Source organism: Passer domesticus, chromosome 12 (assembly GCF_036417665.1).
Source record: "Passer domesticus isolate bPasDom1 chromosome 12, bPasDom1.hap1, whole genome shotgun sequence".
NCBI classification, from domain to species: Eukaryota; Metazoa; Chordata; class Aves; order Passeriformes; family Passeridae; genus Passer; species Passer domesticus.
The window spans coordinates 6,247,923-6,351,252 of NC_087485.1; the positions used below are offsets into that span (position 1 = coordinate 6,247,923).

Genomic DNA, 103,330 nt, shown 5'->3' on the forward strand with positions numbered 1-103,330 from the left:
AGCTGTGCGGCTCCGGCGGGCCAGGGGAGAGGGAAGGCGAAGCAAGGGATCGCTACGAGCGGTGCTGGTGCCGGGGGTGCTGCGGTGGAGGGAGGGAAGGAGGGACAGACGGACGCAGGACAGCGGCACCGGCCCGGCCATGGCCGCCGCCCCTCACGGCCCGGGCGGGGCGGGGCACGGTCGCCGTGGTGACCGCATAGCCCCGCCCCTCACCCGGCACCACCCAATCAGCTCCCCCGCTTCCTCACGGCCCTGCACGCGAGGCTCCGTCCCATTGGCCCACGTGGCAGCCCCCGCCCCCGCCCTCATCGCGGCCAATGAGCCGCAGCCACCGCGGCCCTGCGGCGGGGCGGGCCGCTATAAAGCTCTGTCCGGGCAGGTTTTGCAATCACCGCCCGCCTGGCGCCCAGCATGGAGGAGCCGCTGCCGCTGCTGGTGCGGAGCCCCGCGCAGCGGCACCGCGACCTCCGCCTCAGCGCCCAGCCCGCCTGGACCGTGCGCCGCCTCAAGACCGAGCTGCGCCGGCTGCTGCCCGACGCGCCGGTGAGTGCGTACAGCGCGCTGTTCCCGCAGCCGCGCCGGGCGGGTGGGTGATGAGGGCTGGGTGGGTGATCGGGGCTGGCCGGGTGATGAGGGCTGGCTGGGTGATCGGGGCTGGCCGGGTCCCCGCGGGGCTCTCGCGGCGCTCCGGGGCCGGTAGCTGCCCCCCGGGCTGCCCTGCTCCCGGTTGCGTCAGCCGCGCTCGGGCTGCTGTGGGGCTGGTTTGGTAATCATTAACCGCCCGGCCGGCACGGCGTGGCCCGCGGCTGTGCGGGCAAGGCCGCGCCCGCTGGCACCGCGCCCGGCCGGGCCGGGCCGCCCCGGGGCTGCGGGCCGCGCTCCCGGCGAGCGGCACCCCGCGCGGTGCGGCCGGAACGCCGCGCTGTGCCTGCCCCGGGGCTGCGAGCAGCTGGGCACGGACCTGCGAGCTCAGCCTTCGACACTGCCTGCCAAGCCACACCGTGCCGTGTCTGCACTCATTTTTTCCAGGGATAGCGACTCCATTTCCCCGGGTAGCCCATTTCAATCTTTAACCATTCCTTCAGTGAAGAAGTTTTCTGTAATATCCAGCTGCAAACTTGAAGCTGTTTCCCCTTGTGCTGTCACTGGTTGCTCGGGAGAAGGCCTGGTTCCCGTGCCTTTGCCGTGCTTTTCCCTGGTGATCAGCCAGAAACAGGCTCCGTGTGCTCCACCAGCTGCTCTGGGACAGCTCCCGGTGGGGAGCAGCTGGCTCCCCTTGCACGGGGTGTAACAGCTTTACTCGACACCACCCCTGTGCTGATCAGATTAGATAGAACTCCAAATTTCTGTTTTTAAGAAATACAAATGTTTTTGTTGTGACTGTAAAAGATATAGCACGTAACCAAATTCTTTGCCCAAGGGACTTTGGATTCTTATGCAGGCTTGCACCTTGGTAATATCCCGCTTGGGCATTCAGTTGTTCTCATAACTTCAGCTGAATTTAGATGTGCACCTTAGTATGTGAGGTCCTCCAAGCTCTGTGCCTTCCCCTCCAGCTGTGAGCTGTGTTGGTTAATGCTTGGCAGAGCAAGTAATCCTATTCCTTGTTTTCTTTCTTCAAAGCCTGAAGAGGACCAAAAGCTGATTTATTCTGGGAAGCTGCTGCTTGATCACCACTGTCTGGGAGAATTATTGCCAAAGGTATAAAAAAGTATCTTTTATAACATCTTGAAATAAATCCAGAGGAAGGATTTTTTTTTTTTAACAGATCTTCCCTTATATTTCAGCATGGGGAGCTGCATGCTCTTCATTTGGTATACAACTTCAAGACTCCTCCAAGTATGCAAGGAACCAAATCAGAGGTAATGAAACTTAGGTTAACTCTGAGTCTTGGGCTTGTAACTGAAAACAAGAAGTGTTGGATGACCATTTTAAAGTTCCCTTTTACTGCAGGTTTCCCTATTAGTGCAACAGCACCATTTGTGATAATTTGTTTGGGAGTGTAAGAATGTATTTGGATTAAGCTGAGTAAAAAAATTGCCTCCAGAGTTCATCAGTAAAGATTCTCATGGTATTTGATAAGAAAGATCTAGTTGTGATGTGCTGCTCAGGGGAGAAATGCCTTCTAGATTCAGTTTTATTAAATAGATGATGATTTGCTGTGTCCCAGGCATGCTTGGACAAACTGAGCTTGTGGTCAGAAGAGAAGTGGAGGGAAGTGGTTCTGATCTCTGTGGGGAGGGCAGAAGGCTGAGAACTGCAGAAACTTCAGCTGCTCCCATTAGTGACTCATCTTTGGCTTCCTCTCTGCAGGCTCAGCCTTAGTGCTTGAGCTCAGGGCTGGTCTCAAGTACAAATGGCCAAAACTCACTCTTTCTTTAAAGTGGCTGGGCAAAGGTTTCTAGAGGTGTGTTCCTGTTGCCCATTAAAGAACTGTGAGCTAACCCTACCATGCCTGCTGGTTGCTAGATGTCAGCCAGCTTTGGCTGGGTGTCAGATATTTCACCACAGGACAGCCCTTGAGCTGTGTACAGCAGTTTGTGCAAGTACAAATTTACCAAAGTGTCTTTTGTATTTTGTATTTTTGTAGCCAGATGGACACTGAATGTGTGCCTAAGAAGTAAAAATACAGTATAGATCTTTTGAAAGGGAGGAGTAGCATCATATCAGTTTTGCATCCCAGTCATTTTGTTCCAGGAGGTTTAAAATACTGACAGAGGTGCTTGTGGTGTGGTGCCCAAGGGCAGGGGCAGCACTGAGAGGTGCTGTGCAGTTAAAACCAGGGCATACTTTGTGGTTGCAGACTTTGTGCATGAAGTGTTTGTGGTATCCTGAGTAAACCTCACTGGCTGCCCTGCTGTCTGTAGGTTAAAGCTGATCAGCCCAAGTTACCATCAGAAGCCAGGCAGGAATCAAATGTGTCTTCCTCAGATGGTGGAAGGTTGAGGAGCTCTTCAGGTGTCCACTCTTCAGCAGAAGCCAGTAATGGGTAAATATAATTTTATGTACATTTTTAAGGTGGTTTGTTTGTGTTGATGCCAGCTCCTTATGCCATATATACTGCCATAAGTCCATAGAACATGGGCCATGTATGATGAGGCTTTGTATAAAAGCTGTAGTGGGCATGCAATAATTTGGATTGGAAGAGACCTTTAAAGGCCATCTAGTCCAACCCTCTGCCATGAGGGACACCTTCCACTGGATCAGGTTGCTGTGTCCAACCTGGCCTTGAACACTTCCAAGGATGTGATATCTAAAAGAAAATGCACTGCTTGGCTAATTAGGAAGAAGAGTCTTTCCTTTGTTCATGTGGATAAAAAGGTGTCTAGAAGGAAGAATTAATTTTGTGTTTGGATGCACAAAATGGCAGAAGCTATTTACATTGTTCTGTAATAAATTGCTCTTGTCCAATGTTTGCTAATGAATGTGTTCAAATTTTGACCAAGGCTGGAAACAACTCAGCATCCCTTCCAGAGTGTGGCTCCTGGCTTCTCTGCTTACACAACCTACAGCATGCTTCAGATGTCCTGGTTCCAGCAGATTTATGCAAGACAGTATTACATGCAATAGTAAGTGTTCTATTCCAAGCTGCCAGTAGGAAGTAGAAACTGCAGTGCAAGAAATTGGAGAGCTCCAGGCAATTCTTCCTCTTTTGATGCTGCTTGGACACTTTTTCACCACTTGTGCTGAATGTTTTGGGGCTGTACCTCTGACTGTGCTGCTCTGCTGCTGCTCAGGGCAGTGGTTCTGAATCTTGCCCATTGCCTGTCTGTCCCTTCATTGGGAGGGCAAGTGTCTGGAGTAAATCTGACCCTGCTGATGAGCCTTTGTTCTTTTTTTTTTTTTTTTTTTTACTGCTCAAAGTGCATACAGCATTGACTGGATATCAGTGATAGGTCAAGCTGAGACTTGCAGAAGGCTTTTAGACTACCTGCAGATTGCTCTGAATTGTTTTTGTGAAGTATTGACATTACTGTTGATAAAGGGGAGGGTGCCTGGTTTGATTTGTTGGAGTCACTGTACAGTTGTTATGGGTAGAACTAAAACTTACCTTAATGCTTTCTTCTGGCATGTGATCTGACTCTACTGCTAAAGATGGAGAGGCTTTCACACACAGGGCCTGTGTGGAGTCAGAGGATTTGACTAAGCCTCATCCTGTGCTTTGTTCTCTGGTTCCAGCTTGGCTTCTACTGCTGCATCTGCTGACCCATCCCGTGCACGGCATTCTCAGGAGATACCAGTGACACCTCCAGCTCCTCTCCCAGACCCATTTCCTGCCCAAAACCAGCCTGGAAACCAGAATGTTGCTGCTCAGGTTAATGCAGTGGCTGACCAGAACTTGAGGATGAATGCCCAAGGGGGGCCCCTCATGGAGGAAGATGAGGAGGGTGGCAATCGAGACTGGTTGGACTGGCTCTACTCAGCAACACTGTTATATGTTTTTGTCAACATGGTCTATTTCTACTCCAGTATCAGCAGACTCCTCCTCGTCATGGGTGGCACTGTTCTGATGTATCTGTAAGTGTATGGTGTTAATATTTGCTGTTCAGAAGGGTTTCACTGAACTACTGAGTGGAGTGTCCTGAGCTGCCTTTGAACCTCTCTGTGTGAGGGAATATAAATAGCATAAAAACACAGATAATGGACCCTCATAGCATCTGCTATGCTTGGGATGTCTTATCTGAGAAAAATATTCTGACTTCTTAAATTCTTTGATCACCTGTGGAACAAGTGATGTAGGTGTCTGAATTGTAGGTCTAGCAGTTAAAAGTGGAACAGCTTTTCCAATGTCTATGTACACTTGGAGAGTTGAAGGTTCACTGTTCCACTGGAAGTCCTTGAATTTTACTGTTGGTGGTTGCCAGCAGCTCTGAGCAGTCAGATGTGCAGCTGTTGTGTAACAGGATGAGTAATGTTGAAACAGCATTAATTAACTGATGAATTTGTTGCCTTCCCCAGGCACCATGCTGGACGGTTCCCATTTAGACGAAGGCCAGTTCAGCCCTTCCCAGGCAATGTTCCTCCTCAAGCTGCTCCAAACCAGGACCAGAACAATAATTTTCAGGTATTGTCTTGCTCTATTTTTAAACCATGAAACCCTGAGTAGTTTTGTTTTTGGTTTAATAATTGTGTAGTAGAAAAAAATTTTTTCTTGAAACTTCTGTAAGACATTATGGGAGAATAATTGCCACCTGAGTCCTCCTTTGGTGTCGTAAATTCCTTAGTTCACCAAAATATTTCAGGGTGAAGGTTATCTTTTAGCTGTTTCTGTCCTTTAGGAAGTTGTAGAGGGAAGTGGTCTGTTACAGGCTGTAACTGAGGCAGAGTTCAGGCTGCACCTCTGTAGGATTTGTGTCTATAAGCAGTTTGAGTCTTTCATTTCAAGCTGACAGTTCTGATGTCAGTGAAAGTTAATTAGCTGTAAATACATAATTCACCTGATCTGGTGCTTGATGGCTGTCGTGTCCAGAAACACTGTGCAGCAGTGTGAGTTAACCACTGATGTTCATGTGCAGCTTAGGCTTTTGACTTTGTATCTGGGGCTACTTGAAAAATTCTATATTCAAACAGTGACGTTTTGGTAACAAAACCAGTTTGATGCCAGATTTTTCTAATGTGTTTCTGAAATTCTTCTTTACCAAATATCCTTTATTTTGACAGGGGGAAAATGGAGGCAGAGCAAATGAGTCTGAGGCACCTCCTGATGAGGGACAGGCTTTCCAAGAGCTGCAGCAGGCCAGCCCTTCACTCGTGAGCACGGTGTGGGTTTTTTTCAAGACTTTCTTTGCCTCCCTCCTTCCAGAAGGGCCTGGACTGACCCGTAACTGATCTGTCACCAATGTGCTTGTCTGAAACTGCAGTGGACACCTGAGAGAACCAGACACCAACTCCAGAGCAGGCGTGGAAAGGGATGGCACTTCCTCTGGCTTTCACTGACCCAGCAAATAAAGCTGCAGGAAGCCTTACATCATTACAGCCCAGGGACTGAGATGCTTGTCCTCATTCCAAAGAACTTTGTTCCATAGCATTTATTAGGTACCAATGTAGAGGCTTGGCATTGTGGACTTGTGCACTAAAGGCACAGGCTCTGAGCGGGTGTGCAAAAATGTTAGGGAAGCAAATTGCTTCTTCTGTGCAATGTGATTCCTGTTGGAATGTTTCAAATGCTATTTTAATTACACTGAGTGTAGGATCTCAAACAAAAATTGCTAGATATGCATTAGCAGATTTTTAGGAAAGATCTATTGTTAAATTGCTTCAATATTTTAAATTTTCTTTGTAAATATTTCCCTATGAAGAATGTATTGTGCAATCTCCTTGTTGAGTAAAGTGGAGGACTGTAAGATGGTGATGTGGACAAGCAATTACCTCAGTGGAGTTGCAGACTAAATTTTATGTTGCCAAATTCAGTTTAAATTCAAGATTTAATTCTCCCCCTCTGCCCTGCTGCCAGATCATGGGGGAAGAGCTTGTTCAAGTATAAATATATTTAGCAAAAACTTATACAAAATGTAAACTTCTTCACAGCTTTTGGATGCAAAGTTAAAGCAGTCTAATTCCTGTATTTAACTTTGCATTCTCACTCCAGTGCAACTCCTCTTGTATTATTTCATTGTGTTCCCTTTAATTTCTGATATGGTTAAGGGCTGTTATTGCAATAAAATTTGCAGGCATTTATATGCATATTTGTATATATTCTCTAAAGCACAGGGTGTGTTCTTGCCTATTTTTTATTGAAAAGTCCTGATGAGGGAGTTGGGATATGAGGAGAAAATGTGCTTAACTCAGTTCCTTGCCCAGCTGTGTTCTTCAGCAGCTAAAGTGCCTTGAATAGTTTGGAGTTTGTTTGCTTATGGAAAGCTGGACATCTTGAAATGGGCAATTCTGTAGGTATTTGGGGAGTTGGGCTCCTTGAACCCTACCTGAGACTCAGGGTGGAGCTGCTACACAGTCTTGGCTCAGGGCTTAACTTGGCTTGAAATGTGCTGTCTAGGAATAGCTGCCACTCCTGGAATTGTCACTCTTGTCCTCTGCTGCCTGCACTTGGCAGGACAGTTTGAGGAGCCAATTTTGGTGCCAATCAGTTGGGACCAGCAGTTGTAGCAGGTAATGCTTGATCTTGCCATGTCAGATCAGACTAATGTTGGACATGGTTTGTTGGTGTTACCTGTGGTAGCCCCTTAATCCTGTTACTGGTTTTGATTTGTACAAATTCTTTTCCAGGCTTGTTTTTCTGCTGTATCTTCAGTTTGCTGGAGAGTTGGAGAATGGGTAGGACAGTGGTAAAATCAAGTATTTAAAATGAGATCATTTGAGAGGAGGTCAGTTTTGTTGCCCCCAGATATATCATGTATAAGCCTTTGAGGATGTTCCTGGAGGAGATGCCCACTCTTTCTTGCCTTGATAATGGGCTGGTGCTGCTCTGGGTACTGCACTCCCCCAAAAAGAGGCATCCCCAGGCTTTTCCAGCATCACAGTCTGTGTCCCTGTCCCTGTGGTAGGCACAGGGTGGGTGGCAGCCATTCCCCCACCCCAGACACAACTGCAGCTCACGCCTCAGCTGCTGCACTGGGTGTGCTCCACATCAAGGCTGCTTTGTGGATCGTGGGTTTTTCTCCCTCAGGGTGTAGCAAACCATCACTCAGGTGTCTCGGCAAAGTTCCTAAATCAGCTGAGCTGTGCCTGTGCTCAGATTGAGCAGGAGAGAGCAGTTCCTGGCAGCCAGAAATAAACTGGTTTGGTAGGGTTAAGACAATGAGCACATAATGCTGGATTACTTGTGAAATCTCTAAAATTTGAGACAGCAAAACATCTGTTGTCTTGCAGCTTTTGCTGTTCCCAGGAGCAGGCCAGATGGATTTAGACCTAGTTGAAAAACTAATGAAATGTAGCTAATGCCCCTGCAGAGAGGCAGTGAGTCCTGGACCTCAGAGGAGATTTCCTTAATGGTTCTGTGAAATGCATAACCTCTGCTCTTGGGGTGGAGGGGAGCTGTGACTGCAGCAGAGGACACAAAATGTGGGAGTAAATCCTGTGTAATCCTGCAGAGACAGCTGCCAGTGCTGTGCAGCCAGGCAGGAGTGCTGGGATGTGAGGGAACAGTGCCTGGCTGAGGGTTCCAAGCACTTCTGACTGAGCCAGCCTGGTGTTTTGGGGAGTTGGGAGTTTGGGGTGGCCCTGACCCTGTCACAGCCCTGACCAGTGGGTGCCTCTGGTTTCCTGAGACCCGGGGAGCAAACAGAGACAGCTGAGGCATGAAAGGCACTGAGGCAGCTCAGCTTGGAGAGATGTCAGTGTAACAGTGAGGAGGGATGGGAAGGAAGGGGACAGAGCCTGGGGGCCAGTGGGCATGGCCCTGAAAATGAGGGAATCCAGGTTAGACAGAAGGCAAACACAAGCCTTGAGCCTCCCAGGGCCAGGCTGTCCCCTCTGCTGGGACAGAAGCTCAGAGAGCAGAAGGGGCCTTGAGGCTTGTGGGTTTGGGAGGCTGGGTCTGCCTTGGCTCACACTTCAGGCTCTGACTGCTGCTGGTTTAGCTCCTCTGCATGAGCTGCAGCACCTGGCATGTTCAGCAGTGTGTAGGGCTCCCAAGAGCAGGCAGGCTGTGGCAAAGTCCTCTAAGGCCCACGGGGTGGCAAAGTGAGAGCAGGATAAAGGCAGTTCCTCTGCTGCTCTGTCCCCTGATACACTCTGGCAGCTCTAGCTGAGAGCACTTCTCTGTCCCCACTGAGAAACAAGTTGGAGGAAAATGTACAACTGTTTTTTTCCTCAGCCACCTTTTTTCTTGTTGTGCAAACTCCTAACAGGCTGCTTGCTTGGGGAGCCACTCAAGTCCTGTTTGTCACTACAGATATGGTCCTGTCTCAGCTCTGGGAACATAAAGCTCATGAGAATGAGGTTGCTGCTGAGCAGATAAGCTGGTGCTGTGTTTGTGTGTGGTTTCCTCTTTTCTCTCTTTGTTTCATTTATGCACTGACTTGCCTGCTGTCCCTGTTCTCAGCAGCCAGGGCCATGCCAACAGCTGTGCAAGTGCCCAGCTGAGTGTCACAGCCTCCCTCTGCTCGCTGTCCCGTGATCCATTTCTAGCTGTGGCTCTGGTGGCATTTGCAAAGCAGTGCCCACAAACTGAGACTCCTCAGAGGCCACCCCAGCACTCCCCCACTGTCACCAAACGTGCCAACTGCATCTTCATCACCTCCCTCCAGCCCTTCTGCTGCACAGGAATAGCTCTTGAAATGCCTGCTGGTGCTCAGTGTGGTGTGAGTTTTGAGTGGAGTGATATCAGGGGGGTGAACCAGCTCTGGTGTGACAGCCCCTCTCAAACCTGCACTGAGTTCACATTCAGCTGCCTGCTGGGAGGGTTGGACAAATCCTGGGACATGTTGCTGCTGGGCCCATGTCTTGTGTCTGCTCAGTGGCCTGTGCTGCAAAAGAACCTCCCCAGTTTCTTAGAGTAGCACTGAAAGTTGTATTTGCTGCTCTTTCAGCCTGGATTTGCCAGTGCCACAGAAATGCAGCTGGCTGCACTTCCAGCTGCCCTGGGCACCCTCAGCTCTGAAAAGCCTGGGCTGATCTAGGGCCACCTGTGTGTGCCAGCTTGTTTTCTTTTTAGAGGTTGTTATGGGTGATACTGGTACAGAAGAGAAGGAATTGAGTTGGCATCAGGAGAATTTGGATTTTCAGTGGGGGAACCCTCTCAGGGGGTCAGGACATCACCCATGGACACTCCTTGAGATTGAGAGCCCTCACTTTATCATGGGATGGTGGATTCCAGGTTACTCCTGCTTTCTAAAATTTTGAGAGTAACTTGGGTAATACCAATTCTATTTGGCATCACAAATCTGTATTCAAACATTGCATGGCTTTAATTGATTTAACTAGTTTATATAATAAAAATAAATAAATAGAGATAAATCTAATAAATAAAAATGAATCTTGTTTGAATGTTATTTGTCTCAATTTTATAAACATCAGGCAGATGGGAGCAGGGGTCTCTGGGCTGGCCCCACTGCCATCCCAAGGCTGAGCTGCTCTGAGTCCTGGCAGTGCTGCTGGGCCCATCCTGCTGACGGGTGCAGCCAGCATACCTGGAAGGCTCTCAGGAAGCATCTGCAGGGTAGCTCCAAATGTTTTGGTCAATGCAGCACAAAGATTAATGGCACTGTGATGTACCTCTGCCCTGGACAACGTGGGGAAAAACAACCCCAGTTGCAGGACAGTACACAGCAAGGTGGTGAGTACATGTGTGCGTGCACGGCCTTCAGATAAAGCCTTACACAGCAAGAATTTATCAAAACATCTTCCAGCATCCCCTCTCCGGCTTGGATGTTTAACTTTTCTTTGGCGTTTAAAGCCTGCCCTGCCTCCTGCTAGCCAAAATTAACCTTTCCTTAGGCTTTTAAATGTGACCTGTCTTGTCCTAGCCTGACCTTGCACTGGGAGGAGGGTGGGCTGTGGTGTCCCTGCTGCCCTGGCCTCTGCCTGGTTACTCCAGGACAAGGATGCTCACAGCATCTCTGTGTTCCACATGCTTTTGCTATTGTAGGCAGAAAGTCTCCAGCCTTCCTGTTCCCGCTGGAGGTCAATGCCCAGCAGTTCCCTGTTCACCTTTTCTCTGGGCTCTGCTTGCCTGCTGACAGCAGACTCTGCAGCCGTGCTGGGGCAGGGGAGCTGCCCCCTGAGGGGGCTGGGAATGCACTGGATCTACCAGGACCAGCACAGCGGGGCTGGGGTCTTGGACTTTGTGCCTTTATCTACCCTGGTGACAAATACCCCCGTGTCAACGTGCCAGCTTTCCCTTTCCTCCATGCTGATGTGAATTGCTGCCCTGGGCAAAGGAACGGCTGTGTTCTCCTGGGGCTGCAGGATTCCCTTTGTGCCAGGCACTGGCCACTGTGCCCACACCCCTTCAACTGAGAGGACAGAAAATAAAACTGTTAGATGGTTAAATCCTTTTGAATCCCAATCCTTTTGTACCATGCCCGGGCTCTGTGCAGCTGCCCTGGGAAGAGCTCTCCCGGCCGGGGCAGCGGGGATGCTGTGGCAGCTGAGGTGATGCCATGTGGGAGCTCTGCTGCTCGAGCACCCGCTGCCTTGGTACGCCGTGTTTCCAACCATTAGCTGCTCATTTATAAAGCACTTTGGGCTGGCAGCAGGCAGCCTGTCCATGGCCACCACGCTGCTCTCCTGGAGAAGCCTGGAGGAAGCTGCAGATGCTCGGCTTCCCTCGGGGTCAGTGACCGTGAGTGCCTCCGTGGGGTACCCGAGGCCGTTCACTTTCTCAACTCAGGAAGAAAACAGCACGGCAGGGTGGGGGCTGCTGGACAGCAGGGACCCCGCAGGAAATGTGCTCACCCTGCTCAGGGAGGATGAGGCATCTGCCAGGGGCAGGAGGGAGGCTGGCACCTCGCCTGGCTCAGGGCACTGAGGCTGCTCCTGCAGCACTGCCAGGTTCTCACCTGTCCTCCTCCCTCTGCCTTTTCTGGCAGAAAGGTTCAGGGGAGCTGTTGTGAGCCTCCTGTCTGATATAACCCCACTGTGTTTTGTGCTGGGGGGTGCTTTGGGGTTGCGAGGGGCCCCAGCAGCATTGCAGGGGTGCAGGAGGGCAGTGGCACACAGGGCAGGCGTGCACAGGAGTGGGTGTGGACCTGGCTCTCTGATGTTCCCCAAACAGCAGCTGAGAGTCTGGGTGCATGGAAAGCTCTGCCTTGGTGGGATGGTGGCAAATCAGACTGTTCACAAACCCAGACAAGAGGCAAAAAACATCCCAGTCCTGTGGTCACTGAGCTTTTTGGGGTGTGGGTTCACCCAGTGGGAGCAGGAAACACCCCCACCCCAGGAGTGTGCCTCAGTTTCCCCCCAGTGTGTATAAAATCAGTGGAAGCAGGAGCAGTGAATGATGGAGGCACCTTTCAAACAGGGCTTTGCTGGGGAATTACTGCAGGAACACAAAATAAGGAATATTTCTGCATGAAGAAAAAATTATGAAGTGGCTTGAGGCAGCATGTGAGGCTGCTCCCTTGACTTTATCCTGCCCCACTCTCCATCCCCCTCCAGCTTTTTCCACCCACCCTGGCGTGTCTGTGTCCTGAATTAAAGCAGTCTTGGCAGGAGCACCAAGCCCTGCAGCCCAAACTCCTGCTGAGGGAGGAAGGCAGCGTGCAACATGACTGGTGTTAAGGAAACTATAGGAAGATTAGGAAATGTGTGATGAGTTTTGATAAGTGGAGGAAGCAGGTCATGTCCTGCTGGGGGTATGAAAGCAGCCTCTGCCTCCGTCAAGAATCACTTGGTCTCACCAGCTCTCTCTGCTCTGGCTGAGGATGTGCTGGGCTGGCAGGATGATGCTGGGCACCTTCAGCCTCTTGCTGGGGCTTGTCCACGCAGCAGCAGCCTGCGAGTTTGGGCCCTTTCCCTACAGAGGCACGGGGATCGTCTGCAGGATGACCAAGCCCGCGGCATTGTTGTGTAAGTGCTGCTCCTGGGGCTGGCTTTGCCCCAGCTCTGCCACAAATCAGCGACAGATCAGCCAAGGGAGGGGGTTTCTTGCTTCTCTGTCTCTTGTGTAAGCACCTGCCTGGAGCACAGGCTAAAGCAGGAGCAGGCAAAGGAGCTTGAACATTGTTCTCAGCCCAAGGATTTAGCGCTGTTCCTGCTGGGGCTTGGCATGATGAAAGAGCTTGAACAAATGTGTGCTTGATTGCTCTCCTCATTGCAATCTCATCTCTTGGGGTTGGTGTGCAGAAGGGGGAAACAGGTTCTTGCTTGCTGTGGGCTTATTTCCAAGGATTTGGGAGCTTTGCAGGTGGGGGAAGAACTTAATTCTTCTGTGGAGGGTGGGAACAGCTCTGTCCTGTCTCATCTGACAGTGGTACATGTAAAGAAAGATGTATTCACGCTGGGCTGAGCTAAAAGAGGGCATTTCTGGAAGGAAAAAGTCCTGTAAAGGCATCTGCCCGAGGCTGAGGCTGGAATGGGCTGCGTAAAATCAGGAAAATTGACTCAGAACCTTTTTCAGAATTTTTTCTTTGTAGACCCTGGAGCTGACTGCAATACAAGTAAGCAGAAACAAAGCAAAGCACTGGGGTAAAGTCAACAGCTTGTGTGGTGTAAGGATGAGCACAGCCTTGCCCTTTCCAAAATCTGCTCCTGAGGTGTGTGAAAGCTGGCCACAACTCCCTGGGACAGCTCCCACTGGTGGCTGTCCAGCCTCACTCGCTGTTGTCCCTTGCTGCCATCAGCTGTCACAGTTAGGGATTTTAAAATTTTTTTAATTTACTCTGAAACTACTTCTAGCGCTTCATGGATCCAGCACACAAGCCTCAGATAAAAGCCTTCTGTAGTGCTTTAATCCAGAGTGCAAGGTGGCTTTGCAGCCAGGACAAATTGCAGTTTGACATCTCTGCCCTTTTCTCCCACCGACAGTGAACCGGGAAACGGCCCAGGTCATCCAAGCAGCCTTCAGGAACGCCAAATTCCCAAACATCACCGGGGAAAGGTCCATGCGGCTGCTCGGCCGGGTGGCTTACGGGCTGAGCGAGTGAGTGCCTGCGGCTGACAGAGGGGACCAGAAACTGGCCTTGGAGGCAGCTCCGAGCCAGCAGTGCCTGTGAAAGCAAAGGTCTGGGCTGGGGCAGACACGGTTCGGGGTCTAAGCCTCGCAGACAATTTGCAGGTTAAGGTTTAGGCTGCTAATGTGTTATTTGGGATTATTGATTTTCCCAGCTGAGTGGGAAGGCAGCATGTAGAGCTCATGTCTGACAGTGGGGATGGGGAGTAGTGGCCCTGTGGGCTGGGGCACCTGTGGCCACCGAGGACAGATGGTGCCCAAGGCACACTGAGAGGCAGAGGGGACCCCTCCGGGGCTGCCCCTGTCAGCAGGATGTCACTGGGCTGTGCTTTGTGACAAACCAGGCTGGCCATCGCTGTGTCACTCGCTTTTATTTGGGGACCACAAATCCAGTGGGGTACTCACAGAGCAGGAGAGCAGACTTCCTGCCCTGACCACAGCTGCACACTGCAACAAAGCAGGGTTGCATTGTGTTGTGACTGCTTTGTGGGGAGAGTGGAGAGATGAGAATCTGAACTCCGTGTTTTCAGAAGGCTGGTTTATTAGATTACGATATATATATATATAATATTAAAATACTACCTTAAAATGATACAAAAATAATAGAAAAGGATTCATCAGAAGGCTAGAAAGAACAAGAATAGAATGCATAACAAAGACTTGTGACTCTCAGAGTCTGATGTAGCTGCATCTGTGATTGGCCGTTAATTAGAAACAACCAACATGAAATTATTAATTAGAAACAACAATCACAGCTGCACCTGTTGCATTCCACAGCAGCAGATAGTTATTGTTTACATTTCTTTCCTGAGGCCCTCAGCTCCTCAGGAGGGAAAAATCCTAGCAAAGGATTTTTCGTAAAATATCCTGGTGACAGCATTGTTCCATGTTTCCTGTTTAAATCATTCCAAAACCTTGTATCCAAACATTGCACAGTGCACCAAGGCTGAGGCACGAGCATCGCTGTCGCTGTCCTTGTGCCTGGCCCTGGGATTTGCAAATCTGATTTTGCTAAAGTGGGATTTGCACTGGCACGGGTCCCTCAGAAACCCCATCCCCAGGAATAAACCCGTCCTGCCCAATGTCAGCAAACAGCTCTGGGCTGGGGACAAACTCTGTTTCTGCTGTTCCCAGCATCCAGGTCAATGACCTGTCCATCGAGAGGAGCGAGGTGGAGCTCAAGGAGGACAGTGCCATCCACATCTCCATCAGAAACGTGACAGCCCTGTTCAGAGGGACCCTGAGCTACGGCTACGCCGGGGCCTGGTTGTGAGTAGGGGCTGCAGCTGTGAGCATCCCTGCAGCCCTGCTGAGCACCACTATTGCAGCTCAGCTGAGCACCCCTGCCAGCCATACTGAGTACACTTGTAGCTGCTGAGCACCACTGCAGCTCTGCTGAGCACTCCTGCAGCTCTGCTCAGCACCACTCCCATCTCTGCTCTGCACCATTCCCTGGGGCTGCTCTCCTCATCTCTCTGGCTGCATTGGTGGCTGCCTGAGACAGGATTTTCTACCCCAGCAGTGTTTCTAAGCCCACCTTGCTTTCTGCCTTTCTGTCCCCACCTTGCATGACAGGACCAGATGGCCAAAGCACAGCAGTTGACTCAGCCTCTCCACTTTGTTGCTCTGGAAATTCTGAGTGGATAAAAAGGGGGGGTTAATGCTCCAAAGTGTCACAAAGGCAGCAGTTTGCAATGGTTTAAAGCCCAATATCTGCAATGGGCTGGGGTGAGCTGGGGGTTGGCCCATGGCAATGCAAGGCCAGGTGTGAGAGGTGTTATAAAACCTGTCAGGGAGAAGCTGCTCCTGGCTCAGGCTCCTGAATGTCCCCCTTCTGCCATTACAGCTTGCAGCTTTTTCATTCAGTTGATTTTGAAATTGAGTCTTCCATTGATCTCCAGCTAAACATCAATCTGAGTAAGTATGCTGCAATACCCAAACACTTTGTAATGTGACTAAATTCCCTCCCCACTCTGGTTTGTGGGTTGCACGTACCCTCCAGGTTCTGCTGGGTCATGTTAGGGGACAGCTGAGTCTCTGCTGGCAGGAGCTAGGGCAGCTGGCAGGTATCCACACAAAGAAGGGTGCCTGGTAGACCAGCAAAGTAGCCCCACCTGCCCCAGCTTGGCAGGGTCTGGAATCTTTTGGAAGCATCCCCTGGGAGATGTGGGGAGCCCTGGCTGGCCCTCTGCAGTGATGTCCTGCTCCAGGCCTGCAGTGTCTGCAAAGTGCCCTCTTCCTTCTCCTCTCAGTAACAAATCAGTTTTTTGGGGTTTTTTTTTCTTTTTCCTTCCATCCTATGCAGTGTGCCAAAAGGACCAAGTGGCTCCTGATGCTTCAGACTGCTACCTGACTTTCCACAAACTCACACTTCACCTCCAAGGAGACAAGCAGTGAGTCTGACCCCTTGAAACACTGAGATTTATTGTCCCCCTGCTGGCCCCCAGATGCCACCCACCCAAAAGTGCAGAGCTCAGTGTGCTCCCTGTCTCACACAGACCTGGCTGGCTGAAGCAGCTCTTCACAGATTTCATCTCCTTCACTCTGAAGCTTGTCCTCAAGAGGGAGGTAAGATCAGCCTGGGGACTGAGGAAAGCTCTGTGTATGCCAAACTCTTTTCCTGCCCACAAGACAGCAGCAGTGACATGTTAGGGCTCATGAAAAATAAGACAAATAAGTTGAATCCGCAATGAAAAAGCAGCTTGGGCAAAGTGAGAGCTGTTGCTGACCCTGAGGCTGCTAGGGACTCTGACCAACAGCCCCTAGACCTCAATGAGGCTCAGCTCTGCTCTACAGTGCAAAATCCTGCCCCTAATTTTCCCCCCCTCTTTCCTCCTCCTGTAGGTATGCAAGGAAATAAATGCTGTTGCTCAGACGCTGACAAATTTTATAATTGATTTAGCAGGTAAATATTCTTGGGTTTTCTTCCTTCTTTTTTTTTATGTACAGATTTTAATGTTTGAGTGGTAGCCACATCCATCAAAAATGTATGGGATCCCAAGCCCTCAGACAGCAGCAAAATAAACCTTACTAATGTTATGCTTGGATTTTTCTGCATCAGGTTGATCTTTTAGGATGATTACACAGATTCAAAGACATTTCAATTAATAAGGAATTTCTGTTCAGTGTGTACTGATCCGCTGTGCAGGATGCTGCAGGACCAATGTTAACTAGAACAGGAGCATGTACTGCAGTATTACGTATGAGGCTGTACACCATCTGGAGATTTCCCCACTCCCAAATACCAGGGAAAAGGAGTGGAATGAAAAACTGAGCATAATTATCCCAATTTCCCAGGGGAGAAAAAGAGTCAGGGGGCTGCAGCAGAATCAGTGCATCCAAAGGAGTGGGAACCCTTGTGCCATCCCTGTGCTCTTTCATAATATCCCTGTCACCACCTGCACCCTAAAAGTGCCTGTCACAAGCTGTGCTCAGGGCCCTGTTTCTGGTGGGAGCTTTTTGTGTTTTCCCCCTGCAGCCAGTTTTGTCCGGGACAAGGACATCGCTGTTGACATCTCCCTCGCGTCAGATCCTGTCATAAAAGCAACATACATCGAGTCCCACCACAAGGTAGAGTAGGCCAGGCTGCTCAGACACCTGAGCAGGTTTTCTGGCTGGGGTGTGCTCTGGGGTGCTTGGAGGGGCAGCTTCTGTGGGGCTGTGGCACTGCAGCGGGGCTGATGCCAACCTGCTGCCGGCCGTGCCCATGGAAATGCAGCCGTTGGCTTTTTCTCCTGCCTCCCTGCTGCTTGCCATGGCCAGCACGCTTGTTTTCCTTTCCAGGGCGTTGTCCTGTACAAGAACAGCTCCAGCATGCTCAGTGACTCGGTTTTCTCGCCCTCGCTGCTGACCGAGTCCCGAATGCTCTACTTCTGGCTGTCCGAGCACAGCCTGGGCTCCCTGGCTGCTGCAGCCTTCCTGGATGGGCAGCTGCTGCTCACCCTCGGAGGGGAGAAACTGCAGGTCAGTCCCGGAGGGGGCCCTCCTTACCCCGTACATCATATTTTGGGGAGAAAGTGAGAAATTCACCAAGTACCATGTTTTGGTGAGAGCTGGTTTCTGGAGAAGATGGAAATCTGCAGTCAGTCACTTGTGTGCTCCTGGAGTTGGTGTCTTCTTATCAAGAGGGCAGTTATTCCTTGGAGGGGTAACAGCAGCTGATAGGAAACTTGTCTGCTCAGTTGTAGAGGGATGTGATTTTCTGGGGTTTGGAAAAAAGGGTGGGAGCTGGGGGAGCTCACCATGGGCACAGGCCCCACCTCAGTGCTCTGGCCTGTCCAGCCTGCACCATAACTTTTGTTTTTTCACAATCTGTTTCTGGTTTGTTTCTGAAGGAGCTGTTTGAGATGGAGGACACAGAAGCGCAGAGGAAGGCAGTGCAGAGGGTAACTTTTTGTCCTATTCAGAGCATTGCATGTCAAATGAGGAAATTTCAAATGGATTCTGTTCCATTGTAACAGCTTGAGTCCTTCCCTTGGCAATGTGAGTCTTGGGTGGGCCAGAGGGAGGAAAAGAGGGGCTGATGGAGAAGCAGTTGTGCTTTGCAAGGAGGATTTCTCCATCTTCCATGCTGGCACAGTTATTTGTTATTAGTTAACACAGTTATTAGCTAACACCTGGCTGAGTTATTTGGCTTGGGTGAGCAGGAGGAGGAACTGGGGACTGCAAAAGGAATGCAGCTTTCCATACCAATGAGATTCGTATGGAAAAAGCCTGACTCATCTTGTGCTCCTTACTGGACCAGATTTTTCAAGGCACCTCCTACAATGACTCTGTGGCCAAGGTGTGGAGTCTCACCCAGCCCCAGATCTCCTTCCAGCCTGAAGGGACAGTCGTGAGGTCCCTGGTAGCAGTGGAGGTCAGCATCCTCCTGGCAGGAGAAGAACCCCTGGTGGCCCTGTACATGGAGAAGGTCAGTTCTGGCACCTCCTGACTGTGAACACCTTGGGACAGGCTCTGTCCCAAGCCAGGAGCATCCCTGGTGTGCAGGGACAGCAGTGGCAGGGAGCCCTTTGGGAAGGGTAGGTGGCTAACCCACGGGAGGTGGAGAAGGCAAATCAGTTTATTTTAACACTCCCATGTGTTCCTTAGACCTCTGAGGCTGGAAATTACCATGTTGGCTCAATGGCCCCTCAGCTAGGCCAGCCCATTCTCAGTGTGCAAGGTGGTCAAAGCAGCAGAAAGCTCTGAGGAGCCCCCATGAACATTCATCTGACACAGGGTAGTGTCGTTGAGATGTTTTAGGAGACAGTGAAGGCACCATGGAAATGTATTTATTTTGAACTCTCCTTGTATCCAAATTCTAGCCCAGGTCCCCACTAGGAGTATAGCTGGGTCAGAAATGGACATGAAGCTCTGAAGACTGTGAAGCTCAAAATATAACCTTTTTCCTATGTGGGCCTGTAAGAAGGGTCCTGATTACACTGTAATCCCCAAACTGCTTTATAGTGAATCTAAGGAAGCAGAAAAAAGAAATGCCAGCAGCTCCTTTGTCATGGTCAACATCACAGGAAAGCAGTGTGTTTGTCATGCCTTGTAGCTGTGGGCTGAGACACACAAAACCAACCCAAATCCTTGCCTGAGGGTTGGGCACCCTCAATTTTAAAGGTTAAATCACAGCTGAGAATAATTCCTTCAGCAAGTATCCCATGTGAGCAGGGTGTTAGAGGAAATATGCATGGCTGTTTCTCATGCCCCAAATGGTATCTTGAAATACATTTCAAGGATTGCAGAAGCACTGGACTAGTGGTGATCCCTAAAATTATGGCTCCTGGGATGAGCTCTGCTCCTAGACTGCTCCTGGAAAAACCTGGTTGTGATCTGCAACTGCACCACAAAATGTTCCTCTCAAATGAATGTTTGCATGCAGACAACAGCAGGACAATGAGCCTAAATGGCCAGAATTCGGAGATTGCTTTCTTTTTAAAATTTAGTTTACATTGGATTGGCTGCCTGTGGCAGCCCTGGCTGCCCTGAGGCTGTTCTCTCTACATGCAGGCAGATGTTGAGATGGATGGCATTGGGAAAGAACACCCTACAAAGCCATTTCCCTCCTTGTGCAGGATTTACAAAATAGCAAAAGTCCAGAGGCTGAGGCTGTGGGCATGATGGGGGAGCTTATTGCATGCAAGGGGAGAAGGAAAGTGCTGGCATTCTCTAGCAATACCTGGAGGTAAAGCCAAAAGGATGTTGAACTCTGGCTCATAGAAAACAACCCAAAATATCCAAGTGCAGCTCCTTGCAATAAGGCTCTGAACCCTGCTGTTCTTCTCTCTGCAGGAAATCACAACCACCATCCAAGCTACCTATGCAGACAAGAAACTCCTTCTGCAGCCTGTGGACTCCAGGTTGGTACTGTGCTCTCCTGAGAGTTGCCTCTTTTGGCCCATGTTTAAAAGCAGCAAAAAAAGAGGATCTCTGCAGCTCTTAGTGACTTTTCTTCCCCCTTTTTCCCCTTCCCTTCAGTGTAGAGATTAAAGTGTTTAAATGCACAGCTGATCCAAGTGAGGTAAGTCCTAAAAAAGGATTTCTCTAAGCCATTTGAGGCTAAACAATGTCTTTTAAAGCATTTTGTATGAATTTTCTGGTTTTCAGGAGGACCCATCCATACAAAGCTTCCTGCAGAATATGATCTTGGTTGCTGGCATTCCAGAAGTAACTTCAAGTGAGTTTTCATTTGGGGAAGTGCCAACCTGCTCCATAAATTGTCTAACACCAGATCTCCTGAACCTGAACACTGAAAAAAATACATCAATAACACTGATAACTGAGAAGTGGGGGGAACCATATTTGTGGTTGAAATTCTGTTGAAATCTGTATTTGAAATTTTTCTGGATACACTTGGGGAATGAGGAACCCTCTGCAAATGGCTGGGAGAAAGGAAAAGTGAGTTTTCTGTCAGGCTTGAGGCACAATTAGCTTTTGGCAACAGGCAGCAAGGCAGGATGGACATCCCTGTAACTGGATGGGTTTGCTGATTCCACAGGTATTGGATCAGCTCTGACCTCACTGATGAACAGCAAAAGGCTTGATCTCTTTGATATCATAAATCCTGAGATCATTACCAGAAAGGTAAGCAGAGCTCAGAACCACCCAGCTCTCGAAGCCCTTTTGGGACTGTGGCAAGAACTAAAATAATATTTTCTGTTCTCTCCCCACTTTTTAGGGATATGTAATTGTACAGCTTGACTTTGGCTTCCCGAGTCATTTGCTCCTTAATTTTCTTGAGAAAAGTTTGTAGAGCTCATCCCTTCACAGAGGAGCACAGGAACTTGTGCACAACCAGAAAAATTGTGTCTGGACCAAATAAAAGATGAGTTGCTTTAAATCAGTTTTGGTTGAATTTTATTTCCTTTTCCTGAGAAAGACTCTGGGCTCTGTGCAACTGTGCTTCCATGGAGCCTTTCTTCTGCAAAGGTGTTGAAGTCTGCACCTCAATCCACATTATTTTTGCAGGATCTTTAAAGGGCTTGTGCTCTTAGGAGTCAGGGCTGGGTTCTTGAAGTGCACAGGCTTTGGGTTAACACTCTCAGGAAGCAGCAGAAATGGGTTTTGCCACCTTTTGGCATCTCTGTTGTTTTACATTTTGGAAATACAGCACCTTTCATTCTCCTCCTGGGTTTTACTTCCACCAAGAGCCTACTGATTTTGACTGAATCCAGCAAGTCAAATGATATTACCAAACTCCAAGTAAGCTTAGAACCAGTAATGCTAAAAGACCTGGATGTGACTGAAAAAAGTGAATGGGATGAGAATTTGCAGTGCAGTACAACAGCAGAGATCTTGTGCCCAGGGTAATTTCTTTACAGACCCTGATGGTTCAGTGGAGAGCTCCAAACTGATAATGGCCATGTTGTTGAGACAGTGACAGCAAAGAAGAAAAAAACCATTCAAAATTATAAGGAAATGAGAGAGATTATAAGAGAAAGTTTAAGTGTCTAGTTGAGCATTAAGTTCCTTTTCCTTCCTATTACTGTGCAATAATTTATCTCAAGTGGCTCAGTTATTTTCCTGTACCAGTTCATGCTTTTTTTTTTTTAAATCTTCTCACTTGGAGGAGATCTTGGGTGATAAATCCAACACCTGTAAAGGTGATCACATTAACAAAGGTAGAGATTATGGTTTTTTCCCCCCACAGAGCAGTATAAAAGCATTAAACTTTGTCCAGAAAGAGGCTGGTAGCAGGAGGGGCTCCATGTCCTGAGCTCCTTGGGCATGGTGGTTGCTCCCTCTGCATTACCATGGAAAAAGCCAGGTCCCTCTGACCTGCTTCTCTCTCACCCTCACCACCAGAGGCCCTTCCTTGTTCTGGGTGCCTGCTGGGCTCTCATCCCTTCGGTGGTGCCCAGGTGGTGGGGAGGAGGCTGTGGGCCTCAGTGGCAGCCAGGGAAGTGTGACCCAGCTGTGTCCCTGAGCCAGCAGGAGCCGAGGGGCACCAAGGGTGTCATGCTGTGACTGGCTGTGCCCTGGAGGAAGCCCTGGGGTGCTGGGCAGTTTTCTACCTCCCTTCTCACCCTTCATCACTGCCCCTGCCAGCTATTTCAGTACCAAGGTACTGGACTGTCCATTTTCCTTCCTGCTCTAAAGCCACCAGTGCTCAGGGGACATTTTCACTCCCTGCATGGCAATGTCTGTGGAGGACCGTGGGGACCTGGCTTCCATCAAGCCACAGCCCTTAAATGACATCCCACAGCAGTGGTGAGCATTAATAAAAAGGAAATGGCAGGAGAAAAGCACCTTTTTCTGCCGTGGGGGTGCCTGCCCCACAGGGGGCTGCTCAGTGGGACTGCACCAGGCTGCCCTTCCATGGGAACAAAGGAGGGCAGGGGAGCTGGGGGAGGACCTGGAGCAGAAGTTTGATGAGGAGCAGCTGATGGAACTGGGAGGATTCAGCCTGGAGAAAAAGAGGCACAGGAAGGATCTTAGGACTCTACAATCCCTGAAAGGAGAGTGGAGCCAGCTGGGGGCTGTGTCTGTCTTTTATCCCACGCGGCAAGTGACAGAACAAGAGCAAAGTTACAATAGGAGAGATTAAGGTTGGATATTAGGGGAAATGCCTTCACCAGAAGGAGGGTAGAGGTGAAATCCCCATCCCTGGCGCTGCTCAAAAGGCGAGCGGCACCTGGGTACCCGGGTTAGTGATGAGCACAGCAGCGCTCAGTTACTGAACCCGCTGATGTCAGAGGTCTTCTCCAAACCAAAGACTCCAGGCGGGAGCGGTGAATCCTCGCTGCCTCCCTGGGGATGCCGAGCTGCCTCTCCGCCATCCGGGGGCCGCCGTGCCCCCCCATCCCGGCTCCGCAGCCCCACGTGCTTTCCCGGCAGAGCCGCTCCGCCAGCGCCGCTTTCGCTTTCGGCAGAGCCGCTGTCCCGGGAGCGGAGCCGCTGTCCCGGGAGCGGAGCCGCTGTCCCGGGAGAGGAGCCGCTGTCCCGGGAGAGCCGCTGTCCCGGGAGCGGAGCCGCTGTCCCGGGAGAGGAGCCGCTGTCCCGGGAGCGGAGCCGCTGTCCCGGGAGCGGAGCCGCTGTCCCGGGAGCGGAGCCGCTGTCCCGGGAGAGGAGCCGCTGTCCCGGGCTGGCCGCAGGGACGCACCGGGGCCAGGTGAGCGCTCCGGGGAGCGGGGACATCGCGCCGGGCATCCCGGGGAGGGACGGGCGAGGCGTCGCGCTGGGAGCCCCAGGAGGGTTTGGGGCTGGAGGTCTGGGGCTCTTTGCTCCCCAGCACTGAGCTGTGCATGTCTTATGCGAAAAGCCGGGATGGAGAATGGGATCGTGCAGGCTGGAAAACACCTCCCAGGTCTTCGAGTCCGAACTTTAGCTGAACTGGTGGCTTGTGCTCCCAGGCACAAGGTGGGCAGAGGCGGTGGCAGAGCATGGCTGGTGTCACCGTCACCACCTCCATCCAGCCCTGGTTCTCCAGAGCTGCCCCCATCGCTGCACCATGCTCAGGACAGCCAGAGTCCGTGTTTCTGTCTGGAGACACGGGGCTGCTGGATCTGGGAATTTATTTTCTCTGATAAGTGAATTATGGCACAGCACAGTGTGCCATCTTGCCTTCCCTGGGACTCGGCCACATGCTCCGTCTGGTTTTCCGATGCAGCTTCCCCGGCCTTCAGAGAAATATTAATATCATTTGATTGTTTGTTGCAGCCCATCCGATTACATCTGGAGATCTCTGCACACACAGCTCTATCTAGACTTGGGATCTTTTATCTAATCATTCACATCTGCTACATTATCACTTAAACCTTGTCCTTACTCCAAAGGAAAAGCAACTTGTTTTTTCCTCTTACATATAATGGAAGAGGTAATTAAATATTCCCCCGTGTACCGGAATAGTTGGATTTATGCATATGAAGAGAAATATTCCTATTGCAAGTGCCTTAACCAAAACCAAGTCAGATTTTAGTCCACTAACTGCTAACTCCAGCGACTATTGTTGCTTGCCCCGGGTACTATTTCTTTGGACTCCTCCTCAAATGCTTTACCTAAATTATCACCTAGCTATAGATTTTAGGCTTGGATGTTACCCTTCCTCTGCTCCGACTGGATATTTTTGCTCATTTCTCTGGTTTTACTGCAGATACATTTCAGTTGGGAAATTCCCAGGTGGTTTTACTTTCATTTTGCTCAGCCTTTTGTTCGTTAGGTCCAGTGGTGAGTTAGCACGTGGGGACATCAAGGCGGTGGATATTGTCCTCCAGCTCTGTTGTTTGGTGACCCCCACACTGGTTGTGGTGCTGGTGCTCTGTTTCTGGGCTTCTGGTAAGTGCTTTGTGCCCTCAGAGCAGACAAGAAGTTGGTAGATTTGCAACAGGGAGTTTCACATTTCAGTTTAATTTTTTGTGGCTGGGAGCAGTGCAAATGCCAAGGAGGTTAAGTTCTGCAAAGCGTGTTAAAGATGGTTTTGCATTTGAAGGGTAAGGATCGAGGCTCAAAAGTTTCCTGGCTTTTCTCGGGAGGATTTTGTGCTTCCTTTTGGGATCAGAGGTACTTTACTGATGGTAACTGCCGATGATTCTTGAGCAGAGCAGTAGAACAGGAGCTGTGCAGTGTGGCTGAGCTTTCATCCAACTTTTCAGTGTTGTTTTCATCTTGAATATGAGCCTTTCATTGACGTGTATGAGCCTACTCTTTGCCTGAATGGCTTTCAGTCTTCATTGGCATTAAGGGCTGATTTTATTCGTTTATGTATGCATTTAGAATGGCTTTATTAAGTGTGTTGTCTGTTGATTGGATGGTGATTGCTTTCCTCTTCCCTTTTCCTGTGGGAGGGGTGGCTGGACACCAACTACTGCCAGCTGCAGAGCAGGCTGAAATTTCCCTTCTCCCTTTCTGCTGAGAGGTGGGGAGCTGGCACTGGGGGCTTTTTCAGCCCCCTACACTTGAAACTCTTCTGTGAGAGCTGTGCAGTCTCAGAGGATCAGCTTTTCAGTTTTCCTGGTGTGACTGACTCATGACTTGAGCAAGATGCTTTCTTCTGCATCAGCTTCCACAGAGGGGCCGACAGCAGCAGAGTGGCATAGACCAGTCAAATCAGGCAGGGACACAAGGAAAGCTGTGATTCCCACAAAGTGTTCCTCTAAAGCTGTCTTCACTTGCATCCTAGGGCACAAGGCTCATCCTGCATTTTCAGGAGGCCAGGAATGAATCCTCCAATGTCAAAACTTTGTGGTCGCTGCTGGTTTGAGTGAGAAGAGACAAAAAGCATCACAGCTGACCCTTGGATCAAAGGCAGAGCTCCTAGATTTGTGACCCATGTGATTGCCATGGCCTGGCATGTCCACATCAAGCTCTGTTGGTGCTATCCTCAGTCATCTGCACCAAGTGAGGCATGTCCCACCTGCTGGGGTGTGTCTGTGTTCTGAGACTGCCTCTAGCAGATCAATTCTCTGTCAGAATATGGAGCAGAAGCCACCTTTGCACTTGACCACTGGAAGGAGACTGATTACGCAACAATGCAGGTAGGAGATCTTGTGTGTGGCTTTGTGGGAAGGAAGAGGGAATGGAGGTGGCGTTGCTACCAAAGCAGAAATGGGTTGTGGGTTGTTCATCCCCACAAAATGAGCAGCAACAGTTGCCTGAGCCCTTTGTGCAGGGGGGTCCTGCATGAACTTGTGAACTGAGACACAGCTGAACAAGTAAAGCAAAAGCTGCACACACCAGGAAAGCAAAACAAGGAATTCATTCACAGCTTCTTGTGGGCAAGCAGGTGTTCTGCCATGTCCAGGAAAACAGGGCTCTATCACCTGTAATGGTGGTCTGGGAGACAAACATCATCACTCTAACTCCCTGCCTTCCTCCTTCTTACCCCAGTTTTATGTTCTGAGCATGATGCCACATGGCCAGGTGAACTCATCTGCCCTGGCTGTGTTCCCTCCCAGCTCCTTGTGCATCCCCAACCTATTTGTTGGTAGGGTGTTATGAGAAGCAGAAAACCTTGCCTCTGTGTAAGCACTCTTGAGCAATAACAAAAACATCCCTGACCTCCCCAGAGGTCCTGGTACTTGTGAAAATGCCTGGGATGTTATATTGGGCAGATGGCCACTGCAGCAATATAGAATTCAACAGCTTCTCCCTGGCTGGTGCCAGAGAGGTTGTCCCTGTCCTTCACAGTCCTGCTGTCAGGCCCTGTGATGGCAGACAAGGACTGCCATCCTTGCACCCTCATGACTGGGCTCAGATCTCTACTCTAAACTCAGGGGTAAGGCTAAGAAATTCTGGGTTAGGCCAAGGGGTAGAAAAGCAGATCAAGCCATGCAGGGCTGAGTGGATGAACACCTCTTGCTCCTGTGCTCACTGCTGCCCTTTTCTGCATCCCTCCAGCCCCCATTTCAGCACGATGACCTAGACCTGCCAGCAGCTGTAGCAAGAGCCCGTCCCCAGCTCGTGGAGTTCCTCTCCCACTGCCCTGAGTGGCTGCTCTGCACTGCCCAGCGCCTCGTCCCCGAGGCTGCCCTCAGCCGCCTGGGGGGCATCGCCCACCCCAGGGAAAAAATCTCAGTGCTCCTCGACCTGCTGGAGGAGGCTGGTCCTGCTGCCTGGAAGCACTTTGCACAGTCTGTCTGCATGGAGTATGACCTGCCCCTGGATCTGGAGGTCCTGCTCATGAGCTCTGCTGGAGAAGGTAAGAGAGGTCAGGCCAGTTTCCCCTGACCAAACACAGCCACCACCTTGGCCAGCCATTGCCATCACCCAGTCTAGGCAGTGGGACCTCCAGTGATCTCACTTGTTTTTCTTGGAAGCACAACTTCTGGCTTAGAAATGTCATTTGAGGTAAAAGCCCCCTGACATTAACAGATTAAAACAACAAAAATTGTACACCCCCACCTCCAATAGAGCTGAGGTGCAATTTTTGGATGGATTTATTTGAAGGAAGAAATACTCCAGTCTCTGTTCTGTGGACTTTTGTTATTTAAAAAAAAATAAATTCTGATCCAGAAAGGCAAGGAGCACAGAAGTCTCAGAATTACCACACAAAACCACTTCTCCATATTTCTCATTAGCAGAGGCAGTGGCTTTAGAGAAAATGAGCACAATCCGTTAGTGTGTGTTATCTTGCAAACTACACAGAGTGTGCACACCCTCTGCCTTGGGAGGGCCTGGGGAACCAGATAAGCTGTGCCTCTCCTTTAGTGGGTTGCTTTACCTGGTGATTAATTCTTCTCTTCTGCAGGAAGTCTTGCAGGATGAGTCCTTCTCAACGGTACTTTCACATTCTGCTTGTGGTAACTCTTATTAGTTGCATCAGTTGGGTGCATGCAACCTTTGTGACCAAGTGCAGCAGCAGCAGCAGCTATTTTGGCTGAGATGAAACGGGGCAAAGACCAGACAACCATCAGGCAATGTGGATTGGTGGGGGATTTCCCTCAGAACTGAAGCTGAAACAGTTTTCAGCCTTTTGATACTGTGACATATCACAAAAGAAGATGTCTCTTAAGATTTTGGAGGTGGCTTGCAGTGGCTTAGCTTTTGTAGTAACAGCTGAGCATCACTAATCCTTCTGAGGGTGAACTGCTGCTGGTTATGCTGAGGGGGTTTTGTGGCAGCTTTGAGCTATGCAGTGAGTCAGAAAAGGCCCTTGAGTGGGCTGCTGACCCAGCCAGTGGTTTATGCACAGAAAACCCTTCTTTGCAGGGAAAGGAGGGCTTCCCTTTTGGGCCACAGTGTGGTTTTAGATCAGCCAGGGCTGCCCATACTCTGAGGGTAAAGTTGTTTTTCTCCTGCCTTGAAAGTGAAGCTAACTGTTGAGTAATCTGGAAGGAAAAGACCAGATGGAGACTCTTCAACCCGGATGTTTGCATCCTCTATATTGAGCCTTGTTTGGTGCCACTGTCTGTGTTGCAAGATACTTGTCCTTTGTCTCTGGCCAGCTGCACTCCAAATTCCAAGAGCAGAATGCTCACATTAACCATAATTAATTTCCCATTCAACTCCTCTAGGTAACTTCAGCCAGACAGAAGAATCAGGCACAGACACGAGAGCCCAGTCATCAGTGCCAAAAGGTAAGGCTGGCCCAGACCCCAGGCACTCTGCTCTTGGAGTTTTTCTTCCCTGCTCATGGCCTGGGCAGGGCTCCAAATGCCCAAATGTCCCTGGTATTTGACCCTCAGCCCTGGCAAGGTGTGGAGAGGCCACTGCACTTGACATTTCATTGTTCTGTTCTTGGTGCTTTGCATGTGAACTTCCCCTGTTTTTGTTTTCTCTCCCTGAATTTCAGAAAAGCCTTGCTGGCCCCTGCTAAGGAACTCACTCATTTTAGTTTCTCTGCAGGGATCTCCCACCCTCTCTACAAAACCCATGATTTTTGCACTGATACTGTGGTCAGCTCTTTGGGAGGTGGAAGAAGCTGGTTTGGCTTTTAAAGGAAGAGCAGAAAAACTATTCAGGTGTTGATGAAGCAGAAACCACTCCAGAGCTGTCAGAATAGGAGCTTAAGAGAACAGATAGTAGGGTTTTCTTCAGGGGTGCATTTGGAACTGAGACTTTCCCAGCTGGTGCAGGTTATGAAGAGACTTTTCCTCTGCTTTATGCTCAGAGACTTCTGAGTCACAGCACTACAGATGTCACATGGCTGTCTTGTGTGCCATGTGCAGGTTTAAGATGTTGAAAATAATAAGAAAAAAGTGACCTTTGTTCTGCATTCAGGCTGCTGCCAGCTGCTGTGTCTCCTAGTGAGTCCATCTCACCTGTTGCTGGTGGAATGGAAATTTGAAAAGAGTGCTGAAAGATGCTAAGACCAGTTAAGAAAGACATGTGCCTCTCTCAGCTCTGTCCATCCTTTCCATCTGACAGTCCACCATAAAAAAACCAGGAAATTAATCATCATAAAGAGCCCTAGGAATCTGTGGGCCCTGCATCCCCCAGAAACAGATATCCCTGCCACGTTCCCCAGGATATCAAAGCAGTTCCTCTGTTCAAAGCGGGGCAGGTGCATCATCCAGCCTGCAAAAAATTCACCAGTGAGGCGCTTGTGGCCCATCTCACAAGAAGCAATTCTGAGTTTACAAATAGTTTTATTTTTACTCTTCAGCTCCCCAAATGCTTTGCTGGAGAGTCTTGCCCAGCTTCAACATGCTGCCATTTAAAATATTCTTGTGACGTGGTTCTGACCTTCCAATTTTCAGGCTCTGCTCGCTCTCGCCGTTCCAGCAGCTCTGGGAGTGACAAAGATGCCAAACAGCGACGACTGGGTATGTGGATGTTCCAGAAGCTGTGCTGGGCTTCCCTCTGGGGAAAGGACCTATTTAACACCTCTGCAGAAACACCCAGAAAATCATCTTCCAGATTTAAGAGGCCAGCATGGGTGAAGAGGGAGCTAGTGAACAGGGGAAAATATGCATAATACACAGATACCTAATTCTCATCTTAGAGATAGTAAGATTTAGTTTTCATGTAAAGCTGTCTCATCTTTTTCCTGAGTGTTGTTCTTCTTTGGCCCCTGTGAAAAATTAGGGAGAGTTATTGGTTATTTTCAGGAGTTCAAAATTTGTCATTTCTACACAGCAATCTCTGATCGGGGCCGTTGTTTCTCTGCCTATAAGGGGTAGTATTTTGGATCTGTCGTGACTGAGAACTAACTTTTTGACCCTCATACCCCCTCTGGTGTCTTCTCTGTCAGATGCATGTGTGAGGTACCGGCATCTCCTGGTCAGCTCCATCCGCCAGAGATACGGAAGCAGGAGAGCAGCGGAAGCACAGGAGCAAACACGGCCACTGCCTTTCAACCAAACCTTTGTCAACGTTGTCATTCATCAGAGCAAAGCCCCTCGCTTCAAAGAGAGAGCAGAGAAACCCCGAGAGGAGGTGGCAGGTGCTCCTGAGGCAGAAGAATGTGCAGACACAGCCGTGAAAGTGTCAGATCTGCTCTGCAGCGAGGCCCCGTCGCACACGACGAAGGTGATCTTTCTGTTTGGTAAACCAGGTACAGGCAAGACCAGGCTAATGCACAGGATTTGTCAGAAATGGGCAGAAGGTGTCCTGCCTCAGTTTCTCTACATTTTCTTGTTTGAGTTTCGGCAGCTGAATTTGTTGAAAAGGAAATTGACCCTGAAGGAGCTTTTGTTTGACATGTTCCTTCAGCCAGAGGACAGCCCTGATGCGGTGTTCCAGGGCCTCCTGGAGAATGCCCAGCAGACACTGATCATCTTTGATGGCCTGGATGAGTTTGCAGCTAACATGGACGTGTCATCCTCCTCCAAGAGAAGCCCAGCTCTTACCTCCCCTCTGTCCATTTCCCAGCTCTTTGCAGAGCTCTGTCATGGGAACCTCCTGCCTGGTTGCACAGTGTTGGTCACCAGCCGACCCAAGAGGCTGCCTGACTTCTTACTGTGTACAGTAGGTGTGTTGGCAGAAATTTGGGGATTTGACCACGAGAGGGTTGAGGAATATGTTAGCCACTATTTTTGTCAGCATTCATTCAGAGAACGGGCTATTGCTCACGTGAAGAACAACACCAAACTCCTCAGCATGTGCCTCATCCCTGCTCTGTGTAACATTGTGTGCATCTGCTTGGAGTATTTGCTCCTCAAACACCAGATGAGTGTGGAGCTTCCTCAGACTATGACACAGTTCTATATCAAAATGTTTCTCATCTTCCTGAACAAGCAGCAAGGAGACTGTGCAGGCGATGAGGAGACTCAGGTGAACTGTAACAAAAAGGCCATTTTGGGTCTGTTTGATCTTGCACTGAAAAGCCTGGAAGAGAAGAAACTTGTATTTTATGTCCATGACATTCCCGAGGACGTGAAGGAATTTGCTTCCTTGCATGGATTGCTGACTGTCTTTGAGGTGAAGACGAGTGGCACTTGCCCAGAGGCTGGCTATGCCTTTGTGCACTTGAGCTTGCAGGAGTTTTTTGCAGCACTGTGTCTCATGGTGAGTAGGAGGGTGGACAAGAACTACCTGAAGAAGAAGTTCTTCTTGAAGTCAAAGTGGACTTTAAAGAATGAGACAAAGACTGAGTTTATGGAGAGTTTTCACATATTTCTCTCAGGCTTGTCATCGAGAGAGTGTAGGACATTCCTCATGCTGCTGGCAGAGCAAGATGAAGCTTGGGTGCAGGAAAAGCAGGATGTGATCCTGCAGTCTCTCAAGAAACTGGCAGCCACTCATCTGTCAGGGCCTAAGGTCCTCGAGCTCTGCCACTGCACCTTTGAAACCCAAAACCTTGAAGTAGCCCAGCACATTGGGAGCCTGCTGAATTTCAAGTATGAGTTTAAAAACTTCAGACTGACAACGCTGGACATGTCGGCTTTGGTTTTTGTCATAAACTCGAGCCAGGATTTGATTTGTTTGGACTTTGCAGGATGTCTTGTGGACACTGACTGTTTGGAGGTTCTGGCTGGCTGTAAAAACGTGGAACACTTGAGGTAAACACAGTGAGTGCTGTGAGCTGCTGGGTGGGGAGAAGGGATTGGAAGGTCAAACCTCAAGTTTGTTCTAGAACAGAGAAAGAGATGATGTGAGAAAATTTGGTCTGAACAGCATAACTTCAGTACTGCAGAAATGTATGAAATAATGAGTTTATGAGTGATTGAGGGATAATAAGGTGATAAATCCATTCTGCCTATATTTTTGTTTGTTTTTCCATTTTGATTAGGGTGAACAACAGGGTAGTTAATGCACTAGATAAGAGGGAAGATGATAGGCATTTCTTTTCAATATGAAGGAAGGGTGAAATCCTGCAAGCAAATGAGAATTATCAGCTTTTGGTGTGTTTGTCTTATCCCACTTTGCTTCACATTTTAGCTTTCGTAGCAGGAGATGTGGTGATGACTTTGCTGCTGCTCTTTCAAAGGGATTACAAGGAATGGGGAGCCTGAAGAAACTAGAGTAAGTCTTTGCTTGTAGCACCAGTGCCTTCTCCCTTCCTGTCTGTTCTCTACTCAGTGACTTTGGCTCAGCCAGGCTGCTCTGAGCTGTGCAGGGTTTGGGGTAACAGTGCTACACAGAGCAGCACAGGCTCGTGTGGCTCTTGTTTTCTGCTGGCATCGAGAGCAGGGCTGTGCTGCCCTGCTGGAAAAAGTGAAGCTGGTTGCAGGTGGCAGAGCCAGGCTGCTGCCCCTGTGGTTGTGTGCTGGGCACATGGTGCAGGCAAGGCTCTGAGACAGTGCTGTAGGGGATTCTAGTCCTCCCTTTGCTTGGTTTGAGTGATCCTTTCTCTTTCCAGGCTGACAGGCGGGAGCATCACGGCTGAGGGGATGACTGGCTTGGTCCAGGCTGCAGCACACTGTCTTGAGCTTGAGGAAATAAAGTGAGTGTGCTGTGGCAATGGCCATCAAATCAAGCATTCTTTCCTTGGGTTACTAATGAGGGTGAATCCTGTGCAGCTTGCAGGGCAATCGGATCCGGGATCCAGACGGGAAGAGGGTGATGGATCTGTTTTCCAAAATGGAAAAGCTGAAGAAAGTAGAGTGAGTAAAAATGGCTTAAACCTTGGCTATTGTGAAGCCAAGCATAGCACAGAGATGTGGGGCACCAAGCTGAGGCACAGACATTTAACTGAGCTGGGCTCAGTTTGAGGTAGGCTCAGCCTCACAGTTCTTGTCTAGTTCTTCTAAAATCATCCCAAGGGAGTCCTGGCACCTCTGACACCTCTCCAGGAATTACAGTGCATGTGCTCAGCTCAGTGCCTAGCTCGACTTTTCCTCTTCTCTTCCCCTTGGTGAGGTTCAGGCTGAGGTATCTCACCTCTGATTTAGGGAGGATGGCTCCATCAGAGCATTCCCAGTTTTCCACAGCCCTCTTCTCCTGTGCTGCTCCTTCCAATGCTCCTGTGGCCATCAGAGCTGGCTGGGAGGGACAGACTGCTAGCAAAACTCCCAGCATGGATCTGCAGCTTTCTAGGAGGAGAGCACCAGCCTCTGGTGAAGGGATTTAAAGCCTTTGAAGAGCTGTCAGGGGCAGCTGAAGCAGCAGCAGAGCTGCTGTGAGTGCTGGAGGCTGAGTTTAGTTTGTGTGATGGGACAGGGATAGCTACAAAGCCATGGAGACAGGGCACTGCCTGCCCACCCCAGCTGAAAAGGAGAGACTCTGCCTTTAAAGGTTTCCACAGCCTCAGGTGCAAGGAGGTGAACCCAAAATACCTGCAGCCATTGCTGGATCCCATCCAGGAATTAACCACTGGCTTTGCAGTATGGCCAGAAGTGTTTAAAAGCACAGCAGAAGGAGGGAGGAAAGGAGGAATGTACCTGCTGCTCTTGCTTTCCTGGGCACACTGGAAAAAATCTTGTGGGGCACACTGGGTACCCTGAAAAAAATCTTTCAGCCTGCCCCCAGGGAACAGAAAAGGCAGGAAAACAGTGTCATTTGTAACCCTCACCCATCTCTGTTACACACACAGTGCTGCTCTCAGGGGTGGCTCTCAGGAGGTGCCCCGTGGCCCTGAGAACAAGCAGAGGATTTGTAGAAGCAAGATCTTGTGTTTGATATCTAATGAGGCCCAACAAGTAATGAAACAGAACGAATGTGCAATTAAAGAATAAATCCTCAGAGGCTGGAGGATTGTGTTCAGGCCTCCCTGCTTCAATAAGCCATAATTAAATTGGATTTGTTGTAGTGAGAGTTGAACTGCACTGTGGATCAGTGGTGTAACCATGAACTACATCCACTAACTAACCCAAAACTGGTTAATGATCATTCTGCTGCACACGGAAGAGAGATCTCTGATTCTAAATTCATGGGAGCTACAGCTTGCAGAGAAAGAACAGTGATCTGGTGATGCTTTTATTGAGTTCTAGATGGAAATTTCAGAAGTTTTTGAGAAATACCCTTATTAAAACATTGTGTGCTTCAGGGTGTTTGGGGAACAGAGCAGAGGACATTTGTGTAACGAAAGAACATGCTGTGGGGTCCAGCAGCTGAGATTCTCTTGTTCCTCATCTTCACAGCCTGAGCAACAACCATCTTTCCTTGAATGCTGTTCTCAGTTTGGCAAAGGAAGGCATCGTGTGTCAAAATGTTACTGAGCTGTGTGCCAGGTATCAATACGTGGGAGCTCTTACAAAAGCAAGCAGGTTGTCTCTTTAGATGCTGAATTTAAATGGACACTGTTTTCCAGCTTAATTTATGGCTAATTAAAGTGAACAAAAATCAGTTTGACTCCTTTTTTGTTTTCTATTGGAAACAAAATGTGAATTCATCATACCATGTACTTCCTCTTTGTATTTTTAATAGGTCTTTTTATCCATGGTCTATAAAACCATTTGCAGCATGTGAAACTCTTGTTGTATAACAGAATTTAAACTTGATTCTAAGCTCTGCAATATATCAGAAAGGAAATTCTTTACTGACTAGCATAAATTTGCTACCAGTCAGCTGACTTTAGTGAAAATGTGTGAATTTAGCTCTAGCTCTGCATTCCTGTAAATTACAGGCTTTGGGGTTTTCATGTGTCCGGGATGACAAAGGGTAGATCTTTTAAATCATCCTGGCTCTTGTGGTTGTCATATGTTCTAAGTTTAACAGGCCAAAGTAATCCCTGGTGTAACCCAAATTTCATATGCCTTTTTCTTATTTTTCTTGCTGGAAGGGAGTTTCTACTGAATCTCTTTCAACAAACTTCTGGTCTTGCAAAAAAAAAAAAAAAATCCTGGGCCAATCTTTTTCAGTGTGTGACTGTCTCATGTGTCCTGTGCCCTCTGAGCACGTGGCTGCTGCCTGGCTGTGCCAGTGAGCTGCTGGGGCAGATGTCAAAGCCCTCTTCAGCATCCAGGCAACAGCTTGGGTCCTTACCAAACTCTGTTAAACAAATGGCATCCTTCCAGCTCTTCCCTAAAACTGACCTGGATCTCTTTTTCAGGGGGGACACCATGATTATTTATTTTTCTGGCACGTCTGGGACAGTTCACAGGTGAGACACTGCTCTTGTGGTTACGCCGTGTTCAGTTGCACTGATTGAAGCTGTTGTGGTCACCATAAACCACAGTGAGAGCACAGCTGGTGCCCTCTGCCCTTGCATCTGCCTGAGCAGTGGGAAATGTAACCAAAAATAGCTGGGTTTGGACTCACAGCTCCACAAAAGCAGCTCCTTAGAGGCTGGGCAAGCTTGAGGTGCCTTGGTGCTATTGCAAACCTGCTGAAAGACACAGAACACAGAGCTGGTGGTTTCTGCTGGAAAACATAACTGGCACCCACGTTGTCAGGTATTTCATGAAAGCATATTAAGAGCCAAATATTTTGCTTGTTTGCAGATCTCCGGATTTGAAGTTGGAGGAGAAAAAAGAAGAGAATAAAGAACACATAATTCCAACTAGACATGTGAATTTATGGTAAGAGTGGACATATGGAGTCCTGCTGGTGCATGTGATTTGCAGATGACAGGCACCATAGAAGAGCCAGAGAAGCAGATGTGTTTGTCCTTAAGGACAGAGGATATTTCCACATGTGGGAAGTTTAAAATAAACCTGAATCAGTAAACAAAAATGACAATAGAAATCCTATCCTGCCCAGCCAGGACACCCTCATCCCCTCACTGCTCACCAAGCCTTCCTGTTCCCAGCTTGCAGGATCACAGGCTGTTTTCCCAACATGCCAAGATGATTGTGGCCATTCTCCAGAGCTGTCCCTGTCTCTCTGAAGTGGAGTGAGTGCCTCCTTTCCTTCCTGTTGGGTGGCTGTGGGCAGGTGGTGTGGGAGCAGGGCATCCTAGGATCACAGACTGGTTTGGGTTGGAAAGGGCCTTAAAGATCATAGATTTTCTAAAGCAAGATGGTTTGGGGCTAAAGCATGAATCATGTTGCCCAAGGGCTAAAACTTTTTATCTGAAGTTGATTCATGCAGAAATAAGCAGGGAAGATTGGTCTGAGACAGAAGGACAGTCCAGACAAAAAAAACAATTGTAGAAAAGGGAAAGCAAGCAGGTTTTGAGGGCTTTGTTTTTACTGTTCCAATCAGTCCCCACTAACTGGAAAATGCTTCAGTTTATCAGGCAACAAGCTTGGAGATGAAGGCTGCAGTTGTCTGCTGGAAAGCCTCCCCTGTCTATCGATTTCAAAGCAGCTGAAGTAAGTGTAGCCTTGTACAAAACCTGCCCTCTTCTGAAGGGAAATCGTTTAAAGCACTGGTAGCTGCTTCAAGGACAGTCCTGTGGGATCCAGGGACCAGCTAATTGCCTTTTTCTTTCCTAGTCTCAGTCAAAACCTCCTGTCTGTCAGTGGCATTTGCAGCCTGTTGAAGTCAGTAAACACCTGCCAGAAGGTGATGGAGGTGCAGGTCAGGTATGTAGGTCTTGAGCCATGCCTGGGGCTAATCCCAGTGTGCAGGTCTGGGGTTTATATTCTGGGGTTTTTGTGGAGTCACCTCAGGCGTGTGGTGGGTGGAGAGCATGTCCCAAGGTGGTCACTGGCACTGGCCCCTGGTGGCACCCTGCTGGAAGCTGATTGTACCAGGGCCACCACACAATGTGAGTGCTTGCAAAACTGGCTGCCCTTTCCTGCATGGGGAGTTTTAAAATGCTTCCCTGCTCTCTTTCCCTGCCTTGGGAAGCTTTGGTGACAGGATCTCTGCAGAGTGTGAGAGCTGGTGACACCTCCTGGAGCAGAACTGGAAGTTCTTTCTCCTCTGTTTCACTTGAAAACACACTCAAGTACAGCAAATTTGTCTGTGCTTTGTCTAGTGATTCAGAGAAACTGGATCATCAGATACTGCATAATTTGATCCAACCAGTGTTTAAAACTGATGGAGATTATTTTTTCTTGCTTTGGGAGTGCTTTAAGCACAAATGATTGGCGTCACCAGAGTTTTGCAGAACAAAACCAAACAAGAAATCCTGTAAATAACCAAATGATTACATTGATTGATTACTTCTCTTCTTCACAGCCTTTGCCATGGTACTGCAGTCCTGAGGTTTAGAGAAGACAGGGAGTTTGCTTCCCTTCCTCCTAGGTAGGCTGTGTGTGCACAAATGGTGTTATCTCAGCATCCTGTTTAGTTCTTGCATCCTGTGTAGGTACCAAGGGTGACACTCTGCTTCACAGCAGTTCCTGCCTCCCACCCCAACCCCCAAATCTAAATGTAGAACTGTCTCCTGGCTTTCTCAGCTGCTTGAAAAGTTGTCACTGCCTTCTGTAGTGTTTTATGTCTCTAGAGCACGTTTCATCCCACAGCATCCTCAGCAGAGCAGGCTGTTTAATGACACCCGTGCTATCTGACAATAGTGAGGGCAAAAAAACCAAGTGAATGCCACACCAAATTCTGAAAAGATTCACAGATCACTGCAGTTCAGGACACTGTACATTCCTGATCATGGTACTCCTAAATCATGAGATGTTTGGAGTTTAATTTAAAAATTAAAACTATGGTTAAAACAGCTCAACCCGAAGGTTTTGACCAAGAAATGGTTTCCTGTTGCTCCTGGAATTTCAGGTTCATTATTTATACCCTTGCTCTCTGTGGACTCGGCTCACTGTAGAATAGCATTTCCCATGGAATACCTGCATTCCAGCTCTTAGCCAGAGAGAAACAGCAGCACTCTTACAGGCACAGCCCAGTGGTTGTGCTTGAAAGAGGGACAGCCCGAGACAGGAAATCTGTGGACTCCTTTGAGGCACCAGGTGGCATTTCAAACTCTGATATTTTAGGTTTTGCATGTTCCATTTAGTTATGAATAGTCAGATTTGGTTATGCTTTCACTGTTTATAGTTGTAGCTTTTAGTTACAGCGTTAGTTTAGTTAGTCATAGACAGTTCCATTTGATTATGAATAGTCAGATTTTTGCACAGGCTCATCACAAAACTTATTTAGGCAAAAGCTAAATTCGGCTAAATTCAACTAAATTCAGCAAAAGCTGAATTTTTCACAAACTTAGATAGAAATATGTCTTTCCCCTTCTCTTCAGTTTCCTGCATGCTCAAATATTTGGGTAGGAAAGGAGAGCTTGCAATTGGCAGGATGCAGGCGTGGGCTGGAGCCAGGGTAGCCCCAGGGGTCTGCCAAACTGCTAAAGCAAGAGTTTCACCTTTGTCTGGTTTTGTGCTCACTTAGGGAAGAGCCTGTGTTCTCTACTGATGCCCAACCACATGGGGAGGAAAGCCAGACACCAACCACCTCCCAAAAAATCAGGTACCCTGGCCAGTTTCCATTGTACCCCATGCCTGTCCTACCTCTGGGCCCTATTTCCAGGGTAACCTGCATCTCTGAGAGGAGAATCACTGGAGAACTGGGCATCTCCCAGCTGCCAGGGGAGCTGCAGGTCCTGCCCTGGCTGGGGGAATGCTGGAGCCCCTGGCAAGGGGCTGGACCTGGTGCCCACCCTGTGCCTTGCAAGGGACACAGGGACCTGCAGTGCCAGGCAGGGGTGGCCCATCCCCTGCAGACCCTGAGCAGCAAGGTGTTTCAAGGGATTGTTTAATTTCATTATTATCTCTTCACTCATTCTCTGGTTTTCAGAGGAGTGAAGTTCACAGCCTTGTTTGAAATCCTGCAGACCTGGATGATTGATTTCTTTTTCCCCCACAGATTGACAGACTGTAATTTTCAAGCCAGTGACCTGAAGAATGTGTGTGCAGTCCTGAAGGAGTGTGGCCACATCTCTGAGCTGGAGTGAGTCCTCCTTAGCTGCCCTGGGTTTACCTGCAGTTATTTGGGATGCTGAGAAAATTCCCCTTGTTTGCTCTGTAGTGTTGTACAGACAGTGGGGCAGAGGCACAGCCTGGTGGGAGCTGTGGCTGTACATACAGATAACAGAGCTGGGTGTTTTTACTGTGAAAATTAAATGCCTTTCTTTAAATCCTAGCCTGTCACAGAATTTTCTGGGAGATGAGGGACTTTTGCAGCTGTTTCAGTGCCTCCCAAAACTGGAGATGTTACGTTCTCTCAAGTGAGTAGCTCCTGTTTTTTCCTTGTGATGGACTGGGTTTTGTGAAGTGTTGTTTGTGGAAGCACAGAGCACATTTGGGAAGGGCAGAATATTCTGTGCTGGGCAGATGCACTGTGCTCTCTGGTCTGTTCCCACCTCCAGCCCAGAGCAGATTGACTCCACTGGAAGCTGGGCTGAGCTCAGTGCCCAGAGCCCCTGTGCTCGCTCCTCCATGAAGGGGACAGGTGGCTTCATGTCAGGTGTGGCTTCTGAAACAGCCCGAGGTCTTCAGCAACTCACTGAATGTTCCTCACTGTGGGGGGAGCAGTCCTTCCCCTCCTGAGGGGAACAGCTGGGAAGGAAGGGAAGTGCTGGGCAGACCCAGCTCCACTGGTGGAGTCTGAATTCATCTGCAGAGGTGGCTTGTGTTTATCTGGGCACTTCACCTGCACTGCCATTGCGAGTGCTCTGTACAGGACTGTGCCTGAAGGAGCATGGCACCATCCTGCACTGTGGAAAGAAGTGTTTATTGCTCCTGTTTGATTGACTGAACTTCTCTCAAGCCAAGACTGCTCCAGTTACAGACAGTCTCACTAGAACAAGTTGCCCTGAGAGTCTGTGAATTCCCTGTCTCTGGAGGTGATAAAAACCCAGCTGTACAATGTCCTGAGCTGTCTCCTCCATGCTGACCCTCCTCTAGATCAGCTCTAGAGACCCATTCCAGCCTTGGTTATTCTGTCATTCTCTGAACAGTAAAAGTGAGGGATGAATTTAAAATATATGGGAGTGAGTTGTGTCTGCAGAACTGCAGTAAAAATCCCAGGCAGAATTAGCAAAGCAGCAGCCTGGGAGTGCTGCACAAGGATCACTGTTCTATGGTGTGGTGTTCATTTTTATCAGTTTTGCTTGCAGCAGCTGATTTCATCTTTTCTTCCTGCAGGTTTAACAACAACCAGATCTCCCTTAACTCTGTGTTTTTCTTAGCTGAGTCATTAACTACACTGAAACACCTTAAAACAATGAGCTTCAGGTATGGCCAGGGGTACTTTTTATACTCTTTTGCTATTTAAAACCTCAAGCTGTGGCTTTTGAGGAGTGATACAGCAGCTTGTGTTGTCAAATTCCATGCTGATGATGTTCTTCTCTGGTTACAGCTTAGGGTGCCCACAGGTGGTTCATCTGACCTTCTGGGAAAGAGTCAGGTAAAATCCTACCCACTCATACAAGTCTTTTAAACTTCTTGTGAAGTTCTGAACAGAAGGTGTGGGTCCCTGAGGTGTGTCAATAAAGAGCCAAACTCCAGCCAGAGTGGGGGAAGCCCAGGGTGCTGTTTCATGGCTGAAGGACTGGCAGCAGCTGGAGGAGCAGCCAGCAGGGGACAGGTGGTTTTATGTCAGGTGTGGCTTCTGAAACAGCCTGAGGTCTTTAGCAGCTCACTGAAGGAGCTGCCAAAGCTCAGCACCCAGTACTGAGACAGGCTGCAGCCAGCTCCCTGCTGATGCCCAAGTGCTGAGTGGCTGCAGAGCTCTCTGGAGGCTGGAAAAGGATAATAAGGCTCCTTTTCCCCTGGGGATGGGGTGAGGGAAGGCAGATTGGAACAGGAGGCCACTGGCACCACCGCACCCCCCTCAAGGAGAGCTGGCTACACGGGGGCAGGAGCACCAGCACAGCTCATGGGCTGAACTGCTCTTTCCCCAGCAGCACCAGCAGATGGAGAAGTGGCTCCCTGGCACGCCCCAAGCAGGAAGGAAGAGGACAAAGCTTTAGGTATGGCAGCCTGGCTTCCCTTCCCACCAGGACTGGAGGAGAGGTGATTGTGGGGGTCTGTGTCTTTAGGGCAGTGTGGTGTGTGGGACAGACCTGTCACTGTTGAACCAGAAATGAAAGAAATTCACTTGAATTCTGGTTTGCAGGAGAAGACTTTAATATGAAAGTCCTCTCTTTTATAGACAGATTCAACACATTGTACTTGATTGGCTAATTAACAAAAAAACATCTTTCTCACAAACGGTTTTTGAGAAGAACAGAAAAACAGAGTAGGAAAACACCACCTGCAGGTTGTTTATACTAATGAATAATGATAATTTTTCTACAACTTCCTAAAAAGTCTCACAAATCCACTGTGAGGAAAAAAAAAGCCCATTTTCTCACTTTCTGACCAGGCTGTCACATCCACACAGACCCGTCCCTCCAGCTGTGTCTCCTCAGAAAGGAAAATAAATAGCGCATCTTTTGCTTGGTTTGAGGAGATTGTCTTGCTTTCCAGCAGAGGAAGCTTCTATCCATAAATAAGGAGAGACAGATCTGTGTGACTGCTGCATTCATCCCTTGGAGAACTGCCAGTTTGTCACCCAAAAAGGCTTCTAGGCTTTCCTTCCTGGAGAAGGACAGAGGAGACACCAGTTCCAGCCTTCCTCTGGGAGAGCCCAGACAGTGCTGGGGAGGGAAAGATGCTGTCCAGTCTCCTGAGACAACAGAATCACCAAAGATGTGGCTTAGGGAGGCAACACTCAAAGTATTGGTATTTTGGTGGACTGGCTCTCTCCGATCAGCTCAGGGATGGTGAAGTCATCTGCTTGTCCCAGGTTTTGATTTCTTAGTCCCAGACCAAAGGTAGCAAAATAAATGCAGTGGAAGTGAGAGGGTCCCCATGGCCTCGTGCTGGGATGTGAGGCTCTGGGACATGCAGGGACTGGTGGCATCCTGGGCACGTTCAGCTCCTGAGTGCTTTGTCTGCTCCAGTCTCAGGGACTGCAGAATGGCTCTGGAGGATGTGACCAAGCTGTGCCAGATACTGGCTCAGTGCCCCCAGCTGACAGAAATCGAGTAAGTCAGTCTGCCTGTCTGTCTGTCTCCCCAGCCCCAGATTTGATGTTCAAACCCCAGATTTGATGTTCAGGGTGCAGATGGTGTACACCAGCTCTCCTCTCACCACATCTCCACCCAGACACTTAGCTAAGCCCAGACTTTCCACTATCCTCTTTCAAAGAGACATTGACCTCTCCTAAGTCTGCCACATCAGTGTGCAAAGGCCCCAGAACATGTGTGTGTTCTCATGATCTTCCTCAGTCCTGTGTCTAGAAACAATTGTCATCTATTCCTGGAGACCTCAGCTTGTAGTACAGCCAGAGCAGAGCTCCTGGCCACCAAGCCATGAGCTCTGCTCCTGAAGGACTGGTCACTCCAGGCAGGAGCTTGGCACTGAGAAAATTACAGTGCTGATCAGAACGAAAACTGAGCAATAACAAATAAAAATAACCTAATTCCCCTATTGCCTGCATGAAAGACATCAGTAGCATCATTTTGTAAATGCACAGTAATGGAAAAGTAAGACTCTGGAAACTGGGATGTTGATTGGCTGTAGGATGTAAAGAAACAGATCAGGCTGTAAGGACTAAATCTTGCCCAATTCTCATGGCATTTCTGGACATGTCCTTTCACAGAATTTGCCCATTTGTCCATGTAAATGTTACAGAAGTAATTAGGGATTGACACAATTTCTCCTGGGTTTTGTTTCCTTCCATGTTTTACAGTCTGTCTGGAAATTCATTGAGTGACCAGAGCATAGAGAGATTACTGAGCTTTCTGCCATCCCTCTGTCATCTGACACTCCTGAGGTAATGTTGGGGGTCCCTGCTTTGAAACATTGGTTTGGAAAGTCACAGCAGATCTGAGGAGCATTAATCAGTAATTGTAAATTAACAAGCAAGGCAAAGAAAATGCAGAAATGTTTTCACACCCGTTCCTTTCTTGTTTCCAGAAGAAAAACAGCACTTTAATGATATTTAGCAGAGGGCAGTTCAGGCTGGAATTCAGGCCAGGGAAGCCCTCTCAGGGGATAGGGCACTCCAGTGTGTGGACTAAAAGCCCAGGAGGAGCTTGGCCATCTTTCACAAGGTGCTGTAGCATGGAAGAACTGCAGGATCTCATGGGACTGAGTTTGCCCAGTCAGGAGCAAACTGAGTTTGCTTCCACTTTGGGGTGTCTCTAGTCCAGCAGCCCCAAAGGAGGAGTGGTTCAGTGTAAGCCCTTGGTCTGCACTCCCTTTTTAGTCAAAGGGGACTAAAGGAGACTGTCTTTTAGGTAAAGGAGCACTGAGTGCCAATGCTTTAGGTCCTTGCTCCCTCATCCTGAGTTAAATGGGATGTCTCCAATCTTTTGAGTCTCAGAGTGAGCAATGGGAAAATTGGGCTGTGTGTATGGGAGCCTCTCTTCTCAGGAGCTGACTTCAGTGTTTCTTCTTTCCCTTCCCTTACAGCATTAGGAAGAACTCCTTGTCCCCACGTTGTGCTGTTTTACTCCTCAACTCCATCAACCTCTGTGAGCGGGTCAGAGTGGTGGAAGTGCGGTGAGGCACTCGGACCCTTTGGAGCAGCTCAGCCCTACAGGGCCTACAAAGCCTGTCATCTTTGGAGATCAGTGCTGAAGGACTGTCTTTTGTGTCTGCTTCAGGTCCAGGGAAAATGCCTTCTTGCATTTAGGAGCAAGCATGCAAAGCCAGAAGACATCCTGCAGGTAGTGGCGTGGAGCACTTGCTGGAACTCACTGTGGCTGGGTTTGAAGTGCAGGGAGCCAGATTTCCCCTTGTATTGAGAATTCATGGGCTGGTGGCCAAGGAGCTCGGGGTAGTAGCTTAAGCTTTAGAGCTCAATTCATCTGCTTAAGTGCAATTCAGAACCATTTGGGTGCACTGGAATGGCAGAGCCCAGTGCTTTTCTTTCCCTCTTTTTTTCTGGGCTGCTTATGATCATCTTGAGTTGCACCAAATTCTGCTGCATGAGCACCTGAACTGAGCCCTCATCAGTGCATCTTCCAAAGGTGTGCCTCAAATTCTGGGGATAACCTCCACATGAACATCTGTGAGATGTGTTTGCAGCCCTCTGGGAGCCATGGCTCCTGAGTGTCCCTGGACAGGAGCCTGCAACCTGTCTCTGTCCCAGCACCAAGGAGTGGCAAAAAATGTGAATGCTGCACAGAGAGTGCTGTAAAGGTGCAGCTGCTGCTGGCAGCTCTCAGTGCTCAGGCTGGGCTGGCTGCTGGCCCTGCTTTAGCCCTCTTGCTGTCTCACACAGGCTGACAGGCTGTGCCATTGGAGAGGGGCAGGTGGAGGAGCTCTGCAGCGTCCTGGAGCAGCACGGCTGGATGGCAGAAGTAGAGTAAGTGGGGCTTGGGGTGCTCCCATGATCTTGGGCAGAGTCACTGGGGGAGAGCTGTGCTTGTGGGGTTCAGCACTGCCTGCAGTTTCCCAGCCTGTCTGCAAGGGTATATGTGCTCATTCAGGCTGCTGAGAGCACAATCAGCTGGAAATTATCCAGGTCCTTTTGAGCTGATGGACAGCTCCTTTGGGATTTTCACTCCTTTATGTTTGGAGGCATTTGTTGCTTCACCTGAGCTCTTCATTTGAGCTTGCTCTGCATGAGGTAATTTCATGACACAGTGATTTGTTTTAAACAGACCTTTACTGGCAAAGCTAGGATTTAAGGACAGGAAATTTGAGTTTTCCTTCAAAGCTTCTCAGAGGAGCATTGCTGTTTAAAAGAAATATAGAATTATAGAACACTTTTTTTTTGGAAAGGCTCTTTAAAGGCCATCTAGTCTAACTCCCTGTCATGAGCAGGGACATCTTCAACTAGACCAGGTTTCTCAGAACCCTGTCCAACCAGGGAATATTTCCAGGCACGGGGAAACCCCCACCTCTTTGGGCAGCCTGTTTCAAAGGCTGGGTTTTGGCTGGCCACATGTTCTTCTGCCTTTCAGTCTCTCCAGGAATCAGCTGGGAGATGAAGGCCTGAGGTGCCTCCTGGACCACTTGCATCGAGTGCCTGGTACCTGCTCCCTCAAGTAAGAGAACACATGGTGAATCCAGGGAGAGAAGGGTGTTGGTGTGATCCCCCAGGAATGCTGCTGCTTGTGCTTCTTGCCCTCTCCTGCCTTAGGAGCAAAGCTCTGACTGAACTATGAGCACAGCTCAAGGCCACCAGGCTGTGGTGACTCAGGGTCTGGTGCAAAACCACTGAAAATAAGCAAAAGTATTTTTATTCGTGTGAGGAGGAAAAACAGCAATGCCCAGAGTGGGGTGGTGTGAAAGAAGCTGACCCAGAGCTTTCAGTTCATCACCCTTCTGGGTGTGGTGTCCTCTCTGAGTAGCTCAAGACCCAAGGTGCTGTGAGCTGAGCTGTGTGAGCTGAGCTGTGTGAGCTGAGCTGAGCCTACACCAGCCTCTCCCCTTCCCTTTCTGCTGGGGCAGGAAATGCTCCAGCTGCTGCTGCCTCTGCAGTGCAAGAGGAAAATTGCATTTTTGCATTTGCTGTGTCCCCTAAGTCATCAGGGCTGTCTTGGGGGGGTTCAGTGGCTGAGCAAAGCTGAAGTGGCCCAGCACCCCACAAACTGCTCTGTCTTTGGTGCCTGTGTTTGAATTTTGCTGCTGTGCCTGAGGAGCCTGGGGACAGCCCTGACTCCTGGCAGGTGAAAACCCTTCCTTTGTTCTGTGCAGCCTCAGCCATAATGAGATTTCTCAGGATGGAGTCCTACACCTCATAAATGCCTTTGTCACATCTGGGAACACCACTGAAGTTCAAGTCAGGTGACTGCTTTTCTTCATTAATTTTTGAGTCTTCCCTGCTTGTTTTACTCTTAATTATTGAAAATTTGTGATCTTCGGGTAAGAATGATGAGGGCTATGTTTTCAACTACCTAAAGCTTTAGTCCATGTCCATTTTGAATGGCCAAACATAACGGCCAAGCAGAGCTCCATTCCACAGGGCCAGGTTATTTTTGTGTATAGACACAGATAATCAGCTGTTCCAACAATTATTGTCATGTATTTATTTGTTAATGAACCTCTTCAGGGCAGGAGCCAGCACTGCTCTCTAAGGCTCTCTTCAGTATGTTGAGAATTCAGAGGCAACAGAAAGCAATTTCCCATGTCCTTTTACTTGGATTTGCATTTTATCTGCTTTCCTCTCAGGCAAAAATATCCCATGGGCCCTGGGCCTGTTGCTCTGGCACAAAGTGCTTTTCTCACAGATTCCAGGCATGAGGCTGGGCTGTGCTGCCCATCTCTGGGGCCTTATCAGTGTTTGTGTTCCTGGGACAGCTGCTCTGTCCCCAGCCACTTTTAACCAGGGGCACTTCCCTTCATTCCTGCAGCTGGACGTGGCTGCTGGATTTGGGGCTGCTCTAAAGTCTCCTGATGTTCCTCTCCCCAGAGCTCCACAGAGAGGGCAGAGGAGGCAAATAAAAGCAGGACAGGTCACCATTGCTTTTCCCAACACCAGTGCTGCCTTGATGCCAGTTTGGCATGAGTGAGACCTTACTGAAGCATTTCCCTGGGCTGGTTTATTGTAGGGAGGGGTGAGCTGTGCCTCTGTCACTGCTGTGCTGGATTGTTTTCTGGAGTTTGGTATCATTAAATTCTGAACACTGGGAAAAGTAGTAACTATCTAAATCTTACACTCATGTCTTGTCTGTGCAGTTTGTGCTCCAAAGCAACTTTAATCATCAAGCTGACAAGCGGAGATGACCCAAGAAAGATTTTGAGGTGATGTTACAGACCTTTTGTGGTGATTTCTTTGGCAAAGGTGGGGTCCCTTTTTGAGGGACAAGACAGACAAAACTTCTTTTTGTTCCTGGCATAATGAAATTTTGAATTTTCCTTTGACTCACCTTGTGAGAAGAGCTTTCTCACATCACAGAGAATCCCACCTCCCTTTCTTTCTTTGCTTCCCCACTCTTTGTTCCTCAGCTGGGCACCTGTGGGTGTTCCTGCAGTCACAGGACTGGGTCCTACAAAGAACATTATAGCATACAGGTGTGTTCTTCCAGAATATCTCAACAGATGCTTTTGAAGTGTTGCCACACTTTTTTTTTTTTTTTTTTGGAAACCCTTAAAGGTGTTTAAGGTTTTTGTGCCATCCTTCTTTCTCTGTGGGGTTAGGCTGTGCTGCCTGATATTTCCAGCTCAGAAAGCCTGAACTGTTTGTGATGAGCTAAGGCTGTTCTCCTTCTCATCCTTTCAGACTGGCAGAGTGCAACTTTCAGCCAGAGCAGTTGGAAAAGTTGTTCTTGCTCTTGGAAAGGTGCACTGGTCTGACAGAGTACACGTGAGTTAATGGCTCTTGGACCCATTTGGGGGGTTCATTTGTGAGCTGTTCACTACAGTGAGCTTTGGTTCTAGGTCCTCAAATAACAACATGACAGTCCAAGCTGCAGAAAGACTTCTGCATTCCCTGAGGAAGGATCTGGGGCTGCTGAAAATCAGGTACAGTGTCATTGTGCTTTTTTAGATACTGATCTGAGACTGGTCTGATCTTCTGAGATCTCCTTTCATTAAAAAAAAAAAATTAAAAAAAATAAAATGTGAACTGTACGTCTTCCAAAGGCAGGGAGCACTGGCCTGAGAAATTCCCATGGCTGACTCTGTTGTTGCTGTTTGGCTTTATCTCCTTGATTCCCACTGAGCCTCGTGGAGAGCTCTGGCCATAAACTCTGGCAGCCTCACAAAGAAGGCTGATAATCCTGGTGGACACATTCCTACAGCCAGAGCATCCTGCACTTTGCCTGGGTGGCAAATTCTCCCCTCCTCTGCAGGGAAGCTGGGCTGCTTCTGCCTGTTCCCAGGCTGCCCCGTGCCCATGCTGAGCCAAGCAGCCTTCCCAGGTGTTTGGGGTGTGGAACACTCAGCTGGCAGAGGCAGAGGTGGATCCCAGTGTGTGGCTAAAGCAGAGCTGCCTGTGTTCTGCTCTGCAGCCTGGAAGAGCCATGGGTGTGCAGAGAGAGCGTGGTGGACCTTCTTGAGCTGGCTCTCCAGGCCTCTGGAAGCATTACTGGGATCACGTGAGTGCCACCTCAGGTGCTGGTGTCTTGCAGAGATTTTCTCTCAGCCTGACACTCTTAAGGAAAAGGGATTGAAGCCAGCACTGGTTCTTCTGTTGTTAATTCACTGTCTCCAGTGCATTTGTGATCTGTTTGCCCACTTGAACCAATTTTCACCCACATGGCTGGTGGGTAGAAGTGCTTGGAAGGTTTGTGGTCTCATAACTCAGAAGGTTTAATGGGAAGGAGACCATGTTCCTGGTTGCCCTTGGGAGAAATGGTGCCCAGTTTAGGCTGGTTTTGGAGCTAGTTTAAACATTACAAACCTCTTCAGAGATGGGTGATTAGCTGTCACGTGCCAGCATGGCCCTGTCCCATTCAGTCCTGCTGATTTTTCCTATGGAAAATAATATTTTCTTCCCTCAGGAGTTCACAGATTTACACTTTTCTCTAATTTGTAACTTTTCAGGATATGTAAAGATAAAACCCTCTTCCAGTTAGTCATAAGATTCCCACCCTGCCTGGAGAAGACAGAATCAGTCATTAGCAGGTGAGAAGGCAACTATTTACCATTATTTTCTGCTTGCTTTGAATTTCACTGTGGATGAAAAATATCTTCAGAGTGCCTAAGGCTCCATGGGTTCAGTCTCAGAGTGCCTCTGTGCCACACATTGGAAGAAACCTTTTGCATGTGCATGGTCCTTTGGGCTGCTCTCCCATACTGGACCTAAACAAGGCTAAAAAATCCATCTGCCTTCCTGGGGGCACACAGGAATCAGGAGCACTTTGGGGTCTCTAAGACATGCTGGCTTCTGCATGAGCGTGCAGAGAGAGCAGCATCATGGTCCTTTTCCTTTTCATTTGTCCTTTCCCTCCTGAAGGAAGGGGCAGCTCTTGTCCTGGGCAGTGGGGCTGGGCTGTGTTTCTCTACATGGACTGTGACACAAATGGGACATGGCAGGAAAGCCCCAGTGGGGCTGTTGAAAGCCCTGGTCTGTCCCTAATCGTGTTCCTGGGGGCACCAGATGCTGCACTGGGCTCTGCTGCTCCTCACTGAAGGTTGTGCTGTGTGTTTGTGTCCTGCAGACTGAGCCTGCACAAGCCAGAAACCAAGCACTCCTTCTGCCAAAGGCTTTGTGAAAAATGTTCTCAGCTTCAGCAGCTGAGGTGAGTTACCAGGTGTTGTAAAGGATTTTTAGGGAGGAGCAGCTTGTCCTGGTGAGTGCAGCACTCTGAACACACAGTAGGGCATGAGGGAGGCCAGTGCAAGGTCCCAGTCCCTGCCTTTGGGTCCCTTCTTGGAGTGTTTGAATGGAAAATAGGAAAAACCCATGGACCTGGTGGCTGCTGGGGAATCCTTTGAAACCACCTCAGTCTCCCAGTGCCCAGATAAGCTACACAGTCACCATGGCTGGGAGCTCCCAGTGTTGTGTCCCTCCTTCAAGGTGCCAGCACTGTGGGCTCAGCACTGACCTTTTGCCACCCCAGACCTGTCATTCCCTCCTTGCAGATGGTCTCACATGGAACTCCACAAGGATGAAGCAGAAATGCTGGTCAGGATTTTTCTGCCCCTTCCAGAGCTGAAGGTGTTTGGGTATGTGTGACCTGGGGTGTGTGTGTCCAGCTGGGACCTTTTCCACACATTTATTGTTTGTTCAATCCCCTGCACACAAGGGCTGTGGAAATCTCTCCACACTTGCTGGTCCCTGATGTCTGTGCTGTCTGGGATTTGGGATGGGGCAGTTTGCCTGTCAGTGGAGTAAACTCTGTCTCTAATCTCCTCATTTGATCCTTGCTGTTTTGCAGGCTGACCTCCTGCAGTGTTGCACCAGCTGGAATCGATTATTTGATCTCAGGCTTGCAGAGTTGCCAGGCCATTGAAGAACTCAAGTGAGTGTGCTGTTACCAGGCTGAGCAGGGGCTGCCAGCTCTTTCTAGAAGCTTTAGTTAAACTGCAGCCTCTCTTCTGCATGTACTGTGGACAGATGTGCTTTTCCTGATGGCTTCTGATAGGGAAGAAGGAACAATTATTTTATATTTGCAATGAACAGTGAGAGAGACCGAGATCAGTAGTCTGTGGCAGGGAATTCTAGTGGAGAATCAAATGTTTTGGCAGTGTTTTTTTTGCATGGATCTTGTGTCTTGTTGTTAGAGTGGCAGCTTGCTCCATGAGGGGCTGGGCTCTTGCTCCGGAGGTTTGGTATTTTATCAGAATCCAGACAGGTCCATTAGAATTGCATTAAAGAGCAAAACTGAAATTATTCACAGGGACTAGAACACACTCCCCCATTTCTCCCACTCTTGTTCTGCTGCCCTCTGTGCTGAGTGCTCACACCACTGCCCCTGGAGAGTTAATTGTTATTTCATCCTTCAGCCTGGGCTACATGAAACTCAGCAGTGCTGCCATCCCTGAGCTTGTGCTGGGGCTTTGTGAGATGCCATCCCTGAAAAGGTTCATGTAAGTATGTGACTGCAGCTCACTCTGGCCTGGCCTGGGATGCTGAGCAGCAGGAGCTAAATGTCCATTTTCCTGGGAATGCTGTTTCCAGCTTGAACCACAACAGCATTGGTGATGATGGCTGCTCCAGACTTGCAGAAGCCTTGAGGAAAATGCACAGCATGGAGGAAATCAAGTAAGTGTCTCCTTTCTGGCAGAAAGGTGACCACTAGTGCCAGCATTTGGAGAGAACCAGATGTGCTTGTACACAGTATTGTAACAAAGGCAGGGAGGCTGCAAATGCTTGTGTATGAGGTACCTTGGACTGGAGGAAATCAGAACTTGATGTTCAGAAGAGGAAACTTTGGTCTTGTCCCACTCTGCTGCAGTCATGTAGAAAATGGATTAAACTGAATTTAACTCTTCTCTGAGATGCAGAATAGGACCAGGACTCCCTTCTGTCCTGGGAGATCCTCAGGCCCAACATTTGTCTGAAAAGATCTATTCTGGAGCCAACCCCAGGCTCTGCTTTCTCCCTCTCTTGCCAGGTGCTGTCCATTCTCTGCTGTAGCAATTTGTAAAATAATAATCACCTGTCTTCATCCTGTTTTGCTATTCTGGCTGAAGTAATTTCCCACCTGTCAACAGGATCCAGTGGTTTTATTTGTTCTTTGCAATTTTTTAAATTCCTCATTAACACCTATTAATTTTCTGTGAGATAGTTGAGATAAACAGCTCTTTGATTCTGCTGGGAAGGCCCAAGGTGTCATCCAGCAAATGGGACACATTAAATAAGATCTTTGCTTTGCCTGCCATTTTCTTTTACAACACAAGCCTTCCATCTCTTCTTTAAAGTTTAAGCCACAACGAGATTGGAGATCCAGGCCTGCTAAATCTTGCTGCTGTTCTGCTGGAAATGCAAAACCTGCAGAAAATCGAGTGAGTCCCTTTGTTCTGGTTCAGCTATTTTGGTCATGGCCATGGCTGGTGGGGAAGCCTGTGTGGGAATCCCTGTGCAAGGCTGAGACATGGATTCAAATTGTTCCTTCTCCCAGGGAACAGAAATCAGAGCATCCAGGCTCTTTGTTAGGCTCAGCTCTTAGGGTAAACCTTGTAACATTTTGAAATGAAAAAAATGGAAGTGACTTGGAGCAAGAAAAGGAAGTTCCCAGTTCTGTCTGAGAGGGAAACTGCTCCTTCCCACAGGACCTGCAGGGCCGGGAGTTACTCAGCACTTGACAAAAGAACCTAAAAATCCTCAGAGGCCCCAGTCTCCCATCACAGCAGGCAAACAGTGAAATATCTTAACCTGGTACATTCTGGTTCTCATTTAGTCACTGAGAATCTCATGTTTAGCCTTTCAGGGAACTGCCCTAGTCCTGCTGGAGGGGAAAAGCTGATGGAAGCTCTTGCCCATTGCAAGCACATTAAGGAGTTACTGTAAGTGTGTAATTTCAAATATCCTTTTGGGAAGCTGGGCAAAAATCAAGGCACAGAAATCTGATATGGCTCCTATAAAGCCAAGATCAGTTTTACTACTTGATTCTTGTGAGAGCAGGGTAAAAACTCAGCTACACACCATAGAATTGTGTGGTGCTGGGTGTGGAAGTCTTGGGGATTGTCTTAAATTCCAAGACAATTGGAATTTCCAAGAACTGTGCAGACTGCATTAGTGGACTAATGGATTCCAGAGCTGAATTTGCAGGTTTATAGGCAGTGTCAGGAGCTGCTCAGTGCCTGTGTTGCCCAGGACATCACCATTAATCTGTGTGGCTGCAAAAATGGAGAGAAGTGGACAGACAAAGGCTTTACACAGTCAGATGTTCTATTCCAGACCAGTTTAAAGAACATATGTGCCCTGCCATATTAAATAAATGAAATTTAAAAACAACAAATAAAGAAAAGTTACAGATAAACTACTGGAACTGTCCTTGTAACCTTCTGATTATGGTGTGTGTACCAAGGGCACATATGAAAAAGTTCAATTTCAGTTCAACTCAGGTAACCCAGTCAGGAAGGGAGACAAGTGTGCTGCTGGGAGTGCAGCTCAGTTTTACTTTCCTGTTTAACTTCTGCTGCAGGATTTCAAAACCTCCTTGTTTCTTCCTCCCACCCTCAGAGTCCTTTGAATTGGGCACGTTAGGTGCTTTCAGCACAGTCCCAGGCACATGTGGGTGAGGAATGGGGGTCACACAGGTGAGGAATGGGGGTCACACAGGTGAGGAATGAGGCTCTGGACTTCACTGCCAGTAACATTTCACTCCTGCTTCTTCCAGACTGTCAAGGAATGGTTTTGGAGACAGGACAGCAGTGACACTTGCCCTCTGTCTGCCTCACATGGCCAACCTGAAGATCCTGCAGTAAGTGTCAGCCTCTGCCCCAGGCAGGCTGGATATCCTGGGAGTATGGGGATTGTTGAAAGGAGGAATGGGAAAAGGCATGGGCACTGGTTGTTTAGAGAGTAATTTCAGTGTCCCAGGATTGAGAAACCCTCCACAATTTCACATCAACTCTTCTTGCTTAATCCCTTGCAGCATTAGCTATAGAGATGAACCAGGAAGAGAATATACAGTAAAATAAGCCTTAAAATTGATTTTCAGTATGTTGGTTTCTGATGCCTCTGATGGAATGCAAGCATAAGGATGAGCATCTTTTATGGACCCTCACCTTTTTGTGCAGGCACCTCTGAGTCATTTATTTTCCCTGAACTCAGTGTTACTGTATTTTTAAAACTTTTGTGGGAGTCTTTCCAGGATTCTAACATGTAGGACTTTCTTGTACTGTTTTATAGTAACAAAGCCAGAAATTGGTGAGCTACAAGTGCTCACTGGGCTCAGTTAGCCTAGAGGCATCTCTTTCAGCCTGTGTCTAAGATGTCATCAAAAGATAACTTAGAAAAGCAATCCCAGTGGTAGGACACCATCTCTGGCTGGGTTCTTGGCAAGTAAAATATGAGCTTCTGTTACAGCTTTATTCCAAAATAATCCTGCAATGCTTATGTTTCCTTGGTTAGCTTCCAGAACAATAACATTGGGCAGGCAGGAGGGCTGGAGCTGGCCAGAGCCCTGGTGGTGTGTGGGCTGCTGGAAGAGATAAGGTAGGTCATGGCTGGTGCACTTGGGATGGTGCCAAACAAACCACAGGCTGGTTTGGGTTGGAAGGGACTTCTGATCATCACCTTGCTCCAATCCCCCTGCAATGGGCAGGTTTCTCCAAGCCCCATCCAGCCTGGCCTTGGACAATTCCAGGGATGGGATATCTACAGCTTCTCTGGGAAACCTGTGCCAGGGCTTCACCACACTCACAGGGAAGAATTTCTATTTCTTCCCAATATCCAATTTAATCCTTCCCTCAGCTTGAAGCTCATCCCCCTTGTCCTGGCTCTCCATGCCCTTGTCCAAAGGCTCTCTCTAGCTCCCTTGTAGTCCCTTTAGGTGTTGGAAAGTCTTCTTCCCATTTTCCCTTACTGTCATTTCCCCTCAGGTCACACCAGTCAGTAACTCCAGTTTTTGAGGTTTTTTATTTCCAGTTTCTCATGCCACACATGATGTGCTGCAGATCTGTCCTTCTTTGACACAGGCATAACCCCATATTTCTGTCTGCAGGCAATTCCCTGCTGCAGGGACTGAGTTGTGAGTTACAGCAGGGCTGTCACTCCCATTGCACCAAGCAGTGAATTGAATTAAAGTTGCTGTTTACCAATCTGGCTCATCCCTGCTGTCTGCAGAGTCCTCACTTAGTCTGGGTAGTAGTTATTAACTCGCTAGTTCACATGATTATGTTTTCATGGTGGCTTTTCTGTGACTCTACCTGCTTTTTCTGCACCACTCAAAGCTTTTCCATCCCTCTTACAGCCTATCAGAAAATGACCTTGGGGAGCAGAGTATCCATGCCCTGTCCAAGGGGCTGCCGTGCTTCAAACGCCTCCGCAGGATCGAGTGAGTGCTGGGGCAGGACGGGGTGCTGTGCTCCCCACAGCTCTGGCTCCAGCACACCGTGCCCTCTCTTTGCTCTCTCCCTGCTGCTCCAGCTTGAAATTCTGTGGAATCACTGATGATGCTTCGAAATCCCTCTCTCTGGGCTTCCAACAGTGCCCTTCCATGGAGGAGATCATGTGAGTGAGGGGATGGGTGGGGAGGCACGTCAGCACTCACAGGTCACTCTCATGTCAGTGTCTGCTCCTGTTTGGAAATGCAGGGCACTTCTCACTCTGCTGAGTACTTGTTAAAGTATTTTATAATACTTTCCACCAAGTACTTTTCGGTGGTAAATGTATCAGTAATTTACTAATTGATGAAATACACTGCTAAAAAATGTCATGGGGTAAAGCTGTGTGCTCAGCAGCCACTTCCATCTTTCACATCTCATTCCCTGGGCCTGCAGGACTCTGAGATAACCAGTCCACAGGCACTCCTTGGTGTCTTAACACGCATGGAAATATGTGGTGAAATGGAGGAAAATCCTCAAAATTAAGCTTGTAATCCAGGGGAATGTTCAGCTGTCATGATAAGAGGGTGATTAGCTCTTGCAAAAAGGCCAATCCACCTGGGGTACTGTCACAGTAGTGACACCAGCATTGGTCCAGACTCACAGCTGGGATTTCTTGTCTGCCTTAGACTGTCTTGGAATGCCCTTGGAGATGGAGGAGCCCGAGAGTTGGCCATTGCTCTCCCAAAGATGGAAAAGCTGAAGGTGTTAGAGTGAGTACAGCCCTGAGAAACACCCTGGGAAGGCTCATTTTTCTGTCATTCAGCCTTCAATCACAGGACTTGCAAAAAGGGGAGGTACTTTAGGAACAACAGGAAAGCTTCTGCAGTTTAAGTTCCATGCACCAAGGGCCAGCCTTGCCTGGCTGATACACTTGAATTAACACTTATTTTGCTTAAGGTGATTACAGCATGGGACAATTCAGCTGTTTCCCACTCTGGATTTGTTTGGGATTTCAAAATCCTCTTTTGGTTTTTAAAACAGCCTGGAGAAAAACCGCATTGGAGCCTGTGGGGCCACGAGGCTGGCAGAGGAACTTGCCACGTGCCCAGAAATCCAGTCCATCAGGTGAGCAGGTGTCACAGAGCTCTGTGGCTGGGTCTGGGCTCTGCAGGGAGAGGTCAGGGTGACAAGTGTGGGGACATGCCCCTGCTGCCCTGGGTTAGCTGGCAGGGAATAGGGTACTGCAGGGAATGCAGACACAAGGCAGGGAATCTGAGGGTTTTCTAGGACAGCTTCACCTCCTCAGAAAGTCCATGGGAAAAAAAGGAACTGAAAAGCTTGCTGGCTTTAAATGAGGCAAAAAAACGAAGACCAGGTTGTGTAATAGCCCCATCAGGAAGTTGCTGCATTTGTTCTTTAAAGTTTTCTTTCTCTCATTCCTTCTGGTTTCACTTCTGATGAACATCACCCTTGGTCCTGCAGTAACACCTTTGCTGTCCTTGCAGGCTGTGGGGCAATCCAGTGCCCAAGGGCCTTCCTGAGACTCTGACAAGCCAAGACCCAAGGCTGTGCTTCTCCTTCAACTAACAAAGAAGGCCCTTGGCCTAGCTAGGAGTTGCTCTGTCTGCTACTGCCCTCAAAACTGCACTGAAGAACCAGGAACTCAAAGTTCCTACAACTGAAAGCTGTAAATATTGGATCTTCCTTTGCTGCACTGAACCAATGTGGACACTGGGGTTTTTTTGTTTGGTTTGGATTTTTGTTTTGTTTGTTTCTGTTGGGGTTTTGTTTGTTTGTTTTGTTTCTTGTGATCTTTTATTGTACAGAAGAGAAAAATACTGTAAATAACTGCTGCTAAGCAGGCAGTATGGTATTCTTGGTAGAAAAGCACTGAAACTCTCTTCAAGAGAATAACTTTCCAGAAAGTCATTAGCAAATAGTGATAAGAATGCTTATGCACTGGACTTTATTTATTTATGTATTGCCCTACAATGAAAGGTTCACCATCACCTCCATCCAAGCTTCAAATTAGAAGCTCTTATTTTGAGGGAGGGGCAGTGAGTGACAGAAAAAACAGACGCCATAATTAAGTTCTCACACACAGTCACAGAAAAGCAGATATAAGGTTTTCTCAGAGCTGTGAGATTTTGGAGTCACCATCCCTGGAAGTGTTCAGAAAACGTGTGGATGTGGTCCTTGGATACATGTCTAGAGATGAACATGTTGATGCTGGGTAAGGGTTTGGCTCAGTGATCTTAGAGGTCTTTTCCAACCTTAACCCTTCCATGCTTGCATTATTCTAGGATGAGATGTATTTTCTCAGGCATTCAGAAAGCCAGCAGAGTATTTCATTATCCTTAATCAAGACTACAACACCCGCAGGGAGTTGTAGTAAAATACCCATCCTTTATTTTACATCCAGAGAATGTAAAAATAAATATTTAAGTCTTGTGGTGGATTTATTTATGGAATTTTGTTTGCAGCAGCGTTTGCCTGGGGAGATGTAACTGATCTGATTTGGGCAGGGCAGGCAGCTGGAATGAGAAAGAAATGCTGGCCCAGCAAATCTTTGGTCAACTGGCTGTGAGCAGGTGGTGCTGGTTATTCCTGGGGGAGCCACTGTCCCTATTTAGAGATCAGCATCATGTTTGTGACATAATGACGTGGTGGTGTAAAAGTGGGACATGTTTTGCAGAGACTACTCTGAAAAGGGTTTAAAAAAACAAAAACAAAGGAAAAAAGAGGTAGTGAAAATCCTCATCAGGTTATATACTTCAATGGAATGAGCCACTATCTCAGATCTAAACACTGCCACTTACAAAAACCTTCACCAAATGTGGTGAACTGATATGAGGAAGAAATTCTTCCCTATGAGGATGCCCAGAGCAGCTGTGGCTGCCCCATCCCTGGCAGTGTCCAAGGCTGGGTTGGCCAGAGCTTGGGGCAGCCTGGGACAGTGAGAGGTGTCTCTACCACAGCAGGGGGCTGGAACAAGATGATTTTTAAGCTCTCCTGCCACCCAAACTGTTCTATGATGAATGAGGTCTGAGGCTGCCCCTCTGCAGTGCCCCTGACTCCTGAAGTCCATCATGAGAATGCTCCTGCAGCTCTGCTCTTGTCCCAAGATATGAAAGGAGGGATTCTGAAATCCAACTGCACACCTGCATTCCTCGGGCTCTCCCCCAAATTCAGGGCTCAGTCTGACCCGAGAGAGTGGCCATCCCAACGGGAACCAGGGAAGGGAACTTGCAGGAACACACAGTGCATCTTTTCCAGAACACCAGGTGTCAGCAAAACCCCAAAAACGGGGAGAGGTTGTCTGCAATCCAGCGGTTCGGGACAAAAACGGGCTCTGTGCTGTATTTTATGTGCATTTTTTAAAAATCAGAGGTTTGGACCGAGTTGTACATGGCACACAACAACACCATGGGTCTGTGGCTCAATTCTTCCATGTGATGCCAAGGACTTCTGGGGCGTGCTTCCCATTTCCATTGTGCTTGCCATGTCCGTGCTCCAGCTGGTGCTCGTTTCTGAAAAGTTTCTGAGGGGAACTTGGGGGCTTTGTCCAATTTGGAGGGGTTAAATGTATCTTCTGGAATGCAGGAAGACGTGAGGCCATTAGGGATTGTGTGTGATGGCCGAAAAACAAACCAATTCCCAACCACCTAATTACTGCGGGCCATTTTTAGAGCTGTTACTATTAGGTTTCGGATTTATCATGGTCCAAAAATGGAAATGCAGCAGGACTCTCTGCACACCCCTATTGTTTCAGGCTGCCTGCAGTCTCTGGAAGACAATGTCTGAGCTAGTCAGTACTGGTTTCATACACAGAAGGCATTTTGCCCCCTGAGACCGGATCTTTAGAAAGAAGCACTGTGCTGTAAATAAACACGCTGCTGGAGGGCGGGAGGGAGCTGGGTTTTGTGCTGGGGAGCAGCTGGAGCCAGGCTGGGCCGGGCTCCTGCTCACCATGGTGGCAGCTCCAAAGAGCTGGAAACGCAGCCACGTTTCCTCTCTGCTAAAACCAGTTCCAGGTAGCCCTGAACCTGCTGTGACTTGGAGGCATCGTGCTGGCAGGAGAGAAAGCACAGGAAAATGTGATCTGGGAGAAAACAGGCATATTGGCATTTGTGAAATACCGTCTGCCTCTCCCTTTTCCCCTCTGAGTGACATTGTAAGCCTCAGGCAAGGAGGTAGGAGGGCAGGTCTGGCACAGACCCCACTTCTCCCACTGAATTCCTCTTTCAGGCACAACCTCATCCCTTTCTCTGATGGTTTCTGGTCACACAGCTCTTTACACAGAAAGAGCAGGGCTGCTCCTAAACCTTAGGCTCAGCTCTTGGTTGGGTGCCTGTGCTGAGCAGGAGCCCTGGTGACCCCTGAGCCTGTCCTGTGTCCACTCTTGGGGCTGGGACTGGGGCTGGCAGAGGGAGCACCTTGTGCAGGCTAAAAACTTGGTGCCTTAAAACTCCTATGCCTTCCACAGCTCAAACTGAAGGAGAAGAAACTATTCCAGCTGGGCAGGGGAATTTGGGAGTTGCTTATTTGCCTGTGATCTTCCAAAGCATGAGCAGAGCCCATAGCAAAGAGCTCTGATCAAATACAGATGGTTTATTTAATCAGCAGCCTGAGAGAGAGCCTTTCAGCCTTATTACCATATCTCTACATCAAAAATGTCTCTATAGATATCCTGGCGAGCTGAAGATGTGTCCACCAAGGGCTGGGTGAGGTTGCTGGGGTCAGCCCAGGGTGGTACCAGCCTTGAAGGGAGCACAGGCCAGCTCCTTGGGGTGATGGGTGGCTGTGACACTGGCCAGCCCTGTGGCCAACCCTTCAGGTCTGAGCCGTGCACTTGGGGCCTGCTTCTTTTCCTTCTTTATCCCTCTTTTCCCACGGTAAGCAGAATCAGTGGGACATGCTCCAGGCCTGGATGATTTCAGCACCAGGAGCACCCACACAGGCTGGGCAGGGAAAACCTTGCTTACACCCAAACAGCACAAAACCCAGTGCTTTTCCCTAAAAGTGATGAGCGTTGATCCAACAAAGTTATATCTTCCCTTAGATTTGAATGCATACCATGGAAAATTATTTTATATATATATAGGCTGTTTTTAAGATATTTTTTTTTTCTCCAAACAGCGAAGCAAAAGCAGCCAGGGAAGAAGTTTTGGGTTGGATCCTTTTTTTTTTTTTAAATCAGAAGCGGCTGATGCTCGTTCCGGGCGGGGGGAGCGGAGCCCGCCCCTCGCCGCCGCCGCCCGGGGCGGGTGGGCGGTGATGGCGAGGGGCGGGCGCGGCCGTGCGGAGCTTCTGAGCCCGCAGCCCCGCGGGAGCGGCTCGGCCCGGCCCGGCCCGGCCCGGCGGTGAGTACCGGGGTGCCCCGGGGATAACGGGATCGGCCGCCGTGCCCCGGCTGGGTGGCGGCAGAGCGGATAGTGCGCGGGGAGGGTGGCGCTGGCCGGGACAGCGAAACACCGCTGGCAGCCGCGGGATGGGGACCTGCAGGGTGATGTCCCCCACTGGCTCGTGCCGGGGTGTGTGGTGGCGCTTCTGCCCTCTGTCCTTTTGGACAGACCCTCCATGCCCTGGGACAGACCCTCCCTCCTCTGAGACACACCTTTGGTTCCTCGACCGTCCCCCAGGACCATCCCCTGTCACTTTACGCTCCCCTTCCCCAGCTCAGCTCCCTCCATCCATGCACGGTGTGGAAGTTGTGCTGCTCCCACTCTCTGCGTGTCTGTATCCACTTCTAAGGAAGTCAGCTGGGTATGCGACCCCCAAGCAAATGCCAGGGCCTGGCGGCTTCACTCCCCGAGCCTGGGGTTATTTGTAGGGTTTTTTGGGGGGGACTGCTGCAAGCCCCTCTCCCTATCCTCTGGCATTGAGTCCAGGGGGATCTGGCGAGTTGGAGGCTGAGGAATCAGAGTCGCTTCTTCAGGAGCTGTTTGCAGCCCGATGCTGCTCCAGCTGGAGATGATCTCCTTCGTGCCATGCGTTTTGGGGGCACTGGGAGGGTTTCTGCTCACGGATGTGCTGCCTCTCTCTCCTCTGTGCCCAGCAAGACGCTTTGTTCTCTGAGCAAGAGGCGAGCGGAGCGTTTCCTCAGCAGTGTGAGGGTGCTGGGAGGATGGCAGGCAGGGAGGTGTTTTCCTCTCAGCTCTGCCAGCCTGAAGACCTGATGCAATAAGTCTTTGTGTGAGTAACCCTAATTTAGGCAAGTGGCTGGAGTAAAGCCAGCAGGGCTGGAGGACTTGGTGGGCAAACACACCCTTTGGAGCTGGTCACCACAAGGAGGGTGGAACAGGAAACAGAGGTGAGTAGAGGGCTGAGCCTCGGTGGCAGAAACATCTCTGAAGGGCTGGGTCCTTGCTGCTGACTCCCCAGAGTGTGAGCTGCTTTGTGGAGAGGAATTGGGAGGATCCTCCTGAACCTCGAGAACCAGGTTTGAACCTCCTGGCCATACACCTGAACCTCATTGGAAAAGCTGGAGTTGCGAGCACAGCCCAGGTGTGCCCAGTTCTGATCCTGCTCCCCTGTCACCTGCATCAGCCTCCTCGAGCCAGCCCAGGTACTGGGGCCTCTGATACCACTGTGCTTCTCTGGAGTCAGAAAATTATTTATTATCAGCCAGAAATAGCCTTCCACCAAAGCCCGTTGGGGGCAGGGAAGGGAGAGATGGGAGGAGGAAGGCTGGGAACAAAAGCTCGGGGCATGTGGAAAGGAGTTGTTTGGAAGAACGCAGCCAGTGGAGGATGTTTTCCTGTAGCTGTCTTGGGGAAATGCTGCATTTGCTTTGGTTACAGCTGTGTCATAGCCTGGGACATACGTTTTCTGGTGATGTTTGTTTTTCTTTCCCTGCTGTTGCTGCTGGAGCATCCTGACTGGGATAAAGTGGAGGGAAGGAGTAAGGGCATCTAGTGAGGTAACAAATGTCCCCAGATTTCATCTTCCTGTGGTGTAGGCAACCTCTAGCCCCTGCCTTGGGCAGACACGCAGTCCTGGAGCTGCTCCCTTAGAGCCAACGCTGTCCCCAGCCCCAGGGGATGGAGTTTGCCAGCAGCCTGCCTCTGCTGGCACTGTTGGCATGTGCCCTGCTGTTCCCAGGACCTGCTTGGTCAGGAGCACAGCTTGTATCTCTTGCAGGGGCTGCAGACACTGCCCTGGTGCAGTGTGAGGGTGGGCAGGGTTATCCAGCTGCTTCTCCCTCCCTGCTGCCCTGTGAGCTCCAGCTGAAGGGAGCCGAGATCCTGAGGATCAACATGTGGTGTCCTGGGGACATCCTTGCTCCCAGGGTCTGTGCTGGGGGACAGCAAGGGGTCCATGTTGGTTGCTGACAAGCTGTTGTGAAGCTGTTGCTTATCAGGGTTAAACAGCCCCAGTGTGTGGCCAGTCTGTGCTGTAGGAGGGGCCCTGGACCCCAGGAGCTGGGGATTCCAGTGTGGAAAAATCCTTTTTGGATTCAGCTGCTGGAGCTGAGCTGTGGATGAAGATGCTCTTTGCCTTAGGGGGATACATCAGCTGCACAGCCCTTGGCAGTCCTTGATTCTGCTCCTCTTGCAGCGATCCCCCTCCCTCAGCCCAAAGCTCTGGGATTTTCGGGTGCTGGAGCAGCCTGCAGCTGCCCAGCTGTGTGCTGGAATTGCAGCAGCTTTGTTTGCCTTTCAGCAGTCTCAGTGTGGTGCACGAGGAGTCTGGGAGGAACAACTCCTGCTCCTGTTGCACTTGGTGGAAAGAGTTTTCCCCTGGCTCCAGTGGAAAGCCCTGCCTGGGGGGAGCTGGCCGGGGCCGCTCGCGCCACCGTAAAGCAGGGCTTGTTCTCCGGGAGCCGTCGGAGCGCTGGGAACAAAATTCCAGGTTAATTGGTGAAAAAGCAACTCTCGCAGCCTCCTGTCCGGGTCCAGGGCTGCCAGCTCTCATAAGGAACTCTTTATGTGAGAACCTTGGCTGGTGTTCAGAGCCAGGGTGGGGGGATAGAAGGAAAGGTAAATTTTCTGGTGCAGTGGAGCCGCCTGGCATTTGAAATAGTGCTCCTGGCAGGATGCAGAACCCACAAAACAGTGTGAAGAAAAAAAAGAATTGAACACTTCCCCACCCTTTCTGCCCCTGAAATCTTACGGTTTGTCTTTTAAACCTCTGTAAAATATTTGTTGAAGGACCTGAGTCATCACTTTTTGCTGCTTTGGCTCAGTTTCCTGGCTGCTGGCTTTGCATGGTTACTCGTTTGGATCATGGGAGGAGGGGAAAAACTAATTCCCAAGAACTCAGGTGAGTTTGGAGAGCGTAACATTGTTGTTAAAATGCCAGAAAAACAAACGAGTGTAGAATTCAGCAAGAAGGGCTCCAATTTTATTTATCTGCTGCTTTTGCTAAGGCCTTGTGTTTGGGAGCTGTCATATTTTCTGCCTGTAGCCAGCAGGAAAAATCTTGTGTCTAAAATAGTCGCCTTCCTCCCAGCCCTGGATTTTCCATCATCACGTGATTCCAGAAGCTGAGGATTTAGGAAGAAACATCAGCTGTCATGAGGCTGATTTTAAAAATGATACAAGCTGGGAATACAAGTTTTGCTATTAAACAAGTCCAGTGCTGTGCAACCATTTAAACCCAGCCTGATATTCCCTCGAGCGGTGTCTAAAGCTGCTGAGAAGGGGTCGAGAATTAGTCAGACGTCATTCTCACAAACCACAGCATTTTTGTCTCGCTGGCACACAATTCTGTCTCAGGGTGAAGCTTCACACATCAAGTGGCAGCATCTCTCTGCTGCAAAGCAGGCCAAAAAAATTAAAATTCTGTGGGAAAATGTTGGATCTTAGTGATGAAAATCCCGTTTGCGAAGGGGAAGGGATGGGGGGCTCTGAGAGGTGGGATGGAAGGGAGGGGGAAAGGTGGCTCCAGCCATGGGGACATCAGTGTCCCCTTGTCTCTGCATGACTTGGTGTCCCAGTGCAGACGAGCATTGCACATAAATATCCGTGAATTAATATTTATTTCTCTTATCAGCTCTGAAGCACTGGTTGCTTTAGGGATGAAATGGTGCATGGGATGGAGGGACCTGCACAGCTGCCTGCTGCTGGGGCTGTTCTGGCTGACATGAGGTTAGGCTGGCATGCAGTGAGGTCCAAAAGCAGTTAAAGATATTTCTGATCACATAAATGATGAATTTTTTTTTTCTTCCCCTCTCACATGTGATAGATGGTGTTGGCTGGGAATAGGAATCCAATTAAGATTCAGAAAGCCAGCATTTTTGCTTTCAATGGCATAGGAAAGTGGTTAATAAGTTAAACAGCCTGTTACATACATGGTGTATAGTTAGGGTGTGGGAAGTTCCCTCTGCACCTGCAAGGGAGCCCTGCTGGCTGCGTGTCCTTTGCAGCCCAGCCCTGATCCTTTACATTCCATAGGGCCTGCCTTTAATTAAGTCCATTTTTTCCTCCAAATCCAGTTTTGAAACAGATCTATCCTCCCTTCCTTGTGAGTGTGCCCAGCTTTCCTATGGCTGCTGCAGGATGGGGCAGGGAATTTTTAATACTGGAAGCTAAAATGTGCCCCGAGTGCCTTGTCCTGCCTTGCTGCATCTCCTGGTTTGCGTCTCCTTGTTTGTCCCACCTGGATCAGGTGTCTGACAAGAGCATCGCTGCCCTGGGCAGGCAGGAGGTTGGTGTTTGGCATTTCCCTGTGTCGGACAGAGGCTCCCACGGGTGCTGCCTGGGGCTGCTCCCGCAGGACCGAGCCTCCCCGGTGGAAGGCAGAGTGGATTTGTGCCAGGGACAGAACCTTCCCCGGGGTCCGCCTCGTGGGGCGGCTGTGTGCAGGGCTTGATGCCACCGCCACGATTCACGGTGACATCACGATGTTTTCTGCCCTGAATCACACATTTCCCTAAACTGAGCCCCAGAGGAAACTCGTAGCCAAGCGAAAATGTGCAGCCCTTCCCGGCGTGTGTGAGCCAGATACGTGCGTGCCCGTGGATTCGGGAATGGGCTCTGCCCGTGCGGCTCGGGCACCGCTCCGTGCCCCGAGCAGGGGCAGCTCTGCCCCCTCGCCTCGCCCTGCTGCTTCTCTGCCCTTTGTCCTGGCTGAGCAGCCAGCCTGGAAAGCGGATCTGTGAGCAGGGCAAGCCTGGAACTCATCCCTGGGTCTGTGAGCAGGGCACGGGTCTGCGGGCCGGCAGGGCTGGCACCGGGGTGGGCTCTGCCCCCTGCACACCGCCCCGTGCAGCCCAGGGAAGCACAGCCCCTGTTTGCTCTCCGGCTTTGAGGAAGGACTTTTTCCTGTGGTGTTGCCTTTTTTTTTTTTCCTTTTTTTCTTTTTTTTTTTTAATTTTTTAAATTTATTTTAAAATTTTTAATTTTTTTATTTTTTTCCCTTTTTCTTTTATTTTCCCTATTTTTTCCCTTTTCCCCCTTTTTTTCTTTTTTCCCCTTTTTTTTCTTTTTTTCCCCCCTTTTTTTTTTTATTTTTCTTTTTTCTTTTTTTTTTTCTTTTTTCCCCTCCACTTTGTGACTTTCTGAGCACACCCCCAGCCCTGCGGCTCCTCCCGGCCCGTGTCACCAGCGGTGCTCGCTGTCCCCACGTCACCGCGGGGTGTGGAGGAGCGGGTTTTGCTTTCGTTTGCCAGCCTGGAGCCCTCGGCTCTGCGACGACGCTGAGGATTGCGGAAACACCTCAGCCCTCGTGATTTCCCCTCGGTAAGTAGGTTTAGATACTTTGGGGGACATTTTCAGACTTTGTAGAGGGTTGGAGAACAAATTTGCTCTTTGCTCCCCAGCGCCAGGGCAGGCTCTGCCCGGAGCTTTCTCCATGCCAGAAGCACATAAAGGTGTTTGGTTTTCCTCTCCCCTCCCTGGCTTGCTGAGATTCCAGTTTTGGTGTCTGTGCGGCTGTGAGCCCTCCCTGAGGAGCTGGCTCCATCCTCTGCGGTGGCCGGGCAGTGGCTGCGCCCTGCGCTTGCACAGGGACCGGCTTTCACCCCGCAGGGATGCTGGCACAGCGGCTCTTGCCTTCCCCGGTGCCCTCTGGCAGCTCAGCTCAGCTCCAGGATGGCTGCTGGGGGCAGAGCAGCCCCAGGTCCTGCTCAGATGGAGGAAGCAGCCAGGGTGGCAAGCTGGTGGTCACGGGGGGACCTTGGGACAGTGGTCAGGGCAGGGAGCAGGGATACAGGGCAGGAGGAGTCACTGCCACCCTGCCATCCTTCAGTGTGAGCAGGCTCTTCCCTGATGCCGCTGCCTGCTGGAGTCCAGCAGCTGCTGTGCCACCTGAGGGGATGGCAGAGGCTGCTGGAGGTGGTGGGTCCGTGCTGGACATCAGCAGTGGCTGTCTCAGCTCTGTGCTGGGCACGGGAAACTGCCCTGGAGCTGCTCTTCAGGGGATGATATTTTCAAACTTATTTGAGCCACTTTGGGGGTGTCCAGCTCTGGCTCCACAGGGCTTGCCTTGGAGTTTTCGTATGATTTGTGACTCCCAGGTTACCTCAGGTGACTTCTCAGGGCTCTGCTGGTCCTCAGCCCCTGGAGAAGCTTTGCTGGGTGCTGCCCATGTGCTGCTTGGTGCAGCTGCTTGGGGATTCAGCAAGGTGCCCTCACTGGCACCAAACCTGCACAGAGCTGGTGGCTGAGAGCTTTTCTGCGGACAGCAGGGGCCTGAGAGGAGCTGTGGGTGGGGATGGCCCAGGAGTGAACTGGAGAAGCAGTCGCTGTCACACCAGGGGCCACCAGCCCTTGGGAGGGAATTTTGCAGTGCTGCTGTGAGGAGCTCAGCTGTCAGCAGCAGCAGCATTGTCTGTTGTAGCCCATCAGGGACAGTTTCCATCAGGAAGGGTTCATTGGAGATATCACTTTATTAGGTTGCCCTGAAACCCTTTGTCCTTCTGTACCAGGCACCAAAGTGTCTCAGTGCAGTCTCCTTGGCTTCCAGCAGGCAGGACTGTGGGACCTGTGCTTCAGGCTGGAAACAAGAGACCTGCCTGGGCATCTCTGTCTGCTGGGTCTGCCCCAAATCTCTGTGAGGATTTGAGCTCAGTCCCAGCCGTGCTGCTGTGCTGGGATGCTCAGAGGCAGTTTTCAGCCTTTCCCTGCCCCGTGGGAGAGATGAAGGTCCTCTGGCAGTGGCAGGTACCCAAGGAGTGTCTACAGGGATGTACCAAGCACCCCCTTTCTGCCTCCCAGCCTGCTCCCCTGTGGCTGGGGACCAGCAGCAGGGTGCTGTGGACATGACTGATTGCACCTGTGTGCAGAAGGTACAGAGGCTGCTGAAAGGTGCAAGCTGGGAATCCACTGAACTGCCTGCATGGGACTCAGAGGCAAATGTTCTTGCTTTGTGAAAGAATTCTGGAGATGGCTCTGTGTGTCAGCAGGAGAGGGGACAGTGGCCACTGTGAGTTGTGGTGCTGTGGGGAGCTGCCTCGGGTGTCCATTGCAGTGCATCCCAGCTTTTCCTGGTGTCTCCAGCTCCATGTGTCCTGGCTGTTTCAGCTTTTCTGCTGCTCTGGGCAACCAGTTTCTGTATCCTCACACTCCTCTCCTGCTTCAATCTGATGACAGCCTGTTTTCACCTGCCCCTAATCCTCCCTCAGGTACTGCTGCTCTCCCTCTGTGTCTCCACTGCCTGTTAGATCAGATATGTCATTTATGACAACCCCAATTTACCTGTTTAATACTCCTCTCTCATTTTTGCCTTCCTGAAAGGAATTTTGCTCCTACAATTGCAGTAGGCTGTAGTAGGACAGTCTTAGTGGGGAAACAGTCACAGGTGACTTTTGTGGGCTGTTACAGAAATCATGGATCATCCCAAAGAAGGATCTCCTGTTCCCTGAAATGGACACATCAGAATTTTTCATGGTATCACTGCTGGGTGTCGGTACTTCTGTGTCTGTTTCAAATATGCCTGGTATTGGCCATGAAAATGAATTATTTCTTTAATGAGAGGAGATCACTGAATTTAGGGCACTATTAAGATTGAGTCCATCCCCCTTCCAAAAGTTTTACCTAATCCACTGCTTTATTTTTTCCCCTCTGTTTTTTCTTGTTAAAGCTTAACACAGAACTTCAGCATGGCCTGAGGAACTGCTGCTCGTGAGGATGCTCTTCTGCAGAGGGAGGGGGCACCTCTTCAGTCATGAGTTACTTTGCAAACAGATATCTCCTTCCCCTCTTTCCCTTTCAGATAAGAGAGGAAATAAAGCTCCCAGGTTTTTCTGCTCACCCTTTTACACTTCATAAAAGTGATTTTGCTTTCTGCTGTAGAGATTGGGGCGCCTGGGATAAGACTCTGCTCTGGGACTGCTAGATATTCTTAGATATTCAGGGCAGCCTCAGGGCAGCCCCAGAACTTGTGCATGACCCCAGCCACTGGGAAAAACCCACTTCTCTGTGGGTTGTTGTGAACATGGAACAGCTTGGAAGTGACCAGGCCATGGAGAAGAAAAGTTCTTGAAAGTTGTAAGCACAAAGATGTTAAGTTCAGAAGGTCCTGGATGCTGGAGCCCAAAAATGATTTTTTGGGACCATGTCCCTGCATTCTGGTCCTACTCTTGTGACACCTCTTGATGGCAGATGGGACCCTGGGGCAGCCAAACCTTCAGGCCTGTCCCTGAGACCCCTCATTGGGAGCCTGGCCGTGTTTCCCTGGGAGGGCACGTGTCTGTGTGCTCGGCACGGAGCCCAGCTGGGATGGAACACCAGGAGAAGGTTTGGCTGCAGATGCTGAGCGAGTCACAGGACTTTGTTCAGGGCAGCAAATGTGGGGAGAGGAGAACAAAAACGGGTGCAGAGACTGGAATACAGATGATGGCACGCTGACTCTTTCAGTGCCAGCTCCAATACCCCCAGAATGTCAATCTTTTGTGGGGTGTTAGAATGGTGCTGGTCGCTGATGGTGCCTCCCATGTGAAGCCTCTGAGCTGGTGCTGGGGCAGCAGGGGCTGAACCCACACCTGGCCCTGTGGAAGGTGCTGGATCCATGCTGGTGTAGCAAGAAGAAGGTGCTGGATCCAGTGCAGTGGCAGCAGAGGTGGCTTTCCAGTGTTTGCTCTGGCTGGTGCTGGCCATCTCCTCACCCCAGTGCTTGTCCTGACCGTGCACACCCTGGGGAGCCAGACTGAGCTCAGGGGCTGAATATGGGTGATGTGCTGTGCACCAAGAGGATGTTTTGGTGTCTGCTAGCCCTGGGAAAAAAGGTTTTTCCACTGAGTCACTTGGTGCCTCTGCTTTTTACGAGCCAGCACTGAGATCTGGGAGAAGGGGAGATGGAAAAATCCCGCCCAGATCTCCCTACTCCAGCAGGACCAGGTCCATGCCAGCACAGCCGCCCCATGTTTGCTTTTCAGAGGGAGTAGTAGACAGACAGCAGCATAAATAGAACAGGCTTGGCTATTTTAGGACATTGATTACATGATCAGTGCATTAAAGAAAAATAATTAAGTAAAATCTTCACTTTAGCTGCAGCTGGCAACACGGGCTTGGGTGGAACAGAGGCAGGGATGGCACCTTGGAGCTGGTCCCTCAGCCGTGGTGGATGAACTTTTACTTCTCCATGTGTTCCTCCTTGAAGCTGCAGTAGATGGAAGGTTTCCCACTCTGGTGTGACACTGGCACCACTCTGGTGTGACACTGCCACTGCTCTGGTGTGACACTGCTGCCATTCTCGTGTGACACTGGCACTGCTCTGGCGTTGTGCTGCTGTGCACAGGGGATGATGGCATGAGACAGGCTTGGTCTAGGCAAGGGGGAGCCACTGTGGGTGCTGTTTTGGTGATGCTCAGCAGTGTCTGCAGCCAGGGATAGGGTTTTCCTTCTTCTGGAGAAGTTTCTGGGTTCTAAGGGAGCTGGGATGGTTGTACCACTCTTTCCCTGAGCAGCAGTCTGGGGTGAAGAGCTTCTGTTTCCTGGTGGGGGTTAAAACCAGGCTTCCTTCTGGTGATTTAATGCCAAGAAGAGATCTTGGCAGGCAGGAGAAGAAGGCTCCAAGCCTTGGGAACCAGAGCTGTTTTCTGCTCAGAATTCATTGCAGCAGGGCTGAGCACTCAGGACAGCTGGTGGTGAGCCCTTCTCCCTGCTGGGATCACCCTCTCCCTGCCCTCCATCCCCATTCTAGCTTGGAAACTGAGCTGCAAGGGAAAAGGGCAGCAGCCCAGCTCCTGGCAGCACAAGGGCTTGTAAACACTCATACCCCGGCAAAACAAATAGATAATATTAATTGGGGCTTCAATGCCAAATAGAAGCAGATGGTTTATCAAGGTGGAGGAAGGCAATGTTTGAGGGCTTCAGATAAAGTGGATGAGCTAGGAGCCACTCTTCAAAAAGAAGACAAAAAATATTGAAGCAGCTGCTGAGAAGAGCTCACTCTCCACTAGCAACCATAGCCACAAAAGTTTGTTAGTATAAATTAATCTAAAAATGCTTTTTTTTTCCGTTTTTCTCCCCTTTCTTCTCCATTGAAGATCACTGGTGATTCATGACAAGTAAAATGTATATCAGAAGTCCAGACTGTCCTGTGGGATGGGGTTTTGCACTAATAATGGTATAAAACACATTTATCTCTGCAAAATGGCTTTGGTAGCAGACTCTTGATAAGATTTTAAATGGATTTTTAGTCAGGGCCCTGTAAATCGTGCTCCAGGTCATGCAGTGCTTGTCACTGCTCTGAAACCACTATTGCCACTTTTTAACTGCTGCCAGAGCCACTGTTCTGTGCTGGCCTGGGTGGAGATGGGGCTGGTTGAGGGCTGGAGCTGCCCTGCATCACACTCTTCCTCACAGTCTCACCCCTTTCCCTGTGATGATTTGCAGAGCAGAGCTCAAGTTTGCCCCTTAGCTTAGGTCTGTGGTCTGTTGCCTGGGGACAGCCGGACAGCAATCAGGTTTGTGCTGAAAGATGGTGTGGAAGTGTGGCTCCTCAGCACAAACAAAAGAACAGCATGCTTGGGGTGTACCTTCTGCCTTGAGGGAGTGAGATGTTACCTTCCCTTGAAAATCTGTTATTTATGGAGCAAACTCACAGCAGCTCACGGGTGTGCTCTGCTGGGCTTCCACTCAGGACACCTGGGAGATGGGGCCAGCAAAGCCTCATGGCTTAGATCACCTGTGTAACACAGAGCAGGAGGCTCTGCCGTGGGGCAGTGTGTGTGCCCAGCTCAGCAGGGCTGACAGAAGGTTTGCTGTCCCACAGAGTGCCTGGAGCTGCTGCCACCGGGCTCCATGGCCTACACGGTGCCGCCCGCGCCGGCGGGGCCCGTCGGCTCCCAGTACTGCGTCTGCAAGGTCGAGCTCTCCATCTGCGGCCAAAACCTTCTGGACAGGGATGTCACCTCCAAATCCGACCCTTTCTGTGTCCTCTTCATGGAAGTCAACGGGAAGTGGGTGGAGGTAAGTCCTGCCGTTGTGTGGATTTATTCCTCCCGTGGTTTGCTTGTGCTCGTGTCCCTCTCTCTGTGCTCGCGCCTCCCTGAGCAGAAGTGGAAGCTTTTCTGGTGCTGCTGAGGCTGTGTGTGAATTGTTCTGTGTGACAACTGGTCCTTCCCCCATCAGTGCTTTCTGCTTTGTGCTGGGCATTGGCTTTAACTGCAAATTCTGATTTATACCTGCAGCCGTAGATGGTTGGTCTGGGAGGAAGCAGGGTAGGCAGAGTACGGATATGTAATGGATACAGGCACCTACATTGGGTGCAGCAGAAAATGAGCATTAAGGGATTTAAGTCATGTAAACCATACAAAAATTTTCCCAGTTCCTGGGAAATTAGGTGGTCTCATTCAGGTACTTGGCCAAGGAGCTGGTGAATCACCAGCACAGCCTCAGGTGTCCAGCAGCTGATCTCACGTTCTGCAGGGAGAGTGTAGGGGAAAACTTCACTTTGCCACAGTCTGCAATTTTTTTCAACAGCCTGGATGAGAATAATGAGCTTTCCAGCTTTGATAAGTGTCATTTCTGACCTAATTGTGCTTTTCAGGAATTTTTCTTTCTGTCAGTAATGTCTCAGTCCAGTGGTTTTGATCCCGAAGCTTTCTATGTGATACAAATGCGTGGTGCTTTTAGGTTTTTGTTTTTCTTTTCTTCTGCTATTTTTAGCTTCTTTCTAATTGGCATGGTAGGCACTGGACCGAGCCTTGAGCAGCAGCTCAAGGGGTGTGGTGTGCTTGTGGCACCTCGGGGACACTGCTGGCATTGACTCACATGTGTCAGGCGTGCTGTGTAGGTTTGGCTCGTGGCTGGGTGCCAGGCAGGTCAGGAGAGGTGGGATTGCCCGTGAGAACCTCGCTGGATGGGGTGTTTGATGGACTCTTGGCAGCTGGTGCCACGTGGTTCACAGCTACCCCCTTGTTCTCTGTGATTTTGGCCACACAGATGTGCCCCTTGCCCTGAGGGGAACCTCTCCTGTCTGAAGGAGGTGGCTTTAATAACACAACTGAAGTGTAGGGGACAGAATAAGCCCATTGGAACCCATCCTACCCCACTGCCCCTTTGTCCTCCACACCAGGTTAGGGACATTCCCAAGCCTTGGAGCTGGTTGTGGTGGTGGGTCTCCTCCTTTGGCACCAGCCCTGGTGCTGGTTCTGAGCTGGGCAGTGGGGCTGTGCCCCAGCTGATGCCAGCAGGAAGATTTCTGCTCGCTGTTCTTTCTAGCTGTAGCATTTGTTCCCAAATACAATTACTTTGTCTCACTGAGCTTAATAGGAATTTAAAATCTTTGTGAATCAGCCTTGGAGGAGTGGGGGAGGGTGGGATGGTAAACCACAGGTTGGGAAGTGAGGATGGGCGATGTTTAAACGTTCTGCCCAGTGATGTCATCTGGCAGAAGCCACGAAAGAGCTGACCTGTGGTGCCAGGAACAGGGACAAGGGACACATGAGTCAGCCCTGCAGCTGCCTTTGTGCCACTGAGTCATCCAGGCAGTCCTGCACCTTCAGCATGAGCTTCCCTTGGCACTTGAGACAGCATCTCCCTGTGTTGGGGCAGGAAGCACCTCCACATGCTGGGCATGCTTGCAGGTCCCCAGCCAGCCTCCCTCTGGACACTGGAGACTCTCCAGCTGCTTTCACTGAGCACAAGGGCTGTTGCTGGAGATGGTTTCCTGGTTTTGTGCTTGATTTGCTGAGTTGTAGGATCATGGAATGGTTCCTCTTGGAAGGGACCTTAAAGATCACCTCGTTCCTACCCCCCTGCCATGGCCCTTGCTTGAAGTCACATCAGCCTGGCCTTGAACGCTTTCAGGGACAGGGCAGTCACAACTTCTCAAAGAAACCTGTGCCAGGGCTTCCCCACCCTCACAGGGAAGAATTTCTTCCAAATATCCAATCTAACCTTGCCCTCTGCCATGTGTGAAGCCATTCCCCCATGCCATTGTCTGAAGTCCCTCTCCAGCTTTCCTGTAGCCCTTTCAGGTGTTCTGAGGTCTCCCCTGAGCCTTCTGCCTTCTGAACAATCCCAAGGCTCTCAGCCTTTTCTCACAGGAGAGGCACTCCCTCCCTTTAATTGTCTTTGTGGCCCTTTGAGGCTCTTATCCAAACAGATTTTTTTAATTAGCCTGGCTGCCTCTTAAAAACCCTTGTGCTTTTCTGCTTTTTGCTGCCAAAGGCCCCATTCTTTCCAGGGACTGCAGATCTGAAGGGGATGGCAGGAGCTGCTGGCAGGTGAGGGATGGTGTGTGAAGAGGCCTCACGTGTGATGGTCACCAGCAAGGTGACTTGTGCTCACCAAACCAAAATCAAACCTTGTGCAGCTGTCACAGCTATCAGCTGAGGATATTGTTGTGCTTCACACTGGTGAAGAGAGAGATTAAACTGTTGAATCTGGGTGTTGAAGAAAGCTCCATCACTCCCAAGTTTACCTCAAGCTGGCTGGTATTTTCATACCCTTCCTCCAGCCACCTCTTTCAGAACAGAGCTGGAGATGGGACCTCAGGTTATCTCCTTCACACTCTGGTCTGGGTGTGAAAGGACTGGCTTTCCTTGGTCCCTGGCTTCCCAGTCATTCAAAGAGCATGGAAGGACCTAAAATCCATCTCTGCTGCCTGTGCAGCCCCATCTCCTCAGCCTGGAGGGGGATTTGTGTGTGTTGTGCTGCTGAAATGAAGCAGAGCTGTGGATGCCCTCTGCTCCTGGTCCAGCTCACCCCTGGGCGGATGCTTGGCTCCTTTGGGACTGGATGGCAGCAGAGAGGAGAGGATCTCTGTGAAGCTGTGTGGCCCTGGCAGCTCACAGCCCACTGGTGTTGATGGGTTTGGCTCCCTGGGGTGCAGCAGGTGGCTATTCTGGGAACACAGCATTTACTTTAGTTGTTTCTTGCCAATTAACACAGACTAAGCGGTGTATATATAGCAAACTCACCACATTTCCACTGAGCCCCTCCAAAACCTGCCTTCTGTGCTGAATGAGTTTCTTTGGGACTAAGGTATGTGTTTGCTTGATTTTTTTTTTTTTTTTTTTTTTTTTTTTTTTTTTTTTTTGGAGGCTTTTTTCTGCTCTGCTTATTCTTGGCTCGGCAGCTCTGGCAGACATCCCACTGTCCCACAGCCTGGTGCTGCCCAGGGATGCCAGCTGCTTTCCAGAGAGGTTTTGCCCTGGATCTGGGATGCACAGGCAGCTCAGCCTTGCCCAGAACTGGGTGTCCTGGCTGCAAGACAAGTTGGAATGCCAGCCAGGGTCACAGCATGGCCAGAGGCTTTGTGCTGTCTCACAGGGAGATGGGATGGTCTTTCCAGACACTGAGGACAGCAGCTTGTGATAAAATCACACTGGACAGTCCCTGCTTTTTCTTATCTTTTAATATCCATGTTACCATATCCTGGGATAACCGGTGATGTGGCAAAATGCCAGTGCTGTCATAACACCTTCCACTAGCCCAGGTTGCTCAGAGCCACATCCAACCTGGCCTGGAGCACTTCCAGGGATGAGGCAACCACAGCTTCTCTGGGCAACCTGTGCCAGTGACTCACCAGCCTCACAGGCAAGAATTTCTTCAGAACATCTAATCTACACCTGCCCTTTGTCAGTTTGAAGCAATTCCCCCGTTGTCCTGTCACTCCAGACCTTTGTCCAAAGTCCCTCTCCAGCTCTCTTGGACCCCTTTACATGCTGGAAGGTGCTCTGAGGTCTCTCCCAAGCTTTATCTTCTCCAGGCTGAGCAGTGATACCAGCATGAAACCATCTGCTGCTCTTCTGACAAAGCTCCTGCTTGCTTTGCAGGCTGGAGGATTCCCCCCCAGCTGGGAGTGTTTCTTGTTCAGCTCTCAGGCTCTGCTGCCCATGCCCTTCCTGCCCTTTTCAGCTTCAAAAGGATATTTTGCATGTTGGGCCCTAAACTTGCCCTTGTCTCCTGCCTTTCAGCGTGTCTGGGGGGAATATGGGTTCTGACACTAGAGTTCAGACTCTCCCTGCCTGTGGACTTCCAGAAGTGAATACACTAGCTTTTCTCAGCCTCAGTTTCCCCAGTTTCTAACACTTTGGACAAAGTCCTGGGGGTTTGTCTTTGTGCAGGCTCATGACAGGATCCCTGCTGGTGCTGCCACCCTTCCTGCAGTGTGAGTTATGGGGTCTGGGACCAAAGTTTCATTACTGGAGGGCAGCATTGCAGGATCTCCATCCTGACTGTCCTCAGGGCGTTTCTTTGGCTCACACAAGGCTTTCTGACCACCTGTGCCATGCAGTGTTATAAACCCACCCTTCCACCAGCTGCTTGCCAAGTTTCCTCTGCTCCTCTCCCTGCTCCTGGCTGTGGGATGCTGCAGGGAGCCGTGGTGCTTCCCCTCTGACAGTGGGCTCCCCACGTGCCTTCCAGTCTGTGCCTGCCCTTCCAGTTCACCAGGGACATCATTGCAACAGCTCAGGGTGACAATATCTACTGAAGTTTTGTCTCTGGGCCCTTCCAGCCTCTTGTTGCTACTAATGATTGGTGAAATCTATGAAAAAAGGGACTGTGGTGATGTTTTTTTAATCTTTTTGTCTATGGAAGGCCAATAAAGAAGAAACCACATGGATGTTTTGGTTTGAGTTCCAGAGGGAAATGCTAGAGAGTTGTGTTCTGGCTCATGACACTTCTTATTTTGCTTGTCCTTGTTTCTGGCTGCACAGAGTAGAAGAAACAAGTTTGGTACTACAGCTGTGAGGGTCTGGTTGAGGACCAGAGGTGTGTGAGAGCCTCAGCTCATGGGAGGACAGGGCTTAGAAGCAAATGAAGCAATTCTGGCTGCAGTGATCCTCAGGTCCATGCTGACCTTGGCTGTTGGGTGGGAAGGGTGTCCATGCAGCCCATCCTCGGGGAGGCAGCTCTGCAGGATGTGCCATTGTGTGTCTAGATGGATCCCAGCTTGTGCACAGGTGTCACAGCCTGTGTTTGGGGACAGCCCTGCTCAGGGCTTGGTGTGCTCATTCTGGTGGTCACTGTGGGTTTTCTGGGTGGCTCTGGCTGAATTAATTTTCAGTGACAAAGCTGTAAGAGGCACTTGCCTAAATGCCTCTTTTTCTTTCCAGCTGGACAGGACAGAGACAGCTGTGAACAATCTCAACCCAGCTTTTGCCAAGAAGTTCATCATTGACTACCACTTTGAAGAGGTGCAGAAGCTGAAGTTTGCCCTGTTTGACCAGGACAAGTCGAGCACTCAGCTGTATGAGCACGACTTCCTGGGCGAGTTCTCCTGCACGCTGGGCACGGTGGGTCTGAGGCCCCTGCAGCAAGGGGACCCCAAAACACATCAGGCACAGGGGTGTGGTGAGATCGCAGCTGTTCTTCTTACCCCATGCAAAGTTTTCTGGCTCCTTCCTGGAGAGACAAATTTAATTTCCTTGTCACACTTCAGCTGTTGAGGTTGAGCTGTTCCACATTAGGGAATGCCTGCTTGTTCAAGTCTAAGCTAGTCATGGTGTGGGTTTCTGCTGGTGCTGGCAAAGAGACATCAGCTGGAAGCTTCAGGCTCTGTCTTCACCACGGGTTATAGTAAGGGCCCTGATGACCATTTGGCTTGGGAAACTTCCAGATATTTAAAGTAGGATGCAGATGTTTAAATGTAGTCTGTTTTTCTTCTCAGTTTGGGTTGTCTCTTTCTGAAGATTTTGTCCATTGCTGTTGTTAGCAAAACATTCCTCCTGCTTGAGCATGTTGGTGCTGGAATGTGTCTTCTGCTCTTCCTGTGGAAAAGCTTTTGAGACACAATGCAATTTATAAGTTTTTGGAAGGTCTTTTCATTCATGAGCCCAGACCCTGTTAGAAGCTGGCAGCTACATTCTCCAAATGTCTTTGTAGTCTGGCTCAGAAGCAGGGAATGAGGGGGATTTTTTCCATCTTTTTGCAGCTGAGAGCTTCTGTGGTGCCTGGCACAAATGCAGAGGCTGGGATCAGGGCACAGGTAGTTCCTGTGGGTTGCTGGATCTCCATGTGGGCATCTGCACCTCATAAGGAAAATGACAGGGTCTCCAGATCTGAAGGAGACTGAAACTCACTGAGCTGGGAAAAATCTGAAGGGTTTAATTAATTTCCCAGTTTATTCTGTGTATCCTGTTACAAACAAGAAGTGAAGGGAAGAACATGGCTTTGGGGGAGGCTGTCCCTGCTCAGGCAGTCCAGAATGACGCTGGGGGAGAGCATCCAGCTTGTAATCAGGATCCACCCCTGGAAACATGTCCTGCAATCAAGGTGCTAGCAGGGGTCATGGTAGAAGTATGTGAAATGGGCCTTGAGGGAACGAGTGGTGATGTTGCTGGGAGCAAATTGCAGTAGTTCTGTCTGTGTGAGGACCCACTGATCTCCTCCACTGATCCCTGGGTTCAGTGGGAAGTGATGCTTCAGCCTCCTGTGCTGCCACTTCTCTGCACCCCGAGGGCTGGGCTGTCAGTGGTGATATTCCCACTCTCACAGTCATCCCTGCATATTGGTGCCTTTCTTCTGCTCTTGCAAATGCTTAATCGAATTAACCAACATGAGCAATGATCAGTTGCTTATGAGTCTGCTTTGGATCACTTGTACAATCATGGCTTTATTGTGTTTGGCTTCTCTAGATTGTCTCCAGCAAGAAAATAACACGGACTCTCCTCCTGGGGAATGGCAAGCCAGCTGGGAAGGGGATGATAACGGTATGTTGGCTCCTTTGTGCTGCTGCTGGGCCTGTGAAGGTGGATGGGGCAATGCAGGACACTCACAGGGGCTCCAGGAGATTGGGGTATCTCTTGAATATTTTTCCCTTTACCTCTAATTTTCCTGGCCACTTTGGTCTGTTTGGAGGACAGTTTATTTGGGACAGGGACGATCTTGCTCAGTGTCTGTCCTGTGCTTAGCACTGTGAGTCTTCAACTTCTGCTTCAGTCTCAGAAATAAAAAATACCTCAGTCTGGAGAAGTACAAAGTAAATCTGTGCTGCTGTTGTTCGTTATCTGGTAGAAGGAGCCTGCTCAGACCTCTCTGATGCAGCTACAGGTAATAGGGCTCATTCCTTTTGCAGGGATGGGTGATTTTGTTTGTAGGATGAGGATGTGCCATGGCAACAACTCTCATGGCAACAGCCACTGCTTCTGATACAGACCCCTTCGGGCAGTGGCCTTCCTGCTGCGGAGCTCTTTAGCAATGTTCTTTCTTAAAAAGAAGATACTAAATTTAGGTGTGTTTCTGTTCTACCTCAGCTGCTGTCATTTTTGGATCTCTGCTGTGTTGTGGGTTTTGTGAAATGTGCAGCTGGGCTGCAAAGTTGTGGAAGGAAAGGCCAGCAAGGAGTTAAACTTCTGTCAGGTTTAAAAGCACTGGAAAGGTTTAAAAGCCTGGGACCTGGTGCATCTCTGTTGCTGTTTGCTTTAGGGGAAGACATTTTTCTCTCCTAATTGCTGCAGTTAGTCTTTAAATGTGGGAGGAAAAGCGCAGTGAGGTTCAGAAGTGGGGCCATTCCCAAGGCTCTCACATCCCATCTGATGCTTGAGCGGGAAGAGCTGGAAAAGTTTCCAGTCAATTTCAAAGGCTACATGCCTTAGAAAAAGGAAGGTTCTGTTCTGTCACTAATGTGTCATTAAACATCCAAGGGGCAGAGACATCTGCTTAATTTTGTCGAAGTGATACGATTTCTTGATCTGGGTTTTTTCCTCCTGGACTGGGTGATGGCAGCAGGGTTGAGTGTGGTGGGCACCTTTCCTGCTGCTTGCTGCAGTGCTGGAGCACAGGCTGTGGACACCACTGCAGGAGCAGGCTTCAGGGAGCTTGGAGCCAGAGCCTGACTTCCTTGTCCTCATTCCCTTCAGTTTTGCCCAAATATCCATTTCCTAGCTGAGATGCTACACAGGTGAATGCAGCAGAAGAACTTGGCTGAATAGATGGGACTGTGTGGGGGCCCCTAAGTTTGAAGAGAGAAGATCCCAAAGCAAACCCCTGAGTTTATAGAAGTCCATTTTAAAATCTTGCTGCACCCCTCTGCAGGACATAATGGTGGGGATGTTGTTACTGTCTGTGCTGGCCATGAGAAGATGCCACCACCAACCTGTGGCAGGGTGGCACAAGGACATTCCTGGCTTGTCTGCACAGCCTGGCTTTTACATAGCCTACAGGAGCCCTAATGTGCTGGATTCCAATTGAACATGCTTTTGTAGGGCTGAGGAAAGGGCAGAGTTCATCCTCTTCCCTACAGTTTCTCTTCCTCTTGCTGGTTTTGGTGACTTACACACACCAGGGATTAGGTGGGAGAGAAAAGTAATTCCATGGCATGGCAGTAGGGAACTTCTGTATGGAGCAGAGGGGAAAACTGGGGTTCATATGCAGTGGATGGGTTCTCTGTGGACCAAAGAGTTGTGTCCACCATGGGAAGGCCAGGAGGTTGTCCAGGAGCTGTGGCTCATCCCCTCACCCAGCTGCCCAGGCAGATGCAGGAGCTGCATCTCTGCCTCCTCATCTCTGACAACTCCCCAGCTCTCCTAAGTGCCAAGAACTCTCTGATTGCTTGTTCTGTAGAAAATTGTCCCCTGGAGTTCTGCAAGTTTTTCTTAAAGCCTTGGTGTAATGACACTGCATAATTTCCGTGCAGGACAGCCCCTTGTGAGAGCCTGCAAACAGCCATGCTTGGGGCACTGTGCACAAGGACAATGTCCATACTGTGTTCCAGGCTGTTCCTGGTGCTGGCTTCTGCCCTGGGAGAAGGAGGATGCAGCTGGGAATGCTGTGGAACAGCTCAGCCCACCTCAAGAGATCAGAGAAAGAGAGGTGGAGAGCAGATGCTTGGGCAGGGAAAAAAAAAGACAAGTGATTCAGAAAATGGCTTGTAATAGAAGTGAATAAATGTGGGGTTCTGTTATAAACATTCCTTTGAAATACCAAGAGACTGATTAGACCATATTCCAGACAAAACTGGCCCACTGGAGGTTGACAGCTGAAGCCCTTCTGGAGCAGGTGTGGATAAAGTCTCTCCAGTGAAGTGGTCTGGGCTGTGCTCCTGCCTGCTGCAGCTCCTCAGGAGCAGCCATGGAATCTTCATCCTTGGGGCTGCCTTGCCAGGTGGTCACGTGGAGACATGGCTAAGTCCTGGGTTCCACCAGCATGTCCCCTAAGGGAAATGTTCCCCTGAGGATGTTTTTGCCATGCCCAGCCCAGGACCTTGAGGATGAGGTGGCACATCTTGCTGGCAAGGGTTTGTATGGCTTCTCCTTCTCTTGGCTCAGTCCTTGGAGGCTTCTCCTCCTTGGAGGCCCTGAATGAGCCCTGGTGCAGAAAAGCCACGTGAGACCAAGTCCAGCATAACACTCAAGAAAGGGGTTGATTTTTTTACCAGAAGCTTAATTTTTTATGCTGAAAATGAATTCAGCCTTCCCTTGCCTTTCAGATAGCTGCCCAGGAGCTCTCGGATAACAGGGTGATTACTCTGAGCATGGCTGGCAGAAAACTGGATAAAAAGGTGAGTGGAGCTGTCTCTGGGGTGTGCAATGTTAAATTTCTGCCCTTGGGATCTAAAGACATCTCTGCTTTGGGTGTAGCAGTGACAGAAAGCAATCCCACTAGAGAAGACTTCAGGGTGAAACTGGGTGAGATCCTCTGGCTGCTGGGTACAACTGTGCCTCAGTTTCCCTGTTGTCACGGGGTTTCTTCATCACACATCTCCAGATGGAAGGATTCTGTGTGGCATCTGTGTATCAGCATGTCTCAGGGACAGCAGATTTACTCCCTCAGTGGCAGCTGTTTGGAATTGCCTCCTGACAGAACTGGAAGTTTTGATGACCCTTGACTCCAGTATCTCAGACGAGCTGAGAGCTCCTGGCTTGTCACCTTCAGCTCCTCTGGAAATGGGGCAAAGATCTGCTTCTGTATCAAAGTGTAGGGCCTGTCTTCTCCAAGGAGGTGAGGATCTCACAGAGGCAGGCAGCACACGAGCTTTGCTTTGGATGTGATGCACAGGAAACAGTGAGCCTCTCTGAATGGCATCTTCTGACCTTATTTACCAGGCAACCAGAACTATTCCTCTTGAACCACTCCTGTTGCTAAGCAATCTATGGGAATATTATTTTTTCCTTCTTCCTAGTCTCTCCAGAGTTTGTTTTATTGCCAGGATGGCCCTCAGTTTCTTTGAAAACAGGGTAAAGCAAGCAGCCAGGCAGAAGGGTATTTGCTGGGGCAGAAGATGGGGCTCACCCAGTCCTGTTGTTAAAACTCAGTGGGTATCTGGTTTATCCAAGTTGTTTTCCCCACCTGTTGGAAATGGCTGTTTCCTCACCCTTCTACTTACCTTGCTTAGTGCAAGGAGCCAAATGCCCCAATTAGGAGGTGACAAAAAGCTCCATTTCATCTATAGGTGTCAGCAGAAATGTTGTGCTGAGTGATCACCTGGTGTCACCAAGAGCTGACAAAGTTTCTTTGCCAATTCCCGTACTGCAGGACAGAGCTGCAGTGCTCAAAGTCCTGCTCATGAGCAAAGGATGCTCAGGTCACTTCATGCAAGTTAAAATGGCCCTAGAACAGGGATATTGGACAGAAAGCAGTATTTTTGTGTCATTTTTGGTTATGGTTGAAATGTAGACATGGGACCTGGGTAAAACTTGTTTAAGCTTAGGAAAGACAGTGAAAATTGAATAAACAAAAGAAAACCAAGGTTAAGATTGTAACCTGCGGAGTTGCAGCATCCAGTACCATGCAGCATGGAGCTGAGGAGCACAGCTACAGGCTCAGACATTATAGGAAGGGACTGGATCTCACAGGACTTTGTGGTGGGGTCACCTTTAGTGCACACACCAGGCTGAAGCCGTGGTCATCCGTGACTGGCAGCTGTGCCACAAACCCAGCCTGAAGCTGTGCTCAGCCCCAGGCAGCTCCTTCTGCCATGGCTACCCTGAGGCTGGGATCTCTTTGAGGCTGCAGGCAGGTCTCCTCCCCAATCCCATTCCATCCTCTCCACCTACATCTCACTACTTTGATTTAAATGTTGAAACTGCAAAGCAGGAGCATGTCAGCAGCAGATTCAGCGGGGCTCTTATACCTTACGATCAGTTCTTGGGAGAGTTGTTGAAAGACAAAATATCTTGCAGAAGAGGAGGTATTTCCACCTGGGGCCAGCCCTGTGAAGCCCAGAGCTGTCCGTGCCACCACAGCAGTGGGGACAGCAGGAGGGCAGTGATGCCTCAGCATGGCTGGGGCACACAAGTGCTGCAAGCCAGGACTGCTGCTGGAAGCTGTGATGTGGGGAGCTGTATCTGCTGGAGGTGCCAGCTCCACCCTCCTTCTCCACGGTGTGTTAAAACCAGTTTGGATCATTTAGGTTCTTGGATCAATTTGCAGATCGATCTGGTCTGCTGAGCTCCTTTGGTTGCTCAGTTTCCATCTCCTGCCAGGTTTGCAGGGGTGAGATGTGTGTGGGTTTGATGTTTTAAAATAGCAGCCCACAGTCTTGTGGCTTGGAGACATCTCCCACCCTGCTTTGAACAGAACAAGGCTGACTGGACTTGCAAGCCAGGCTGATCCACTGGGATGGCAGCAAACATCCTTCAAAGCTCCCCAGTGCCTCCACCAACCCACGCTGGGCTGCTGCTGATGAAGCTGCCTTGGCTTGGAGGTTAAGCCAGCACAGGCAGGGTCAGGTGCCCACCACGGGCTCTTTAATCCATCTGTGAAACCTGCAAGTGCCAAGCCCATGTGGTGGGTGAGCAGGATCAGAGCTGGGCCATAGCCGCCAAGCTGCAGAAGGAATGGCTTGTGTTTCTATCCTACAAATGTGTGAAAAAGGGTAGGAAAAAAATAGCCTCATCTCACCAGAGAGCCTTTATGGTCTGCTTCTCTGCAGAAGAATTTTGACTGAGGCAAGTTGTAGTTTTCCCAAGCCAAAACACTTTGCAGTGATTTACTTTTCTGGCTGCCTTCAGAAACAAGATTTAGATAGAAATGTTGATGGATTTTCTGCTGGGACATGGCTAGAACCCATGTGCCATCTCCTGGGCTTGCTGTGGACAGGAGGTGCTGGAGTGTCCATGTTTCCTCCTCCTCCATGCACAGCCCCTCACATCCCCACTGCATCACTCAGAAACACAAACCCATAAAAAGTTCCTCCAGCTCCTTGAAGGATTCAGACACCCACCCTCCTCCAGGAGGAAAACCCAACTGAAATAACTTGAATTCTCAATAGATTGTCTGGAATATTTGGGATTTGGTTTTTTGTTAGCAGCTCCTTGGTTTTTTCTGAATGGGAATGAAGTTCTGCCTGGAAGAGCTGGAGTTTCCCTGTGGTGCCACCAGCGCCTTCCTCCTCCCCGGGCTGCAGCCCCCGGGCTGGCTCCCAGCAGGGGTGTGTGTGTTCATGTTCCTCACAAAGCAGAGCCCTTTGTCGGGGGATTATCTGAGGAGACGCTGGCAGCAGAGGCAGCACACACTGACTCAGGGCTGTGTATCTGGGGTGTTACATGATCTCTGTCAACACCAGGGCAGCTCACTCCTTAAAGACTTCCTCTGCTTATGCTTTACTGCTGTGTGTAGGAGGGTGGATTTTCTTCCTTTCTCCCCCAAGACATGCACTTCAAAATTCTGTTTTTCCTCTGAGGCTGTGGATGTTTTTCCAAGCCCAAACGCAGCTGCCTCCCAGCTGGGGTTGTTTTCTGTGGCATCTGTGTCCAGAGAGCTTGTTGGGCACAGGCACACGCTGGGGTGCCAACCCACCCATCTCACAAAATGTGCTGGGGAAATCAAGGGGATTCACACAACCAGGACAGGGAGGTGGGCAGGACACTGCCTGTGGGTGCTGCTGTTTGCCAGAGTGCCTGACCTGGCCCCATGAGGACAGGAGAGTGTCTGCAGGGCTGGCAGTGACACAGAACATCTCTCTTGGACCTCTGCTGCTTGCAGAGCACCATGTAACCCATCCTGTTCTTCTCCCTCCAGGACCTTTTTGGGAAGTCAGACCCTTTCTTGGAGTTCTATAAACCAGGTGATGATGGGAAGTGGATGCTGGTTCACAGAACAGAGGTGAGCAAAACTCCAACCTGAGCTGCTGAGACATCTCCATCCTCACATCAGCTTCTCTTGCTCCTCATGGTGTTATTTCATCCATTGCCTGTCCCCTGGGCTCCAGAGACTTCAAAACCTTACAGCTCACTTCCTGGTGTCCAGTTGAGGCTGCTGGACTCCAGCAGATGAGGGTTCACTGGGGCCAGCAAAGTCCTGAGATCTTTTCTGTGCACTGCTGCACGTAGCATGCAGAGAGGGAGATGGTCTTGGAGCCTGTGATAATCTCTGGTCTCATCCTGGGCTTAGACTGAGCTCTGGGCCACTCTCCCTCCTCTTTCAGGAGCATCAGGATGAGCTGTGACCTGGGGAGATGTGGTGTGAGGTGGGGAAAGGTTAAAAGGTTCTGGCACACCTGCACCTAAGCTGGGTGTGCAGGCACCTCCACTTTCGGTGCACGAGGCCTCGTGTCTCTCATGAGCCAGAGCCACAGCCAAGGAGGCAGAGAGCTGTACCAGGGTCTTGGTGGGTCTGAGCAGGGCCAGCTGACCCCTCCTCTCCCTCATTTATGCTTGCTGTGGTATTTTGGTCTGAGCTGGTCACGTTCTCAAGCTGCTAAAGCCAGTGATGTTAGGAATGCCAGGCACAGCATAGGCAGGGAGAAAAAGGCTGGGTTTTGCTTTAACAATGGACTAATAAGTACTTTTCAACTGCTTGCTTTCTTCTCCTCAGAGCTTGTTTCAAGGCTCTTTTTAGTTTGCACATAGTTCCTGGTAGCTGGCAGAGAGAGGAGAGGGAATCACTGGAGGGGGGACTCACAGCAGCTTCCATGGCAGAGGAAGAGAGCTCCATCTCTCCCCATCTCACACCCTTCTTCTTCCATCCCTTTTCTCGTCCCCTCAAAGCCTGGTTAAGGAGTTGTACCATCACAGGAAAGTGCTGTAACAAAACACAGGGGGAGCTCAGGTGGAAGGAGAAAGTGGTGTTTATTTACAAAGCCTCTCCATATGTTTGGTTTTGCCACTTCTGTGCAAAGTCCATGAGGATTTCCTTCACTCACACACCCACATGAGCACCAGGATGTGGGTAATGCCTTCTGTCCTGTGGTACCTATACAGGCCATCCTTATAACCTCAGCTCTGCTGTTTATTTTTTGGTGCTTTCCCACACACCTTTCCATGCATATTTAGTTCACATCAACCTTAGTATTTCTCCCGGATTTCTGTGGGAGCAGGCTAGGACCTTACTTGTTTTTTCCCTCATGATTCAGTGTGTGTAGCTGGGCTTTGACTCAACAAGATGCGTTTCTCAGATGTGGGGGTTTGGAGTGGCCTCCAGCCCTTCCTTCTGGAAGAGGCATGGCAAGGTGACTGCGCACCAGCCATTGCTGGGATCTCCAAAAGCATGCCAGCTTTGTGGGGAGCAGATGCTGCCCATTGTCCTGTCTCACTGAACCAAGGTCTAGACAAGTTTTCCTTCAAGTAATGGATGCTCCAACAGCCTCCACCTTACCAGCCCTGCATACATCCAGGTGCCCTGAGAGGGATACCACGGTAGGTGACCCATCCCGGGAAGTGTTCAAGGCCAGGCTGGATGGGTCTTGAAGCAGCCTGGTCTAGTGGAAGGTGTCCCTGCCCCTGGTGGGGGATTGGAACTGGATGAACTTTCAGGCCCCTTCCAACCCAAGCCATTCTATGATACTGTGACCATCTTTGTGCTTTGAGGCTGAATATAAGAAATGAAGTTCTCCATTCTTGTAGCTTCCAGTGCAGGAATAGCACCAGCTTTCAGTCTGATGCTGGCATTTCTCCTGCCCCAAAGGGCAGGATGGGTGCACTGCTGCAGTTTGTTGTCTGAGCACAAATGTGAATGCTCAGCTGGAGCTCTGGATCCTTCCCCACTCACCCTGGTGACCTGGCAGCCTGTGGGCAGCATCTCGGGATGTGTGGGCTCCCCTGCTCTCCCAGGCTCCTGGAGGAGGTGTTTACAAATCCAGCAAAACTGTTCCTGCAGTGTCAGGGTTTCCCCACTCTCAGGAAGAGCCTGGCTGTCAAACAAGATGCCAGTTCCAGGTCCCGTGCACTGTTTGCCCACAGCAGCAGCCATGGATCTATCTCCTCTCACTGCTCTGTGCAGTGACTGCAAAGAGCTGCAAAGATCCAAGGTCCTGCACACAGATATCCTCCGTGTTTGCCTTGCCCAGAGAAGGGTTAATTTGCTGCCTGTGCCTGACTTTCCTGTGAATCTCTCTTTGTGAACACCACACCTCTGTGAAAAGGGATCTTTGCCTGCCCTGCAGGCACCTCCGATGTACACAGCATGTGCCTGGAGCCCGCTCCAGTTTGCTTAGGTTTCCACTAAGCAATTGCATTCTCTCAGGAAATGTCAAAAAGCATCAATTAATATTTCTCCAGCCCAGGCAGCAGATGTTACACAGATGAGACAAGAGAGCTTAATGTGCTCCGGGCTGTTTTGGCTTTCCAGGGCTGGTTGCAGCATCTTGCTGCTCCATCTTCTCAGTGGTCAGACCCCAGATAGATTCAAGCTGTATTTGGGTGCTGGGGGGGTGTAAGCAATGAGTAGGGGGCAAGCAGTGGGATGCAGAGGGCATCAGTGGCAGCTGCTGGCCTGGGAGTTGTGCAGTGAGTGCTGTGCCCGTGCTCAGGCATTGCTGTGCCCGTGCTGCCCGGTGTGCCACAGCTGTTCTCCCAGGCAGATTTCCTTAATTGCTCCCAGAGGTGGATAAATCTCCCAGCGCAATGAAAACAAACCTGGTGTAACTCACACGTGCTGCAGCCTGAGGAGGGGGAGCTGCTGTGGCTCAGCTATGGAGGCAGGGGAGGGCTGAGACAGCTTGCCTGGCCTGGCCCACCGGAGCTGCTTCAGGGTCACTCTTGGAGCTGTGTCCCTGCTTTGTCCTGGTCCCCACCTGTGGGTGTGCCCATGGTAACAGCACCTGTGCTCCCCCTCCAGGTGATCAAATACACTCTGGACCCCGTCTGGAAGCCGTTCACTGTGCCTTTGGTGTCACTGTGTGATGGAGATATGGAGAAGATGATAAAGGTAGCGGGGAGCCCTCTGGCTTGTATTGTGGGAATCAACTTCTGGGATTGACTGTTAAACATCTGAGCCCCCATGGCTGCTGTTAACAAACCCCAAAGCAACAAAAAATTCCTCCTTTGGGGTCTCCAGCAGGAGAGGCTGGGGACTTCAGCAGCTCTTGCAGGAGATATTCCTGTCTCTGAGGCTGGTTTGTGCTCCTTCCCCAGGTGGTGTGTTACGACTACGACAGTGATGGGGGACACGACTTCATCGGGGAGTTTCAGACCTCGGTGGCCAGGTTGTGTGAAGCCCAAGATGCCTCTCCAGTAAGTGCTGACATGCTTTTGGGGAAGAATGAGGAAGGGGTTCCTCAGGGTTGATGGTAGACTTTGGTACTTGCACCCTCAATCTGTGCTCAGAAGAAGCCAAGTCCAAATTCCTTTCTCCTTCCACCCTCACCGTGAGTGACCCAGGCTATGGCTGTAGCTAAAAACATCTGAGCTAGAGAGAGCTGAGGCAGACTTTGCTGAAAACCAGGCTCTGCTGGGTGTGTGAAACAGCACCCATGGTTTGGAGGTGCCCTGTGGTTTGGGGGGCCAGAAGGGGAGGTGTGACTTGCTGCTGGAGCTGCATCTGCAGCAGGGGCAGCCTGGTCCCCAGGAGTGCAGCTCAACACGAGTTTTGTGCCAAAGGTGTCCCCGTTTTGCCCTGAAGTGCTGGCCAAGATCCTTGGCAGATGCCTCCTGGTTGAAGGGGTGTTGTGAAGAGCTTTGCACTGCTGTCTTCACCAGGATTGCAGGCTAGGAGATCTTGGTCAAGGCACAGAGAGGTGTGGAACACCATGTGTGGTGCATTGAGTCTCCTGCCTGGGGAAACTGAGGCACAAAGGCACAAAATGCTCTGTCTAGGTGGTGCCAGAGGAGGCACTGAGCCCGTTTTTCCTCTGGATTTGCAACCTATACCCTGGCAACAAAATCTTCCTCTTCAGCACTGGAGGGAGGCTGTGCCCAGGACATGCTGCTGGTGGCATCTGCAGCCACGTGGCACAGCCCAGCACTGCTCTCACACCAGGGCCTGTCTCGTGTGTTACAGCTCGAGCTAGAGTGCATCAACCCCAAAAAGCAGAAGAAGAAAAAGAACTACAAGAACTCTGGGATCATCATTGTCAAGTCCTGCAAAGTGAGTATGTTACTGAGATGTTTCCTTCAGCCCTGACTGAGCTTGGGTCCTCTCGAGCTCCCCCATCCCTCATCCTCTGCCTCTCTTGTGTTTCCAAGGTTGAATAATGATGACAATGATGACAATTGCTGAAACACTGGGGTTTTTTTGGTTTTTTTTCTTTCAGATAACCAGAGATTTCTCCTTCCTGGACTACATCCTGGGAGGCTGCCAGCTGATGTTCACTGTAAGGACTTTTGCTTCTGTTTGCCCAGTAGAAGTAACACCTATGTGATGGGCAGAACTGGGGAGGGAGGTTCAGTGTGGGGTTTGGCACCAGCTTGGGGTGACTTCTGACAGTGAGGAGCTGCCCTTTTTGCTGTCAAACCATGTGGGTTTGGGGATTCTGGGGATGCTGAGGTACATCCAGTAGCATGGAGGGAGCTGGCTGGACTTTGGCTGAAGGCCACACTTTCAAAAAGACCTGACCCTTCACAAAAGTCACCAACTTCTCTCCTTATTTCACACTTTAACACCCTCATTTTTTTTATGGCAGCTCTCCTTATTCTGAGCCCAGATGGGAGGCTTTGGGATGTTGTAGAGATGGTTTTCTGCATTTTTACTGACATTTCCACCTTCTTTCAAGCTGGACCACAGCTTGTCAGGAGTAAATAAGCAAGAACATGGCAATCCTGAGTGAAACCACCACAATGCAGAAGTGGGTTTCTCAATTTCTCAAACTGTCCTGGTGCAGAGAGCTGCATCCAGAGTGCTGCAGGCACTCACAGTTAGAGTTTGTATTTTGTTGTTTTATCTGAAAACATGATGGGGGAAGAGTAGGAGGAGGAGGAAGAGTTGCCATAGGAACAGCAATGATTGTGAGAGCTTTTTGTGTGCTGTTCTGCCTCTGTGTGCTTTGGTCTTGGTGCTGGAGAGTGAATACAAGAGAAAATCAGTGAATTTATTGGTAGTACACAGCTCTTGCGTGAATTAGGTTTGAATGCAGAAATTTTCCTCCTGTCTAAAGATCTGCTGGTTATTGGAGGGCTCCTCCTCCTCCCAAGGCATCTTTGGTCCAAAGGGTGTGTTTCCAAAGGGAACACTGCAGAAACACCTGAGCTGGCAGGAGGATGCTGCGCACACCCCCTGCAATTTGGAAAGGCCACTGGTGCACTCCCCACTGAGGGAGGGGCTCAGGAGAGGAGGGCTGAAGCCAGAGAAGATTTTGGGCTCAGCTGTGTGTCCCGTGTTGGAAGCACACCAGCTATGTCCCTCTCAGACTCAGTACCTGAGTCCTGCTCTTGATGACACTGCTTGCACGAGCAGGGCCCCTGCCTGTCTGACTCCACTGAGCCCCCGCCCTGTGCCTCAGTTTCCCTCTTGCTCTCTGGCCATGGTGGCTTGGCCAGAGCTGGGCACAGGGGTGCTCCAGAGGTGAACCACGAGTTTGGTGAGGCCATACAGTTTGGCAAAGTTAGGTCTTCATGGAACCATAGGATGGTTTGGGTTGGAAGGGACCTTCAAAGATCATCTCATTCCACCCCCTGCCATGGACCAGCTTGCCCAGGGCTTCATCCAACCTGGCCTTAAGCACTTCCAGGGATGGGGCAGCCACAGCTTCTCTGCACAACTTGGGTCTCACCACCCTCACTGTGCAACATTTTCCCCTTATCTCCGATCCCAACCCACACTCTTGCAGTTTCCCTTGTTCCCTTGTCCTCCCATGCCCTTTTACCAGCCACCCTGGCACAAGGTGGTGACACGTCCTGGGCTGTGGTGGCTTCTTGCCCCAGCCAGGCCAAGGTCCCTTCTCAGGCAAACTGCCAATTGTCCTCTCCCATTACAGATATGGAGCAAAATCTCTCTCAAAATCCCTGAGCTCAATTTAGCCAGTGGAGTTATTTTGGGTTTTGCCTCTTTGCTAAGCAAACAAGTCGAGTGCAGTCACGCTGCCTGCTTGCCTCGTCCCAACTCTTCCTTCCCAGTCACATCAAATTGGGTGGCTCAGCATCTCTCCTCTCCTGGCCAGATTTATCTGGGTCTGAGATAGGCATTTCTACAAATGCCTTTAAATAGCAAGCCTAATTTAGTGCCTTCCCGACAGAGTCCCCTGAGAGCTCAGCATATATTGGTCCCTGGGGAAGCCTGGTGAAGAGCTGGTCTTCCTGCCTGCAGGGAAAGGGCTGCTCAGGGCTGTGATGCTTTGGTCAAAGACCTTGAGATCCAGGTACCCAGGAGGCCCTGGCTGCCTTGGTGTCCCTCAGTTCCATCCTTGGGAGATGGGCAGCGAGAGTCCTCAGCTGGAGGTGGTGGCTTGCTCCAGGAGCAGGGGCTGCTTGGGGACACCTTATGTGATGTTCATTGATGAAAACTGGAGGAGTAAGAGTGAATGACTTTGCCTAATGTAGTATTTAATCAGCTTTTTGCAGGGAACGTGAAGAAATGGATTTTGTTAAACATTTTCAAGGGGTTTGAGGTTTGGGGTTTGAGGGAGCTGTGTGTGGGCCTCACAGCAGTGGGGGCTTGGTGGCCAGGTCTCTGGTGACATTTGCTAACAGAGGATGAGTTTATGCCTTTCTCTTGTCTCCAGGTTGGGATTGACTTCACAGCTTCCAATGGGAACCCCCAAGAGCCCTCCTCTTTGCACTACATCAACCCCCTGGGGACAAACGAGTACTTGTCAGCCATCTGGGCTGTGGGCCAGATCATCCAGGACTATGACTCGTAAGCACCGTGCCCTTCTGCCACCACCCCTGTTTTGCAGATGTTTCCCTGGCTTCCCAAGAGGCTCCTGGGATGCATCTGCCTTGTCCTGGGGCTAAGTAATATCTTAAGGATGTTATTTACCAAAAACATCAGGATGCAGGAGGAGAGGGTTGGGACAGGCTTTCTCCTCTCCCCCCATTGCTGCTGTGGAGGGGAAGAATGTTAGCAGAGGTGGAACATCCTCTGCTAGGGGCAGGGACCCTCAGCTTGCTGTTGTTTACTGTCAGAGCTGTGACCCCAGGTTGCCTCATTCCTCAGACATCCTGAGGAGTGGAGAAAATACCAAAAAAATATCATCTCAGACATTGTTAGAGAAAACAAAACAGAAGTCTGTTGCTCTCACTGTGATGGCTTTTGTGACCAAAATGGATTGCTCACTTTTTAAAATCTCCAGGGTTACATGCCTGCAAGAGACGCATGTGTTTGGGCAAGAGGATGCTCCTGGTCTCTATGGGAAACAGAACAAAGCTGGACTCTTCTTTCTCTAAAGATCAGATTCAAGGGGGAATATCTGTTCTCTCTTGAGAATGCTTATCTCCCATTTTACAAGCTCTGTATGTTTTGGGAGAAGCTGTGCAAGCCTGCTTTGTGTGTGTCAGTACACCCATATGTTTTCCTCCTCCTCTTTAGGGACAAGATGTTTCCTGCTCTGGGATTCGGCGCCCAGCTCCCGCCAGACTGGAAGGTGAAGTGCTGTGGCCACCTGAGTGTTTGAGATGGGTTTGTCCTGATGTTGCCTTGGCAGGAGCAGAACTGCCAGGGCTTGGTCAGGGAAAAGCTGCTGGGGAGAGGGGGAATGGGCAAATGTGGAATCTCAGCCAGTGGGATGTGTCAGTGTGGGTGGGCCACAAGGCCGGGATGGGGCATAAACAGCCCATTCCTTCATTCTGCACTGGCATGAAAGCAGCAGCTCCCTGGCATTAATAGGCAGAGCCAGGCTTTGATTCATTTTCCTGGCAGAAGGCAGGAACAGTTCTGGGGAAGGGAAAAGGCCTCTGGATGAATGTGTCAGACGGCAGCTAAGTCTGGAAGGGGGCTGGGAGCTAGGGAGCCTTGATTTGATGTTGCACAGGCAGAGCCTGCAGGGACTGAAGCAGAGGAACTTTCCCAAAAATCCACCTTGATCTTTGGGTTAGGATTAGACACTGGTCCTACAAGGGCTGAGCTGCACATCCTGCTGTTCTGGAGGGCAGGGAATGGGGCTGTTCCTGCAGCCTGGCTGGCAGATGGGGAGCATCTTCTCACGGCTGAGACAATGTGCTGGGACACCACCATCATTAATTACTGGCTGGGTCTTCTGGCCGCTCTTTGCTCACGCCCTTCGTGTGCATTTTCTTTCTGCTCACTGGTCTTGAGGCGTTCCCAGCTTCAGGCTGGGGCTGGATCCCAGCGAGCCCTTTGTGTTCTGTGGGAGGGGAGCTGTGCTCTGGGCTGAGCACAGCGGGGCACGTAAGTCATGAGCAGCTGGGAGCTGGGCTGGGAAGCTCCTCACTGCCAGCCCTCATGGCTGGGGATGTCCTGCCCGCTCCGGCATTGTGCTTTTCTCTGCCCTCCCAGCAGCCAGAATGACTCAAGTGGGAGCTCTTGCTGTTTGCCAGCCACAGAAGGAGATCCCTCCATGTGCACTTTGGAGCTGATTCATCTCCTTGGCCTGCAAATGTCTCTGGTCTGTCACTTTATCACTTTTGTTGGGAAAATCTAGGTAAGCAGCTTCCAAGGTCTAAGAGCCAGCTGCTGACAGGGATTTATTACTTGGGGAGAAAAGTGGCAAGTGCAGTAGGCACGGAAAGGGCACAGCAGCTCAGGATCATCACGGGGAGCATCCTGTTCTGCTGCCCATGTGTGTGAGTCAGTGCCCACAGGAAGGGCATTGCTGGGTTGGAAACAGCCCTTCTGGCAAGACTGGAGGTGGGTTGAGGATGAGGGCTGGGGGCTCTGCACGTGCCTCTTGCAGCTTCCTGTGGGCCAGGAGATGCTCTGTAAAAGCTACCAGAAAAAGCACCTTGTTTTCCCCCAGAATGATCTCTAAGCTTAATGGGGAGCAGCTTCTTCCTCCCCAGGTGCTTGGGCCATGCCTACAGGTCACCCATGACCCATCAGTTGTCTCATATTATCAGGGGGGGCATCCCTGGTGCATTTCCCTCCAGCTTGAGGCTTTCTCTCTCCCCAGCTCTCTCTAAGCATCACTGGCTCCACTCACTCATCAAAGATTTTTTGGCTATCAAGGCTCATTGGGTAATTTCAAAGCCAAAACAGCAGCTCTTCATGAAAACCTGCACCCTGTGTGACAGTGGACAGAAATCAGGGACCCACAGACCCGAGTAAAGACTGCCAAGAGATACGAGAGGTATAAATGGTGCTTTGTGCTCCCGTTGCCATGGCTCCCCAACGCTTCTCAGGCGCCCGTCGGAGCAAGATGTTTCGCACACAAAAGTCGCGTTGGAAATGTCAAAGAACATCTTGCCGTGTAACAGCTCTGCAGAGAGCCTTGAGTGGTTTCCTAGCAGGGAACAGGAGAGGGGAGCAGATGGGTTCTGCTTTCTGGGGGATGAGCAAAGGCAAAGCAGCAGCAGGGAGGGGGATTCTAAATGTTGGAGCCACACCGGTCACCTGGATTTGGGAAAGGGGATCAGCCAAAGGAAGCTGGTGGCTTGACTGATGTGTAATCTCCAAGGCTTTCCATCCTTTTGCCTTCTATATATAAGTATATCAGCAAACTGAGTCATGGCAGCAGTGGGATTCCTTCTAGGGGTGGCAGAGAACCCTCTGTGAGGTTGGTCTTACCTTTGGGGTGGTTCAAAAGTTTCTCCCTGTGAGTTACTGGGGAATGGATGCCTGTAGGTGCTCCATGTACATTTAGCTGGACTCCACAGAAACTGTTTTCAAAGTACAAGCTGAATAGGGAATGACATCCTTTCTTTTAAGATTTTTGTTGTTTTGAAGCCCTCCTGTTGATTTTTTAGGAGATATGTATATATAGATATATATTTATATGTATATATGTAAAATTCATAAAAACTCCAGAGAAGGTTTTGCAACACTTCTGCCACGTAGGGGTTCTGCTCTGTAGACAGTGAGGAGCACAGCTTGAAATCATTTCATTGCTTCTTAAAAGAAAGACAAACCCCTCTTTTGCAGAGCAAAACATGGAAATATTTCTGCCTGCCTTGTCTATAAATACTCATGACAGAATTTTGAACATCTTCTAAAATAAAAAAAGCAAGCCCATTACAACCTCAAGTCAACTGAATTTGGGTATATAGCCCAAAATCAAGGCTTCTGTGAGAAGAGGTGTATGCAAAACACAGCCATATATTCAGCTTGTGTCTGTCCTGGTGGCTGTGATGTTCCTGGTGGTGCTCTGCAGGCCTGCAGAGACCTGAGCAGCTTGTGCTGGGGCACCAGTCAGGCAGCCCATCGGCTTTGCAGCGTGGGGAAGACTTTTGGTTGACTTTACTTTTGTTTGGTTGCTATTTCCCACCCCACAGCCTCTTGTAAAAACAGTTTCTGCTGCTTTCGACACAATGCCCAGCATAACTGGAAAGTCTGAATCAGACGCGCGTTGCGTTTGCAGCCTCGGGAGGACTCCGGCTTCAGACAGCTCTGGAGGACACTCGGTTTTGCCAGCATTGGGAATATGTGTGTCCCAGAGCAATTCCCTTGCTGAAAAGCTCAGCAATCCTCCACCCTTCCGAGAGGGAGACAATATCCTTGTTTTGTAACGCTGGCACGAACAGGGTGGGAGCTTTTTGTTTCAGAGTCCTTGAGCTGGTGGCCTGAAGGCACAAATCACCCCTTCAACTTTCAGAGGTGCTGGAAGAGGCAGTTGCACATCCTTGATGCTCCTGAGATTCTGTTTGCTTCTTAGAGTGCCTAAACTGCTGGGAGCAGAGTGAGGAATGTCTAGCCCACATATCTGGTGGCTGTTCCACAATCAGGCTGCTGACCCACAGCAGCACTGGAAAGGTTCATACTGGAAGTCAGGAGCCCTCTCTTGCAGCTGGGCTGCTGAGCTTTCTGTGCTGGCTGAGACAGGTTCAAAGCAGCTGCTGCCCACCAAGGTGTGGGGGCTGTCTGCTCTTGCCACAAGACCTTTTTGCAAGACCACCTCCCTCTGAAAGCTTGAAAGGAGGTGGTGGAAAGCTAAAGGGTCTTGGATGTGCTGTTCACACATCCAAGGATGGGTTCATAGGCAATGAAAACCAGCTCAGATTGTGCTGGGACTTGCTGTCCATCACACCCAAGCTTTCACATCACCTCTCCCACACTGCCTTTCACCCTCATGCTGATCCAGAGGATGAGGTTAATCAACTGCTGGTTTGCTGTTGTACCTGACATGCCAGACCAGGTCTTCAGCACAGCTCATGCAGTGTCTTCTTCCCTCCTTCTGCATCATCCTCGTGCAGAGGGATGGGGAATGGAGATGCTGCCAGGGCTGGCACTCCCTGCGATGAGTTTGAGTTTTCTCTCTTTAAAACCTGCAGCAGGATGAAGTAATTTCTCCTAGTGACTGGTGAGATGGCAGAGCTGGCTGAGAGCATCCCTTCTGCCTGCTTCCCCTCTGGGCAGCCAGCAGGAAGCCACGTGGACAGACCTGCTTTGATAACTGTGGGAGAATGTATGGTGTGATAATTTCAGGAGGCTGCATGATGGGGGCACTGGAGAACTGGTTCATCCTCAAGTGCTGCTCAGCCCTGACCACGTTTGTGTTTGCTGTTTGGGTAGCAGAGTGCTGGAAGTGCCACTGACCCAGCAGTCATGTGGACCATAACTCTGTGGCCACCTGGTTCTGCTCCAGGGGAGCATCACACTGAAACCAGCCCTGCAGCATCAGCTAAACTGTTAGTGAGCTGCCTGCCCTGCACTGGCCCTCCAGATTAATTTGGGTCTTTTCTTCTCCACAGGTATCCCATGAGTTTGCCATTAACTTCAATCCCAGGAATCCATTCTGTTCAGGTAAGCATCTACCAGGCCTTTAGAAGTCCTTAGATGCCTTCTGTCCTTCCTCTGCATTTCTTCAGTAACTCCTTCATCCCTGAATATGTTCAAGGCCAGGTTGGATGGGGCCCTGAGCAACCTGATCTAGTGAGTGGCATCACCACCCATGTCAGCATGGTTGGCACTAGATCATCCCTAAGGTCCCTTCCAACCTGAATCATTCCCTGATTATTTATCATGGGGATTTTTCAAGGCATGTTCAGAGACAGACATGAACAATGAAGCAGGGCACATGCTAAAGGCACACTCAGAGGAAAGCACAGAAAATTTGGGGGTGTGTAGGAAGGCCCAGGGTAAGATGCAACTGGATTCAGAGTGTGTAAAATCCGCCCTCGCTCTGCTGTCTGGTGTGTCCTACCAGCCGTCTGCTCGCCCAGCAAGGCTGCAAGGAACACAAGGCCTGCTCAGCAGATGGGGAATTCAGACTGAACGCTCCATTTAGCAGCTGATAGCTGCTCACAGTGATGGCTGAAGGACTGCTCAAATCCTAAGTGCTAAGGGCTACCCTGATCTCTCTATCTGGTTTTTTGTTATGTTCAGAGACCAGGAGTTGCTTTTCTTTTTGCTCCTCCTCCTTGGTTGATTCTGAGATTTTTTCACAATCCCACCAAATGCTTTCATTGACTGTGGGTACTACGAGGGCTTCTCTACCACAGAAGGTCTGAGGACCCACTGCAAAGTGACTGAAGAGCAAAGCTTGGATATTCAGAAATTTGGGATGAGTTGGGTAGAAAGTGGGGGGAATAGATCTGACTTCAGCTCCATGAGAGCATGAGCTAATGATTCCTCATTGGGCTTGCTGTGGTCCCGAGTTGTGACACTCTGTAATGCCTGTTTCTCTGCTTTCCCTGAAGGTGTGGAGGGCATTGTCCAAGCATACTCTGCCTGCCTGCCCCACATCCGCTTCTACGGACCCACCAACTTCTCCCCCATCATCAACCACGTGGCCCGCTTTGCAGCTCAAGCCACCCAGCAGGAAACTGCATCGGTAAGTCCATGAGATCCCATGATGTGATGGCAATCCTGATGGCTTTGGGCAGGGGAGCACAAAGCCTCAGCTGGGTTTCGTGTCTTTCCCTTCTCTGTGAATCCAGCTGTGCCAGTGGTGACCAAGGTGTCCTCTTAGGGGTGTGAAGAGCACCTGAAGTCTGCAAGGTAGAGCTCCCTTGGCTCCCTGCAGCAGCAGGCTGCCCATGGAGGATGGCAGATCTGACTCCTGGCTTTTGCTGGCCAGAACAGCATCAGCTGGGCATCAGCAGTTGCATGGCAGGAGATGTTGGGGTAGAGGCTTCCCTGATTCCTGCCTGGAGCAAAGCAGGATCACACTCAAAACCTGTTCCCCACGAGGACCTTTTCCAGCCTTGCTGTGAGTGCTGTTGCTCTTCCCAGCTCCAGGCAAAAGGAAATACTGAATTTGGTTTAATTCAGCACAGATCCAGGTCGCTCCTCATTTTTTTGTTTTCTGTGTCGCTGTCAGTGGGGGAGGGAGAGCCCACGGGCTCAGCACTGAGCAGAGGCGCTAATCGTATGCAAATTGCACCCCTCTGCTGGCACTAATAGTTTAATCAAGGGAGATTTTAAATAATGGGCACTAATAGTGCCGTCAGAGGCAAGCCTGGCTTGGCTCGGGTGGTTTTTTGGCAGCACAAAGCGTTATTGATGAGGGATCTCACTCCCCCGGGGTCTTCTCCTCTTCCATCCCATCCTCAGCTCGTGCATCAAAGCCACCCCTGGTGCTGACGGCTCCAGGGGCTGCCTGAACCTGCCCTCCTCTTCCTCCTGCTCTCACTGCTCCCAGCATTTCAAATAAAACCAAAAATCCTCCTAGTTTTTCCATAGCAACATAGATCACAAACACAGCCCTCGGCTCTTAGGGAATGGGAGACTAAAACATCCTGGGGCTGGGGGAGGGACAGAGGGGTGTTACACCATTTGACTCTTGGGGAAGTATTAATAAGCTTTGGGGAATTAAAACTCACCTTTCCAGCAGGGTCACTGCATCCAAACTGCCCCTTTTCTTACCTCATGCTGTTCAGTGCTGCCTAATCCCTCCAAGTCCTGCTGGTATCATTAACAAATGGATTGGGAATCATCCCAGGAGCCCAGGTGGATGCAGAGATCAGCCATTTTAACAAGAAAAAGGAGAAAGGAGGCAGGTGCTGCTGGTTGGTGTGTGATGGACCCCATAGCCTGGTCCCTGTGCACCAGCAGCTCTGATTGTGGCTTGGCAGAGGTGCCACCCTGAGTACTGCAGCTGGAGCCTGGAGGTGCCACCAGCACTCCTGTCCTGCTGTCATTTACTGACACCACCAAAACTGTCACTGCTCCTTGGGGAATCTCCCACTGATGCTCTCCAGCAGTGCCTCCTGGTCCCTTGCTTCATCACCCCTACACAGCCCCTGGGCTTTGAGGCTGATCCCCAGCATCAACTCTTACTTCTTTTGACCTCTGAAATATGTTGTGATAAACATTTGACAAGCTCTGCCTCCCCACCCCTTTTTCTGCATACTTTCCAGCATTTTTCTCAGATCCTATTATGGATTTCACAGAAAAAAAGGGAACAAAAGGAAATAACCCTTTCCATGTTTCCAGCAGAGAAGCCAGGCAGGGAAAGGGAGAATCACTGAAAGTCATTATCAGCTGCTCCCCTCAAGGTTTTGTACTCTTCCTCCCATACTGGTTCCCAGATGGGGTGAGGTCCAAGTCCTGCTCCCAGTCATGACCAGTGCAGGTCCTCTCCTGAAGTTTAGTCTTGTCCTCCAGACCCAGATGTTGCAGTCCTGCTCTGCAGACTTATGTTTCACCATGTTTTGCTCTCAAAAGTTCATATTTAGATAAAAATGAAGCCCTGGACTGTGCTGTGCAGGCAGGGTTAATGCATCAGAAGGGGCTGGAGTGGGGAAGGGTCTGGCTTGGGAAAATCTCCTCACCCGTGTCCTCAGGTTGTGTTTAAGCTCTTCCCAGCCTTGTTAGTACCTGGAGTTTAGCACTGCAGATCATCAAGAGTGGATGAAGCTTAGGGAAGGTTTCAGGGGATGAGGGCTGGAGGGAGACCAGAAAAACAGGCTTGGGGCAGCATTCCTTCCTTTGCTTTTCCAGGATGCTGCACTAGCGGTTTTCAGAGGAAATGGAAAGAATGAGGAGAGGAACAAAGGGCTTTAATGCTCTTAAGTGCTTGTTTTCGTCATTTCTCCAACACAGACAAGCTCTGTAATGTGCCAAAATTGAGCTATTACTTTCCCTGGAGATGGAGAAGATGAGATTTTGGGGGGTCCACATGCTCCAGGTTTGCTGAGCTGAGTCCAGCAGGACCATCTGTCCATCTGTTTGTCCATCCTACCCCAGCTCTGCAGGACTGGCCTGTCCCAAGGGAAGGGGAGCAGTTTCTAATGCTGCTGCTCTGTCGTGCCCCAGCTTGCTGATATCCTCTGCATCCCCCTCAGTGCATCCCACAGCCATGGCTTTGCACAGGAGATGGACAAGCCCTGAGCACGGGATGGCCCCACAGCCTGGCAGTGCAGTACAGGAGATGCTCCCATCAGAGCAGGGAGATGTTGATGGGAGCACCCCAAAACACACCCCACTGTGTGCAGGCAGAGGGAGATTTCATTTCCCAGCTGGGCTCATGTCCCAACCCTGAATTCCTCCTGGCCCTGACAGAGATCCTGTGCAGATTAGAAGTTGATTTTTTTTGCTTCATTAAGTACAGTAAATCAGTAATTCAGAAAAATATTTTGGAGTGAGAGCTGGTTTATTGTTTGTTCAAGATCTTTCAAAAGCCAGGGGGAATAGGAACACCTGAATTTCTGGATTCTGCTGAAGGCCATGATGCCAGCTGAGCTGGGAAATGGTGAAGCTCAATCCCCCAAATCCCATGGGGACCTGCCACCCCTCGACACCCTGGCCACTCAGAGCTGTGGTGTGAGGGGGTACTGGCATCCCACCGGGTGTGACCCCGTGCCCTCCCCTCCACAGCAATACTTCATCCTCCTCATCATCACGGACGGGGTGATCAGCGACATGGACGAGACCAGGCACGCCGTGGTGCAGGCGTCCAAGCTGCCCATGTCCATCATCATCGTGGGCGTGGGCAACGCTGACTTTGCTGCCATGGAGTTCCTGGACGGGGACAGCCGGGTGCTGCACTCCCACACCGGCGAGGAGGCCGTGCGCGACATCGTCCAGTTCGTGCCCTTCCGCAACTTCCGCAACGTGAGTCGGGGCAGGGGGGAGCTGATCCCAGGGGCTCTCACACCTGGAATCACCCTGGAACAGCCACGGTAGAGGCAGAGGCAAGAGGTACCTGCCTGTCTTAGCCTCAGGGGTGCTCTGCGTGGATCACACAAATTAGCACTGCAGGCAGGGGTGACTGCTCTGCTGCCCTGTAGTGGGTTCCACCTGAGCATGCCATGTTCTCCATCCCCTGCCATTGTCACAGGTGGGAGCAAAAGCCAGTGACTCAGAGCAGGATCTGGGTTCCTGCAGCAGGGTGTGGCAGCACTGGGCTCAGTTTTGGTGACTCCCACTCAGGCCTCATGCAGCACCCCTGCTGTGCCACACCAAGGGCTTCATGCTGAATTGTCCTGAGAAGGAGCCCATGCCCCCTGATCCCCTGTAGGGAGGGGCAGTGGTGGCACTGGCCCTGCACATCCCCTCTGTGGGATGAGCCCATTGCAGTCATCCAGCAGACAGCTCTGGGACAGAGGCTGTTGCTGACATGGGATTGATTGCCAAGGATGGAGCTTGTGCTTATCTTCCCCTTCTTTGCAATTAATCAGTATCTTTCTGTTTCACCTCCTGCCACCCACACCTGTTTTTTCTGACCTACCCAGGTTTTACTCCTCTGTACCAGTGTATTCTCTCCTGGAGGGAAGGGTAGTATAGAATATAATAATCCCTGGTGTATAAAATGCTGGCTGTCAATAGACTCTAGTGGGTATTGAGTGAAATGCCAAGGTCTGGGGCTGGGGCCACCCAGCCATGTTTGCTCAGTCAGTCCCCTGTGGCTGTGCTAACACCGCTGTTGGTTCCCTTTGGCTCACAGGTCCCCAAGGAGACCCTGGCCAAAGCTGTGCTGGCAGAGCTGCCCCAGCAAGTCGTGCAGTACTTCAAGCACCAAAACCTGCCACCCATCAACTCGGAGCCCGCGTAGAGCTGTGCCAGGCTGCACCCTCTGCATGCTGCCGGAGCCTGTTGGTCCTGCCAAAAGCACGTTCCACATGCTTTTAAGAGAAGAATACCCTCCCTGAAACACTTTGTACTTCTTAATTTAATTGCTAAGTTCTTAAGACGCATCCCAGCACAGTGTCTGGATTCATTTTGTACAGTCTTGGCCCAAGGTAACACTAGGCAGCCAGGCCATGCCCTGGTCCTGCTCTGTTGAGTCACTTTTCAGTATTGAATGTACTTTGTATAATTTCAGTGGAACAGAATACAATTTTTATGATCAAAACTTGCTTTTTCCAAGCAATGAAATGCTTAATATATTATCATTCAATGAACTGGTTGTTGTATAGTTCATGTATTTGTGTTGTACCTGTACACCTGTCAGGTTTTGTGTTCATTTTTATACTGTGTACATGTTATATTTGTTATACTCAGGTTAATAAAGAAACTTGGACATTTAAAACAAGAGTCTCCTAGATGGGAAGGTCTGGGAGTGGCTCACACTGTCAGCAGTGCTGGGTGTTTGGAGTCACCCTGACAGGGCCTGTCCTGGTCCCTCAGTTCTCTGCTGGCTGTGCCCAGGATCAGCCCCACTGTCAATAGCAGCATTCCAGAGGGAGATTTAGAGAAGGTGGATATCCTGGGGAGGGCAGCAGGCCCTTAATGCCTGCCTGAGCTGAGTCTGTGTGCTTGGGAAAACCCTGGCGACCCCACAACAAAGGGAGTTTCATGGTTCACTGCTGCTTCAACTGTAGAAAATTTTCGAAGTCTGAGTAACAAAAGCTCCCTACTGCCTGGGAGAAGATGGGCTGGGTAATGAAATCCTGCTCTCCAGCAGCTTCTTGGAGCTGCTCATCAGCAATGTGCTAATTGCTGCTTTATGCTGCTCCTAACTAGATTAAGGTCTTTTGAAGCTGAGTATGCTGTTGAATATCTGGCAGGGATCACCAGCCCTGCTCCAAACTCAAGCAGACTTGACTTGAGTCTCCTCCCCACTAATGGAAGCTGTAGAGGTGGGAGGTTGCTGTCCCTATATAAAGCCTGCAGCCCTTTCTGCACAGGCTGTGCTGCTGCCTGTGCTCTCTGCCAGCAACCTTGTGGCTGTCACTGCTGCCACCAGCACAGAGAGCCCCGGGCTGTCCCACAGTGAATGGGCTGCAAGCACAGCCCTGGGTGAGACCCCATCCCTCAGGAGAGGTGGGACTGCTCCAAGAAACATTTCTGCCTTGCAAAACCTCCTGGAAGGGAAAATAAACAACCAACACCACGCTTTTCCAAAGGGAGAAGCAGCCTTTGAAGGGTGGCTTGTTTAAAAATAATGCTGTATCCAGCTCAGCTTCCAGATTGAAGTCTGCGGCTTTGGAAATGATCTTTTTTTATTTATTTCCATGAGAGAACCTCACACGCAGCTGCAGGAGCTCATAAACTCTTCTGCTAGTAGAGTGTTTGTGGGGGTTTGTCGGGTTTTTTTAACACCTCGCTGAAACTTTAACAACTAGCACAGACAACGAGTGGTTTATTGAGCTGTCCCTGGGGAGGGGATGAAGCACACACTATGCAGTCATGGCTTTTTCTTAAAAATAACAAAAAACCAGATCTAAATCCACCAGTGAATGAGAGGTGCTGGAGCCAGCCACAGCCAGTTCGTCTCCAGCTTTGGCAGCCCAGGGCAAGGTTACTGCCACAGCTGCCCTTTTCAGATCTGATTTATCCCATGCACTCTGCACTTCCCTGCACTGGAGTATTTTAATGTCAGATGGCTTCTGATGTTCAAAGGTAAATGGGACCCACAGATGGAGTGAGGAGCTGGGACAGCTCTGCAGTTTGTTTACATGAGCCAGGCCCTGAGAACAGCAGAGCTGACTCAAAGGCATTCCCCAAGTGTCCTATTCCATCCTTCTAGGAACAGGAGAAAGGCAGAGGGCCCTCACATCTGCTTTTCCTGGATTATGTCTCCTCCTGGCCTTGCACAGCCCCATATACACACCAAAATACCAAAATACACACACCATCTCACCTGCAGCCCACCACTGCATTTGCCACAATTGGCTGGAAACTCCCACTATCAATTTCTGGCTAAATCAGGCATTTTGACTGCAGCTGTGCCAGATACCACTCAGGAAAATGGCCCCAGCATGCTGACATCTGACATTGATCTAGTTTAATGCCAGGGAAGAACACCAGCAGCTCTCATACCAACTCCTTGAGGCTCTTGCCCGTACAACTTTAATTAAAAAAAAAAACATGCTTTTTTTTGTGCACCACTTCCATTTCATTCCATAGCTCAGCAAGATGAAAGTCACCAAAAGCAAAGCATTAGGGAAGCTGCACAAAATCTGCTTATTTTCCATCTGAAAGTGCCATAATTACAGTAGCTAGAGAAGAGGCAGGAGCAACTCTGGAGCAAACACAGGAGGTGCCAGGCAGCCCAGAGCAGGGGAGGAATTGCAGTTTGTTTGTAAGGATCTGTCTGTGGAATAGAGCTGTGCAAACAGAAAGGGTATTTGGCTAAGGATGGCTTCATTGTGAGCACAACTCTCCGCATTTCCTTTGGAAAATTCAGCACTCAGGTCAAGGCATGAATCCACTACAGGCCTTGTTTTCTCTGCTTTTAGCCCAGCTGCTGCCTCACAAGTCCCTGAGTGCCCCTTGGTACACACTGACCAGCTGCTGTCTCACAAGGGCAGCACTTAGAGCAGGATTGCACAGACACTTCCACCCCTGAGCAGCTGAGCTGAGCTGTTCCAACCCTCCAAACTCCCACCACCACATTGAGATTAAGAGCATGG

General features: G+C 50.0%; 4 protein-coding genes across 6 annotated transcripts; all 4 read left to right on the forward strand.

Moving 5' to 3' along the window:
• The first annotated feature begins 387 nt into the window (after window positions 1-387).
• Window positions 388-6,678, forward strand: HERPUD1 (homocysteine inducible ER protein with ubiquitin like domain 1). The gene is made up of 8 exons (XM_064386656.1): window positions 388-543; window positions 1,624-1,701; window positions 1,788-1,862; window positions 2,868-2,989; window positions 3,447-3,569; window positions 4,180-4,518; window positions 4,960-5,065; window positions 5,662-6,678. The coding sequence occupies exons 1-8, from the start codon at window positions 412-414 to the stop codon at window positions 5,827-5,829; spliced, it is 1,143 nt and encodes a 380-aa protein (XP_064242726.1). The 5' UTR covers window positions 388-411; the 3' UTR covers window positions 5,830-6,678.
• A 5,498-nt stretch (window positions 6,679-12,176) lies between these two features.
• CETP (cholesteryl ester transfer protein) lies at window positions 12,177-20,897 on the forward strand. The gene is made up of 16 exons (XM_064386607.1): window positions 12,177-12,468; window positions 13,426-13,540; window positions 14,705-14,839; window positions 15,417-15,487; window positions 15,876-15,963; window positions 16,069-16,138; window positions 16,415-16,475; window positions 17,049-17,140; window positions 17,354-17,533; window positions 17,905-17,955; window positions 18,315-18,482; window positions 19,850-19,917; window positions 20,036-20,078; window positions 20,165-20,234; window positions 20,556-20,641; window positions 20,736-20,897. Exons 1-16 carry the CDS (start codon window positions 12,324-12,326, stop codon window positions 20,808-20,810), a joined length of 1,518 nt encoding a protein of 505 aa, XP_064242677.1. The 5' UTR covers window positions 12,177-12,323; the 3' UTR covers window positions 20,811-20,897.
• A 2,148-nt stretch (window positions 20,898-23,045) lies between these two features.
• Window positions 23,046-56,501, forward strand: NLRC5 (NLR family CARD domain containing 5). Its single transcript, XM_064386811.1, has 48 exons — window positions 23,046-23,168; window positions 25,176-25,530; window positions 26,393-26,693; window positions 28,009-28,071; window positions 29,194-29,259; window positions 29,688-31,437; window positions 31,817-31,900; window positions 32,238-32,321; window positions 32,398-32,481; window positions 33,958-34,047; window positions 34,869-34,919; window positions 35,260-35,337; window positions 35,568-35,651; window positions 35,989-36,072; window positions 36,196-36,285; window positions 36,887-36,952; window positions 38,051-38,128; window positions 38,525-38,608; window positions 38,802-38,885; window positions 39,805-39,894; window positions 40,019-40,066; window positions 40,563-40,631; window positions 41,607-41,690; window positions 42,398-42,481; window positions 43,123-43,212; window positions 43,317-43,379; window positions 43,937-44,020; window positions 44,622-44,705; window positions 45,358-45,447; window positions 46,339-46,404; window positions 46,883-46,966; window positions 47,041-47,124; window positions 47,613-47,699; window positions 48,148-48,228; window positions 48,765-48,845; window positions 49,189-49,272; window positions 49,485-49,568; window positions 50,053-50,136; window positions 50,228-50,311; window positions 50,971-51,054; window positions 51,472-51,555; window positions 52,392-52,475; window positions 53,129-53,212; window positions 53,970-54,053; window positions 54,146-54,229; window positions 54,732-54,815; window positions 55,087-55,170; window positions 55,551-56,501. Exons 2-48 carry the CDS (start codon window positions 25,525-25,527, stop codon window positions 55,630-55,632), a joined length of 5,586 nt encoding a protein of 1,861 aa, XP_064242881.1. The 5' UTR covers window positions 23,046-23,168; window positions 25,176-25,524; the 3' UTR covers window positions 55,633-56,501.
• A 2,751-nt stretch (window positions 56,502-59,252) lies between these two features.
• CPNE2 (copine 2) lies at window positions 59,253-101,007 on the forward strand. Of its 3 annotated transcripts, none has more exons than XM_064387175.1 (16): window positions 59,253-59,408; window positions 70,207-70,403; window positions 75,503-75,682; window positions 77,024-77,098; window positions 79,816-79,887; window positions 83,349-83,432; window positions 86,385-86,474; window positions 86,681-86,779; window positions 87,546-87,632; window positions 87,799-87,858; window positions 90,202-90,335; window positions 91,008-91,062; window positions 95,282-95,333; window positions 96,230-96,363; window positions 99,351-99,587; window positions 100,420-101,007. In XM_064387175.1, the coding sequence occupies exons 2-16, from the start codon at window positions 70,236-70,238 to the stop codon at window positions 100,525-100,527; spliced, it is 1,635 nt and encodes a 544-aa protein (XP_064243245.1). In that variant the 5' UTR covers window positions 59,253-59,408; window positions 70,207-70,235; the 3' UTR covers window positions 100,528-101,007. The 3 variants fall into 3 exon arrangements, with proteins under 3 accessions (XP_064243245.1, XP_064243247.1, XP_064243246.1); XM_064387177.1 differs by lacking the exon at window positions 59,253-59,408 and adding an exon at window positions 59,522-60,358; XM_064387176.1 differs by lacking the exon at window positions 59,253-59,408 and adding an exon at window positions 64,572-64,730.
• The last annotated feature ends 2,323 nt before the right edge of the window (window positions 101,008-103,330 follow it).

What these genes read in the sequence shown, in the direction of transcription:
- HERPUD1 (XM_064386656.1), top strand. Translation starts at nt 412, where the DNA reads ATGGAGGAGCCGCTGCCGCTGCTGGTGCGGAGCCCCGCGCAGCGGCAC. An exon ending in TGCAAGGAACCAAATCAGAG is followed by an intron (nt 1,863 to 2,867) that starts GTAATGAAACTT and finishes TGCTGTCTGTAG; the next exon opens with GTTAAAGCTGATCAGCCCAA. An exon ending in GGCACTGTTCTGATGTATCT is followed by an intron (nt 4,519 to 4,959) that starts GTAAGTGTATGG and finishes TGCCTTCCCCAG; the next exon opens with GCACCATGCTGGACGGTTCC.
- CETP (XM_064386607.1), top strand. Translation starts at nt 12,324, where the DNA reads ATGTGCTGGGCTGGCAGGATGATGCTGGGCACCTTCAGCCTCTTGCTG. An exon ending in AGCTTGTCCTCAAGAGGGAG is followed by an intron (nt 16,139 to 16,414) that starts GTAAGATCAGCC and finishes CTCCTCCTGTAG; the next exon opens with GTATGCAAGGAAATAAATGC. An exon ending in ACATCGAGTCCCACCACAAG is followed by an intron (nt 17,141 to 17,353) that starts GTAGAGTAGGCC and finishes TTTCCTTTCCAG; the next exon opens with GGCGTTGTCCTGTACAAGAA.
- NLRC5 (XM_064386811.1), top strand. An exon ending in CATGAGCTCTGCTGGAGAAG is followed by an intron (nt 26,694 to 28,008) that starts GTAAGAGAGGTC and finishes CAACTCCTCTAG; the next exon opens with GTAACTTCAGCCAGACAGAA. An exon ending in CAGGCCATTGAAGAACTCAA is followed by an intron (nt 49,569 to 50,052) that starts GTGAGTGTGCTG and finishes TTCATCCTTCAG; the next exon opens with CCTGGGCTACATGAAACTCA.
- CPNE2 (XM_064387175.1), top strand. Translation starts at nt 70,236, where the DNA reads ATGGCCTACACGGTGCCGCCCGCGCCGGCGGGGCCCGTCGGCTCCCAG. An exon ending in AGCTCCCGCCAGACTGGAAG is followed by an intron (nt 91,063 to 95,281) that starts GTGAAGTGCTGT and finishes TCTTCTCCACAG; the next exon opens with GTATCCCATGAGTTTGCCAT. An exon ending in CAGGAATCCATTCTGTTCAG is followed by an intron (nt 95,334 to 96,229) that starts GTAAGCATCTAC and finishes CTTTCCCTGAAG; the next exon opens with GTGTGGAGGGCATTGTCCAA.